General features: G+C 43.6%; 3 protein-coding genes across 5 annotated transcripts; 2 read left to right on the top strand and 1 right to left on the bottom strand.

The window, feature by feature from the left end:
• Positions 1-5,816: 5,816 nt before the first annotated feature.
• On the bottom strand, positions 5,817-105,529 carry SLX4IP (SLX4 interacting protein). 2 transcript variants are annotated; one of them, XM_081857504.1, is made up of 8 exons: positions 105,148-105,527; positions 95,817-95,870; positions 52,738-52,827; positions 50,751-50,874; positions 32,733-32,810; positions 28,517-28,584; positions 11,866-11,960; positions 5,817-7,947 (listed from the first exon to the last, which is right to left on the bottom strand). In XM_081857504.1, exons 2-8 carry the CDS (start codon positions 95,838-95,840, stop codon positions 7,848-7,850), a joined length of 579 nt encoding a protein of 192 aa, XP_081713630.1. In that variant the 5' UTR covers positions 95,841-95,870; positions 105,148-105,527; the 3' UTR covers positions 5,817-7,847. The 2 variants fall into 2 exon arrangements, with proteins under 2 accessions (XP_081713630.1, XP_081713631.1); XM_081857505.1 differs by lacking the exon at positions 32,733-32,810 and having other exon boundaries at positions 105,148-105,529.
• Positions 105,530-105,655: 126 nt separating this feature from the next.
• On the top strand, positions 105,656-118,689 carry LOC309339344 (uncharacterized protein). Its single transcript, XM_081857566.1, has 3 exons — positions 105,656-105,878; positions 113,708-113,946; positions 118,389-118,689. Exon 3 carries the CDS (start codon positions 118,436-118,438, stop codon positions 118,586-118,588), a length of 153 nt encoding a protein of 50 aa, XP_081713692.1. The 5' UTR covers positions 105,656-105,878; positions 113,708-113,946; positions 118,389-118,435; the 3' UTR covers positions 118,589-118,689.
• Positions 118,690-118,802: 113 nt separating this feature from the next.
• Positions 118,803-125,992, top strand: MKKS (MKKS centrosomal shuttling protein; the record flags this gene model as incomplete). 2 transcript variants are annotated; one of them, XM_081857140.1, is made up of 4 exons in its annotated part: positions 118,803-119,796; positions 121,850-122,025; positions 122,750-122,860; positions 124,679-125,992. In XM_081857140.1, the coding sequence occupies 4 exons, from the start codon at positions 118,803-118,805 to the stop codon at positions 125,117-125,119; spliced, it is 1,722 nt and encodes a 573-aa protein (XP_081713266.1). In that variant the 3' UTR covers positions 125,120-125,992. The 2 variants fall into 2 exon arrangements, with proteins under 2 accessions (XP_081713266.1, XP_081713267.1); XM_081857141.1 differs by lacking the exon at positions 122,750-122,860.
• Positions 125,993-126,415: the final 423 nt, after the last annotated feature.

Raw genomic sequence — 126,415 nt, 5'->3', positions numbered from 1 at the left:
CAAGCCTCTTTGGCTTGCTGATCAGAAGGTCAGCAGTTCAAATCCGTGCAATGGGGTGAGCTCCCACTGCTCTGTTCCAGCTTCAGCCAACCTAGCAGTTTGAAAGCACACCAGTGCAAATAGATAAATAGGTACCACTGTGATGGGAAGGTAAATGGTGTTTCCATGAGCTCTGGTTTCCATCACAGTGTTCTGTTGCTCCAGAAGCGGTTTAGTCACGCTGGCCACATGACCCAGAAACCTGTCTGTGGACAAATCTGGCTCCCTTGGCCTGAAAGTGAGATGAGTGCCACAACCCCATAGTCGTCTTTGACTGGACTTAACTGTACAGGGGTCCTTTTTACCTTTTTTACATACAGGACAAGTGTTTAGGCACAGGTCACATCCACTGAAATCAGCTTTAGGCAGCTGATTTGGGGTTTCATGAAAGGGCAGCAAATTCATTACATGCCTAATGTATTAGCGTTACTATAATTCCCTCCCTCCTTTGTTAGGGATGGGAAGGAAGGGAATGCTTCTAGGATTTCCTGTCTCAGCCATCAAAGTAATTTGTCTGGCCTTCACATGTGGTGGGAATGTCCCCAAATTCAACTCTTCTGGACATCAGTCCCACAAGAAATATGCAAAATAACTAAGCGAGTATTAGAAGTCACCCCAGAACTGGCCCTACTGAACAGCTTCCAAGATAATAATGCCCACTCACATCATAAAAAGCTCATAACCCACCTAGTCTCAGCAGCCAGAAACGTCATTGCCAGCACTAGAGAGAACTGTCAGGAGTAAATATGGATCAATGGTATGGAATAGTATGGGAAACAGCCTTACTAGAAAAAAAAACCCTAACCAATAAACTGAAACTGACACGGGGACAAATAGAAGAAGGCACCTTCACCCCAGTATGGTTCCCTGTTATCGTTTACACAGCCCAACAAGACAACAACAATAGCATAAGAATCAATATGGCTGACCTGACCCAAAAACCCACCCTCTCACACACTACAGCCAACCAAAGACAATCAACCACACCCTTGGCTACCTGTCTCACCACCAAGGAAATACAACAAGCAAATTGAAAGAGAACCCACACAAGCGACAATGACACAAAACCCCACACATCCACTAAGGAGACGAATAGAAGCATAAGAAGCTCCAATAAGTCTCAGTTGGGAGACAATACTAAGAACTGGATCTCCTTCCCACGCTTTTCAAAAACCCCACATTAACTTCTGGAAATCACCTTTAATTATCCAGGCACTGGGTGTACATTTAAAATTAGGCCCAATGGGCCACTGGCACAACTCAAAATTTATCTCCTGAACTAAATCAAGCAGGTAGGGACAAACCAGACCAGATTAGGAAGAGGAAACTGCAGAGCCCAGAAAAAACGTAACCCGTAAACTGAAATGGCACATAACTATGTAAACCTTTCTGAAATGGACCAGATATGACACGTTGATTTGTTCATAGAGGGGTGAGTCTCCTAACACACAAACACAATTTCAGGCCACGTAAGATTATTTTTGGGGAGTGCCTCTGATCAGCAATATCATTAGAACTTTCCATATCTGCTATTAAAAGGTAAAGGTAAAGGGACCCCTGACCATTAGGTCCAGTCGCGGATGACTCTAGGATTGCAGCGCTCATCTTGCTTTATTGGCCGAGGGAGCCGGCGTACAGCTTCTGGGTCATGTGGCCAGCATGACTAAGCCACTTCTGGCAAACCAGAGCAGCACATGAAAACGCCGTTTACCTTCCCGCTGGAGCAGTACCTATTTATCTACTTGCACTTTGAGGTGCTTTCAAACTGCTAGGTTGGTAGGAGCAGGGACCGAACAACAGGAGCTCACCCTGTCACAGGGATTCGAACTGCTGACCTTCTGATCGGCAAGTCCTAGGCTCTGTGGTTTAACCCACAGTGCCACCTGTGTCCCTTATATCTGCTATTAGACACAATTAAATGTCTCTTATGTATTTTAAAAAATCTCATGTCATATATGCAAATCCCCTTGGCCAAAAAAAGAAAAAAGAAAAAAAAGACGTTGGGAGTCTGTAATAATATTGCTATCCAACACAAAGTGTAGCCAACGTTACTACCACAAAAAAAAAAAAAAAAATGCTTCACAGATTAGGGGCAGAATAAGACAGAATGGTCCTTTCAATAAGCCCCAATGAAAACAAACAACAACAACAACTACTACTAGTAGTATTTATATTCCACCCTTCTTCCCAAAAGAGCCCAGGGCAGGAAACAGCATTCAAAGAAGTACAATTATACACATTCTAAAAATAATTTAAAAGCATTCTAAAAATAGACATGAACTGTTTGACAGGACTACAAATCTAAGGAAATAGGTTCACAGGGGGCGAACTCTGACTCATACTTGTTCCACTATCCCCCCCCCCCAATTATTTTTATTAATTTTCCAACTTATTACAAATCCAACCGAATTACTTTAATACAATTTCTCAAAATCAGGTTTCCTGTGCCTGTTGCAAACGTAAGTCCATCATTTCATCCCATAGCTGCATCATTTGTTATTTACTTTTCAGTTGTTATCCGTCAATCTCCATTACATCATTCTTGCAGCTGACCACATTTTCCCCCTTACAAACAGTGCCTTTGTTACATCTTACAAGTATTACATGTGTAAAAGCTAAAGGGACCCCTGGCCGTTAGGTCCAGTCGCGGATGACGCTGTGGTTGCAGTGCTCATCTCGCTTTATTGGCCGAGGGAGCCGGCGTACAGCTTCCAGATCATGTGGCAAGCATGACTAAGCTGCTTCTGGCGAACCAGAGCAGCGCACAGAAACACCATTTACCTTCCCGCCGGAGCGGTACCTATTTATCTACTTGCACTTTGACGTGCTTTCGAACTGCTAGGTTGACAGGAGCTGGGACAGAGCAACGGGAGCTCACCCCGTCGCGGGGATTTGAACTGCCGACCTTCTGATCGGCAAGCCCTAGGCTCTGTGGTTTAACCCACAGCGCCACCCTTATGTAGTCCTTCATAAATACTGTTCTTTCAGACCTGGTATGCTGGGATAATTAATTACTATCTTCCATTGTTCAGTTCTTTGCAGTGAGATGGTACTATATTATTTTTTTTAAGGTCATTTAAACCTACTGTTTGACATCTGCAGAAAACTTTCCTTCTTCTTCACAATTCCTCCCCCCTTGATATATGTTGCTAATCTGTGTTTTAAGAGCACCACAGATGGCTCAGAGAACAATTGCTGTCTATAAGCCTATACTGAGATCCAAATGAAAGTTTGCACTGGAAGACTAAATCTGGAAGACTAAGTTCACAATGCACTGACCCCCAGTGTAATAAAATCTTCGTTCTTGGACACTCCTGGTGTGGAAATATCAGAACCAACAACAATGAAGTAACACTCCCTGCCAATTTGTGCAAGACACCCACTCAGTTTTATCCAAGTTTCCAGGCTACATTCGCTGTTACAGCCACAGCCCCTCCCCCGCAACCCAAAACTGCACTCATCCACTCAACTCATTTGTGCTCCCAGTGCACTCAGCTCTGCAAACACACCTGCCATAAGGCCCTTTCCACATGATCTCACTAAAACAAACCTTCATTCCCTTTCGCTGGAGATAACCGTCATCAATGCCACACTTCCCTCAAGTGAGATTTCCAAGTCACGGCAGTCTCTGTCCCTAAGAAATGGCCCCGTCTCTCTAGATCAGAATACAGCCCTCTAGATGTGGTTAGACTACAGCTAAGGGAGAAGGTTGTGCTGTGGTCTAAACTACTGAGCCACTTGGGCTTGCTGATCGGAAGGTCAGCGGTTCGAATCCCTGCGACGGGGTGAGCTCTCGTTGCTCTGTCCCAGCTCCTGCCAACCTAGCAGTTCGAAAGCACCTCAAAGTGCAAGTAGATAAACACCATCTCCAACTCCTTGAAAGATTCCATCAATGGTGTCTCCAAATTTTTTTACACATCACCTGGGAAGACAGGCAAACTAATACCAGTGTATTGGAAGAAGCAAAGATCACCAGTGTCGAAGCCATGATTCTTCGACATCAACTTCGTTGGAATGGTCATGTTGTGTGCATGCCTGATGGTCGTCTTCCAAAGCAACTACTCTATTCCGAACTTAGAAATGGAAAGCGTAATGCTGGTGGTCAACAAAAGAGGTTCAAAGACTGTCTCAAGGCAAATAAAAAAAAATGTAGTATAAACACTGACAACTGGGAAACACTGGCCTGCGAGAGCTCCAGTTGGAGAACAGCCTTTACCAAAGGTGTCATGGGCTTTGAAGACACTCAAACTCAGGATGCAAGGGAGAAACGTGCTAGGAGGAAGGCACGCTTGGCAAATCCACACCATGATCAACTCCCGCCCGGAAACCAATGTCCCCACTGTGGAAGGACGTGTGGATCCAGAATTGGCCTCCACAGTCACTTACAGACTCACTGTTAAAACCATGTTTATGGAAGACAATCTTACTCGGCTGCGAGTGATAACCAAAAAAGAAGAAGACCAAGAATGGTGTAGTACCTAGTGGTTCTACTCAACATCCATGATATCCTTTACTGATGTGTGCCCTTTCTTAAACTTCATGATGAAAAACAGGAGCATTTCATTCTATTCACTATTCAATTAAGGGGAAATTTGATTAAAAGGGTATTCCCCCAAGAAAGAAAATTCAGATATACCCACAGATCCATTCAGTCTATTTATATACTATACACACTACATGAGATCATAAACTTTCCTTCTGTAATTGTTTAAACGGAGTACTGAGTTTCCCCCTCCTCCTTATACAAGGAAAGGATTTCAGGTATTTAAGAAACTAAAGCTGTGATGTTTGGGCCCTACTTGCTCAAACATGCTAAGACTCATAGAATAAATCTAGTAAATGAGTCTTGACAAAGCAGGGAGAGAATCTCTTAATGGACAAAAAATGATTTTATTTTTTATTTTTTAAGAAAATAAAAAAGAACAGGGCGATTTCCTATGCGCAAGTCACTGCATGCCTACTTAACTTTTTGAAAAATAAAATAAGATTACTGTTGTAATTTAGAGCCAAACAAGGCGAGCTAGCCATTGAGAGATCCAACGAGGTTTCTTAAACAGAACATTTTCTGATCAGGATCGCAATGCTGGTAAAAGGGGAGGGTTTTTTTTTATCCTGTCCTATGTGCTGTTTTTCTCAGCTGAAATCACTTTCTGAAACAGCTCTTTGCCCCATGGGGCAAGACACAAAAGGTAGAAAAAAGAAAACAGCATGTTATTCCTTGAAGGAGAACTACCTGAAAATGGTTTACAGATGGTACCTAACTCTGAGTAGCCTTTCTAAGATGTATAAAACTGAATCAGATAAGTATTGGAGATGCAATGAGGTTGAGGCTATGTGCTTTCATATGTGGTGGACCTGTAAAAGGGTAAAAGAGTATTGCGAAATAATTTATAATGAATTGAAAAAAATGTTTAAAAGCACTTTTCGGGGAAAAACCAGACTCCTTTCTGTTGGGGATAATTCAGATGGAAATTCCTAGGTGTCAAAAAAGGTTATTTATGTAAGCCACTACTGCGGCCCATGTTTTGTTAGCCCAAAAAAGGAAAATGAGCGAGGTTCCAACTAAAGAAGAACAACAACTTAAACCTGGCTTCCTCAAACTCGACCCTCCAGATGTTTTGAGAGTACAATTCCAATCATCCCTGACCACAGGGATCATGGGAGTTGTAGGCCAAAACATCTGGAGGGCCGAGTTTGAGGAAGCCTGACTCAAACTGATGAAATATGCGCAACTTGCGGACCTAACATATAGAATAAGAGAACAAGAAGAACATACATTTAAAGAAGACTGGAAAACGTTTATTGAATATATGGGGGCAAATTGTGTAAACCTGAAAATGTTGGCGCCATTAAGATAAATTCAACAGTTTAGGTAAGTTTTGATGGGTGTAATACTGAAATACTGAATGGTTTGGTTTATATAAAACATGCAGGGATTTATGTTATGGAAAATGAACCATGGAAGGAGAAGAAGGGAAGTCATTGATAGTTTAAGGCTGGTGAAATGAGTATTCTAAATTGTAAAACAGAAAATTTAATAAAAATTAAATATTAAAAAGAGAGAATTGAAAACAAATTGTGGAATGAAGCGACTGCCTAGCTCACATACAAGCAGTCGTCTGCCACTTTTCATGCAGCCCCCCATAGGCAACCAACACTGGAAACAGCTGAGTATACCAATCACTGCACAAGGGCAGTGATATGGGTGGAATATCACAGCAGTTTGAATCTCCACTTTCCATGAAACTTTACTAAATGATCTTGGACCAAACAGATCCTTTCAGCAGTTTTCGCAAGCATAAAAATGGGGGCAAACGTGCATCAGAGAAGTAAACAAAATGGGTGTATTATCTCCCTGATCAATTGCACTGCCGAGTTTTGCGAGCTCTTAGATCTCAAGCCTCCTTACAGCAATTCTGATGCAGTTTTAATGTCCTCGTAAACATTTATTGCAACGGAGAAAGAAAAGTGAGTCAAGTGAATAGTAAATCTCATAATAATCCAATAATAGAGGTTTAGCTCCAAACAAATTTAAGTGGATTCGAGGTACAGGAATGAGCTACATCTTATCCTTTCTGCCTCTCTCTCTTCCCAACCTGCTGGTTGGGAAAATATATTCCATTCAGCACACTCTATTTCTTCTAAATGGCTTTTGCATATTAAAAGCTATACAAAAAAACAGGAATAAGACCGAGAGAAATAGGGGCAAAAGAACCTAAATCCCAGTTTGATTCCCATGGAAGTAAACGATGACAATTAGGCTGTAAACAACTGCAGCAGATAAAGGCCCATAATGGATTCATGACAAAATGAAGAAGGGTATTTGAGGGAAGCCAAAAGCAGATCAAAACTCACTTCTCCAATTACCTGTTGTAGATCACTACCAGGTGTAGAATACAATGCTATATGGAACTTGTTTCTTGTTACATTTCAGTGATGTCAAGGATCTGAAACCTTAAGAAAGTTCAGGAGAAATGCCCATTTAGATGATACTTGCAGGTACTTAGCAAGCCCCCCAAGAAACCAATATATATTAACTATGGCCCTGGCAGAAGACAGAATCATGATAGCTTTAAATTTGGGGAACTTTTTCTGTGGCTTGCTTTTAGAATTGCCTTTCCCCCAACCCACAACCCCCGCAATTCCCAGTCAACACACACACACACACACACACACACACACATTGAATGAGTCTCTCTGCAAGCTTGGCATACGAGGGGTTAAGCGTTAAGGGTTATTCTTTGGTGACTGCAGTCGGTTTTGGTTTGTCTGCCTGACGGGGCTGTCGTATTTCTCATAAAAACAAGTCTCTCAGGAAGGCTTTTTCTTCGAGTAAGCAACTCTCCATCAGACTTGGTTCCTGCCAAAGCCTTGTGTAGAAAAAACAATGTGGGATTTGGGGGCAGGGGCGGGGGGAACTTCTCTGAAAGATGTCCCTGGACAACCAGAACGACTGCAAGTCTGGGAACAGAGTGATCCTGCCTCGGAGACAACCTTATTGCTCCTGCAGGACAGGACAGCAGTCGTTTCAGTCACCCTTTGACTTTGGTTTGGATGCGGCAGGGCTGCTGACTCACAGCACCGCCGAGGGTTCCTGCGTCGAAGCCCTGTCTAACCACGCCGCAAAATGAAGTTTTTGCTGGCCGGCTGCACGGCTCGGCTGTCTCCAATTCACATCACTTGTCCCATTCTGAAACAGGAAGCCCCAAGCTGCTCTCAGCTGTATTTATGCAATCCTTTGGTCGAGCTCCACGCCTACGTTTTTTGCTTCGGGCTGAGCATCGGAAGGAGCTTGAGATGCATTCTTCCTACTCCCTGTCTGAGTGCAGAGAGCCAAGATACACTTTCACGGTGTCCTTGCTGGGCTGCTTGCTCTCGTCAGCTTTCTTTGTTTTGGTCCTCTTCACTCTAATAATAATTTAAAAAAGAGATATTTTTCTTTAATAATGTGTAGCTCACAACAGCTTTGCTCTTTCTACGAATTCAGGAAGGCTAAGGGAGGATCGGCTTTTGTCAATGACAAGCCTGCTTATTGTCTTGGCAAACACCTACGGCTTGCCCAGTATGGGTAGGACCAAGCAGCCGCCGTCTGCATTGGGGGAATTGGATTTATGAAAGAATGAGTTGTGCAGGGCTTCGGGTCCAAATCCACAGGACAGGGCGGAATTTTATCCAGATGTTACAACCCACAATGCACGTTGTCTTCACATCCTTCCCCACTGAAAGACAATGTTTTCAGGAAAATAAAAAAAACAAAGCAAGATAAATACGTATGCGCCCAGAGAGGGATTCTAGACTTTTCGGCTTGCACAAATTGTACACCGTTTTCATTAACACAGCGGATGCCAGATTATAGCAGATGAACATAGCACACCATTCTCAGTCCTGTGATTTAATATTAGAGAGAACCCTCTCTTCCCAGTCCACATTGGAAAACGATTCTGGGGGAATGACTGTGACGAACATCTTCTGGATGCTCATGGCAGCAGAGCATGGGTAGCCAAAACATCTTCCAGAAGTTTTAGACTCCAACTCCCTTCACTGCCAGTATGGCCAAAGAGAGATGTAGCCCACAACATCTAGAGGGCAGGACGCTGGTAATCCTAGATCGAGGAATGTTGTTTTGGAAATACATTTCCCATGTGTCCTTGCAGACTTGATACTGGTTGTTGTATATCTTTGCAGCACTTTCCTAGACTATGGAAGCCCTTCTATGAGCTACTATATCCAGGTAAGATTGGGGCCAAGAACAGGTGAGAGGGATGGTTCTGGGAGTTCTAGGGGCTGGTCCATTTCATTTATGGATTCCAGAGAGGGAGAGCCTGAAAAATTGGGGCACAGAAGGCCACAGACCCATAAAATTTGATGACCAAACCTCCATATTTTCACAACTCGCCACATTACTTGAGGTTTGTGCCAATGCTTACCCATTTTAGATTTTCTGTTATGCTGGTGTGCATCCTTAATTTAAATACCATGCATGTTTCTGTTTTCTCTGCCTTGGTTTTATGTTGATATGCCTTTTAAAGGTAAAGGTAAAGGTAAAGGTAAAGGTAAAGGTAAAGGTAAAGGTAAAGGTAAAGGGACCCCTGACCATTAGGTCCAGTCGTGGCCGACTCTGGGGTTGTGGCGCTCATCTCGCTTTATTGGCCGAGGGAGCCGGCATACAGCTTCCAGGTCATGTGGCCAGCATGATTAAGCTGCTTCTGGCGAACCAGAGCAGTGCACGGAAACACCGTTTACCTTCCCGCCGGAGCGGTACCTATTTATCTACTTGCACTTTGGCGTGTTTTCGAACTGCTAGGTTGGCAGGAGCAGGGACCGAGCAACAGGAGCTCACTCCATTGCGGGGATTCGAACCGCCAACCTTCTGATCGGCAAGTCCTAGGCTCTGTAGTTTAACCCACAGCACCACCCGTGTCCCTTTTGATATGCATTTTAGGTAATCATAAATCACCTTGTTGATTTTTGGACCAGGGTGAAAATCTTTCAAAGAAACATTTAGCAGAGGTATGGAAGTGTTGAGATTCCCACGCTGAATTCATGTGCCCCTATGGGTTGGTTGATTCATTCCAATGGCGGTAGATCCACATATGCTTTCCTTTACATCCAGGGACCTGCTGCCTCCAACTGAACAGATGAGGATGGGCAGCCCATAAACTACTTAGTCAGTCCTCTGGAAACAAACAAACTTGAAGCCAAGAGACTGAGAATCAACTGGATTTCCATCCTACTTCCCCGCTGGCCATATTCTCTTCACTATCAGATGTATCCCTACTGTTGTGTGGAGCAAAACCTTTTGAAAAAGTCCCACCCTGCCTGACACCGGGGTCTTTGGGCCCTGGAGCCCGGCCTGGCCTTGCCACCGCTGAACGACCACTCGGCCAGCGCTCGCTAACTCATCACTCAGATGGTGAATGAGCTCAGACAGAGGGAGGCAGGCATGGGGCAAACCCAGCCTGGCCCTCCTCTCTGCAGGCGTTGGGGGGGGGGGTTCACCCCCCAAGGGCCATGCCAGCTGGCCAGGCAGTGCAGCGTGGCCCCACCTGGCTTTGGTGGCTCCATTTGCCCTCTGTGCTCCATGCATGCCCCAGGCACCAGCAAACGCCGTTACACCACTGCCTCAAAGTGACCTACATGTGGCTTCCTGCAGCCCACCCATGTCCTCGCTTCTCCAGACTGATGCGCCCATGGTTATAGTCGTTCCCCGGCTATCTGGGGAAACATGTAGTTAAGGAGCTGGGTGATCTTTCAGGAGGCAAAATGAGGAAGATGAAAAGCCCAGACAACATGCTATCAAATGCCTTTCCCTAGCACATGCCACTGGCACAGATGACCTTTAAACAGGCTAGGCTGTTAACCGCAGGCAGAACGAAGAGGGCAGTGTCTTGGATTTTGTCAGGAAATCTCAGCTTTAAGGCTAAGTTAAAGTGGGGGGTAAGTCTTCTGTGCAAAGGCCACAGCATAATGAAGGCTGAAGTTCAACTAACACTAATACTTGCGGTTGGCGTAAAGAGCACGGAGGAGAAAAGGAATGTTCCTTGGCCAAGTGATTACTTAAGCATAGAGGACCCTCAGCTGCTTTCCAAACGAACAGAGAAAGGACCCAAATTTTATTCTATACCTTGGGAACTGATTCAATTCCCAAGCAGTGCAAGCTCTGGGAATGCTAGGGAAGGATCAAAGGAACATTGACCAGCCAACTGGTAACTTATGAAGGGGAACAAGCACCTTTGCCCTGCCTGCCCAATTCATTTGGACACGGGGTTTCATTTTGGCCTGTTGCAAAATGAATTTCTACTTTGAATTCTGAATAAATGCATCATATGTATTGCTACATGTTAGACAGATGGCTCTCACAGATGGGTTAGGAAGCATATCCATTTCCAGAAAAAAATTAAAAACAGCAAGGGGGTAGAATACCTCTCATTGCACCCCAAAACACGACGTGGGCCAAGGACTGCTCCCATATACCTGGCAGCAGAAAGAAGCACACAAATGCTATAGGTCAATTCTGTGTCCAGGGCAGCTGTCTACCAGCTCCATCTGGTATGCAGGCTGAGACCCTACCTGCTCACAGACTGTCTCGCCAGAGGGGTGCATGCAGGGCCGTCTTACCCATAGGTGTAAGGGGTGGGGTGCACGGCACCTGGGCACTGGGCTCTCCGGGGCGCCAGGCCGAGAGTCCGGGGCCCGAGCGTTGAGTTTGGGGAAGAGCCCGGCCGTTGGTCGGAGCGCCACGGTGGGCTCTTTTGCTGCGGGCGGCTCTGCGCCACAAGTTCGGGGGTGACCGAGCCAGCGAGATGCTGAGGTGGCCGGCTGGATACACCCTCCTGCACACCTGGGACCAGGCAACCTGGGGGGGGCATGCTGGGCGGATCTTTGCACCCTGGCACCGCATATGCTTAAGACAGCCCTGGGTGCATGCTCTAGTTATCTCCTGCTTGGACTGCAATGCGCTCTACCTGGGGCTACCTTTGAAGGTGACCCGGAAACTACAACTAATCCAGAATGCGGCAGCTAGACTGGTGACTGGACCGCCACCCTGAACACCTAAGACCCAACTTTCCCCGTGATCAATTAACTGCGAGAGAAAGCTGGAAGGGTAGGAATGAAAAACAGTCCCTTCCCACCCACCCTGTGTGGGTTCCAGTTGTTCGTCTTTGCTGTTTATTTCTAGGAAGTTGCTTTTATTAAAAACCATGCATATGCATGAGTGACGTGGGGACGTTGGGGACTGTGCTGCAGCCTTGGCACTATCAGGTTTCCTATTCCCATCTTAAACATGTATGTGGTGTGTGAGTGAGAGCAGGGGAGAGCACTCACATCTTTTTCAGGGCGTCTTGCTTTTCCTGCTGAGTCAGGGAAGCTGCCGCAGATTCTCCGAAATATTCAGATGTCCCAGGAGGAAGGGCCTCTTCCTAATCCAAAAGGTAATGCAAAGCTTTCAAACGGTGACCCATCAGCACCACATTTTTCAAAACATTACAATATACATGTACAGTGGTACCTCGGGTTAAGAACTTAATTCGTTCTGGAGGTCTGTTCTTAACCTAAAACTGTTCTTAACCTGAAGCACCACTTTAGCTAATGGGGCCTCCCGTTGCCGCCACGCCACCGCTGCACGATTTCTGCAGAAATAGTACCTCGGGTTAAGAACTTTGCTTCAGGATGAGAACAGAAATCGCGTGGCGGCAGCGGGAGGCCCCATTAGCTAAAGTGATGCTTCAGGTTAAGAACAGTTTCAGGTTAAGAACGGACCTCCGGAACAAATTAAGTCCTTAACCCAAGGTATCATTGTACAGAAGAAGAGAGGAAGGATAGGAGATAGCACCCAGCACTTGGAGAGGAAGAGAGAAGGTAATTTGGACAGGAGTAGCAATGTTCACCAGATTTCTTATTCTTCTGGTAAGTTTCGCCATTTCTGCGTATTCCAGTTTTTGTATCCATCCTTCCTTTCCTGGGACTTTCGCTTCTTTCCATTTTGGGGGCAAGTAACATTCTTGCTGCTGTAGTCGCATACATGAATAAGTTTCTATACAGTTTAGGTAGTTCTGTCCCTATAATTTTCCTGTGAATTTCTCAAAGCCTTCCAAGCTGGTGGCCACATCTTGTGGCAGTGAATTTCATATGTTAATTCTGTCCTGTGGGAGGAGGTCCTTCCCTTTGTCTCTCTTGAATATTCTGCCAATCAGTTTTAGCAGGTGTCCCCAAACTCTAGTACTATGGATGGTGATTTCAGACCTGTCAAGTTTCCCTATTTTCCAGGTACTGTCCTGGATTTACACAAGCCATCCCAGAATGTCCTGCATTTCCTTAGGACATCCATATTTTCATTGGATAAATGTTGCAGCCAAGGAGATAACTATACAACCTTTAGAAGACATCTGAAGACAGCCCTGTATAGGGAAGTTTTTAATGTTTTATTATTTTTTTATATATGTTGGAAGCTACCCAGAGTGGCTGGGGCAGGGTATAAATTTAATAATAATAATAATAATAATAATAATAATAATAATAATAATGGAATAGGATGTCCATATTTTCACTGAGGAAATTATTTTTCTTCTGTGAAGAATGTGCCCGAGTTCCATTGATTATTTGTTCATCCTTTTCTGCATCCCCTTTTCGCTCTCGCAGTAACACTATTATTATTATTATTATTATTATTAATTTTTAGATTAAATTTTCTGTTTTACAATTTAAAATACTCATACAGTGTCTAACCTCTGCAGTCATTCTTTCTGCCTGCTATATTTTTCTTTATTTTACTGACTTAAAAAAAAAGGGGGATTCCCAGACAGGATGAGAACAGATTTAATCTTCCCTTTTTCATTCAGAAGCCTTGGCATTCCCACAGGAAATAAACAACAGAATTCTCAAAAGAGGCTCCTCATCCGTCCTCGCCTGCCAGTCCCCTTCCCACATCTCATCAACTAATTATTAAAGCAGGTATCACCATTAATACTTAAGATATATGAAGTGTCCACTTTTTGTTCCACATATATATATATATATATATATCTGGTGCTATTCCAGCCTCAGGCAACTTAACATTCCTCCTAAAAGCAAGAGCCTCTCTGGTTCCCACAGAGTCGTTCAAAGAATGACTCATATTCCTTATGTTAATTGTTCAGTTCTCAAAATATAGCATTTACAGGGTGTGGCTCTGAGGGGAAAATCTACTATACTTACTGGGCATGTTGAGAAGTGTTTCACATATACATCATTTTTCCCTTGTTATTTTTCAAAGCTTTAACCCTTTTCGGCCCCCTCTACGGACAAATGCTATAAAGCAAACCAAAAGTCAAAGAGTTCAATCTTTTCCACTCAGCAACACTTTCCCTGCAGCTAAACTGCAAAACGGGTTTAGGCCACAAGTTAAAAGGCATGCATGAATCTGGCCTTGCAAGACTCTTCTTCATGTCATCAAGGCACAATGTTATGTGACATGGGAGAAGTGTGGCACGTTTTGCTTCAGTGATGCTCTGAGGACCGAGGCCTCCAATCTTTGACCGGCTAGGCAAGAAGGCAAATGGATGCCACACCTTTTTGCCTCAGCTAGATGGTCCAATTTCAAGTATTCAGAAGGGTTGCAGTGAGGAGCGTGACTTTTACAGGAGCAGTGTGTGAGGGATACATAAATAAAATTTTCATTCCGTTCATATATAGGTGTAATGGGATAAGGGGGCTGCTCGTGCGTAAGCGTTTAAGCCCTCAAAGCTTCGCAATCAGTTTCTAAACTCTCCCAGTCCGCGGAGCCATGGGTGCATGGCTACCTCAATCGCTGGCAGAATCCGTCAGTGGGCGCTTCTGGAATTTACGCCAACATAAGAGTTCCTTGACGGAAACTCTCCTTCTGGATTCTCTACGTGACAGTTTCCTGCGCGGAGTAGGCATCCCCAGCGGAGGTCCTGAGCCCTCCCCGCTGTTCTCACTGGAAGCATCTTGGAGCCGTTCCTCCGACTGAGTTTCTGCAGGAACTCTCCCTCTCCCCCTGCTGGTTCCTTCCTCAGCATCCGAGGGTCTCCTAGCCTCCTTGAGCCCTTCCACCACCTGACTCTCTGATGGCAGTTCCCTGACAATAGGTTTTAATAATGAAGAGAACAATCATGGTTCTGTGTGCATGTACAAACGTATATATTTATTAAAGTCACTTTGTTGTTGTTTAGTCGTTTAGTTGTGTCCGGCTCTTCATGACCCCATGGACCAGAGCACGCTAGGCACTCCTGTCTTCCACTGCCTCCTGCAGTTTGGTCAAACTCATGTTAGTAGCTTCGAGAACACTGTCCAACCATCTTGTCCTCTGTCATCCCCTTTTCCTTGTGCCCTCAATATTTCCCAGCATCAGGGTCTTTTCCAGGGAGTCTTCTCTTCTCATGAGGTGGCCAAAGTAGTGGAGCCTCAGCTTCAGGATCTGTCCTTCCAGTGAGCACTCAGGGCTGATTTCCTTCAAAATGGATAGGTTTGATCTTCTTGCAGACCATGGGACTCTCAAGAGTCTCCTCCAGCACCATAATTCAAAAGCATAATTCAAAATGAAAGTCACTATCAAAGCTGAATATGATGGATGGATAGACAGAGTTTTGCAAGTCTCTGTATCCCATGTAGTTAATATGGGAAATCATGGGAATTCTTCAGAGAATAATGGAATAGACATGGCTCTGTTAACTCTTCAATAACAAGTGACAAAGCAAGCTGCTGTTGTCTGCTACACAGACTCCTGGCATCTGTCACAGTTCGAACCACAGAGACATCAAATATTTGCCAGCAATTTCTTCAGATGGCTTGGAATCCAGCTCATTGGCCTTGTTTGTTTGTGGTTCAGTTCAGTGGCTCAAAAATGTGTAGCAGGAGATTACTACAGGAAAGACCGCCCTTGGCTTCGTGCAATCTAGTGTCCCTTTTCTTCTGGAGAGGTGGAAGAGATAATAAAGAATACATGTATAAACTGGGGGGAAATGAGTAAAACGGGTAAACTGGCAAAAATGTATAAATCTAAATCAAATAAGTGTTGGAAATGTAAAGAGAAAGAAGGTTCTTTATCATATGTGGTGGTCTTGTAGTAAGGTTAAGGCTTATCGGGAAATGATATATAATGAAATGAAAAGGATGTTTCAAATAACCTTTGTAAAAAAAAAAAAAACAAAACAAAACCCAGAAGCTTTTCTTTGGGGAATTATAAGGACAGATCTACCATCTGCACACACAGCCTGCTGTGATCTGTTTTATTCTGACCCTCTCCTGGCCATTGTGACCTCATGTCACAATGCTGCTTCCCTGAAGGAGAGAGAGAGACTGGCCATTGTGACCTCATGTTGATAGTGGCCAATGAAGGAGAGAGACTGGTCATTGTGTTCTCATTCTGATGTTGTCCTTTTGAAGGAGAGAGATTGGCCATTGTGACCTCATGTTGATAGTGGCCAAATGAAGGAGAGAGACTTGTCCACCTGAAGGAAAGAGACTGGCCTTTATGATCTCATTCTGGTGCTGATAATCATATGAATGATGGATAATAACACAGGGCATTATAGGAACATTATTTGGGAATTATAGGGACAGAACTACCCAAACTGTATAGAAATTTATTCATGTATGCCACTACAGCGGCAAGAATGTTACTTGCCCCAAAATGGAAAGAAGCAGAAGATACAAAAACTTATGAAATATGCAGAAATGCTGAAACTTAATGGAAGAATGAGAAATCAAGATAACAAACTTTTTTTAAAAAGTATGGAAATGGTTTGTTGACTATTTACAGATAGTCAAGAACAGACCTCCAGAACGAATTAAGTTCTTAACCCGAGGTACCACTGTACATGTATATTGTAATGTTTTGAAAAATGTGGTGCTGATGGGTCATTTTGGGGCAAGTAACATTCTTGCCGCTGTAGTGGCATACATGAATAAATTTCTATACAGTTTGGGTAGTTCTGTCCCTATAATTCCCAAATAATGTTCCTATAATGCCCTGTGTTATTATTCATCATTCATATTATTATCACCACCAGAATGAGATCATAAAGGCCAGATACAAAAACTTATGGAATATGCAGAAATGGCGAAACTTGCCAGAAAAATAAGAAAGATCACAAACTTTTAAATAAAAGAACGGTTTATTGAATATTTACAAATAAACTGTAAACAGGTAAGAAAGTTGGCAGGGTTATTGTAAAAACTTGCTGTTTTATAACAGCATATATTTAAAGTAGATGAATAAATGAGTAAATTGAGTTATTTGGAATATGCAGAAAATAATAATAATAAAAATTTAAGGAACCGCAGAAAGAGGGGGAAGGAAGTCAAGTTTTGAAATGTTAAGGTGACTGTAAAATTATTAAAATGTATACAACTGAAAAACATAAATAAAATAATATGTCTTGGGGGGAATCATAGAAATGAGATTGATCAACCATTGTAATCTACGGTAACTAAATGGCTCCCTCCTAGTTTCCTGCTAATGCATCTTGAAGTAGAGGATTGTATCTGTCAAAAGCTTGTGCCATAGTCAAGGTGCCTTCAAGATGCCGTGACTCATTTTGTTGTTCTTTGCCCCTGTTGCTGACTCCTGCTTCCCCAAGACTGCACCATTTTCAGTTCTAGCACAAATACTCCACCTTCCAAGAAGGAATTCACAAGGAAACTGAAAACGACTGTTCTCAAGACCTGGGAAAGGCCCTTGTCAATTCCAGTGCCTTGTACTCACCTGAGGGCTAGCCAGGTTGGTGCCCTTTTTATAACACTTGAGGGAAAAGAAAGGGGCTGCTCCCTGACTACTGTGCAAATCACCTTTCTAAGAATGTCTCAGTTTCTGGTGCCCCACTTTGGAACTAAGCTCTTTACTTCTGGGACTTCCGGGTTGGCGCCATCGCCGAATGGCGGACTCCCTCCGAGCTCCGGAGGGAGTCTGCTCGGCAGGGGTTGGGTCCCGTCGCGCCGGCGACGCGGGGACCCTCAAAAACCATGGGCGCAGATGCCCATGGACCTGGTGACTCGGCGGGCACCGTTTGCGCCCCCGACCCGCGAAGGAGCCTTTTTAAAGGCTACGGAGCGGGGGACGGGGGTGGTGTGGTGCTATGAGTCCACTGCTTCCCCTGCTGAGCGAAGCCGCATGCCATTCGACGGAGAGCGCCGACTTCTTCTATTGAAAATCTGGACTAAAAATAACAACCCGTGAGTAATTTAATCGGACCTAAAAGGGAAAATTTGTTTTTTGAATTTGGATCGAGCGGGGGAGGTGCAAAAAGGAAGTCCGTCTCCCCCCTGTTGTAGACGATTTAAAGCAAGGATCTGACAACTAAGGTCGAGAGAAGAGCTCATTTTTTGACAAAAGTTATTAATTTCACGATGGGAAATTACAAGTAATTGTGCTGGAGGAGAAGAGTGATTTGCGAGAACTAAAATGCAACCCCCCCGGAAACCGGGAGTGATCCGTCATGAGAGAGCCTGGCGAAGAGATAAAGAAATTTTGACAGCTGTCAAAGTAGCTGTCAAAGTGGGAGAATAAAAGAGAACTTTGTTTTGATGACTTTGCTGGTTAGATTCGTTACAATTTGGATATAAACTGTTGAAAACAAGGGTATAAGTTAACTTGACTTTTGGGTGTGACTTGGAAGGAAACTAAGTTACCATAATCCCTCTAGAGGAGGCCTTGGGACATTGCAAGAATGGTGGCAAGTGGAAAAATACTCATGGAATTGAACAGGACTTTTTATCTCCTGGGAAAGCTGCAAAAACGAAGCATTATTTTGTCTACAGAGGTCTCTGCATTAAAGGAGACAATGGATATATCTATTGAAGAATGGAAGGGACTTGACGTAAGTTTTTGTTCCTGAATAAATAAAGCCTCTGTAGAGGAACTAGAAGTTTTTGAATTAGAAGGTTTTTGCAGCGGAACAGGAAAAGAAACCTGAGGAACAAGAATTGGACTAAGCTGGAAGTTGGAGCTTTTGGGACATCCAGACTTTAAAAGAATTAAGAAACAGAATTCGAGTTTTACTCTTAAATATAGAGGTCTGGATGGAAGAAAAATGGACTTTTTTGAGAGTTTCTCTAAGATTGGATGTTTGAAACTAAACACTACCAAAAAGATGGCAAAGTGGAATCGAGAGAGATTTGGACATGGACGTGGGGTCTCTAGGCTGGCAGCAGATAGATTGATGGACATTGGGGATCGAAACCGGGAAAGGGGGGAGGGAGATTTGGAATCCAAAGGCTGTAAAATTATATTTTGAAGTTTCTTTTTATTTTGTTTTGTTTTGCTGTGTGTGACAAAAAGGGGAATTCGTGGAAGGGAATCGGGGTCAACCTTAGGGAAGAACAAAAAATATAAGAGAAAATGGTTATATAAGATGAATGAAATTGAATAATGGGCTAAATAATAAGTTTCATAATAATAATAAATTTCAAAATTTGGGGTAAGAGCTTGCTGAACTAATCTAATGAAAATGGAATACAAGAGGGGGAGGGATGGGGAAGTCCTGGAAAGATGTTAATGAAAGTAAGGTCTTAAATGTAAATGTTTCTTTTTTCTTTTTTTTCCTTTTTTTTCTTTCATGTTTTGGATTTTTTGGAAATTTTAATAAATATCATTTTATTAAGCTCTTCACTTCTGGGTACTGGAATGTGTTGTTGTTTAGTTGAGTCCGACTCTTCGTGACCCCATGGACCAGAGCACGCCAGGCACTCCTGTCTTCCACTGCCTCCCGCAGTTTGGTCAGACTCATGTTTGTAGCTTCGAGAACACTGTCCAACCTCTGTCGTCCCCTTCTTCTTGTGCCCTCCATCTTTCCCAGCATCAGGGTCTTTTCCAGGGAGTCTTCTCTTCTCATGAGGTGGCCAAAGTCTTGGAGCCTCAGCTTCAGGATCTGCCCTTCCAGTGAGCACTCAGGGCTGATTTCCTTCAGAATGGATAGGTTTGATCTTCTTGCAGACCATGGGACTCTCAAGAGTCTCCTCCAGCACCATAATTCAAAAGCATCAATTCTTCGGCGATCAGCCTTCTTGATGGTCCAGCTCTCACTTCCATACATCATTACTGGGAAAAGAATAGCTATAACAATACGGACCTTTGTCAGCAAGGTGATGTCTCTGCTTTTTAAGATGCTGTCTAGGTTTGTCACTGACTAGAATGTACATTAGCCATATTTTAAAGGAAAGGGAGAGGAGGATATGAGGTGAATAATACAATCACATGGTTCTCTTAAACTCCCCCATGTGCATTATTTTTTAAAAATGTGCAGGGGTACTAAAAAACAGAAGAAAGTTTTCACAGTTTGCCAAAACCAAGCTGCTTCAACAGCTAGGTACTCGTTTACCTGATTGGATTTTTACTGTGGAATACAGAGCATTTCTTGCGCTGCCACATGGAAACAGCTACAGCTTGAAGACATATGCTTAATACTGTTACTCCAAGGTTAAGATGTTAACTGAGGCATGAATTGCTTCCGATTGTACATTATGTCATGTGTCTATTGAAGGTGGATTCAGAGGGAATATTTGCAGAGAATGGATCTATTGTTCAGCAATAACACAAAGGCGGGGGAAAGGTCAGTGGTTTTATAGTCAAGACAACATTCGCTTAATAACATGCAAAGGAAACTGAAGCCAAGATGGTCTTTGGAGTTTTACTTCTTTCTGGTTGTTAAATGCTTTAACAATGCTCTTTTATCTGCTGAACCCTCTCTATTTCCCTACTTTAAAGCAAGCATAAGAAGGCTACGGTTATGGAGGAGGGAAGACAAAACTATTGCATTTCTGACTCGGGAATCTTGAAAGCTTATTTTATCATTTGGCTGAAAGAAACACAGGAGGAAGCTAATCAATAAAATATTTTAAGAAGAAAGAAAGTGGAAATGTTAATAAAACTACAGGAGAAAATGAACATGAATTTCCAAATACAGTGGTACCTTGGAAGCTGAACAGAAGCTGTTCTGGAAACCGTTCGACTTCCAAAACATCCGGAAACCAAGGGGCGGCTTCTGATTGGCTGCAGGAAACTCCTGCCAGCCAATCAGAAGTCGCAGAAGCTGTGCTGGATGTTTGGGTTCCAAAAGAATGTTTGCAAACCAAAACACTCACTTCCGGGTTTGCGGCGTTCGGGAGCCAAAACATTTGACTCGCAAGTCATTTGTTAACCAAGGTATGACTGTATCAAAGTTTTGTTGGATATCAAAATAAAGGAACACCCATGTAAGTACTAACTTATGACAGATGAACTGCACACAGCAGCAGGGCATTAGCAGGGAAGAGCTGACAGAGGGAGAGAAATGTGTTAATATATTAAAACAATTTATTCCTCTTCTTTTCAATTCTCCCCCCTCACTTGCAAGTCCTAACCCTTTTGGGAAGGAAGAGGGAGGACTGGTGGGGGACTAAGGCAGGCTTTGTCAACATGGTGCCCGCCAGATGTTTGGGGCTGCAATTCCTATCAGCTCCAGCCAGCCTTGGGAGTTCCACTCCTAAACAGGTGGAGGGCACCAGGTTGTCGAAGGCTGCATTAAGGATCCCTCTCGCTCATTCTCCCTTCCACAGAGCACACTTTCTGCCGACTCACCTTTGCAATATCCCAAATATCCCAAACGGTTGCTGGAAATAAACATCCTTATTTTACAAGGGTAAATTCCAAAACAGCAATAGAAGTGGCTTTTTGCTGATCTAATTATGGCAGCATGGACAATAACTGTTGATGACTTCAAAGGTCAATAGCACTTATCCTTGATCTTGCCATTTATAGTTGGATTAGGGAGGCTCAGCTGACAGTATCAACTTGCCCTCGATGAGAATAGTGGTCAGACATGGGGAGCATCACTAACCAGGACCAATCCCCTCTCTCACACTTTCATCCCAGCCATTACTCATGTGGTCTTCATCCTGGCTTCTTCCTTTCAGAAGAAGATTGCAACCTGGCTTCTTCCTTTTAGAAGAAGATTGCAACAGATGCCAGGTGGAAAATTGTTGTTCAGCCCAGAGATAGAAAGAATATCAAGTCCTGACCAGAGAAGAATGGCAGATCAAGTTGATGGATTGTGCCGAAATGGTGAAAATGACCGGAAGAATCAGAAATCGGGAAGACCAAAAATTTAATAAGGAATGGGGAAATTTTTATAATTTATCTTAAAAACCACTGTAAATAGCTAAAACTGTTAGTAGGATGGGAATAACACTTGTAGTTTAATAGTGAATTTTGGATATAATGGAGATCTACAAGATGTGGATTATTATAAAATATGCAGGAGGAAATGATTAACAATAGGACCCACAAAGGGGAGGAGGGAAGTCCAGTAGATTCTATGGAATTTTGTCTTTATGTTGTATGTTGGATATGTGATTGTAAAACTGTAATTTGAAAAAAAAATTTAAAAAGAAAAAGAAAATTGTTCAAGAGGCGAGCTCAGTTTTTATTGACAGGGAAAGCAAAAACAGCACACTGTATTAATGCATTACTAGAATGCAAAGGTGAATAGTGTTTTTATCAGTACTTTGGTATAAATGCGTATTTAATTGAAGAAAATGAACCTTGCCCCTGCTTCAGTGTCCTTCCCCTTTGTTTATTTTTCCTTTTGGCTTATTCAGCTACCCACTGTTGGAAAGGAAGCAAGTCTGCTAATATGTGTTCTCCCAGGAAAGCTTCAGAAATCATGGCACCGACTTCCAAAAAGTTAGAAGCCAATAGGCATAAGGCAAATTTTCATGATTTTTTTCCTAGTACAACAAGCTCCTCACCAACTTCCCCCACTTCTATCGCATTGTATAAAATCACTCCAAATAAGCTTATGTGCATTTTGCACAGTTGCAAACAGAAGGAAGGGATGTCCTTCTAGACAATTAGCAATTCAGCAAGGTATAAAACATTATTTTCAATAGGCAATAAAGTGTAATCACATATTTAGAAAGCAAAATAGGCATCAAATTTTACAAGACCTAGGGTAAAAGCGGGACAACGAAAAGACTTTAGGAAATAAAAGCCTTACAGCTGACATAAACATACAAGCTCTTAGTTTGAAGTGAGAGTTAACACTCAGAATTCTGATTTCATGAGGATTGCTTTCCACTCTTCACTATCTTGGCATCTTTGAAAAACAACCGAAGGAATTGGTGATATATATATTTTATATATATTGCAATATCTACGGCTTATCTTTGTAAATCGGTCTACGCTAAAAGACACTTCCCTTTCTGGTGTCCCACCCGTAAAAAGTGATATCAGAATGTATCTGTTAGATAATTATTCCAGTTGAAGGTACTGACAACCATTAATCATGGTTATGGAGAGTGAAAATGTATCATTGCTCTCTTAGAAGTTATTTCCTAACCAAAATCTGGGTGTGCCCTCAAAGTAGCTTTGTTTCATCCAGACTTCCCCATCTCCCCAAATATCTCCATTATTTCAACACTGAACAAATACAGATCTCTCAGAAAAGCTGGAAATATTTACTGCTTAGCCCTAAGGGCCTCTCAGCTATATTCTGTGCACAGCTATTTCAAAATATTTGCCATCTTTCATAACTTTATACCACCTCCTTTTATAGGCATGCCCCATTTCCACTTTTTAGCTTTCTCGAGAGCCAGTTTATTCATTCAGCTGGATGGCGGAATAAAGCTTTCCCCAGACCATACCATTTCAGGCCACGAGTGAAGAAGGTGCTGGTTTGAACAACTGGGACGCAAGTGGCGCTGTGGTCTAAACCACTGAGCCTCTTGGGCTTGCTGATCAGAAGGTTGGCTGTTCAAATCCCCGTGAGGGGGTGAGCTCCCGTTGCTTTGTCCCACCTCCTGCCAACCTAGTAGCTCGAAAGTATGCCAGTGCAAGTAGATAAGTAGGTACCATTGTGGTGGGAAGGTAAACAGCGTTTCCATGCGCTCTGGATTCCATCACGGTGTTTCGTTGTGCCAGTAGCGGTTTAGTCATGCTGGCCACATGACCCGGAAAGCTGTCTGTAGACAAACGCCGGCTCCCTCGGCCTGAAAGCAAGATGAGCGCCGCAACCCCCCAGTCGCCTGACTGGACTTAACCATCCAGTGGTCCTTTACCTTCATACCTTGTTTGAACAATTGCTTATGATAAACCTTCCTGAACAATGGCAGGGGGCGGAATGTCTGAAAGTCATCTCAAAACCTTCCCCTATCCAACTACTTTCGAATGTGTAAGGTTTTTGTGTAGACTCTTGAAAAGGGGGAAGAAGAGTCCACCATCCCAAGGGAGACTGTTCCACCTCTGAACAACTTTTACTGTCAGAAATTTCTTCCTTAATGCTTAGTCAGAATGTCTTTTCTTGTCCACTTGAAGCCATTGGTTTGAGCACTTTCCTCCAGAGCTTGTTCCCTCTTCCATGTGACAGCCCTGGAGATATTTGAAGATGGCTCTCACATCTCTTCTCGGTCTCTTTCCTGGGCTAAACATACCCAGCTCCTTCAACTGTTCCTCATAAGGTTTAGTTTCCATACCCCTGATCATCGTGGTCTCCCTCCTCTGCACACGTTCCAGCTTGTCAATATCCTTCCGCCCTGCAACCTGAAGTGGCGCAGTCCAAGAAAAAGCTTTGTCCTTTGATGTATGGTAGCTGAATGGATATACTGGCCCCAAATCTGCCCTGAATAGAGGAGTCAGCTCAGAATACACGCAGGGGCCAGCTCAGGACCACTAAGAACCAACAGCTCTCTATCAAATAAGGGAGGCATACAATTTGGACAAGAAAATTGGTTTTCAGGTGGAAAAATCAAAACTGGAAACAGAATTGTTAGACCCTAAAACTAAGAAGTTATCAAGAATGTATAACTTGCTGTTGAAATGGAATACACAAGATGAAATGGTTAAGTCTGTTATGATTAAATGGGCACAAGACTTTGGACATAACATTATGGGAAAAGTTATGGACCACAGGTATTAAGTTTACGGCTTGTAATGCCTTAAGAGAGAATATAATGAAAATGATTTACAGGTGGTACCTAACCCCAGTCAAGCTGGCAAAAATTTACCATTTGCCCGATAATAAATGTTGGAAATGCAAAGAGATTGAGGGTACACTCTTTCACCTTTGGTGGACGTGCCCTAGGATTAAGGCCTTCTGGGAGATGATCTATAATGAAATGAAAAAGGTATTTAAATATACCTTCCAGAAGAAACCAGAGGCCTTTCTCCTGGGCATGGTCGGCCAACTGGTGCGAAGGGAGGATAGAACCTTTTTTATGTACACTACTACAGCAGCAAGAATACTCATTGCAAAGTATTGGAAGACACAAGAACTACCCACCCGAGAAGAATGGCAGACGAAAGTGATGAACTATATGGAATTGGCTGAGATGACTGGCAGAATCCGGGACCAAGGAGAAGAGTTGGTGGAAGAAAATTGGAAAAATTTTAAAGCATATCTTCAAAAATATTGTAAAATTAAGGAATGTTAGAAAGATGTTGGAAAAAGAAAATTAGGTGGTTTTGGTAGAAATAATATAAAGGATTAAGTAAAAATGAGTTGATGAACTTGATGAAAGAGAGGACGTTAAATTATAATATAATAAATTAAATTACTTAAATGAAAATAAGGTTGGAAGGATTTGCTGAAATAACGATTTGAACTAGAATACAAAATTGGGAGGTGAGGGGAGGTCAAGGAAATAAGTAAAGGAAGAAAGTTATGTAAAGGTTTAATCAGTTCTTTTTATATTTTTAAGTGAATGTATTTTTCATTTTTATTTTATTTTCCTTTCTTTGTTGTTGTTGTATTCTTCTTTTGTATTTTGTATTGTTCTTTTTTCTTTTTGTAACTTTTAAACTCTGAATAAATATCATTAAAAAAAAAAAAGAACCAACAGCTCTCTGTTTCAAGCAGATGCTCAGCATCTGCTAAGCAACAATCAAAAACCAATATGCCTCCATCCTAGGAAAATGTAAAAGCTGCATTAAAGGTGTTGCAGTAAGGAACGGCATCCTTTAAAAAGGCAATGCTTGTTTCTGATAACGTGGATAACATCATAGCAGTCTATCTTGGTATCGCCATTCATCTGTCATGCTTTCAGTCAGTGTTTGATGTTGGCATTCGATGTGAAACACTGGCGTAAAGATGTCCTTAGACTTTCCCTTCTCCCCCGAGCTCAAGCTAGCTTCACCTCGTTTTTTAATAATAATAATAATAATAATAATAATAATAATAATAATATTTATAGCCTGCCCATCTGGCTGGGTTGCCCCAGTCACCCTCGCAAACAATATATTCAAGAACAGGAGGCACCATCTATTTGGCAAGATGACAGTTTAATATGAATCTTGCCACCATCAGCGGCATAATGCATTATCAGTGGGGAAATATTATTATTTAAGCCACGTATTTAAGAATAGAACACCAGACGTATTTCAGATGCACACAAATGTATAATCAAACCTTTCTCCTACACAGGGCATTCTAAAGCAGTCTAAACAATGTATAAGAGACCACCTAAGAAGCTGGGAGCAGCACTATCCAAAAAATCTGGTGGGGCAGGGAGAGGTCTATCCACCATCCTGGTAGTTCACGAGACCTTCCAACTGACCCATACTTTTTAATGAAAGCTGTGCTATGCTCTTTCCGTGTGTGTGTGTGTTTCTCTTAAAAAGCATCTCAAATGACAACAGACAAAAATGACTTCTGAAAGAACCTCAAACAGCTGTCTATACAGTGGTACTTCAGGTTACAAACACCTCAGTTTACAAACACTTCAGGTTACAGACTCCACTAACCTGGAAGTAGTATCTCAGGTTAAGAACTTTACCTCAGGATGAGAACAGAAATCGCGCAGAAGCAGCATGGCGGCAGTGGGAGGCCCCATTAGCTAAAGTGGTACCTCAGGTTAAGAACGGTTTCAGGTTAAAAACAGACCTCCGGAACGAATTAAGTTCATAACCAGAGGTACCACTGTATATTTGTTCATTCACAACCAAGAAAACATCAGTGTCCGGCAGCTTCAAATCACAGTACAAAATTATTTCATCAGCAGATTGTCCAATAATGTTATGTGCAAATATCATTTCATCTGCAGACCATCCAACAATGAAATGTGCAAAAATAAGGCGGATTCTCAACGGCTGTAGAAACACTGAATTAAATGAATGGAAGTTGGAAGTTGAAATAAGGAGGCAACTCCAAAATGGTTGAGCATACATGCATCCCATTTGACAAATTCCTTTCTGCTGCGCTCCCATGAAAGATGTGTTGGAAACAGTGGCGTAGCGTGGGTTATCAGCACCCGGGGCAAGGCAAGTAATTTGCGCCCCCTAACCCGTGGATTTGCGCCCCCTAACCCGTGGATTTGCGCCCCCTAACCCGTGGATTTCCCTAACCCCCAGATGTTGCGCCCGGTGCGGCCGGCCCCCCCTGCACCCCCCACGCTACGCCACTGGTTGGAAAGGTCTAAGTGTGAAATTGCCCTCTGAATCCAAGGCTTCCTATTGATGCTTCCTACAGTGGTCAGAAGTGGTGGAACCTGTATACACTCATTTTGGGTCAGCCAACCTAAAAAATAGTGTTAAATCAACTCCCTCCCTGTTTGATTTGGACATGGCTCACAAAGAATGGTTATTTTTAAAAACACACCCAGAAAAAAAAAAAATTCTGTTCTGAAACGCCTTATGGTGTTGAGCGTTACAACAAAACAAAACTAGTCCCAGAAGCACTTTTAATTTCTCTCGTGCCAGGTTTTGCTGCCTGCCAATAGTGCCAAGAACCAATGCCCATTGCCCAATTCATTAAAAAGAGACTGGTTACCATTAGCATTCTCCAATAGTGTGACAGTTGCCACACACACACACACACACACACACACACACATACACACAATGCTGGAGGAGACTCTTGAGAGTCCAATGGACTGCAAGAAGATCAAACCTCTCCATTCTTTAGGAAATCAGCCGTGAGTTGTCACTGGATGGACAGATCCTGAAGCTGAGGCTCCAATACTCTGGCCACCTCATGAGAAGAGAAGACTCCCTGGGAAAAACCCTGGTGTTGGGAAAGATTGAGGGCACAAGGAGAAGGGGACGACAGAGGACAAGATGGCAGGACAGTGTTCTCGAAGCTACTAACATAAGTTTGACCAAACTGCAGGAGGCAGTGGAAGACAGGAGTGCCTGGCGTGGTCTGGTCCATGGGGTCACGAAGCGTCGGACACGACTAAACAACAACATATACCCAACACATTTTACATATACTTTTGATTTTTTTTCAGAATCACAAAACATACTTCTAATTACTAAATGGATGTTACCTTAACTTCAGCTAAAGTCAGGGATGGATGGATCAATCAATCAATCAATCAATCAATCAAGCAGTCACTGTCAGTTTCACTTGTGATCATCCATTCCCCCTATTCATCTGCGGGCTGTTGTTTTTTTAACGCAAAAATAGCATTTAAATACATATTTTTCACAATGTATGAACGTCTAACCCTGCCCCCTGTAAACTAGGCCTTCTTATCCACATTTTGTTTTAGCGTTATAAAATTTGAAGAAGTGTGAAATCCAATGGACGACTCTATTTCGCTCTGGACGTTACTGCGGGAGATCTGTATCATATTGCAATGTGGCAAATAATTAATTCTGCAAGAATCCCTAGCTGCTTAGTATGGATTGCAGAAGCACTCGAAATGAAAGCATTTAAAATATTTTTAAAAACAAGGTTGCAATTAAAAAAATAAGCTTGTAAAGTCGCTTTATTCTGCACCCTAAGGAACGACCCTGCTTTGCAGAAGTGGTCCGCTTCCCAGAAGTTCTCATCATTTCCCCTGCTTGGGTGTGTAGCTTTTGATCCCAGAGAACATTTTCTTGACTCCAAGTTTTAAACTACTTGGCCTAAGTATTTTTGTAACATTTTCCATCTCCAGCACGTGCCAAGAATCTGTGAATGGCAAAGGCCAATATAAAAACCACCCACGTTTCTAACCAGCGCATGGCAAAATGTGCTGTTTCTTAATACCCTTCAGTGCGTCCCGGTGCCACACTCTCACTGACCTGAGGAGGTGGACTGGAGTCAAGTCTTGTGACACAAACCACAAATCGGTCAGGAAACACTCGCAACTCTGCAAAAGAAGGAAGCACAGGGATGTTGTGTGTATCTTTGCCCCGCTCCCTCAAATACACAGATACTAACAAGCTTAGACGCCCCTCTCTAAGCTGCCTCATCCCTTAAGATTTTAAACACGCAGCACTTTTTTCAACTGGCATCTATGCTAATGGCATTACTTACTTCTCTTGACAGACAAGAGCACCCAAAGTGCATAAGCTTCATGGAAATATGCTGAAGTCAATCGCTAGAACTTAAGAAACCCCCCCAAAAAACCCCAAACCACAAGATTTTGCCACACACAGAGGACAGAAAATAAAATATTACACTTCTATTTCTTTGCACCTTGCCCAATTATTTCTTTTTCTTTTTTCCTTTTTGGGAATATGTTTTATTGGGATTTAAAGATCTACACATCATGCAGCACAGAAGCAAAAAAAAGAAAAAGTCTGAATTAGGTTTTCTTTTCTTTTTCATTTTGTCACAAGACGAGAAGATAGAGTATGACACTAATGATATTCACGTGGGTAGAGTCAGTGCATCATGTTGTCATAAATCTGCTGTTTTCTTTTTTCCTTTTTTCTTTACCAAAATATGTTTTAATGACACAGCTTTGCCTTTGACTTTCAGACTATTTTTTAACTTAATTTTACAAGTGTAGAGTTGTAACAACACCAAATACATATCCATATTTAGATATTTCTCTGAATCTCGAGACTTCCCACCATCCCCTGCATGGGTCCTGTTATAAACTTTTTCAACCGCATATTATTTCATAATCCATATTTTATACCTCTCCATATTATCCATATTATTTGCTACTGTAAAGGTTCTAGGGGTTGCTTGTGCGTAAGCCGGTGCAAACACCTGGCTGGGTTGCCTGAGTGAACCTTTTCTGTCCGGACAGCCACTCACCCGTGGCTGTCTCAATCGCTGGCAGAATCCGTCAGTGGGCGTTTCTTAAACTTCTTCCAGCAAAGAAGCTCTTTGACGCCTAGTCTCCTCCTACTCTCTCTGCGCGAAAGCCTTCTGCGCAAGGAGGGCGTAGGCAGCGGAGGACCCCTACTCTCCCTGCTGGTCCCCGGCAAGGAGTCATGGGACCGCCTCACCGCTTCCCCCATCTGCCCCCCTTCTCCACTGGTGCTACACTGATTCTCTTCCCCAGAAGATGGGCTGCCTCTCCCAATCCCGGGACGCTCTCTGGAATCTCTCTGGATTTTGCTCTCTCCCTCCGGCACTGATGGCAGTTCCCTGACATCCACGTTACAAGGGTTATTAAAAATCCTGCTAATGTTTTCATCTGCTTACAATGGCCTCCTAAATAAATTATAAAATTTGCCCATTCTTTATTCATGTTTTTGTCTTCTTGGTTCCTGAGCTTCCCGGTCAATTTTGCCATTTCGGCATAGTCCAACACCTTGATTTGCCATTCCTCTCTAGTAGGGATTTTTTCTTCTTTCCAATTCCCAATAATTTCTTAACCCATATCATAACACACGGCATGGAAACTAGACTCTGTGAGCCAAGCTAGTTGTGGCATTGTGAGAATAGAATGAATGTACCCTTTTTTTTAATCAAACCTATCCATTCTTAAGGAAATCAGCCCTGAGTGCTCACTGGAAGGACAGATCCTGAAGTTGAGACTCCAATATTTTGGCCACCTCATGAGAAGAGAAGACTCCCTGGAAAAGACCCTGGTGTTGGGAAAGATTGAGGGCACAAGGAGAAAGGGACGACAGGGGATGAGATGGTTGGGCAGTGTTCTCGAAGCTACTAACGTGAGTTTGACCAAACTGCATGAGGCAGTGGAAGACAGGAGTGCCTGGCGTGCTCTGGTCCATGTGGTCACGAAGAGTCGGACACGACTAAAGAACAACACCCTTTTTTGTTATTCAAATAGTAGCTGTGGGGATGGGGAGCTGCGCGCTCTCTCTCTCTGTAGTCCTGAGAGAAACAGCACCTCTGAAATTGCCATTCGCTCATACGTGGTGGACTTGTTAAAAAAAAAAGTCACAGGCTTTTGGGGAATGATACATAATGAGTTGAAGAAGATGTTTAAAACAGTCGTCTCAAAAAAGCCTGAACAAAAAAAGTTGGTTAAATTGTTTATGTATGCTACTACCGCAGCCAGAATTTTGCAGGCACAGAAATAGAAAGAAGAAGAAGTTTCAACAAAAGAGGAGTGGACTTTAAAACTATTAAGACTATGCGGGGATGGTGAAATTGACGGCAAAAATAAGAGAGCCAAAAGATGAAATGCCTGTGGAAGAGTGGAAACCCTTTCCGTACTATCTGAGAAAATACTATCGTCAAATGAAATTGCAGGCAGGACTTGAGATAAAAGCAAAGGAATGCAAATCATAAAGGAATGTCATGTAGGATGCATGTTATAGAAAAAAAAGGATTACATTTAATGCAGTAGATCAGGCACCCCCAAACTTGGCCCTCCAGATGTTTTGGGACTACAAATCCCATCATCCCTAGCTAACAGGACCAGTGGTCAGGGATGATGGGAATTGTAGTCCCAAAACATCTGGAGTTTGGGGATGCCTGCAGTAGATAAAGGATTTGAACAGAAACATCATGGAAGTAAGGATGGGAAGTCAAAATGTTAAGGAAAGATTGTACTGAAACTTAATTGAATTCTTATCCCCACCCCCACATGCCCCAAAAGTGAAGAACTAGACTGATGCATTTATTTATTTATTTTAAAAACTAAGCTCTACTATAAGAGTAAACATCCAGTGTTTAAAAAAATGTAGCATTAATTTAAAGACGAACATGATTCAAGCAGGGATTTCAGCCTAACTCTTAAAAGTTCTGAAAGTGATGTTATTTCTGGCAGCGTAAGATTTGATGTCATATCCTCCTATTTGCTCCTTGGCTTGGGGAAACATGAAGAGAGACCAGGTCCAATGACATCACCTAGAATCGGTTTTCTAGAAGCAGGCTGGGCAACAGCCCTTCCTTGCATGGGCTTGTACCACCCTTTGACAACAGGCCTGACTCACAGAGCAAACTCCACTGATTTACAATCTGGAGACTCGGGGAAGAAAGCGCTGAGTCTTGTCCTTGCAGAAATGTGGTGTGTGGCCCAGCCAATTACCCTGACCCGAGTTAAAAGCAAACTTTAAAAAGATTAAGAAGTTAGTTAGCAGTAAAGAACGACAGGATGACAGCCAGATCTGAACGCAAATATTGGCCCTGATTCAGCAGACGGGCTTCCCTAGCAGCTGAAAGAAAGACTGTGTTTCAGGGTGCGGCTGAAATGGATCATCAGCACATCAGTGCTTGCTGTTGTGCTTCCGGCAGCTGCGATGGGTTGTCTCCATTCTTCTCACACGAAAGAAGGGCATGTGCACTTGCTGCTGCTGTTTGGTAGCATCCTCCTTGCACCCCACACATAAATGTGGGATTGTGTGACATTCAATTGTGTGTGTGGGGGGGGGGTACGTATGTGTGTGCCACATGTATTCACCCTGACATGGTCAACACAACCAGAGAAAACATCACTAGTTCAAGCAAGCGAAAGGGAGAGGGCAGTGGAAGGGATCATTCCACGCTACATTTTTTTTCTGTTCCAGAACACCACTGAGACTGGGGCCATTCTCTTTGTTTGTAGAAGACCTTTTTTCGAATTATGAGCTTTGCTCTGAAAAATCTCCCCCCCCCCCAAATCTAATTTAAACATTTCATGCAACTGATGGTATTGTAACCAATCCGTAACATGGCTCCTTACATTTTCCATTGATTTCAGTTTGGGTCCCCCTCCCCATAAAGTACAGCAGTTCCCTGTAAGTCACCCACTGTCTATCAATATTAACTCTCTTAATAGTAATAGCCTTGATAGGAGATAGCCATAAAGGTGTTTTCCTTTCCAGCAGATTTTTTATATTTCTCTCAAACTCTATACAGATTCTTCCTAAGAATATGGTTCATAAAACTTTTATAAATTTTTGCCTTCCCATGCCAAAGACATGCATGCCCGCTGAATTTGAAATCATGGCCTTCTAAGTTCAGGATGCCTGCATTCTCCAGTGTAATCTATTCTTTTAACCAACGCAAACAGACTGCCTCATAATACATTTGCTGGTTTGGCCATTCTGTAAATAAACCTCTCCTGCCATCACTCGCTTTCTCCAAAGTGTTAAACAAACAGCTTACCGCCATGGTGCCGACCCGTAATACATCGAAGATTCGTCCATCTTTTGACAAAGTAGGCTGAAATGTGAAAGTCGCCAGCTGCAACATAAAAAAACAAAAACGAGGACAGCCATCAATAGATTTTTTTCATTGTTTAAAGCCAATGGCCATCACATATAAGCACAAATCACCTGGACAGGCTTATTGATTCGTGCTGCTTTCACACAAGTAGCACATGTTATCAGAATATGTCTCTCCAAAAATCTAGAGAATAGAAATCCACAAAGTCAACAGAGTAGACTGCAACTTAATCCTAGCTACCAAAGAAGCCTGAACTGAAAACAAAACGAAAATGTATGTTTTGCTGTACGGCTTTGAAGTAGGCCAAAAAGCAGTGAATCCGTCTGCTTCTTTCCTCAAACTGGAAATGTCCCTTGTGGCATCTAAGGATGGCTTGGACAAAGGGATAGCCACTTCTCCATACTATTATATTTCCCCCACTGATAATTTTTCCTCTCTGGTCGCAGATGCTTGGGGAGGCTCAAATGTTTGTTTGCAAAGTACAGTCAAACCTCGTTTTGTGGATGGGATCCATTCCGGGGGCCCGCCCTCAAGCCGAAAATGACGCACGTGAAAGCGCTGCATCTGCGCGTGGCACGATTTAGTGCTTCTGCGCATTATGCAAGCGACGAACCCAGAAGTAACCTGTTGCAGTACTTCTGGGTTTGCTGTAGACTCAGAACAAGGTCTGACTGTAGATGTAATTGTTGCGGCAAATGCTCAAGAACCAGCTATAAGTTGCATTCCTTCCTGCACAGTATATACTACATCCCTGGATAAAATGCAATGGCTTCCATGGCCTTAATTCTTTTGCAAACTGTTTAATCTGAGCAAGGTGAATGACACATAGTAAATGCTGGTTGAATGGGCTTTATAGTATTACACTACAGTGGTACCTTGGGTTAAGAACTTAATTTATTCCGGAGGTCCGTTCTTAACCTGAAACTGTTCTTAACTTGAAGCACCACTTTAGCTAATGGGGCCTCCCGCTGCCGCAACCTGATATCTGTTCTCATCCTGAAGCAAAGTTCTTAACCCGAGGTACTATTTCTGGGTTAGCGGAGTCTGTAACCTGAAGCATCTGTAACCTGAAGCGTCTGTAACCCGAGGTACCACTGTATTCGTATTTTTCAACTGTATTGAAAAGTAAGTACAGTGGACGCTCGGGTTGCAAATGTGATCTGTGGGGGATGCACGTTCGCAACCTGCAACATTTGCAACCCGCAGTGTTCGCAACCTGCGTCTGCGCGTGCTGTCATAGAATCATAGAATCATAGAGTTGGAAGAGACCACAAGGGCCATCGAGTCCAACCCCCTGCCAAGCAGGAAACACCATCAGAGCACTCCTGACATATGGTTGTCAAGCCTCTGCTTAAAGACCTCCAAAGAAGGAGACTCCACCACACTCCTTGGCAGCAAATTCCACTGTCGAACAGCTCTTACTGTCAGGAAGTTCTTCCTAATGTTTAGGTGGAATCTTCTTTCTTGTAGTTGGGATCCATTGCTCCGTGTCCGCTTCTCTGGAGCAGCAGAAAACAACCTTTCTCCCTCCTCTATGTGACATCCTTTTATATATTTGAACATGGCTGTGATTCGTTGCTTCTGCGCATGCGCAAAGCGCGATTTAGCGCCTCTGCACATGCGCGACCGCCGAAACCCGGAAGTAACCCATTCTGGTACTTCCGGGTTTCGGCGATCCGCAACCCAAAAAAACGCAACCTGAAGCATCTGTAACCCAAGGTATGACACTTGCTATAAATCTACCTTCCTTATTTTTTATTTTTTTTATTAAAATATTTATTTTGACAAAGTAATAATCATACATAAATAAGAATAAAAATGTGCACCCCACCACCGAGACCATTCAATTTTAACTATCCAACCTCCCAAAATTTCAACGCCTCTTGCGATGGTTTGACTCCTTTCTGTTTTAACAGTACAAATTCTACAAACACCCTCCATATCTCCCCAAAATCATTTCTCCTGCATATTCCCTGTCTTACCTTAATGGCATATGATAATTTATCATTAATAGCTATATCCCACACTCTTTGTACCATTCTTCCATTTTATATTCACCTTGCCCCTTCCACTTCCTGGCTATAATAATTCGTGCAGCTGTCAATAAATTTGTGAGCGCGTCCTTCTTAGCCTGCGAACCTTCTACCCCATCGTACATTGATAATAATGCTACCTCTGGGCTTTCAGTCAGCTTTAACCCAGTGATTTCTGTTATCTCCTTAAACACCCTTTGCCAAAAGAATGTACATATTTACACCCCCACCACGAGAACATAATTTCCGGTTTCCTGGCATCCCCTGCAACATAACACCAAATATTCATTGTTTATTTGATTTAATCTGACTGGTGTTAAATACCATGAATTTATAATAATTTTCTTTTATTCTTATGGACAACATTTTCTTTCTTTTTTTCTTTTTAAAGGTTTGATTGTTATCATTCACTTTAACACACCAAACAGAAAAAGAAAGCAAATTTCTATCACCACCAAACAAAAAAGAAGGGAATTAATACATCAACTATTAGCCTTCAAATCATAAAATAAAAGTGGTCTTTTTCTATCGACCAGACTTCCCGTCTATTCCTTATTACAGATTCTGTATCATTTGTTCACTGCCATTACATAACTAGTTTTGTTCAAGCTTAATAACCCTTGATCCATTAATAGGTTTTACATCATCCATTAATAGGTTTTACATCATTCTTACAACTGCTACTGAAATTATTCGAATGCTGCAAATAACCTTAGACTACAATTGTTATTTTTCAAATATATTTTAAAAACTTCCCATTTTGAGATAAATACCTGTTTTGGTTTATTTTATTTTTTTTCTGACATGCTATCTAATTCCGCATATTCAGCCAATTTTTGAATCCATTCTAATCTTGACGGGACTTTGTCACTTTTCCAATTTGCCGCAACGAGAACTCTTGCTGCAACCGTGGCATATAAGAAGATCTCTTTAACATTTCCAAGGTACATTTCTCCCATATTTTCCCCCATCTTGACGATCTATCTGCCCTGCTGTCTCCTTTCCTCACACCTCTAAATTTACCTTCCTTATAAGGTCATTCCAAATCTCCTAGTTTATCTCTAATATATTATATATATATATATATATATATATATATATATATATATATATATATATATATAAAAAAATAATTATTATTCCAGTTTTAAAAATTACCGTATTTTTCGCCCCATAGGACGCACCGGCCCATAGGACGCACCAAGTTTTTTGGGGGGGAAATAAAGAAAAAAAAATTTATTTTCCCCCCCCAGGCGCTTGTGGGGCCGGCAGCGGGGAGAAGCGCTCTTCTCCCCGCAGCCCGTCTGCAGACCAGGTCCGGGGACAGCTGGAGGACGCGCTGCGCCTCCCAGCTGTCCCCGGAGCTTGCGGGGCTGGCGGCCGGGAGAAGCACGCGTCTCCCCGCCGTCAGCCTCCAAACCACATCGGGAGACAGCGGGATGGCGGCGTTCCGCCTCCCCGCTGTCCCCCAACCTTGTGGGACTGGCGCTGCGGCTCTCCTGAAGCCTGGAGAGCGAGAGGGGTCGGTGCGCACCGACCCCTCTCGCTCTCCAGGCTTCAGCGAAAGCCTGCATTCGCCCCATAGGACGCACACGCATTTCCCCTTCATTTTTGGAGGGGAAAAAGTGCGTCCTATAGGGCGAAAAATGTGGTACAAAAGAAAACACTAGATTAAGCAAGAAAAAACAAGACAATGAATACAGACAAGCAAAATAATAATAATAATAAACCCCAGAAAAATACAAGCAATTAAGGAAAAAACAGAAAAAAAGGAAAAAACAAAACAAAACAAATCAAACCTTCCCATAACTTATTTTTCATTTGCTTATTTCCTTGACCTCCTCACACCTCCCTTTTTTGTATTCTAGTTCAATTAGATATTTCAGCAAATCATTTCCATCTTTGTTTTTATCCCAATAATTTATCTTAACATACTGTAATTTTTACACTCTCTTCTTTCACCAATTAACTATCCATTTTTACTTAATATCATTTCTGCTAAAACCACATAACTTCATTCCAACATCCTTCTAACATTACTTAATTTTACAATGTTTCTGTAGATAAACTTTAAATTTCTTCCACCAACTCTTCTCCTTGGTCTCGGATTCTGCCAGTCATTTCCGCCAGTTCCATATAGTCCATCGTTTATCTCTAATATATGCAATGATAAGAAAATAACTACTGAAAATTGTGGTGGCTTTGCTCCTTCTCCTCCTGTGCAATACTAGGAGCCAAGCCTTGGCATTACAGTGGTACCTCGGGTTAAGTACTTAATTCGTTCTGGAGGTCCGTACTTAACCTGAAACTGTTCTTAACCTGAAGCACCAGTTTAGCTAATGGGGCTTCTCACTGCCGCCACGCTGCCGGAGCACGATTTCTGTTCTCATCCTGAAACAAAGTTCTTAACCCGAGGTACTATTTCTGGGTTAGTGGAGTCTGTAACCTAAAGCGTCTGTAACCTGAAGTGTCTGTAACCCGAGGTACCACTGTAAATCTGAACCTGGTCTTGTGGTTTGTCATCCTCTAAACTAGTGTTTCTCAAACTTGGGTCCCTGGCTGTTGTTGGACTACAACTCCCATAATCCCTGACCACGGGTCCTCCTTACTAGGGATAATGGGAGTTGTAGTCAACAACAGCTGGGAACCTAAATTGAGAAATGCTGTTGTAAACAAACTACAAGCTGTAACTGAAGTCTCTTCGTGGCTTACCCCTCATGGCCTTTTTGGGACGTGTGTGTAAACTATGGATGAGTTCCTGGAAGCCCAGCAGGAACAGGGGAAGGAGTGATGTGCTGGTGGTTTTCTCACTGTGCACTAGTAGTTCTTCATGCAGCGCCAAGTTAAACAAGGGAACTCCCTTCCACAGGAGGCTGCAAAGGCCAATGACTTTGATGGCTTTCAAAGAGGAACAGGCAACTTCACAGAGGACAGGACTGGTGGCTACTAGCAATGACGGCTCGGCTCGGCATCCACAGTAGGAAGCAGCAATGGATCTAAATGCCAGTTGTTGGACGCGGGTGGCGCTGTGGTCTAAACCACTGAGCCTCTTGGGCTTGCCGATCAGAAGGTTGGTGGTTCGAATCCCCGTGACGGGGTGAGCTCCTGTTGCTCTGTCCCAGCTCCTGCCAACCTAGCAGTTTGAAAGCACACCAGTGCAAATAGATAAATAGGTACTGCTGCGGCAGGAAGGTAAACGGCGTTTCCGTGCGCTCTGTTTTCCGTCATGATGTCCCATTGCCCCAGAAGCAGTTTAGTCATGCTGGCCACATGACCCAGAAAGCTGTCTGCAGACAAACGCCAGCTCCCTCGGCCTGAAAGTGAGGTGAGCACTGCAACCCCAGTCACCTTTGACTGGACTTAACTGTCCAGTGGTCCTTTACTTTTTACCTTACATGCAAACCAGGCCGTTGCATTTATTTAAAGACTTGCCCAAACCACATGGATGAGAGAAGGCACTGTATGTCTTTCCACACTACTCTTTAAAATGCAATAATTAGCAGTTTACCTGCATGGAGCCATCTTAATTCATGATTTACCTGCTATTAGGAACAAGTAGTAATTAAAGATATCCCATGGATCTCTAATGTTTAGCTCCATGACACACTGACTCATATTTAACTGTTGCTGCGGAGCGGTGTTTTACTGCCGCTCTGCGTGTGACCTCACTAATACATTGGCTCCAAAAGTCACCTTTGTCTGGGGACGTCAGGTTTGGGGGCCGAATTGGCCATTTGTCGTTCTGATGACCTGGTCCAGGAGAGAGATGGGCGAGTGACAGCCTGTTAATCTGGCTGGCTGTCTCAGCAGCTATGGATACCATTGCTCACAATATTCCCCTGCACCATTTCAAAAGCTTAGGGATCAGAGATTTTGTATTGCAGCAGTTCAATTTTACATGTGAAGAAATGTAGCTTGAAATCTTACTAATTTGGAGAGGATCTGCAAAGAGGAGTGGGACAAAATACTCCCTGAGATTTGTGAAAACCTGGTGGCCACCTACAAGAAGCATCTGACCTCTGTAATTGCCACCAAGGGTTTTGCCACCAAGTACTAAGTCATCTTTTGCAAAAGGATCAAATACTTATTTCACTCATTATAATGCACATCAATCTCTGACTTTTGTCTTCTGGGTTTCTGGGAGTTGTCCTGTTGTTACCCTGTCTCTCACAGCTACAATAAACCTACCATTAAAATTATGGACTGGTCATTTCTTGGAACTAAGCTCTTCACTTCTGGGTACTGGAATGTGTTGTTGTTTAGTCGTGTCCAACTCTTCGTGACCCCATGGACCAGAGCATGTCAAGCACTCCTGTCTTCCACTGCCTCCCAGTTTGGTCAAACTCATGCTGGTAACTTCCAGAACATTGTCCAACCATCTCGTCTTCTGTCGCCCCTTCTCCTTGTGCCCTCAATCTTTCCCAGCATCGGGGTCTTTTCCAGGGAGTCTTCTCTTCTCATGAGGTGGCCAAAGTATTGGAGCCTCAGCTTCAGGATCTGTCCTTCCAGTGAGCACTAAGGGCTGATTTTCTTCAGAATGGATAGGTTTGATCTTCTTGCAGTCCATGGGACTCTCAAGAGTCTCGTCCAGTGTTTTTACACAGCCATTTAATCAAGAACAATAATCTTTTATATATACCTGAAGAGTCCAACTTATCCCACAGTCTTACTTGAGAGATTTAATCAAATGCAGCTTTCAAATGAATGAAAGCTGCGTATAGCACACCACCTGATTTCTTAACATAATCATCTATCAAATACATAACATAATTATCTATCAAATGGGTTGATACAAAGCAATGGTCTATACTGGTTTACTCTTCGGCAAAAACAGCTTCATCAGTTATCCAATCAACAAGCTTACTGTAAAGATGCTTTGCATATAATTTGCTAATTACAGGTAGCAAACTAACTGATCTATAACTAACCGGATCAGATGAAAGGCCCCTTTTGAATAGACTACCGCATAACATTTAAGGCAGTAGATAAAGGATTTGAACAGAAACACCATGGGAGTAAAGATGGGAAGTCAAAATATTAAGGAAAGACGGCATTGGAACTTAACTGAATTTGTTAAATTGTATGAAAATCAATAAAACATTTTTTTTTGGGGGGGGGGATTTACGTGCAGGGATGGTTCCAGAAAATAGCATGGGGTGGCTCCCTGGCAACTGGAGCGCTGAAGGGCCCTATCCTTTTGCCAATGCAATTTAATATTTATATGTAGCTGCTGAGAATGGCTATTAGGAGAGTTGGAGCAAAGTGTCATCAGTATGTGGATGACACCCAGCTCTATTTCCCTGTAACATTTGAGTCAGGAGAGGCTGCGCATGTCATGGATCTGTGCCTGGAAGCAGCAATGTAGTGGATGAGAGCCAATAAGCCAAGACTGGATCCTGACATTATTTCAGGAGGCTTAAACACCTCCACAGAAATTCAAAGTTTCCCTAAAGCCTAGTTCCTCATCACGGCACGTAGCTTTGAGAGAAAAAGCGTATGATCTACGAGGAGGGAAAAATTGTTTCCGCTGCGATTTGGAACCCATTCAAATGATACCAATTTCACTTGGAAAAGTGCCTTTGATATGACAACTACAGACAAAGGCCTTCGTCACTCTGTTCACACCCCTGTGGTTAGAGATTAGAAAAATTAGAGGAGCTGATCAACAGCCGCATCCTATGTCTTTAGTGTGTTGAATGCAAAAGACCCTAAATGTGAACTGACAGTGCCAACATTTTCTTTCTTTTAAAAATAGCTGTTTCTATTTAGGCGGCAGCAACATTTTCATTTCGAAAAAAGAATAAATTCCTGAGGGTTAGCCAGGTTAGCCCATGGCAGCCGCCACAACCAAAATTCTTGTGGCTCCTCGAAGATTAATCACTTATGTAGAATAAGCTTTTAGGGGCCACTGGATGCAGGAAATGGCCCTCTATCCAGTCAGCTGATCATCTCAGGCACCTGCCCGTGGGGGCTCTGGCCTACCACAAATGCTTATATTAGCAGTTGGAAATAAGTCACAATTTGGCTCGCAAGGCAACCCCCAATAAGCAACACTTCCACTCTACAGGGAAGTGGGACCGATTTGGATGGACCTAAATGGTTTCCAGAGAGTAGTAGAGGATGTTTTATCTCATGCTGATGGCCTTTCAGCTGATTTACTGGTTTGCTGGTGGCCCACTGGAACGCGGAGTTAACCTATCGACTATCTCTGATTGCATGGAATCTGGACAGCCCTGTGGTTTTCTTCAGGGCTAAGGGCAATGAAAGAACGCGGGTGGCGCTATGGGTTAAACCACAGAGCCTCTTGGGTTTGCCGATCAGAAGGTTCGAATCCCCGTGACGGGGTAAGTTCCCGTTGCTCGGTCCCTGCTCCTGCCAACCTAGCAGTTTGAAAGCACGTCAAAGTGCAAGTAGATAAATAGGTACCACTGTGGTGGGAAGGTAAATGGCATTTCCGTGCGCTGCTCTGGTTCACCAGAAGCGGCTTAGTCATGCTGGCCACATGACACGGAAGCTGTACACCGGCTCCCTCGGCCAATAAAGCGAGATGAGCGCCGCAACCCCAGAGTCAACCACAACTGGACAAATAGTCAGGAGTCCCTTTACCTTTACCTTTAAGGGCAATGAAACAATCACTGAGATGGTTAGACCTCAATGTCAACACTACTAAGTGGTGATAGTGATGGCAAAGAGGACCTTCTTCACTGCCTCTATTACATCTGCAGAAAACAGCAGCAGGAGACTCTTTCAGGCGGTTCACAATTTAGCAGACCCACCTTCATTATCGGGGCCCTGTAAGGACCTCAAGATCTTCTGTAACGATCTTGCAGTTTTTTGCAGATAAAGTCGCTCAGATTCGGAAAGAGGTGGACTCCACCGTGGGAGCAGGGCCAGGGCGGGAGAGTGCTAGAGTGCTGTCTAGTCATGTTACATGGGATCAATTCCAATCCATTACCTCCGAGGATGTGGACAGGCTGCTTGGACGAGTGAAACCAACCACCTGTCTCCTTGATCCTTGCCCATCCTGGCTCATAATTATTATCCTGGCTCTTATTATTATAAGCCACACCTGCCTGCCTCCCTCACCTGATGTCCTCGGTTGAGGGGCAGGTACAATAGAACAGCTGCAAAGAAATAAATTGGAAGCTTCAAGCGAACGACCGTTTGTTCCTCTGCAAGCAGGGATCTCTGACCAGAAGCCTCACTGGGTACAGAAGTAAGGAAGCTCCCCATCAACTACTATTGAGTGGGGGCTTATTTTTTCCATTTCAAAGAGGCAGTGTTAATCCAAACTGCTTCCTCCAAATGGACACCCTGCAACCACCGGCCAGCTGATTGGCAGTTACTGTGGCCTCCTTGGAATACTGACAGGTGCCAATCATCCAGCATCAGGTGACTGGCAGACAAAACCGCAGTGGGTGGGGGAATTAAGAATCTGCCTGTCTGCCACGTCCAGTTCCCTGTATTTGTTCCATGCAGCCAAAGAAGCAGTCAATGAGATGTGCCATTTAAAACAACACCATCTGCAAGGAAATGAAGGTTGGAGGAGGCAAGAACCCAGCAGCAGAGGTCTTATCGATATTTTTGAGTTAACTTCAGATGAAGTTTACAGCATGTCATTCCTTGAAGGAGAACTACCTAAAAATGATTTAAAGGTGGTATTTAACTCTGGTTAAGCTTGCTAAGATGTAGAAGACTGAATCAGATAAGTGCTGGAGAGGCAATGAGGTTGAGGGGACGTTCTTTCATATGTGGTGAACCTATAAAAGGGTAAAAGAGTATTGGGAAGTGATCCATAATGAATTGAAAAAAAAAAATTAAAAGCACTTTTAAAAACAACAACCCCAGAGACGTTTTTGTTGGGGATAATTCAGATGGAAATTCTCAGGTGTCAAAAAAGGTTATTTATGTATGCCACTACTGTGGCCCGTGTTTTGTTCGCCCCAAAATGGAAAACGAGCGAGGTCCCAATCAAAGAAGAATGGCAACTTAAATCGATGGAGTACGCACAGCTTGTGGACCTAACAAATAGAATAAGAGAACAAGAAGAACATACGTTTAAAGAAGATTGGGAAATGTTTATTGAATATATGGGGAAAATTGTGTACACTTGAAAAAGTTGGCAGCATTAAGATAAATTCAACAGTGTAAATAAGTTTTGAGGGATGTAATAATGGAATAATGAATGGTTTAGTTTATGTAAAATATGCAGGGATTTATGTTATGCAAAATGAACCATGGAAAGAGAAGAAGGGAAGTCATTGATAGTTTAAGGTTGTTAAGCAACCTTTTAACTTGTAAAGCAGAAAATTTAATAAAAATGCAAGAGAGAGAGAGAGATTTTTGAGTTAACCACAGAAACCACAGCACGCTGGACTAAGCTTGGTGCTGCAAATAGTGTTGTTTTGCCCCTAAATATAGCATTTTGAAGGAAGTGGTATTTCAGCCTCCTTGGTTTGCTTTGCAAGTCCCTGAACTTGCCCGGTCACCTGCAACCTCCTCCGAAAAGCTTACTAAGGCAGTACCTGACAAGTTGACTTGGACATTGACGAGGCTGCCAGCAAGAATCTGCAGCACAGGATAGAGCAGCGTAAAGCTGTCTCCCACGGCTATTAAAGATCGTTCACCTGGAGAGCCTGGGAAAATGCCTTTTTTGCTGCTGAGTTATCCGGAATAGCCTGGCAGGTGTGCCCTTCCCAGCAAAAACTGGCAGCTGAAGAGCTCCGCGAATGAATTCAGCAAAGCCTTCTTCAAAACCACAAAACAGGCCTTAGGAGGCCCACAGTGATCCAAAACATTTCTGTACGTGTCGCTCCCATTGTTTGCTCTGTTCCAAAATTCATGTATTTCCCCCCACTTTACCGCCCAGTCATTTTAGATTAGAAATACTTTGTTCTTTGCTTCTCAGTTATGTTTTAAGACAGGCCATTTTTCTTTGCTGCAGGGACTGAAAACCTCACATATCTGGAAAAAATACATTAAAAACTAAAGTGTATATATATATATATATATATATATATATATATATATATATATAAAGGTGACACACAGTAGACAAGATAATTGGTTGAAGCAGAAGTTCGCAAGAGTACTAAAAGATTTGATTGTCTAATCTGGCTAATTTCTTTTAAGAGCGTAACATTTGTTAGCCCATGTAGGCACATAAATATTTAGCATCCCTACTAGCAAATCCAGCTCTCTGCATTTTCGGGACGTTTAATGATATCTAATCCCTTAATTATCTTTCTCCGTTCAATATTTCAACAGCGAAGCCTGGAAGCTACAGAAAAGAGCTTTCATTTAAAGTTTGCCTGCTGCTCCCAGTAAAAAATTCCAGAGCAGGTCAAACGCTTGAGAAATCCCATTGAGACTTGTGACATATATCTGGCTAATGTGGGGGTGGGTGGGTAATGAGAATGGTCAATGACCATCAATAGCACCCTGCGTCAAATCTTTCCTTTGGGGTTCAAAGAACTTTCAGAGCAATTTTTGGGTGGTGGTGGGAAGCCGCAGGGGAAACAGAGAAAGGGGGTGCTTTATTACGTTCGTTCGTATAAATACAAAATCACAATCAATGATGTCAAAATACAACAATCCCTCCTAAAGGGCAGCCTGCCTGCCTGAATCTCTCTCCTGCAATCTTCTCTCAGGGCAATTGGTTGCAGATAGCCCCGAGAAGTAGCTGGGGAGTGGAAATGGATAGATATATAGGAGCCAGCATGGTATAGTGGTTAAGAGTGGTAGTCTCGTAATCTGGTGAACCGGGTTCGATTCCCCGCTCCTCCACATGCAGCTGCTGGGTGACCTTGGGCTAGTCACACTTCTCTGAAGTCTCTCAGCCTCACTCACCTCACAGGGTGTTTGTTGTGGGGAAGGAAGGGAAAGGAGATTGTTAGCCACTTTGAGACTCCTTAAGGGGAGTGAAAGGTGGGATATCAAGTCCAAACTCTTCTTTTTCCTATTCTCACATCTATTTTCTGTCAGCAATTTTGTCTGGAAACCTAGTGAGATGATCCAAAGGGATATGAGCAGTGCCGGATTTACGTATAAGCTAAACAAGCTATAGCTTAGGGCCCCACACTCTTGGGCCCCCCCAAAAAAAAATAAAGGGGAAAAACTGGATGTACCTTTCCAAAATAAAAAATAAAAAACAAATAAAATTAAAGCTACATACAGTAACAGTGCTTTGTGTTGTGTAAGCTCCTATGATGTAAGTAATGGGCCCCGCCTGCTAGCCTGCTCCCTAAAATCTCACTGGTTTGCTCATTTCTATGTATAGGGTGCCTACATTCTGCATGGACGGGTTGCATGGCAACATGTGCAAATGGCTTTAGATACCTATTAGGTCCATAAATTACCATACAGCATATATTCAACACAAAAAACAGCAACAATTTGTTTTTGACAAAGAACAGCTGGACATATAAAGGGCCCTATTACCTTCAGTAGCTTAGGGCCTCATCAAACCTAAATCTGGCCCTGGATATGAGAGTTCTGGACGGGAAAGGATTCGAGCCCAATTCATGCGCCACTCACATATTGCCATGTTCACGGAGGAGTGAGGCTGAGTTTTAATGTGTGCCGCTCCCGACATCGCTACCTGCTTCTGCAGCAAATGTGTGTTGGGTTGGGTTCTCTGCAATGAAATTCTGATGCAAGAGCATTTGCTTTTGACTTGGGGTTCAGTCAGTGGCGTAGTTTGAGAAGGCCATGGGGCGATTACCCCAGGCACAAAATGATTAAGGGAACAAAATCTCAACACTCAGTGTTGAATATAGTTGCGTGCTTCTGTTGCTGGGCTCCGTTGAAAAAGGCTTCTCCAAGCAAACCAGGAAGTGACCTCTCCAGAAAATGGAATGACTCTTCTTTTTTATCTCTGCGGCTGCGATCTCCTGGGTGACACAGTTGAATGCACATGTGTACTCTGTCCATTTTCCTTCCTCCCACCCCTTCTGTGTGGCCCCGGGCTCTGGCAACCCACGCTACACCACTGAGCTCAGTGTGATCAGGACAATGTCTTCCTGCTGCTATTAGACAACAACAACATCAGTGAGCTAGTGAATGTGCAGAATAATATGGAGTGATCTCTGCAGTAAGGACCAGCAGGATATAGCTGGATTTTCATGGTTGCCAGGGGCATCTGTCTCTCCAGTTTTGTGTCATGCCAGGCGCCCCATGGGGGCCATTTTGTGACTGGCACCACAGCACTTTCTCTCAAGATTTAAATTTCCGAAAGTCCAGAGTTAGCATTGTTATCCATTTATGATGGGGTGGAAGGTTTGCAGGCTATGAAGGCCTCGCTCACAAAATTATTGACAGCTGCACGAATTGGGGTAGCTAGGGAGTGTAAGGGGCAAGCGAATATAAAATGGAAGAATGGTACAAAGAGGTGTAAGACATTAATGATAAATTAAAATGTGCCATTAAGGTAAGACGGGGAATATGTAGGAGAGATGATTTTGAGGAGATATGGAGGCTGTTTGTAGAATTTGTACTGTTAAAATGGAAAGGGGTCAAACCATCAGAAGAGGTGTTGAAATTATGGGAGGTTGGATAGTTATGATGGAATGGTCTTGGTGGTGGGGTGCACATTTTTATTTTTATTTATTTATGATTATTACTTTGTAGGGGAAAAAATTCCTTCTGGTCCAAAAAGATTGGCAATCTCTGATCCAGAGTGTACTTTCTCAGGCTGCAGGTGGGACTTTACATGGCTGAAGAGAAAACATTTCCATAAAACTTAATTCAAAAGCATCCAAGCAGGAAACTAGTATGTCACAGAGAACATAAGTCAAGAACTCTTTCCCCCCAGCATCTAGTTTTCTAATTTTTGTGTGTAGAGGTTTTCATTTTGCCAGATCCATTCATATGAGCTCCCAACCATGGTCTGAAGCAGTTTAGACCAGACACAGGTTTACCATCTCGTCTGCTATTAGTGTGAATTAGGACTACAAAGTGTGGAAGAGAAAGCAAACAGACTAGTTGCCCCACTTTCCAAGAAGCCAGGCCTGTAATAATCCAGTCAAAATAGGCACACAGGCAACTCCTCCCAGCACATACATTTATTACTGTTTATTTCCGTAAAACCATCAGTGTGTGTGGCATTTTACAAAGCAACGGACAAGAAAGGCAGTCCTCCATCCTGAGGAACTTACAATTTAAATGTCAACAGCAGGAGAGGCAACAGAGGGAGGGAAAGGCAGAGCAAAGGAGAATGGGATGGATATGCACATATGCATTTGCAAGTGCAAGTAAAAATGTTGTGAAAACTAGGCAGATCTTCTCTCGCTATCCATACTACAAGAAATCCAGAGGGGTGGGGATAAGGGCTTTTCTATCCCACCTCCTAAAAGCTTATAACAACAACAACAACAATTTATTTATTTACAACAACAACAATTTATTTATACCCCGCCCATCTGGTTGGGCTTCCCCAGCCACTCTGGGCGGCTTCCCAAATTTTTTTAAAATACTGTAATACATCAAACATTAAAAGCTTCCTTAAACAGGGCTGCCTTCAGATGTCTTCTAAAAGTCTGGTTGTTGTTGTTCTCTTTGACATCTGGTGGGAGGGCGTTCCACAGGAAGGGCGCCACTACCAAGAAGGCCCTCTGCCTGGTTCCCTGTAACTTGGCTTCTCGCAGTGAGGGAACCGCCAGAAGGCTCTCGGTGCTGGACCTCAGTGTCTGGGTAGAATGATGGGGGTGGAGATGCTCCTTCAGATATACTGGACCAAGTCCATTTAGGGCTTTAAAGGTCAGCACCAACACTTTGAATTGTGCTCGGAAACGTACTGGGAGCCAATGTAGGTCTTTCAAGACCGGTGTTATGTGGTCTCGGTGGCTGCTCCCAGTAACCAGTCTAGCTGCCGCGTTCTGGATTAGTTGTAGTTTCCGCCATCCATCCTCCAACCGCCTCCAGACACTCACACATTATCCAAATGTCCAAACCAAAACAGTCTCCAAACTCATTTTACCCTTTCCTTTGTAGGACATCCTGTTCACATTATCCCTTCCAGACACAGTAGCCGTAGGGAGAAAAACTTGGGGTGCACAAAGTTTTCTGAAAATGGGGAAAGGATATCCATGCTGCTTTTAGAAATAAGCTAGGCAATATGAGCCCCAAAGCAGGAGATGGAGAGCAGAGAGATGCAATTTCTTGCTTTTCTAGTAAAAAAACAAAAAGCTTTGGAATAGCAGTAGGCTCGTGGGGCAAACCCAGTTCACCAGATGCCCTACTATTCACTCATGATATAACCTGGGTGAGATCCCATGGACAGTAATATTAAAAGGAAAGGGAGTTCATGATGGCTGGGAGTTTGTTAAGAGGGAGATAGTAAAAGCACAACTTCAGGCAATACCAATGAGACGGAAACATGGAAGGTGCCTAAAGAAGCCAGGGTGGCTATCTAAAGAACTTTTAACTGAGTTAAGATTAAAAAAGGATGTGTACAAAAAATGGAAAAGGGGGGAAACCACCAAAGAGGAATTCAAACAAATAGCCAGCACGTGTAGACACAAAGTCAGAAAAGCTAAAGCACAGAATGAACTCAGGCTTGCTAGAGAGGTTAAAATCAACAAAAAAGGCTTTTATGGGTATGTTCGTAGCAAAAGGAAGAACAAAGAAACAGTGGGGTCACTCAGAGGAGAAGATGGTGTAATGCAAACAGGGGACACAGAAAGGGCTGAACTCCTCAATGCCTTCTTTGCCTCAGTCTTCTCCGATAAAGAAAACAATGCCCGACCTGAAGAATTTGGAGCAAATGATTCAGCAGAGGAAACACAGCCCAGAATAACTAAGGAGATAGTACAAGAATACTTGGCTAGTTTAGATGTATTCAAGTCTCCAGGGCCAGATGAGCTGCATCCAAGAGTATTAAAAGAACTGGCAGATGTGATCTCAGAACCACTGGCAGTCATCTTCGAGAATTCCTGGAGAGCAGGCGAAGTCCCGGCAGACTGGAGGAGGGCAAATGTTGTCCCTATTTTCAAAAAGGGGGAAAGAGAGGACCCAAATAATTACCGCCCAGTCAGTCTGACATCAATACCAGGGAAGATTCTGGAGCAGATCATTAAGCAAACAGTCTGTGAGCACCTAGAAAGGAATGCTGTGATCACCAATAGTCAGCATGGATTTCTGAAAAATAAGTCATGTCAGACTAACCCGATCTCGTTTTTTGACAGAATTACAAGCCTGGTAGATGAAGGGAACGCAGTGGATGTAGCCTACCTTGATTTCAGCAAGGCATTTGACAAGGTGCCCCATGATATTCTTGTAAAGAAGCTGGTAAAATGCGGCCTTGACTATGCTACCACTCAGTGGATTTGTAACTGGCTGACTGACCGAACCCAAAGGGTGCTCATCAATGGTTCCTCTTCATCCTGGAGAAGAGTGACTAGTGGGGTGCCACAGGGTTCTGTCTTGGGCCCGGTCTTATTCAACATCTTTATCAACGACTTGGATGATGGACTCAAGGGCATCCTGATCAAATTTGCAGATGACACCAAACTGGGAGGGGTGGCTAACACCCCAGAGGACAGGATCACACTTCAAAACGACCTTGACAGATTAGAGAACTGGGCCAAAACAAACAAGATGAATTTTAATAGGGAGAAATGTAAAGTATTGCACTTGGGCAAAAAAAATGAGAGGCACAAATACAAGATGGGTGACACCTGGCTTGAGAGCAGTACATGTGAAAAGGATCTAGGAGTCTTGGTTGACCACAAACTTGACATGAGCCAACAGTGTGACGCGGCAGCTAAAAAAGCCAATGCAATTCTGGGCTGCATCAATAGGCGTATTGCATCTAGATCAAGGGAAGTAATAGTGCCACTGTATTCTGCTCTGGTCAGACCTCACCTGGAGTACTGTGTCCAGTTCTGGGCACCACAGTTCAAGAAGGACACTGACAAACTGGAACGTGTCCAGAGGAGGGCAACCAAAATGGTCAAAGGCCTGGAAACGATGCCTTATGAAGAACGGCTAAGGGAGCTGGGCATGTTTAGCCTGGAGAAGAGGAGGTTAAGGGGTGATATGATAGCCATGTTCAAATATATAAAAGGATGTCACATAGAGGAGGGAGAAAGGTTGTTTTCTGCTGCTCCAGAGAAGCGGACACGGAGCAATGGTTCCAAACTACAAGAAAAAAGATTCCACCTAAACATTAGGAAGAACTTCCTGACCGTAAGAGCTGTTCGACAGTGGAATTTGCTGCCAAGGAGTGTGGTGGAGTCTCCTTCTTTGGAGGTCTTTAAGCAGAGGCTTGACAACCATATGTCAGGAGTGCTCTGATGGTGTTTCCTGCTTGGCAGGGGGTTGGACTCGATGGCCCTTGTGGTCTCTTCCAACTCTATGATTCTATGATTCTATTCTATGATTCTAACCTAGTGGCTATTTTAAAGAAGCAAGTTAGCAAAAATGAACAAATGTCCTTCTAGTTCCATGAAGCTGTGTTCACCCTATATGAGACAGTTTTCATCCTAAGGCCGAAGCATACCAAGGGACCAGCCTGAGCCATGGAGTTTTGCTAGCTGGCCCTATCTGTCACTAGCTAATTCGCTGGCCCTATCTGTCACTAGCTAATTCGCTACCAGTGAAATTCTTCTTTCTATTCAACCCAACAGTGGGTTGTTGTTTTCTCAGGTGGTAGGCTGTCCGTCTTATTGGTCTATACTGAATTCTGGACCATTGTACCCCAAGGACAGAATGCCTTGTGCTGGCTTGACCCAATGACTATATCCCTCTCCAAGCCAATGTTATCATAGGCAAAATAATTTCTAATGGCACTCAGCTATTTCCAAGGTGTTCAGCCTGACTATTGGATAGAAGTCTAGGTAATGAGACAATTCAACACTCAAAAGCTTAAGCTAAAAAACAACTGTGGGGAAATCGCACTGTGTTTGTTGTTATAAGCAGCTCCTACCTTTCAGAGACAAAGGATTAACTTTTGCGTGTTCCGTTTCCTTCGACTGTCCGTGCCGTTTGCGACCTTTCAGGTACTGCGTCACCCTTGAATCAACCACATCTTTTAGCAGCAAGCAGACATCCTAGAAGAAATATTTGTTTTCAGATAGGTTGGAGCATCTTCTACGAGGTCTGAGAAACCACTTACGAATTCTCAGATTTGTTTATCGTGAAGTCCTTGCAAACAAGCTGAAAAGCAATGCAGGCTGCAGTTCTAAACTTGATTTGAAATCAACTGCATATATTTTTAAGTACATCATGGTCATTCCTAGATCCACATATACTAAGTGAGCATTTTGGATATCGGAGAGGAGGGAAATAATAGAAAATAGATTAGTGACAAATCCCAGAGCAATCTTACAGCTGAGGGCAGGAGCAGCAAAGTGACTGCTCTTTGCTTTTGTACCGTACTTTGTACACATCAGTCAAAATAAAGAGATGTCCCTCAAGCTTGCAGGCAAAGGGATTTGGCAAACAGGAGAAGACAAGCAAAGAGGGGGAGGCAGAAAGGTAAGCATCAAGATTGACGCTGCTTAGTTGCTGTCTTTTAAATGGAAAGGCAGAATATAAATGCAACACATCACTGCCCTTATTCTTCCTTAGGCAAATCTAAATGTTTTCTTTTCTACATATGCTGCTCTATGGGCTGCTGTGACATAAAGGAATCAGCAAGACAGGCACACCCCTCCAGTTGGGAGTAAAGAGAAGCAAGAAGAAGCAAGGAAGGGAGATGCTCCTTTGCTGCAGTAGCACAAATACCTGCAGCTTCAGCTGTTCTAGAAGATCATGAACTCCAGATCATACATGCAGGCAGTATCTTCAAATCCATCCATCCATCTATCTATCTATCTATCTATCTTCATCTATCTATCATCTATCTATCTATATCTATCTATCTATCATCTATCTATCATGTATGTATGTATGTATGTATGTATGTATGTATCTATCTATCTATCTATCTATCTATCTATCTATCATCTATCTATCTATCTATCTATCATCTATTATCTATCTATCATCTATTATCTATCTATCATCTATCTATCTATCTATCTATCTATCTATCTATCTATCTATCTATCATCTATCATCTATCTGTTTTTTATTAAATTTTCTGTTTTACAATTTAAAATACTCATTTAAACATCCTTAAAATATCAATGACTTCCCTTCTTCTCTTTCCATGGTTCATTTTATATATCATAGATCCCTGCATATGTTATAAAAACTATACCATTCAGTATTCCATTATTGCATCCATCAAAACTTGTTTACACTGCTAAATTTATCTTAATGCTGCCAGCGTTTTCAGCTGTACACAATTATTTCTTATATACTCATTAAACGTTTTCCAGTCTTCTTTAAGTTGTCAATCTCCTTTGGTTGGGACCTCACTTGTTTTCCATTTTGGGCCTAACAAAACACGGGCCACAGTTGTTGCATACATAAATAACCTTTTCTGACAACTGGGAATTGTCATCTGAATTATCCCCAACAAAAAGGACTCTGGGGTTTTTTGGGAAAGTACTTTTAAACATTTTTTTTTCAATTCATTATAGATCATTTCCCGCTACTCTTTTACCCTTTTACAAGTCCACCACATATGAAAGAATGTTCCCTCAACCTCTTTGCATCTGTAGCACTTATCTGATTCAGTCTTATACATCCTTAGCAAGCCCACTCGGAGTTAAATAACATCTGTGAATCATTTTCAGGTAGTTCTCCTCCAAAGAATGACATGCTGTAAACTTCAGGTTACTTTTCCAGAGTTTTTCCCTGCAGTATCTTCAAGTATCATATCAATTCCAACAAAAAAGGGAGCACAAATAAAAATTCCCAAGATACTAGGAACATGCAATAACCAAATGTGAATAAGCCAATGCAATCTCCTGCTTCCCTTGCTTAAATTGTGTGCTTTTAAAGCACAAACGATTGAGCCTTACCTCTCTCTTACGGTCAGAAAACCACACAGTGTCCTTACTGGAGTCACGCGACGTAACATGGAAATCCACCAGAACAGCAAAGTTTCCACACTTCGGATGTTTGTGGTAGAAAGAAGAAGAGGGAGATAACAGAAAATATTTTTTATTCTGTGTTATTATACACATCATCATAGAATCATAGTTGGAAGGGACAACAGGGGTCAGCTAATCCAACCCCGTGCAACGCAGGAATCTCAACAAGCTGTTCCTCATCCAATTTGAAACCATACCAGACCCTGCTTAGCTTTGCAAACATGCTAGCCGTTTTATTGATGCAAGCTTAGTGTGGTTCTTGGAGTTCAAAGCTAGGTCTTATATGACTGAATATTACCCATGTGCAGGATATAACATAGCATCATAACTGCCCTATGAACATGCCGTTTAGCATAGGAATCTTCATATTTTGTTATGAAAACCTAATCAATTCAATATCAATGCATCAACTAGCATGTATAAACTTTAACATAAAAAAATTACCCAGTTCACGCCAGCTTAAGTTTTTTTTTAAATGGATTGAGAAATTCTTCTTTGAATTGTGTGCCTGACATTTCACGTTAGCCTATCAAACTGTTCACGGTACTTTTTCTAAAGAATTAAGAACCGCCTTTTCCTAGCCACATTGGCCTAAACAGAAATGAATGAGTGAAGGAACATTCTGTGGTGTTCTAGGTCTCACCTGTGGCAAGACCAGGTGAGGGTCTGGGGGTCACCTCTATCACCAAGGACCTCAAGTATCCCTTTTCCAGTGGATGAGGTAGTTTGGTAGAGAAGAGGGAGCTGTGACTGACAAGTACCCAAGAGAAAGTAGACATCCTTATTGGTGAATATTCATCCGTGGAAGCACAGAGAGATACAAGGGGTATGTGGTCATCACTGTTCAGCTGCCCAGCACAAATATGTGTCATGACATCAGAAATACATCTTCTTCTTTGTCTATCACTTGTAGCCGAGTAAGATTGTCTTCCATGAACACAGTCTTAACAGTGAGTCCGTAAGTGACCGTGGAGGCCAATTCTGGATCCACATGTTCTTCCACAGTGGGGACATAGGTTTCCGGGCAAAATGTTGATCATGACGAGGGTTTGCCAAACGTGCCTTCCTCTTAGTATGTTTCTCCCTTTCGTCCTGAGCTCGAGCATCTTCAAAGCCCATAGTTCTAGTTACAGGTACGTAGTTGTGTTAGTCTGCGTTGTAAAAATAAAATAAAAATAAAAATCCTTCCAGTAGCACCTTAGAGATTAACTATGTTATTGGTATGAGCTTTTGTGTGTCATATAGTGAGAGTGGGAAGGGGTATTACTCGGAAGGGTATATATTAGGGTCTGTTAATTTCTGTTTCCAGTGTATCTGAAGAAGTGTGCATGCACACGAAAGCTCATACCAGTAACAAACTTAGTTGGTCTCTAAAGTGCTACTGAAAGGATTTTTTTTTATTGGTAAAGGCTGTTCTCCAACTGGAGTGCTCGCAGGCCAGTGTTTCCCAGTTGTCGGTGTTTATGCTACATGTTTTTTTTAAGATTTGCCTTGAGAGAGTCTTTAAACCTCTTTTGTTGACCATCACCATTAAGCTTTCCATTTTAAAATTCGGAATAGAGTAGTCGCTTTGGAAGACGATAATCAGGCATCCGCACAACATGACCAGTCCAACGAAGTTGATGTCGAAGAATCATGGCTTTGACACTGGTGATCTTTCTTCTTCCAGTACACTGGTATTAGTTCGCCTGTCTTCCCAAGTATGTGTAAAAATTTTCAGATACACCATTGATGGAATCTTTTGAGGAGTTGGAGATGGTGTTTATAAGTGGTCTATGTTTCACAAGCATACAGTAAGGTTGGTAGTACAACAGCTTTGTAAACTATTACTTTGTAGACATACTGACTGCAGCACTCATGCCTTCACTGCATAGCAGCACTTGCAAGCAAGGGTGTTGGCCCCCCTAGTCCTTAGTTGTCTTTCAAAGGCAATAGCCTCATGGTTACCAGTTGCCACCATCCACAAAACGTTGCCATCAAACAAGCATAAACTGGAGGCGTCAGTAACTCATCTATCTGAATTACCTGTGCACAGTGAGTTAATTGTTTGGTGCAACTCGCCTTGCAAAGAAGTCTCAAGTTCTCCCCGAGAACCATAAATCTACATTTCTGTGGATTTGGCCCAGCAACCGAAGGCTCCTATCTACATGGAGGCATCAACATGACGTTCTTTTCTGTCTAAAAGGACAGACCACTGTTTCCATTTCCCACCGTTTGGGACTAGGATCAGGACGCTAATTCAGAGAGAAGGAGAGCTACCTGCTGGAAGAATGCAAATTCTTATCCCGATGAGTGAATGAGACTACAGAGGTTCAAAAGTTCACAAGGAGTTGCTCATGTTCGCGGCGAGCGATGATAGCCAAAATATGACACAAGTGGGAAATCATCTGTAGACAGGTGTCAAAACATGTTCAGTTGATTTCTAAATGCTATGGGATCTTCTTTTTTAAAAAAAATAATAATGTTATTTTGCAATGTATGACTTCTCGGTGAAGATTTATGTGTGTCCTATAAATTTATTTGTGAAGGGAGAAAGAATTTTTGCGGCATGTAAGTACTTAATATAAGTGCTATTTATAGACAGCTGGTCATACGCAATTCAAGTAACCACGAAAAATATTACACGGGGCACCATGGTAATGCAAACATAAGCAAGCCAGGTTTGAACCCCCCATTCCAGCAGTAAATGAGGTGGAGTTAGCAGCCTTTCATCAATTCTTTCCTCCAAAACCACTTTTTGCTAACACAAGCTCTATTAAGACACACAGGAACCAGCAGGCGATGAGGCAGAGCAAGATTTTCCCACCCACAGAACTTGGCTGTATCTGAAAACATTAACAGGTACAATACAGCTGACTTGCCTCCTGTCTTAACCCTTTAGTAAGAAACCTCTGAAAGGAAGGCAGTGAAAACGTTTCCTCTCTCATCTACCAAGTCCTTCTCCAAGCTGTGTAAATTGGGATGAAATCTGGGGGTCTAAAAATGGGGATATTAATGCTGACAGGTATAATGGGTGGCCCTTATCAAGGAACTTGTTAACCTCAAGCTGGCCCTTATTTAGGACAAAAAAGCATAATCAAATGATGTCTTTCTGTGTGCCATTACAGGACTCAGGTTTCTGAAGGTGCTGCCAGAACTCTTGATTTGCCAAGGATGAAAGGAGAAAGGGAAATTATCGTGCTGAGATTCTCCACACGCCCTGCCAGAAGCTACCAGGATCATTATTATTATTTAAATGAATGTAAGAATTTCGTTTCCCATACATATCTCGAGGTGATTTAAAGGCACACCATGGGATCAACTAAATGATGGAGAGGCTCAAGATTTGATGGCAGATATGTTCTACCATATGTGGTGGACATGCAAGATAACAAAAGCATTCTAGGAAATGATTTATAATGAGTTGGAAAAAAAATGTTTTAAATAACGTTGTGAGAAAACCAGAAGCTTTTTAATTAGGAATTTTAGGTGCAGAGATATCAAAGGAACAGAAACGACTATTTCTGTATGCGACAACAGCAGTGCAGATACTACTGGCCCAGAAATAGAAAGAAATTAAAGTTCCGACCAGAGACGAATGGCTGATGAAGATGATGGAATACACCAAAATGGTGAAAATGACTGGGAAAGTCAGAAACCAGGAGGAGAGAAGCTTTAACAGCGAATGGGCTACAAACTTTAATAGAGAATGGGATATACAGCTACAGGCTTACTGAATATTCCTCCACATGTTTTCTGTAGTTGGCATCTATCCATCACAGGAGACAATGGAAGAGTGTGTCTTCAGGCGTGAAGTCAAACTGTTGGAGAGTTATAGCGTCTGCTGTGGCTGTAGAGACTGATATGGGAGAGACATGTTTTATTGCAGCTGGGGGCAGATGAAGGTGTCCGGTTTTGCTGCTACAGACGCACCATGGCGTTTCTTATCTCTGAACTCCTCCCAGGGGTCATTCCTCTTCTGATCACAGCTGTGTATACATGACTGGGCTGTCTGTCTCCAGGCGCTGTGGTCGTCTGCAAGGGGTTCCCACATGGCAGGGTTAATGTTGCCAGCGTTCATGTCCCGTTTGCCTTCATGTCTTGGCAATGCAGGGTTGGTCTGCCAATGACCTGAGTGCCTGAAGCCAACCCCCCCCCCCCCCCATAGAACACATCCTTGGGGATCCTGCCACATTCCATTCCATGTACATGAACAAGCAAAGTGTAGACCTTGCTGAGACAGGAGTGTAAACATGGTGGGAATGTGGGCTTTGGAGGGCACATCTCTGTTTGAGACTCTGCTCTGCCATGTGACGCCAAAAGTCTTCTGGACACAGCACATATGGAAGGCATTGAGGTGTCACTTGTGGTGGGAAGAAGTTGCCCACGACTCACTTCCATAAAGCAGCGTGTTCAGCTCGCAAGCCTGGTAGACCTTCATCTTGGTAATACTACCACTACTACTAATTATACAGTGGACCCTTGAGTTACGTACCGCTCTGGATATGTAACCTTCGGGTTGCAAACCCGGAAGTGTATACTTCCGTGTTTCGCAGCGCATGCATGTGCAGAAGTGCTCTATTGCACTGCCCGCGTGCATAAAAGCGGCACCTCCAGTTACAGACTTTTCGGGTTAAATATGGACCCCTGGAATGAATTTAATTTGTATATAGAGGGTCCACTGTAATAATTATTATTTATACCCCATCCATCTGGCTGGGTTTCCCCAGCAACTCTGGGTGGCTCCCAACAGAATATTAAAAACATGATAAAACACCAAACATTAAAAACTTCCCTAAATAGGGCTGCCTTCAGATGTCTTCTAAAAGTCAGGTAGTTATTTATTTCCTTGACATCTGATGGGAGGGCAGTCCACAGGGAGGGTACCCCTACCAAGAAGACCCTCTGCCTGATTTCCTGTAATCTCACTTCTTGCAGGGAGGGAACTGCCAGAAGGCCCTCAGAGCTGGACCTCAGTGTCCGGGCAGAACAATGGGGGTAGAGACGCTCTTTCAGGTATACTGAGCCGAGGCCGTTTAGTGCTTTAAAGGGCAGCATCAACACTTTCAATTGTGCTCAACAACGTACTGGGTATTGGTCATTACTCATATTGACCATCCTTACTTAGCCAGAAGGCACCATCCACACACAAGGTGGAAGTAACAGAGGCTCAGGGAATCCCTGAGGTTTGCAGAAGTACAAACAACTTTTTGGTGGGAAGAAACCAAGGTGGGGCACCCCCAAACATGTCAGCAAGGATGCTCAGGCGGTACAAAATACTGAATGATTCTTGTCAGGGTCGACTGGAAAACTGGGGTGGGTGGAGTGGAACTTGAATGGGCATCCTGAGCAGGAACACTCCACCCTGTGACCACTGGATTCACGTATCAGTTATTGAATGTAACATGCTAGGTTTTTTTATACGATATACTGGGAGTACATTTTAAAATGGCCACAAAATGTTCCCAGATCCGTTCAGTGTTAACTATTGACTGGCTAGATATTTTTCAGGAGCTCTTTATCTCATCAGATTAAAAACATGAAAAGTTTCGGTCCAGCCGCCATCTGTTAATTCTTCATTCTTGGGAAGAAAACAGAGGGCAGGCTTTTGATAAAAGAAGATCAAAGCATTCTGTTCTTTCGGTGAGTGATACCTGTAACACAGAAGCCTAGCAAAACTGATTTCACAATGACCCAGTTGTAAAGGTGCCTTCCTGCTATTGATATGATATTTCTAGTACTCGAATAACCTTCAATACTTGAAAACTGCCTAGAGTAATTCTACGTCTGCAGCGTGATGCGTTAGCTAGACCCAGGCAAATGCAAACTAAGCTCTTCAGGAGTGCAACCTTGGCCAAGTTGGGGGGAAGAGTTGTAGAAGCTGGACCTACCAAAAGACAAAAATGAAGGTCTGCCTCTAAGCACCTCCGACGGTGTCTTTGAAATTAGCCAGGCATCAGGAGCATTTTGCATCCAGCTATCAACCACTTGCGACCAAGTGAAGGTGCCTTGGTGCCAGGATGGCACTTGACATCTCCACCACCTAGAGATGCATGCCTGGGAATCATTGGATCTGGACTTTTTCCACACTCTAATACCCCATACTGTAGAATTTGATCCGTTATATTTTATCGGCACAATCAGAATGAATTTCTGGGACCAAATTGCTTTTTCCTGTGCATCCTGAGTAGCAGTCACCATTCAGAAAAAGAGGTCAGAATAGGCCAGATGGGTGGGATATAAATAATAAAATTATTATAATTATTATTAGTATTACTACTACTACTACTACTACTACTATTGGCTTTTCTTGCTTAAGTTCTCAAAGCTCCCAACCAAGCTCAAAGTTGTCATCTGACCTAGCAATCAATCAGTCAGGCTATCCTTTGAAAAATAAGACTTTAGAGCTGTCTGGCACTATGGGTTAAACCACAGAGCCTAGGACTTGGCGATCAGAAGGTTGGCGGTTCAAATCCCCGCAACGGGGTGAGCTCCCGTTGCTCAGTCCCTGCTCCTGCCAACCTAGCAGTTCAAAACATGTCAAAGTGCAAGTAGATAAATAGGTACTGCTCCGGTGGGAAGGTAAATGGTGTTTCTGTGCGCTGCTCTGGTTTCCCAGAAGCGGCTTAGTCACGCTGGCCACATGACCCGGAAGCTGTACGCCGGCTCCCTCGGCCAATAAAGCGAGATGAGCGCCGCAACCCCAGAGTCGGCCACGACTGGACCTAATGGTCAGGGGTCCCGTTACCTTTACCTTAACCCAAAATGACAACTAGATATTCTGTTTGGAGGACTGTACCCTTGGGCTAAGAAGTCATTTGGCGCCTAGCTTTTATATCCGAGTTTCTAACACTGGCAACAACCCATGTGACATCAGGGAATTCATGCAATGGATGGCTACATCTTCACCGGTTAGTGTCTGCATGCTGTAAAACCGTGGGCGGGGAACTTGCTATTCTATTTGATTAAATTTAATCATGTATCCCATCTTTCTGACAATGTACTTTGAGTTCAAAGCAGCTCACAATAATGTGGCCCTCCTGGTGTTACTGAGGAACATCTCCCCTGACCATTGGTCATGCTGGCACTTGACATCTACACCAGCTGGAGGTGCATGCCTGGGGATCATTGGGTCATTTCACACACTGATACCCCATCCTGTAGAACTTTTTTTAGGGAGAAGTTAAGGGGGGCTTAAAAATGACTGTTTTGGGGGGAAGTTCCATGTTGGGGGTTAAAGGCAAGAGACAAAGGGGTAAAGTCACTCAAAAAGATCGCAGCACAGAGAAAGCTCCGTCTTCCCATCGAGAGATCATACAACAATGGAGGGTGGGGCAGGAGTCAGTTTTAGCGATGCTAAGGAAAGGGAGCCAGAGATCGACTGTGATCTACCAAAACCTCGCAGGGATCTACCAGTAGATCGCAATCAACCTGTTGGACATCCCTGCTATAGAATTCTACCAGTTGTATTTCATCTGCACAACTGGAATGCTTTCTCTCTGCAGCCCGAGCAGTCACCATTAAGAAAAAGAGGTCGGAACAGGTGTAGGTGTGTGTGTGTGTGTGTATGGACTGTCCCTGGGTCAAGTGACTTTTCTTCTTCCTCAAAGCTCTCAACCTAGCTCAAGGTTGCCATCTAAACTAGCCAGATGTTCAGCTGAGAATAAATCACAGTCAGTCCATCATTTTCCATTTGGGTGATTGTAACCTTGGTTTTAAGAAGATTATACATACAAACAATCTAACACACAACCATATTAACAATAATAGAAGCCTATATGGTGCATATTCAGTATAAAAACAAAAACAAATTCCAGACGTGCAGTGACATATAACCAAGTTTTAAAGATGAGTCTATAGTCCAGCCACAATGAACAGTGAGTCATGGGAGGAGGTATGACTCTCCCTACTGGGGAAAAATGGAAACAGATCCATGTCAAAACTGTCTGATTCGACTTTGCTCCAGACTACCTCCTACTTTTCAATGCAGAACGCCCTTCCCCCTGCAGCCAAGGGTTAGAAATCATCAACTTTAAGATTCCCTTAATTGTCTAAGAGAACCAACAGTTCCATGATAAATCATTGCAGCTCCTCCAGTTTCATAGGCAGCGCTGGGAACTGACGGACAGACTTTCATCCCTGCACTCACTGCCCCCCTCCCCATGTCCTCTGTTAATAAATAGCTAACTGGATTGAGGAGGGGGAAACAGCTGGTTGCTAAGGAAACTGGGGTTTTTCACTCATGCTCTTAATTTGTGGCCAGTCGCCCGTAGGTTCACAGTGCATCAGAGCAGAACTTGAGAAGGAAAAAACCCGAATGTAGCTTATTGATTGCTTATTGGAAACTCTTCAAAGCAAGCGCACAGAAAAGCCAAGCAGCCAGGCTGATCTGTTTTGAAGGAGATCCAAGGGATAGTAACAGAACAATATCTTTCTTAGGGCCAACCAAAAAAGAAGTGTGGTTGCTTCAGACAGAGACGCCTCTCCAGATGTTGCTGGACTTTCAACAGCCCCAGCCAACAGTCGGAGATGGTGGAATTTGTAGTCCCAACAACATCTGTGGGGGCCGCAGATTTCCCACTCCTGCTTTTGGATTTCACAGAACTCTTCCTCGGACTGTAGCTAAAACAAATGAAGCAGAATATGTTGTGTGTAAACAAAGGTAAAAGACCCCAGACGGTTAAGTCCAGTCAAAGGGTTGCGGCGCTCATCTCACTTTCAGGCCGAGGAAACCAGTGTTTGTCCACAAACAGCTTTCCAGTTCATGTGGCCAGCATGACTAAACTGCTTCTGGTGCAATGGGACACTGTGACGGAAACCAGAGCACATGGAAATGCCGTTTACCTTCCCGCTGCAGCGGTACCTATTCATCTACTTGCACTGGTGTGCTTTCAAACTGGTAGGTTGGCAGGAGCTGGGTCAGAGCTATGGGAGCTCACCCTGTTGTGGGGATTCAAACCACCAACCCTCCAATCGGCAAACCCAAGAGGCTCAGTGGTTTACACCACAGCGCCACCCGCGTCCCTTTATTTGCAAAAAAATAACAACAGTTGCTCATCATTTAAGAAAATGGAACTGGTGAGACACTGCCATGGGAGGAGCTCCTTTGTTAAGAATTTTCTTAATTGTTAAGCATTAACCAAAAAAAAAACCACATTTAGCAACATGCTAAAGCTTTACAACTCCCGTTGCTCCTGCCAACCTAGCAGTTCAAAAGCACGTCAAAGTGCAAGTAGATAAACAGGTACCACTCCGGTGGGAAGATAAACGGCGTTTCCGTGTGCTGCTCTGGTTCACCAGAAGCAGCTTAGTCATGCTGGCCACATGACCTGGAAGCTGTACGCTGGCTCCCTCGGCCAATAAAGCGAGATGAGCGCAGCAACCCCAGAGTCGGTCACGACTGGACCTAATGGTCAGGGGTCCCTTTACCCTTTACCTTTTAAAGCTTCACAACTGCAGAGAGAATGATGACCAACGGATCTGGGAGCGTTACAAGTAGGGCCATGCTGAATTTTGGCAAGGTTTGGTTTTCACTGCAAATGTTCCCATTTGGGGATGGGGATATTTTACAAAACAACAACAACAACAACCCGTACTTTCAATGTTGTTTTCGTGCATTCTCCTCCCCGCTCTATTGCTTGGCAGGGATGACGGATGAGAACTTCTGCATGTTGACGAAGAGCTGGATGCATCCCAGAGAAAGTATAACGTAGCACAGTGGAATGGCACCCGAGTGTGTTGTTTCCTCTTGGTGCATTTCTTTCACCGGGGTGAAAATTGGATGTACATTCCACTGGAAGGGAGGGGTGGCCTGGTCTGCGCAGAAAGGGGGCTGCATTTCTTTCACTCCCAACAACACTCTCCCTTCCAAAACAGGATGCCACAAAAGTCACCTTCTTTAAGCTCCCCGTGGCTCACAAGCGGGGCAGCAATTTCTCCAAAATTGGTACTGCCATATTTCGTAACCGAAGAGTCACCTCGCTATTTTAATTGTTGGGAATTTTGAGTCTCTCTGATGCTGCCGGAGCACTTTTCCTTCTTCTGAAAGCCAAAAGATGATGAAACACAAGCTCTCTCCGAACATGAGTAAGGAACAACTGGAGATAGCATCTGAAACTGCAACCTCATTACACATCATCTGACAGCTTCCTACTTGCAGAGGTGCATGGAAATCCAAAGGCCGGTTGCCCACAACAAGAAAAATAATAATAATAATAACTGCAGGAAAGGCTTTTCTTTTCCAAGCTGACTGCTGCTTCATGAGGGTGACTCACAAGATCTGCTCAGTCACAAAAACAGTCTCTTCCCTGCCCCCTGAAAAAAATGGTCTGGGGAGGTAGTGATAAGTTAATCACGAAGCAGAAGGAAAACACTGGCTGAACTGGACAGATCAGCGTAGATCAGGACAAAAGTAAACATGTCTGATCTCCTTTGTGTCCAAAGCAAAACAGAAAGCTATACTCAAATGGAAGTTCCCAGCATGCAATACTGGTATGTGTTACAGACATGTGACACGCAACAGTCCCACGTCTGTTCCTTAGGGTGGAATGGAACGTCCCAACTCATGCAACCTCACTCACTTTGCATCAAATATTCCCTTGAAGTGAAAACTGGCAACAGAAATCCATTGGTAATGGGCATTTTAAGTTTCACACGGCACTCATTTTGCAATCTTATGTATGCCTCCTTAGGAGGAAGCACCACAGAACGCAGTGGTACTTGCTGCTGAGTAAACATGCCTAGGATCCTGCTGTCGGTACTCAATTTACGGGTTTAAATGGAGCCTTCCAACACCAACGTCACTCGTATATTTGCTGCAAGTCTACTGAAGTAACAACAGTACTTCTCTGAAGTGAGGACTTTGCAAAATATTGTCCCATCATTTCGCCGGGAGCATCTCTGTCGGTGTGAATCCACTATATAATTCAGCAGCACAGAATCGCACCGTACTCACAGGCACTCATAATGTATGGCAATTTCATTCGAAAGCATCAGAACATGCTGATGAAATTCAAAGCAGCAAACTATTTCGTCTAAGGAGCTGCAAAGGAAATGGAAGAAAACAAGGGGTAAAGAAGAGCTACTTGAATTACCTGTATGAGATGGAGTGGATCTACACAAAGGGGAGGGGGAACCCTTTAAATCAGAATTAAATTGTTATAACAAAAGGGCGGGGGGAACACTATGTAAAAATCACATAGAATTTTATTTTATTTTTGCTCTCTGCCACCACCTGGTGTTGCAGGTTTATAACATATTCAAATTGTTGTTTTTTGGCTAATGTCGCTGAGTCCATGGAAACAAAAACAAAAATGGCTTGGGAAAAAAGAAAGAATTCTCTTTGCTGGAAAGCGGTGGATGCCTTGCCATTTGAGCTGTTCGAAGGGCATGGATATGTTCGCAGGTTTCCCATGCCAGCTCTAGCTTGGCACAGTAAACAGGCCTGGCTTGGATTTCTTTGCATAATGTGCTGGTAGCTGGATTATTTTAGGACCTGGCAGATCCTTGCCTTAGCTCCACCTCCTGCCCATGCTCGACACACCCCATTTCAGGCGTTTACACTGGCAATTGCTTCCAAGGATACCACCCGCAGTAGCTTCTGCCTGCTCATGATTTTTGGATGCCAGAGAGGCAACCTTTTCACGCGCTGCCAATCTTCCTGACATATGCAAAACATGTCACCTAAGCAAAACTTCATAGTCCAAAGGTAAAGCTGTCCTGGCTGGATTTTCCGAGATCAGTTGATGTGAAAGTGTAAACACTTTCATAGTTTTTTTAAAAAGTATTATTAAATGTACTACTATATACAATCTCCATCAAGGGGGCTGTTGCAAGTGCAAAGCAAAATGAATTTTTCTCATATATATATATATATATATATATATATATATATATATATATACATACAAAAACTGCGAAGCAACAGGAATGAAGGGCTCTGCTCAGAGCTCTTTTGATTTAATGAAGCACAAGAACACATTCAATTACAATAAAATAGAGAAATATCTAGGAAGGAGATTATCATCTTTGCAGCTTTTGATGTGTGTTATTACTCCACTAAGAAGCTCACCTAAGTCAGACGGAGCCTGAGAAAGGCTTTCAAAGCTATGAAAGTTCGGGTAAGGTAATGCTGGATGGAAGAGCATTGAAAGGCACCCGCACCCTTCAGGCGAGTTTGGAAAGAGTTAACATCCTGAGGCATCTCTGCACATACTGTCTGGCAGAAAGCTGGGAAGTGGAAGAAGTTTACTTTTCAGCCATGCCACTAAAGGATTGTCAAGCAGGGAATAGATTCCTCCAAATTTGCAATTAATTCCATAAAAAGTCAGCTTCCCAGCTCCACTGACAGAAGGGAGGGTCGGGTCCCATGTGCCTCGGCTCTCTTCATTTTCCCATTATTTTATGTTACCTACCGCAGCAATCAACTCATTAAGTCATCATGTGCGCACCATATTCCGGCACACACACAAAAAACCATCTGCAGATGTTACATTCCTATGCCAAAATACTGCAGTGCATTAAAAGATGTGTTGATTGCGCAGGCATGAACTTGTAACACGGCAAAGCTTCAGCTCATGCATTTGACTCGGTTCATATTCTTCCTTGAAGAATAGACTGGACTAGTTAAAGGTAAAGGTAAAGGACCCCTGGGCGGTTCAGTCCAGTCAAAGGCAACTATGGGGTGCAATGCTCATCTTGCTTTCAGGCGAGGGAGCCAGTGTTTGTCCACAGACATCTTTCCGGGTCATGTGGCCAGCATGACTAAACCGCTTCTGGCGCAACGGGACACCGTGACGGAAGCCAGAGAGCATGGAAACACTGTTTACCTTCCCACCGCAGTGGTACCTATTTATCTACAGTGGTACTTCGGGTTAAGTACTTAATTCGTTCCAGAGGTCCGTTCTTAACCTGAAACTGTTCTTAACCTGAAGCACCACTTTAGCTAATGGGGCCTCCTGCTGCCGTAGGATTGTATTGCTACTCAACATTTAATCCACATGTACTTACAAGGTGCTAAGGCCAGAACTTCTGCTCTTAACTCAGATGGTCAGATTCATTGTCATGGCTGTTGTGGAATAATATTAGACCTCTGCATAACTGGGATCAGGGGAAAAGGCTACAATACCACTGAACATAATTGTTGAGAACATTAAAACCTTTGCATCTCTCAAGATTGTCCTCTATGGTGGTTTATGGCAATCTCCTTGTCTCTAGGCTGCCGGAAGATTTTTTTCCTTTGTTTTGATTTTCTGGAATGTAAGCCTAATAAGAATCATTAGGCTTCGAATAGCATTCCTGTCAAGATGCAACAGGCACACCTTCCGGAAACAATTGAAAATACATCTTTTGTTCTGACAAGTTTTCCCAGCCGGATGAAAAGACCTCTGCCATGGGTGTCCACTTTGTATTGTTTTTAATTTCATCTGCTGCTATTTTGTGCGTCTTGCTTTTCGCAGTTTTTACTGTATTTTGTACACTGCCTCAAGACGTGTGTGGAAAGAGACAAATATACAAATAAGCAAATAGTAAACGTTGAGTTACAGGCCGTTAGGTGCCTTGGTACATTTTGCGAAGGATGGCACAAAATATGTATTTTAACAAACAAAACTTTGTTTGGAGATGCAGGTACTTTGCATCGTTTGCTACTTATTTCGGGTACAGTCGTACCTTGGTTTTCCAACAGCTTAGTTCTCAAACGTTTTGGCTCCCGAACGCTGCAAACCCAGAAATGACTGTTCTGGTTTGCAAACTATTTTTGGAAGCCGAACATCCAACAGGGCTTTTGCGGCTTCCGATTGGCTGCAGGAGCTTCCCGCAGCCAATCAGAAGCTGCGCTTTGGCTTCCAAATGTTTTGGAAGTCGAACGGACTTCTGGAACGGATTCTCTTCCACTTCCAAGGTACAAATGTATTTCCAATGCCCGCATTACAAAGTACATATTCACCATGTTTTTATTAACCACAGCCTATTCCTCTCTACAGCAAAATAGGAATGCAATGCTCCTTCTGCCCCCACCAGTCACAGGAGAAGGACCAAAGTTTAGTGGAAGGGCACTTGCTTGGCAGATGAAATATTACAGCTTCAGTTCCTGGCAAATGAAAGACAATTCTTCTCTGAAGCCCTGGACAGCCTCTGCTAGTCAGTGCTACATAGACTAGTGTTTCCCAAGCAGGGGGCATATGGTCCCAGGGTATTCCAAGGTTGGCACAGGTTCAAATTGCGTAAATGGGGGGCCACAGCACAAGACTTGGGGGCCACAGAGGGAAGTAAGAAGTGAAGGGGGAAATCATCATTATTATTGTTTGATCCAGATTAACTGGCTATCTGCTTGGTCAATCAGAAGTGGGTAAGGGGGCAGCCCACTAGGGCCTAGTGCTCCTTTTTGGCACATGCATTTTCTTGGAGCAGTCTTGGTATGTTTCTGGTGGGAGAGGGCGATCGCTGAGGCTCCCGTTTTGACCGGTAGAGCCCATGATCCGGGACCCCCAGGTCAGGTAGGTGCGGTGGTAGGTGTTAGGAGCTTGGCCTACACTCGAGTAGGACTCTGGCAGAGACACATGCCCGACTGGCATGTTCTCTCCCTCCTGGTCGTTTGGGCATGAGCTTCAAAAGCTTTCTTCTGCCCGAACATCACAGCGACCGATGCCAACAGACGCTGGCACACTTAGGGATCCGCAGAGTGTTCGCAGTTTGCGTAACATACCTCAGCAACTCAGCATTTTGGCTAATATACTTTATTTACATATAAACACACACGGAGCACCGCAACATGGCTCCCTCTCTCTCTAGCATCAGACAGCAAAGAGAAAAAGAACAAAGGACAATAGTCCCACTTCGTGGAACACAGTAACACACACATCCCGTCTCCGTCACTTCCCACTCTGTGGAATCAAAACATGCACCGTCATGCGATAGACAAAAATCCCATGGCTGCAATCATGGAGCAGGAATTCTAACAGTAGGGTGGCAATGGGTAGGTCTGGGCAAGCTCGATCTGCTTGTTGCTGCCACCAGTGCTGGGGCGGGGCGGCAGCCTGGGCCTGACTCTGCAAGGCACAGGGTGCAATCCACCCCAGCGCCCAGGGCAGACAATCTTGAGTTGGTTGAAGCAATGGTTTCACTTGGTATTAGCAGAATGTCCATGTTTTCTGAGGAATGTTTTCTGAGGGTATGAGCATAAGTTACCTTCTTGTGTTTATATATGAAATGTCATGCTTTAGACAACTGTGAATCCTTCATAATAGATGCAAGATGTGAGCATTTCACACCGAAAACCAAGTAGAATTTGTTTTACAAGAATCGGGAATCGGTCCAGCCAAGGTGGAAAGGGTGTGCCGTGCAGCCAGGAGAGGGGAGCTTGCTAGGATCCTGCAAACGGGAGCTCAGCCACAGCTCTCCTGTCTGCGAGGGAGAAGACAGCACTTGCCCGAATCTTCACAGGCTTCCGATCTGCAGATAAAGCATTCAAGAATCCACATGTTCCATTTATAGAAACATTACTGACCAAAGGCGACTATTTCCAAATATACTTCCCAAGAGCAAAGATGCAAGTCCTGAGAAGTGCATTTCCAAACCTGCCCTTACAAGTTTTAATACTTCAAAGCCTCCTTTTTTAATTTCCATTGGATTGTGTTACTACGCGGAAAATATTTCCCACAGTTAACGATTATCATGTCAAGCGGCTGCGGTAATGGGCAGTAATTAGGAAAACGAAGACACCCACCCACCTGGGAAATACGACATAGATTCAAATTATGAATGCTGCTCTTCAAAATCTAAAAAACAACAACAACAAAACTGCATGGAACATCCTTTCGCCTTAATGAAGTGACTTCATCGTAAAAGCTTGACAGATTTTGTAGTGCCATAAATATAACCAACCAAAACGAAAAATCTGTAAAAGGCAGGATATCTTTGCCAGATTCGTAAATGGGAGAGCTGCTTCTGATTCCGAAATAAATTAAAATGGCATTCCCCGCCCCAAGTTCAAATTTGATTTCTCGGTTAATGTTATTTCGCCACACAGATGCTCTACTTAGGGGTCAGCAAACTTTTTCAGCAGGGGGCTAGTCCACTGTCCCTCAGATATTGTGGGGGGCCGGACTATATTTTTTTTTGGGGGGGGGGGAAATGAATGAATTCCTATGCCCCACAAATAACCCAGAGATGCATTTTAAATAAAAGCACACATTCTACTCATGTAAAAACACACTGATTCCCGGACCGTTCGCAGGCTGGATTGAGAAGGCGACTGGGCCGGATCCAGCCCCCAGGCCTTAGTTTACCTACCCATGCTCTACCTTCTAAGTCCATGCCTTGGATGGACAGCAACTGAACAGAAACAGACTAGCCTTTTAAACCCCTCCTTAATAAGTGCTACCCTATTAAAAGGTAAAGGGACCCCTGACCATTAGGTCCAGTCGTGGCCGACTCTGGGGTTACGGCGCTCATCTCATGTGGCCAGCATGACTAAGCCGCTTCTGGCAAACCAGAGCAGCGCACAGAAACACCGTTTACCTTCCTGCCAGAGCAGTACCTATTTATTTACTTGCACTTGACGTGCTTTTGAACTGCTAGGTTGGCAGGAGCTGGGACCGAACAACGGGAGCTCACCCCGCCGTGGGGATTCGAACTGCCGACCTTCTGATCGGCAAGCCCTAGGTTCTGTGGTTTAACCCACAGCGCCAGCCGCATGCTGCCTAAAAGTTTACTTCTGCTCTCTCTGATATTTTTGTAGAGATTGCCATGTTCCTTTTGGCAGGAACATGGGTGTATTTGGCTTCTAGTCTTTCTCTTTTAATATTCTGTTATCTTACATTTTTGTAACTTTTTTGCATTGCGACTTTCGATTTGTACTTCACCCTTCGCAAGCCACTCTTTTTGGGTGAAAGGGAGCACAAAAAGGATCTCTGACACGGTAATAATCTGAATGTAGTATTTGGTAGAATCTTGGCGAGCAAACTGTACATAGGAGAGAATAAAGTCGCAAGGAAAAGAGAATATTCAACTCTCCCAGCACACTAGGTTTGAGACAACATAAAGATTATGAAAGACTGCACATGATTTGGTATTGAAAAGACAGAGGTGCTGTCTGTGAGGGGGAAAATATGGCTGGCTGCAAGTTGGACAACGAGTAATGGTTGAAATGGAAATGAAAGATGAGAAGAAGTGGCAACAGGAGGAAGAGATGGACATAAGTTTGCAACAGGAGTGGGAAACCTGATTTTAAAGAAAGTACATTAAATTAAAGTAATTTGATCGGATTTGTAATAATTGGGAAAACTATTAAAAATAAATATAAAAAAGAAAAAGAAAGACAATGCATTTCCTTTGGAAAGAAAAATGGCTATTGATCATGTTTCTGAACACCACAGTAAAAGATGTCATGGGATGCTCAACTCAATGGGCCAAGATGATGATGAGGATGATGATGATAATAATAATAATAATGATAATAATAATTTATTATTTATATCCCGCCCATTGGGCTGGGTTTTCCCAGCCACTTTGGGCAGCTCCCAACAGAATATTAATAACATGATAAAACATCAAACATTAAAAACTTCCCCAAACAGGGCTGCCTTCAGGTGTCTTCTAAAAGTCAGATAGTTGTTTATTTCCTTGACATCTGATGGGAGGGTGTTCCATAGGACGGGCGCCACAACTGAGAAGGCCCTCTGCCTGGTTCCCTGTAACTTGGCTTCTCGCAGCGAGGGAACTGCCAGAAGGCCCTTGGCGCTGGACCTCAGTGTCCGGGCTGAACGATGGGGGTGGAGACCCTCCTTCAGGTATACTGGGCCGAGGCTGTTTAGGGCTTTAAAGGTCAGCACCAACACTTTGAATTGTGCTCAGAAACGTACTGGGAGCCAATGTAGGTCTTTCAGGACTGGTGTTATATGGTCTCGGTGGCCACTCCCAGTGACCAAGAGTGGGGAACTATTGTTGTTCGGGATATTGCGGAATCAGAACTCCCATTAGCATGCATAGGCAATGCCAAAGGTTCCCTGCAACTGCAATGGACCCGTGGATATCCATCTGCCTTGCATGCACTTGATTAAAAGGATTATAATCTGTTACATGACTTACTGTCATGTCCATGCCACAGTTATTTCAATATTTTTTAATGAAAAATATATGTAATAAAGCCATCAATTCAAGTTAATCAAGGCTAAATCCTTCCAGAGGGACGCGGGTGGCGCTGTGGGTAAAAGCCTCAGCGCCTAGGGCTTGCCGATCAAAAGGTTGGTGGTTTGAATCCCCACGGCGGGGTGCGCTCCCGCTGCTCGGTCCCAGCGCCTGCCAACCTAGCAGTTCGAAAGCACCCCCGGGTGCAAGTAGATAAATAGGGACCGCTTACTAGCGGGAAGGTAAACGGCGTTCCATGTGCGGCTCTGGCTCGCCAGAGCAGCGATGTCACGCTGGCCACGTGACCCGGAAGTGTCTCCGGACAGCGCTGGCCCCCGGCCTCTTGAGTGAGATGGGCGCACAACCCCAGAGTCTGTCAAGACTGGCCCGTATGGGCAGGGGTACCTTTACCTTTACCTTTTTAAATCCTTCCAGATGTCTTCGCTGTTCTAGCAGTTATACCAAGAAATAACTGGGTAACGCATACCGTCACTTTTCATAAATGTTCCACAAATACACCCCAATAGGCCAACATCTTATGCACACTTTCCTGGGAGTGAAGCCCATCAAACACAACCGGGCTTACTCACAAGCAAACATACATGAGAGTTCAATGGTAAGTAAATCTCCAAAGAGAGACTTCCAAACTCTTCAAGAGTGTCTGGATCATAAAGAACACTTCGGCAGAAAGGAAGGCATTCTACACTTAAACGGGGGTTTTAGAAAATGTAAATTATGAGCTTTTAAACGGGGGGGGGGGTCTTCTCCCGCTTCCCATGTGTCTTATGCGCCAACAAAAGCAATAATGTTTTAGCTCTCCATTTCTTTTTATCTATCATCACAGCAAGATTAGAAATAATAATAAAAAGAAAGAAATTCTGGTTTATACAACCCGTGAATAATTGCTGGCACACTAATATTTTAAAGATTGCTTTTCTCCCTCCTACTTGCTGAAATGCTGCTCTGGTCTTCATCAGTCTGGGTTCCCAAGTGCCCTTCAACTTGCACTAATCTCTTTCAGAGGTTCCCACTGTCAAAAACCTGCTCTTGCAAGCAAGCGAAGTTGCAGTAAAGAGCGGGGATATTCCTCAGTGCTGTTGCCCTTTAACCTTGCTATCAGATGCTTGTGTAGCAGAGATCTTGGGCAAAAAGGAATGATTTCCCCCATTTGGCATCCTGACTTTAGAGCTTGCTGGCTCCAGAATTTCAACTATACATTCAGTTTTGGTGACTGAAACGTTGGTTTAAGGAGCCATTTTGGTGCATAGCTTATATATCATGAGTTTCTAACACTGACTGGGATTTGCTGCCCCTGTGGAACCTGCAGCCTGAGGTGGTCACCTCACCTTGCCTCGTGGGTGAGCTGGCCCTGGTCTCAGCCTTGAGTTCTGTTCAGGGATTCCCAACCCAAACTAGAAGTAAATCAAAACTCAGAAATGGAAGGAAACTTCACTGTCAACTGAAACTTGTCAATCACTTGATCATTATCACAGGGTAGAAATTAAATATCAAACAGATGGAAAGCTCTTTAAACTGAGTAGGCTGAAAGCAAAGCTTAAGGTAACCATAACTTCCGTTCTAGAGCTTCAATATGCAGATGACAACATAGTGTGTACACACTCAGAGGATGACCTCCAAACTATCCTAAATATTTTCGCAGAAGCTTATGGAAAGCTTGGCCTATTGCTCAATATCCATAAAACCAAAGTGCTGCACCAACAAGAACAAATCAACCCCTCCACAGTGCCACAAATATAAGTTAATGGAGTAACATTGGAAAATGTTGATCACGTTTCCTACCTGGGCTGTTAACTTTCCACAAGTGTCAACATTGATGCTGAAACCCAACGTCATCTGAGCTCTGCGAGTTCAGCTTTCTCCCGATTGAGGACCAGGACATTTGCAGGGAAACCAAAATGCTTGTTTACAAAGCTATTGTACTGCCAACTTTCCTGTACGCTTGTGAAACATGGACCACGTATAAACACCATCTATAAACACCATCTCCAACTCCTCAAAAGATTCCCTCAACGGTGTCTCCAAAAATGTTTACACATCACTTGAGAAGACAGGTGAACTAATGCCAGTGTACTGGAAGAAGCAAAGATCACCAGTATCAAAGCAATGATTCTTCAACATCAACTTCATTGGACTTGTCATGTTGTGCGTATGCCTATTATCGTCTGTCTTCCAAAGCAACTGCTCTACTCCCAGCTTAAGAATGGGAAGTGAAATACCAGTGGAGAACAAAAGAGGTTTAAAGACTCTCTCAAGGCAAATCTTTAAAAATGTGGTATAAGCACAGAAAATTGGGAAGCACTGGCCTGCAAGCGCTCCAATTAGAGAACAGCCTTTACCAAAGGTGTGGTGAGCTTTGAGGAAGCACAAACTCAGGATGAAAAGGAGAAATGAGCCAAGAGGAAGGCACATTTGGCAAATCCTCACCGTGATCAACTTCTGCCCAGAAACCTATGTCCCCACTGTGGAAGGACGTGTGGATCCAGAATTGGCCTCCACAGTCACTTATGGATTCACTGTTAAAACCGTTTTCATGGAAGACAATCTTATTTAGCCACAAGTGTTCGCTAAAGAAGAAAGATAATTAAATGCAGAGCTATTACTGCTCATAAATGGGTTCTTTCAACACATTATTTTGGTCACCTCCAGGAACAAGGAGTCTCCCTTTGCTTTAAAGGCAGCTGACACAAAACTATGAATAATACTTAACTCGGTCCAGACACTAATTCCTGCATAAAATCTGCATAAGTAAACAGTTTAGTTCCACATTAATGGGAGGCTACAGAATGGAAGAGTTCGCCAAACAGGGCTGACATAGTCGCACACAGAACTTTTAACATGCTGATCATATTAAGAAAAGGGCACAATAAATGTTTCCACTTCGTAAGAATCCAGACTGTTTACATGCTTAAGTGGCTAGAGATTTGGCTGTCTGTGTGTGGTCTATCTTTCAGTATTATAACCTCAAATATAAAGAGCAGCAGCATGGAAATCATTTTAGTTGCAAGGGAGGCCACAATTTGGTTACTGAAATTCTCAAGATACAACTTAAAGCGTGTTCTAAACACACACGCGCTGAATAAAAATGATTCAGCAGAAGATAAACAGCAGCAGAGGAGACAGGAAATCTAACGAGCAATTTCGGGATTTACTGAAGACACAAGTCAAACTAAGATGCTCTTAGCAATCCACAAAAGGGGAGACAGGAGGCAGAGCTTTCCATCTTAAGTTTTACCTACACGAAACAATTATTTGCCATTATAGCTGCGGTTGCTCAGATAATAAATCCTGCTCAGGAATTCAATCTGACTGGAACTCCTTGGTGCTTGAGAGTAGTAGGAAAACAGTTGTGTTTAAGTAGCATACAAAAATATCAGGTGGTGGATGGTGTGCAGAAATGGCAACTTATTTCTAGGGCAAAATCAGGTGATGGGAATTGTGCTATCTGAGCTGTGTTTGACCCCTGTGTTTGACCCCTGACCATTAGGTCCAGTCACGGACGACTCTGGTGTTGCGGCGCTCATCTCGCTTTACAGGCTGAGGGAGCCGGCGTACAGCTTCCAGGTCCTGTGGCCAGCATGAGTAAGCCGCTTCTGGCAAACCAGAGCAGCGCACGGAAACGCCGTTTACCTTCCCACCGGAGCGGTACCTATTTATCTACTTGCACTTCGTGCTTTCGAACTGCTAGGTTGGCAGGAGCAGGGACCGAGCAACAGGAGCTCACCCCATCACGGGGATTTGAACCGCCGTCCTTCTGATCAGCAAGCACTAGGCTCAGTGGTTTAGACTACAGCGCCACCCGTGTTTGAAAACGTAGTTGAGAACCAAAACAAAAACCATACATTTCCATTCTGATACCACTTTTGATGCTGGTTTGGGGGTTTTTTTTCCCCAAAAGAGAACGTATTTTTTAAATGCTCATATAAACTAAGGTGCTATGCACTCTACTCAGATTTCTGCAAATTAAGCACAATGGGCATATGCAATTTCACTGTATATCATTCGGAGAAATTCACAGAATCGTAGAATTGTAGTTGGAAGGGACCCTGAGCACCATCTCATCCAACAATGCAGGAATCTCAACTGAAGCATCCAAGACAGATGGTCATCGAATCTCCAATGAAAATCTCCAAGAAGCAGAGCCCACCACCTACAATGGGAGTCCGATCAACTTATTCTCAAAACCTATATAACTTTCAACAAGGTTGGCAAATAGCTTGAGAGAGAGAGAGGCTAGATGCTCCATTCTTGGCCCATGAAGTCTCCACCCTCAGGGCTTAATATCTGCAGGAAGAATTTAAGATATATTTCTCAGATGCCAAATTTTATGTTCAAAACCGGCATCCGCGTCTGTGCAATGATTCTCAGTGGAGAGATTGCGTTAAGTAGCATGTTTGAATGTTGCATGTGTAAGCATATGTCTAGAAACAACGGATAAAACAAACACCATTAGCTGAAACTGCTGGCTAAGTGTTTAACAGTTACTGTACAGTGGACAATCGGGTGGCGAATGTGATCCGTGCGGGAGGCACACTCACAACCTGCAGCATTCGGAACCCTCAGCGCCGCGTCTGCGCGGGTCGCGATTCAGTGCTTCTGCGCATGCGCAAAGCACAATTTAGCACGTCTGTGCATGCGCAAGTGCTGAAATCCAGAAGTAACCAGTTCCGGTACTTCCAAGTTTGGCGCCCGAAAACGCAGAACCTGAAGCGTCTGCAACCTGAGGTATGACTTTTTTTAAAAAAAGAACAATTACCAGAGAATATGAAGATCTCGCCACCAGCCCAAGAGCATTTGTAATCATTTTGGGCGAATTTCAGAAAGCTAACATGTGTCTGCAGTATCACTTACTCACTGCATGCTTGTCAAGGAAAAACCACCACAGCAGAGAAACACACTATCATTAAAAAACAACAACCCAAAAAAACCACTTGACAGAGAAAAGTGATGTATCATCCTGGAATTAGATCAGGTTTCCTAGGCCATTTTGTCTCTCCTTTTGCTTTGCTGGGTTGTTTTATTATTAAAGAGAAGCAATTCAATCTGCCAGAAGGGAAGGATAACCAAACCTCTGTACTAATTGTGGTTAACACCTGCCTGCAGTTTCAAAGGGCAGATAATGCCGGTGGCATACAAGCCGAGTGCTAGACTCACCAGGGACCTGCAAAAAGATGTGGATGGTTATCTCAATTGGTATGTGAAAATCAGCAACGTCTCTCTCACATGCACACAGGCTAATCCGTCTCTTTCCCTCACTTGGCTGGACTTTAGTCCCACCCACCCCGCATTTCCTGCCCAGCCCTATCCCTTAGCTCTATTACCTCTTGGGCCTTCGTCCCAATTACTTTCTCAGATTCCCTGCCCACCCAGAGAGATGGAGAAAGGGCAAGCAGAAGAATAAGCATTAAGATAAGCGCATGCAACCGACACACATGAACATAGCAGGGATATATTACAGAACGCATGATTCCTTTGTACGCTGTGCACCAGGAATGAGGAACCTGTGGCGCACCAAATATTACTGAACTACAACTCTCAAACCGGCCGGGAGTGGATTACAACAACATCTGGCACGTCGCAGGGTGGCATCACTGCTGTACGCCCTTACGCAATCAAACATTGGTACATGTTGGATAACTTCTGAAGAGCTCCTGCAGGCATATATAAGCTTGTCTTATGCCAGAACACTTATGTCTTATGAGTACAAGTAAACGGTAAAGGATCCCAGATGGTTAAGTCCAGTCAAAGGCGACTATGGGGTGCGGTCCTCATCTCATTTTTAGGCCAAAGGAGCCGGCGCTTCTCTGCAGAAAGTTTTCTGGGTCATGTGGCCAGCAGGACTAAACTGTTTCTGGCGCAACAAAACACCATGACAGAAACCAGAGCGAATGGAAACGCCATTTACCTTCCCGCCACAGTGGTACCTATTTATCTACTTGCATTGGCGTGCTTTCGAACTGCTAGGTTGGTAGGAGCTGGGACAGAGCAACAGGAGCCCACCCCATGGTGGGGATTCAAACCGCTGACCTTCTGATCGGCAAGACCAAGGGGCAGAGTGGTTTCAGGCTTCCTCAACCTCAACCTTCCAGATGTTTTTGGCCTACAACTCCCATGATCCCTAGCTAACAGAACCAGTGGTCAGGAATGGTGGGAATTGTAATCTCAAAACATCTGGAGGGATGAGGTTGAGGAAGCCTAGTTTAGACCGCAGCACCACTCGCGTCCCTTTTCGTTTCTGTGTATGTGTGTGTGTCCGTAATGACGATGTTTGATGGCTTGTCCCGAAAAACAGGGAACGGACCACATAAGCTACTGCAACTTCTTCTACAAATGTGCGCACACTGAGATCAGGGCATGATCGCCAGAAGGCCGAGAGATCGCCATTGGCTTTTGGATTTCCTCTGCTGCACAGAATTACAGTGCAGCGTTACGAGGAGCTCAGGTTTCATCCAGAGGTGGCTGTGCAACGATGTAAAGTGTTTCTGGTCACATAAGATGGCGCATCCAGTTTCCACTTATCATGCTGCAGCCCTCCATGCTTTATCCAAAGCCTCCAACATTTCTCCAGTGAAAATGGGGGCTCCTTGTTCAATAGAAGTAGTTGTAGTTGTAGTAGTAGTAGTAGTAGTAGTGGTGGTGGTGGGGGTAGTAATAATAGTAAATAGTAAAATAATAGTAATAGTAAATAGTAAAGGGGCCCCTGACCATTAGGCCCAGTCGTGGCTGACTCTGGGGTTGTGGTGCTCATCTCGCTTTATTGGCCGAGGGAGCTGGCGTACAGCTTCTGGGTCCTATGGCCAGCATGACTAAGCCGCTTCTGGCGAATCAGAGCAGCGCACGGAAATGCCATTTACCTTCCCGCTGGAGCGGTACCTATGTATCTACTTGCACTTTGACGTGCTTTCAAACTGGTTGGCAGGAGCAGGGACCGAGCAACGGGAGCTCACCCTGTCGTGGGGATTCGAACCGCCGACCTTCTGATCAGCAAGTCCTAGGCTCTGTGGTTTAACCCACAGTACCACCCGTCTCCCTTAGGTGGTAGTAATAGTAGTAGTAATTTTCTTATTTATACCCTGCCTATCTGAGTGGCTTGCCCCAGCCACCCTGGGGGCTAACAACATATATGAAAACATAATAAAACATTTTTAAAAAACTTCACTATACAGGGCTGTCTTCAGATGTCTTCTAAAGTTGTATAGCTACTTATCTCCTTGGCTTGGGGGTCAGATAACTCCATACCCTCCAACATTTCATGGATTATAATAGGGCTAACGGTTTGAATCCCCACGACGGGGTGAGCTCCCGTTGCTCGGTCCCTGCTCCTGCCAACCTAGCAGTTCGAAAGCACGTCAAAGTGCAAATAGATAAATAGGTACCGCTCCGGGGGGAAGGTAAATGGCATTTCCGTGCGCTGCTCTAGTTCACCAGAAGCAGTTTAGTCATGCTGGCCATAGGACCCAGAAGCTGTACGCCGGCTTCTTCGGCCAGTAAAGCGAGATGAGCGCCACAACCCCCGAGTCATCTGCGACTGGACCTAAAGTTCAGGCGTCCCTTTACCATACCTCCCACATTTCTCCACTGAAAATACGGACGTCCTAAGGAAAAGCGGGATATTCTGGGATCAAATCAGAAATCAGGACAGCTTCTGTAAATCCGGGAGTGCCCCCTGGAAAACAGGGCCTGTCTTTCCAGAGGATCCGCCAACCCTCAAGAGCAGCTTGGTGTGTGTGGGTGTGGGCCTGTGTGAAAACTACACAATACTTTCTGCTTGTGCAAAGCCACCCACTGGATACAACCCCTTTGTTTTGGGAAGGCCTGACTTCCTTGCACAGAAGTGGTGAGCTGCAGGATCTTATCTTAGCTTGAAAGTGGTTCCCGCCCCCCCCCTTAAATCATTTATATTACTGCACTTAGCTAACTTCTCCAGGTTTAGTTTGGAGACTAACCTTTTGTCCCGAGGAATTCCATTAGAAGCCCTTAAATATTAAAGTTTCATGTTGCAGCCTGAGACCGTATTTCCCGTGTCAGAAGCTAAGACAAATGGTAATATAATCTTCAAATGATTCAATATATGGAAGAATGAAGAATGGCATTTTTTTCGGCCGTGCAAACCTTGCCCAGCTCTGCTGTAAGAGAGTATCCATGTGAACTAGGATAATGTTTCAATTGCTATAGCAACAGAAACTGGAGTTCCCCAAGCTTGCTACAGAGCCATTCTGTGGGCTAAGGAGGGTAGTTTTCTAGATGTGTGTTTAAGAGGGGGAAATGCAAGCCCTTGCTTGCAGAACGAAAGCAGCGCTCTTCCGTCGAACTGTTTCCAAATGCACAGAAATGTTAAGATCATGACACCCCAAATGACCTAGGAAGAAAACCCGCGCTTTGCCACTACAGCTGGTGAAATCGTGGGGAAGTCTAAAGCAACAGAGAGAAAATCACTAAAACTAAACACAAAGGGTGAAACGATTTTGCAATTGCAGCGAATACGTTTTAGGACAGCGAGAAACATTCTCTTTTTTTCTTTTCTTTCTTGAAATTATTTTTATTTGATTTTACAAACACAAATACCACATAGATAACCATATATTGAGATTTCCCTGACTCTCCCAACTCCCCCCCACCCCCCGTGGGTCCAATTATCAAACATCTTCGGCTACATATTGTTTCACAATCCATATATTATATCCCTCCATGTTTATCCACAGTGTTTGCTACATTACAAGTGTTATTAAAATCCTGTTAATGTTTTTATCTGCTTACAGTGGTCTCCTAAATAAAATTTTCCCATTCTTTCTTAAAAGTTTGTCTTCTTGGTTGCTGAGCTTTAGAGACATTCTCAAAACAAATGCTGGTCAGAGGACTCGATATAAAATGGTCAGGAAAGCGATGTTCAAAACCAAATAATGCTATACTGAAAAGAATTTGGAAGCTGCCCTATAGGCAGAATGGGGCTGCCATATTTTTTTTTTAGCAGTACAGGGAACCTGGAGCACATTAACTCCAATCCAGAAAAACATGAACTGGTTGCCTATATGCTACTGAGCCCAGTTGATGGTCATGCCATTTGAATCACTAATGATGTCTCCCAAACTTTTATAGGGATTTAATTCAGCCAGGCGAGATGTAAATTAGCTGTGAAATTGTTGCTAATTGGTTTTAATAGATGTTTTAGATATATGGTTATGCTAACCTACAAGCCCTGATGAAGTGAATGGGGTTTTTTTTCTGAGTAGACACGGCTAGGATGCTCCTGTTAGGATTGTTCTCCAACTAAGTTACACTCAGAATAGATCTATTAAAATTAAGGAACCCAAGCTAGCCGTGTTCATTATTTTCAATGCGACCACTCTGAGTTTAACTAATTGATACAACCATTAATCAGCGTGCATTTTATGGTAGCATTGTGCTATTTTGTAACCTTGAGAGCATGGGTGATGAAGAGCAGAATTAAAAATGAGCAAATAAATGCCCAGGGGATGCCATGTAAGAAAAAAGGCACTAGCAAAATACATAAACTGCACACCCCTCCCCTCCTTTTCAAGTTTTCACATTTGCATCTCTGTTTGTCCAATGTCACTCAGTTGCAAATGACATTGGATTACACTAGCTCAGAAACGTACTGCAGGGAAACTCCCAAGAAGTTCCACTATTTCAAGAGGGGCTTCTTAGCACAGAACCAAAATTTGCCAAATGATTCAGCTATCAAACGAAAGCTTGACTCACAAAGATTACGGCTGCTGGAGCTGGCCAAGCAAAATGCTTCCTTTGTTTTCATCCCACTCTGCCTGGGTCTCTCCTCCCCACCACCTTATAAGACTCAGTGAAGCAAGTACAGTGGTACCTTGGGTTACAGACGCTTCAGGTTACAGACCACGCTAACCCAGAAATAGTACCTCGGGTTAAGAACTTTGCTTCAGGATGAGAACAGAAATCGTGCAGTGGCTGTGGGGTGGCAGCGGGAGGCCCCATTAGCTAAAGTGGTACCTCAGGTTAAGAAGTTTCAGGTTAAGAACAGACCTCCAGAGCAAATTAAGTTCTTAACCTGAGGTACCACTGTACTCTACTTACTACGCCCCACTCCCTAGAAAAAATAGGCGCCGGTACTCGCCGTGAAGTTGTTACAGCAAGTGTCACACTTTTTAACCAAAAAGAGAGGGGGGCTGGTATTCACTAGGCCTGAGGGATACATCGATACATCGCCCAGGACCGGTCTGAGGAGCAGACCACAATGTCGGTTTCACTTAGTGGTATATCGCTGGTGAAACTGCCCCCGAGTTCCTCTTTCAGCAGCATCCGCTGGAGGGTGTTAAGAAGATAAAAGTAAAGGTAAAGGGGACCCCTGACCATTAGGTCCAGTCGTGGCCGACTCTGGGGTTGCAGCGCTCATCTCGCTTTATTGGCCGAGGGAGCCGGCATACAGCTTCCGGGTCATGTGGCCAGCATGACTAAGCTGCTTCTGGCGAACCAGAGCAGCACATGGAAACGCCGTTTACCTTCCCGCCGGAGCGGTACCTATTTATCTACTTGCACTTTGAGGTGCTTTCGAACTGCTAGGTTGGCAGGAGCAGGGACCGAGCGACGGGAGCTCACTCCGTCACGGGGATTCGAACCGCCGACCTTCTGATCGGCAAGTCCTAGGCTCTGTGATTTAACCCACAGCGCCACCCGCATCCCTGTTAAAAAGATACCACATTGCAATTTTAAACTTGGTTCCTAACTCGCAGAAAGCGATTCCGGATCACGTGGAATATCTGACCACGGGCAAATGACACGTGGGTCAACCAACAAGATCCAGTGGATCGACGAACAGGCATTGCAACACCACCCATTGGTTATTTCTTGCTCAGAATACAACAAGAGGTGGAGGGCTAGGGTGCTAGGTGGGACTTCTAGGAAGAGGAAATGTTCACTGGCAGGTTCCCTTTAAATAAGGAAGGCGTTGAATACTCCTGGCCCAGAAATGGAAGCAACAAGAACTCCCCACATTGGAAGATTGGCAAGTAAAGATGGTCCAATACGTGGAGCTGGCAAAGTTGACGGGGGAGATTCGGAATCGCTGTGATCATTTGTTCCAAAAGGACTGGGGCAAATTTATACTCTATATGAAAGAAAATTGCAAACAGTTTACTACATTTGTAGGTTTAAGTTGAAATGTTTGGTAATGGGAAATTAAGGAGCTGATTTACTTATAAGTAGGTAATTGTTAAAAGATTGATTTAAGGTAAAAAAGTGAATTCAGGAATGTGGAGAAATTGGTAATGAGATATGGAAGTCTGTTAGAGGGAAGGAAGGAGGTCGATGCTTTATTTAAGCAATGTCTTAAGTTTTTGGGGTTTTTTTGATACTGAAATGTAATAAAATATGGAAAACTTAATAAAAATTATATTAAAAAAGGAAGGCTTTGGTTACAGTTTTGTGCATATTTACTTGGGAATAAATCCTTCTGAACTTAAATGGGACATTCCAAGTAACTAGGCGTAGGGAAGGTATATTGTTTTCAACAGCGTCTCATGGGTTTTCCATAAGCAGTTACCTAGCCAGTTAGTATGGGGAACAGGATGATGGCCTAGAGCAGCGGTTCTCAACCTGTGGGTCCCCAGATGTTGTTGGACTACAACTCCCATCATGCCTGAGCTCTGGCCTTGCTAGCTAGGGGTTATGGGAGTTGTAGTTCAACAACATCTGGGGACCCACAGGTTGAGAAAGGCTGGCCTAGAGGAAACTTGATGAACTGGTGGCTCCCTAGATGTTGCTGGACTCCAGCTTCTATCATCATCCCTGACCCTTGGCTATGCTGCCTGAGACTGATGGGGTTCCCCGTCTCTGGATTAGAAGGAATTTTGGCTTGACCAGCAGGGCTATTGTTATGTTGGATCACATTTTATTTCTGTATCATTCTTCAGCTGATGTTTTGCTATGTGCCTTCTCAATAACTCAGAAAAGTTTGTCTCCTACTTCTGCTTTGAATTAAAAATAATAATAATCAGGCAGCCATTGAGTAGATTTTTTTTTTAAAAAAAGAATGGGTAATAAACATGAAAATTAAGTGTTGGAGAAAGGGGGATTAGCAAGAAAGATGGCTAAGACAAGGGAAGTCCCATATTATTAATGCTTTGATCAAACTTAACATAGGCAGGCAGTTTTGGGGAAAAACCTCTACATGTGCACATAAACTTGTTTGGATGTATTTGCAAGGCTGCCGCTGATCAAGGAAAAACCAGAGAATGCGATGGTGTTCTCTTTAATATGTCCCCCCCCCCATATAAATCAGAATAAAACTTTATTCTGCCATAGCGACTTCCACTAGAAGTCTAAATCACCTCATAACTCTTGGGTTCTAACTGATAGCAAGATACTGGTGCCTGGCAATTTAAAGAGAAATTTAGAATGCTGTTGGATAAATGAAAAGTTACTCTCTCAGTTACACATCACGGCATTCTAACAAACAATATAAGGAAGACAGATGTACAGAACAGGCTTCGAAAGTAACCACGAACCATATTCCTTGGCTTCAGTTGATTTAACTGACAATGAGGAAGGCAATATAATATTTTACTAGCACCACTCATGTCAGAAAACACCAAGCAAGACATACTTCCATAGATGTTTCATGGAACAACTGCAATTTCTTCAGCTTCCAGACATGTTTTCGGTTCCTGGATTTATTTTTAGCCAATGGGAGTTTATACTTGCAGCTTTCACAATGATGGTTGCATTTTATGGATGAAGTACATGAGTACTTTGGCTAGACCGTCAGTGTGAACACACATCCATTGCAGCCAGCTGACCATCAGTCAGCGCTGAAAAGGGGTTTCTCCAAAAGCCATGAGCCAGATGCTTACTAGTCGCAATGACAGAGGCATTTTTTTAAAAAATCAATCAACACAAAGCTGTCAAAATGCAGTAACTTTTTGCAGAGTCACGGTAGAGTGCTAAGAATAACAGTTTGTGTGTGACGCTCAAGTAACACCCTGGTGATTAGAGAAGTGAAACTAAACCCACATCCTCACTACACAATGAACTAAACTAGCTTATTTGTGTTTAACTGGGTTTGGGGTTTGCGTGGAGGAAATAACCGAGTCAACAGAAAAAGGGAAGCCCATGTGCAGAAGCTGCAAGTTTTTTATCTGTTCCGTTCCAGCTTATACCATCATAGTTTATCTCAAAATGCTGAAAAATTATCTGACAGAGCATTACCGGGCTGGTCCAGACATAATGCTGAGTCACGGTTTAGTGTCAACTGCACACACCTTTTGCTGGTGTGTTCGCTTCCACACGGCCATGAGAAAGAGATTGCATTCATTCCCATTTTCAACTAAATGGTCTGAAACTATGTCCATACCTGGATAAAATAACTACGGCTTATTGCAAACAAAGCACGGTTCACTTTTTTCCAATGAATCACAGTTAACACTAACCACGGTTTGTCCCAATTCAGACATAATGGTCCATTGAAAATGGAAGCAAATATTTCTGATCTCCTTCACACGGTGGGAGAAGCGAAGGAGCACACAAAACCTACAGCTCATATAGGTAAAGGTAAAGGGACCCCTGACCATTAGGTCCAGTCGTGGTCGACTTTGAGGTTGCGGCGCTCATCTTGCTTTATTCTCTGAGGGAGCTGGCTTACAGCTTCCGGGTCATGTGGCCAGCATGACTAAGCCGCTTCTGGCGAACCAGAGCAGTGCACGGAAATGCCAGTTACCTTCCCGCCGGCGTAGTACCTATTTATCTACTTGCACTTTGACGTGCTTTCGAACTGCTAGGTGGGCAGGAGCAGGGACCGAGCAACGGGAGCTCACCCCGTCGCAGGGATTCGAACCGCCGACCTTCTGATCGGCAAGTCCTAGGCTCTGTGGTTTAACCCACAGCACCACACAACACTAAACTATGGTTTAGTGTTATGTGTGAACCAGGCCAATGTAACTCCCTTCTCAAAATCAGCAGATATTTCACTTTGAATGCAAGTATTTTTTAAACACCACTTACTGAAAGAGGCTAAACAAGATTTGCCACGCAGTTTACAGTACGCAAAGGAACAAATCCAATTCTTCCACATTCTTAAAGTACGATCATTCCATGACTCATAATTCATAAAGACTCTTAAACGCTGTCCCCCCCTTCCCCCTTTTTTTGTAAATGTATTTTTATTTAAAAAAATATTGGTTTACAAAAGTATGAGCAGTGCCTCTCTTTTTTTCTTTTCCAAGTAACATTTTTACAGATCAGTTTCATTTGTTGAGACAGTGTTACACTAGGAAGAAAAGGAGGAAAGAGGTGGAGGGAGGAAAGGCGAGTGGGGATGCGGTCAGGTGGCGATATTTCTATTTTACTTAATATATGTGTGGGGTTTTATGTCAGCGTCGCTTGTGCAGGTTCTATGCTATTCGCTTGTGTTCTTTTTTTTAAATTTTATTTTTATTCATTTTCTATAATCAAACAACAACAAAAAAGAAGAATAAACATAAAAAATAACCCACACATACAAAAAAAAAAAAAAGACAAACATCACCCAAAGCAATACACCTACACCAACCAAAAAACAGACATTAAATGACAATGGAAAACGATTCGCTTGTGTTCTTTTGGTGGTGAGAGAGGATGGGGTTGGCCTAGGGTGTGGCTGTTTGTTTGTGATTGGCTGTGGTGAGCTTTGTTTTCATGTGTGAGTGGGGGGGGTGTGTGTTTTGGATCAGGTTAGCCATAGTGATTCGTATGCTGTTGGTGGATTTCTGTCATTGTCTTGTTGGGCTGTGTATGTGATAAAGGGAAGCCATACCAGGGTGAAGGCGTCTTCTTCTATTTGTTCCTGTGTCAGTTTCAGTTTATTGGTTAATTTTTCTAGCAGGGCTGTTTCCCATACTATTTGCTACCATTGGTCCGTGCTTACTCCTGACAGGTCTCTCCAGTGTCTGGTTATGATGTTTCTGGCTGCTAAAAGTAGGTGGGCTCTGAGATCTTTGTGATGTAAATGGGCATTATTGTCTTGGAAGATGTTTAGTGGGGCAAGTCTGGGGTGATTTCTAATATCTGCTTAGTTATTTTACATATTTCTCGTATGGCTGTTGTCCAGAATAGTTGGATTTTGGGGCATTCCCACCACATGTGGAGGTATGTGCCTGTGGAGGTACACCCTCTCCAGCATCTGTACCACGCTGTCAATTCTCACCTTCCTACTTTCAGCCGGAGGTCTAACCCAGCACCGTCTGAAGCAGAAGTTAAAACATAGTAGATAACCTTCATCAAAGGCTGGCTCCAGAAACCTGCTTTTCTCTCTTGCTCCTGTGCTATGGGCATTGTCCTGTTTCTTACTGTACCAAGTAAAACGAATCAATTTGCATTCCAGGACAGAAGAAATATCGACAGTGCATTGCTTGGAACGACTTTAGACTAGGTAGCATCGCCAACTGTGAATGCAGTCAAGGGCCTGGCGACATGTTATAGTCATGATGATCAAAAATAGTCCAGTGTAGATCAGGATAAAGGTTGAAACCAGGTCTGATGACTATTGAGAACTCCCCCAAAGACAGCCAGAGAAAGCTTCAGAGGATTGATGTTAGGCCAAGGAACAGGGAAGCAGGAGGCATTGGCCATTTGCCACCTGTTTAACGGTGCTTATCCCATCTCTTCTCACTAATTTGCCTTGGGGATTGGAACAGGGAGGAGGGACAATTAGACACTTAAGGAAATGGAAGATAAGTGGTGATAACAGCTTCTAGAGAGAGGTGGTTCCAGCTTCCCTGCTTTGATCCCCTCCAGCTTTCTCTGCTTATCTTCAGAGATGAGCTTGGCTGGTTTTGATGTTTTGAATGCAACAGTTTGCCCAGCACAAGCCTGGCTCTCGAGACTGAGCTGTCTTGCAGAGGAGCAGTCACAGCGGCAAACCCCTCCATGAACTGGCTTCGCGGGAACGTCACAGAAAGCACCCGCAGTTGATTGCAACTACGATGACGTCAACATCAGCTACATGAGCCATTTTCCGTGACAAGCTCCAACATAGCTTGGATCACATTTGAATGGCCCTCTTCTCTTTCTCTTTGACAATCACTCATAGCCAAGTAAGATTGTCTTCCATAAACACAGTTTTAACAGTGAGTCCGTAAGTGACTGTGGAGGCCAATTCTTAATCCTCACATCCTTCCACAGCGCGGACATAGGTTTCCGGGCAGGAGTTGATCACAGTGAGAGTTTGCCAAACATGCCTTTCTCTTAGCACGTTTCTCCCTTTTGTCCTGAGTTCAAGCATCTTCAAAGCCCACAACACCTTTGGAAAAGGTTGTTCTCCAATTCGAGTGCTCGCAGGCGAGTGTTTCCCAGTTGTCAGTGCTTATACTGCATTTTTTAAGATTTGCCTTGAGAGAGTCTTTAAACCTCTTTTGTTGACCACCAGCATTACATTTTCCATTTTAAAGTTCGGAATAGAGTACAGTGGTACCTCGAACCTAAGTTTACGAACTTAATCCGTTCCAGAAGTCCGTTCTTAAACCAAAACCATTCTTAAACTGAAGTGCGCTTTCCCTAATGAGGTCTCCCACTGCCGGTGCCCTTCCACTGTTCAGATTCTGTTCTTAGACCGAGGTAAAGTTCTCAAACCAAGACACTATTTCCGGTTTTGCAGAGTTTGTAAACCAAATAGTTCTTAAACCAGACTGTTCTTAAACCAAGGTACAACTGTAGTTGCTTTGAAAGATAATAACCAGGCATCCGCACAACATGACCAGTCCAGTGAAGTTGATGTTGAAGAATCATTGCTTTGACCCTGGTGATCTTTGCTTCTTCCAGTACACTGGCATTTGTTTGCCTGTCTTCCCGAGTGATGTGTAAAATTTTCGGAGACACTATTGATGGAATCTTTCGAGGAGTTGGAGATAGTGTTTATAAGTGGTCCATGTTTCACAAGAATACAGTAAGGTTGGTAGTACAAAAGCCAACCGCGTTGGCGGAAGCCAATAAAACAAGCCATTCCTGTGGATTCACTGTGGTCCTTAAAAGCCAGGGTGTTGACGTTCAGCCAGACCTGAACAATTTCCAAGCATCCCTGGCCTTACCTAGAGATGGTGGGAAGGCAACCTGGGACCTTCTGCATTAAAAACAGATAATCTACTGCTGAAGTACAATGGGACCATTTCTCACTCCCCCCAAAACTGACACTCCTTGGCCCCCCATTTTTTGTTGACCAACCCCCCACAGATCATTTCCATTGCCAAAACACCAACAGGACATAGCACACAAAACCTGCGCTACCCTGAGAAAACCCCTATTCCTGATTTAATTTATTTCATTTTTTGGCAGATTTGCACAACGGAAAACACACACCAATAAATAAATTTTAGAAAGGGGCAAGATTAGGCAGCTAAAACTGTTAATAGGATTGGAATAACACTTGAATTTTGGAATCTGAAAAACCAAATAAATAATATATTTTTTAAAGAAAGAAAAAAAAAAGGAGGGGAAGTAACTGGATTTAGGCCAAAGGGTGTGCTCAGACTTGCATTCTGCTCTCAGAAGCTCCTCTAGACAGTGCATCCAGGTCTTAGTTTTGGCCAGATTCTTGCAGTTCACTGATACGAATCCAAAAAGGTGCACGCTGCCTGGCAAGGAAACAATTTCTCAGGGGAACCAGCAGGGAAGTTAGGGAATGAGCAGATAATCCCAGTTTTATTAGGAGTCTACTTTAAAGCCTTCCAGAGGGTGCCCTAAGGAAGTACGAAGTACTCAAACTTGTTTTGTTTTTGTGGGAGAGCATTTCATATTTCATCTTTTAATCAGGGCTGTCATTTCCATCAGAGATGGCAAGAGCGCATTCATTCGTTGGGCAACATCTTGTTTATTTTCTGGAGGCAGGGGGAGGAGGTAGGCTGCATCCCCTCGAGGAGATATGGAACACAGAAAGATAAAAAGCTCTTGAAAAAACCACATTGAAGGTGAAGGAGGTTGGCACACCTAAGAGCCAAGAGAAATACGAGCAGGAGAAGGAGAAATGAGATTATTTTGATAATCCAACACCACTTCAGAGCGCTGAGCCCTTCTGAAAATTTGGTCCAGGGGGTAGTATTCTGTCATCTTTGCAAATGATAACAAACCTAAAGCTGTGGATGATTGACTTTTACTCTGAGTGAGATGCTGCCATTAACCTGGCAACCTCTTACTTTAATGCCCACTCCTTATCAGCCACAAATTTAGTTTTGTGTAACAAATAATTAGTTTGTTTATGCTGTTTTAAAATAAAATCTGGATACCGCTGAAATTGGTGGAACTGACAGTATTGTTGCCACAATTAAATTGCTCCATCTCTTACGGATTTAAATATTGTTTTATACACCTTATCTAAGTTAGTAGAGTCAGAGAACAATCCTACCACGTTTACCGAGAAGTAAGACGTTCAATGCTTACTCCAAGTGCATAGCATTGCTGCCTCCACTTGCTCCCCCCCAACCCCGCCAAGTTTTCAAATTTTAATGCAAATGTCAATTGTAATATGGTTGGTTATGTTCTACGGATGTGGGTGGCGCTGTGGTCTAAACCACTGAGTCTCCTGAGCCAGAAGGTGGGCGGTTCGAATCTCCGTGACAGGGTGAGCTCCTGTTGCTCTGTTCCAGCTCCTGCCAACCTAGCAGTTCGAAAGCACACCAGTGCTACTAGATAAATAGGTACCGCTCCGGCGGGAAGGTAAACGGCGTTTCCATGAGCTCTGGTTTAGTCACGTTGTCCCATTGCGCTAGAAGCAGTTTAGTCATGCTGGCCACATGGCCTGGAAAGCTGTCTGTGGATGAACACTAGCTCCCTCGGCCTGAAAGCGAGATGAGCGCCACAACCCCATAGTCACCTTTAACTGGACTTAACCATCCAGGGAGCCCAACCCAGATCTGCATTTTTTAAAAAGAGCTCAACACCTGACCTAATATGTATGATGCAGCAAGCATTTGAGAGCTAACCTGAGACTCCCCAGGCCTCAAAGCGAGATGAGCGCCGCAACCCCATAGTCGTCTTTGACTCGACTTCACTGTCCAGAGGTCCTTTAACTTTACTAGCTGCTTTAAGAACAACCAATGACTGTTACTCTGCATACTTACTTGTTATTTTAGCACGCTTTTTTATAAATGCAATGTAAAGAAATGAAAATGCAGTGCTACCATCAGCATTGCATTTCAATCTACATGCAGTTATGTGGCTTTGTGTGCGTCAACAAGGCTTATGTTCAACTGCATTCACACGTCACTTTAACGTGTTAAATTCCACATTGTATTTGACCTTCCACATGATGTCAACACCACTTCTTGGAATACGGTGGACTATAGAGTTAAGTAGGGACGCGGATGGTGCTGTGGGTTAAACCACAGAACCTAGGACTTGCCGATCAGAAGGTCGGCGGTTCGAATCGCCGTGACGGGGTGAGCTCCCGTTGCTCGGTCCCTGCTCCTGCCAACCTAGCAGTTTGAAATCACATCAAAGTGCAAGTAGATAAGTAGTTACCACTCCGGCGGGAAGGTAAACGGCGTTTCTGTGCGCTGCTCTGTTTCGCCAGAAACGGCTTAGTCATGCTGGCCACATGACCCGGAAGCTGTACGCCGGCTCCCTCGGCCAATAAAGCGAGATGAGCGCCGCAACCCCAGAGTCGTCCGCGACTGGACCTAATGGTCAGGGGTCCCCTTTACCTTTACCTATAGTGTTAAGTTAAGCGTTGTTCATTTCCATGTTATTTGCTTCCAGAAAGAAATACAAAAATCTGTGCGAATGCTGAAATGTAATGTGGAAATTAGCAGATAGGAAAACGCCGGGAGAAGGGGAATAAACTGATGTGTGAATGCAACCTGAGGGCTGCTTTGCAGCACATGTCTGTTTGAAATATATTTTATTGCAGCACATTTTGCCATTCCAGCCAAGGAACAACCAAAATGCATGCATTTGGAATGTTAACAACCTCCATAGCATACCGTAAGATTAGTCAAACAATCCTCAGTTAATGTGGTGTTAATTTTTCAACTAAAGATTTGCAGATTTGCAGTTCAAATGTAGATCAAGTGCTCCCTCTTCAGAAAATGCTGCATAACTGCATCAGGAAAACTGCGCTGAAACCCTCTGGGATCCTTCAAATATGATACTTGTGCTCCAGCGAAGAAAAGCTATTAAGACTGTAGGTGTTCTCCTCCTCCTAAATTGCATTTGAAACCACCGAGGCACAAACAGATGAGCAGGCGAATTTTCCAGAGTCTTCTTAGTGAAAACATTTTGAGTTATATATTACAGAACAGAAAACAAAATCTATTCAGCACAGAAAACAAAATCAGTTTGATACCAAATGCATTATCATGCAAACTGCTACCGATTTATCATTTGAAACCAATTGCAAGGAATGATTTTTATACTCCCATGTTTCCTCCACTGCCTGGGCAACTGGAAAGCATTCAGGGAGAGACATTCTGGGTAAACAGTTTAGAAAGTGAAATGTGCCCAAGTTCAAAAAGAAGAGAACAGAGAAAACACTTATTCTGGGGAGGGAGAAACAGAGCTATAAAACCTAGAAAACATCAGCTTTCTCCACCAGTGAGCAGAAGGAAGTCTTTTGGCCTTCATGATTTAGCAAAACATTAACAAAGCACTGTTTACTCAGATGTAAGTCCCTCTATGTTCAATGGCATTTACTCTTGGGTGAGTACACTCATACCTTGGTTTTTGAACAGCTTAGTTCTCAAATGTTTGGGCTCCCAAACACTGCAAACCCGGATATGAACTGTTCCGGTTTTTTGGAAGCCGAACGTCTGATGGGGCTTCCGTGGTTTCTGATTGGCTGCAGGAGCTTCCTGCAGCCAATCAGAAGCTGCGCTTTGGTTTGTGAACGTTTTGGAAGTCAAACGGAATCCAGAACAGATTCCATTCGACTTCCAAGGTACGACTGTATGTGTATAAGACTGCAGAGAATGAGGTGGGCAGGAATGATCCCAATGTATTTGCAGATACCATAGTGAAGAAGACAGTTCAGATCCTCCTTCACACTGTTTTCTTTTTAAAAAAAGAAAAAAGAAAATATTCAGATTTATTATCATTTCACGAGTAGAAATACAAATATGTCTGTATTGTTAAATGTGTCTCTCTCATTCTGCGGAAGTTACGCTGAGAGTATATTTACTTGTGTGGCAGTAATAAGCCCTCCAGAGGAAACGACTGTTTTGCTTAACTATCCTGATGTCACGGCCGAAAGCTGATTGCCAAAATAAATGGAGAGGTAGACTGCAAATGTCTGAATTTCTGCATTTGTACCAGGAGTCTACACAAGATTGCTGATCAGCAACCATAACAATTTCTGGACTCCCGATACGGCGTGGAAACTTAACCCACTTATTTACTTTGGCAGCCGCATGTCTCCTAAGGAAACCAGGAGGACTCGAATAATCAAGCCTAATAGCCCTTCTTAGAACCGTTCCTCTCATCACATGATGAGGGTTTGCTGTTTACAAGTCAGTGGTCTCCAGACCACAGCATGGTTTGGACATTCACGGTAAAATTAGCTGTGCTCTGCGGGGGACCGAAAATACCAACAGCAGCTTGTATCCCTTAACGCATTCCTTGGTGGAAGTTAATCGCAGTAGCGCATGAACAATGCCAAACACTGACAGAAGATTGCCGGACTGTCATTCCTTCCATCCTGAGTTGATAGTATTATGCATGCAGAACGTTAGTCATCCGTGATGTAACGGCGCACAACGTTAACCAAGGCTGGCTATTCTTGCACACTGAGATAATGTGTCGCTCTCGTACTCTTCAAGCTGTTAAATCCATTACTAAATTGTGGGTGGGTGGGCTTCGCATGAGGCAGGAATCTCCACCTATCAAACGACTGCTCAGGACCCTTCCCCAAGATTGTCCAGAGACTCGACTGTGAAAGGAAGTCTCTTGGAAGAGACATCCTTGTGAGAAATCCACGGCCTTCGAAAAGTTATGGACTTCCCATCAGTCCCAGCCAACATTCCCTATGGCCAGGGATTATGAAATCCAAGATCTGAGACCACAGGTTCCTAGCCCTTGCGTTGCACAAAGGCAACTAGAAACGCCATCACTGTAACTTAATTGTGGGCTGGCTCGCTACTTAATAGGTTTTTAATCTCCTAGATAGCTAAAGCATGCTAAAAAGGCAGCCTCTTCCAAGGCTTTTGTTGAGAGAATTGGAGAGATATTAACTTGTGTTGCCTCCTTGGCTAGATGGAGGAGAGGCGTAGGAAGTGCCACAGACTAAGGGTGTAATTACCCCATGGATAGCTCTCTCTTTTTGGAGAGAACATCAAGTTTCTTTCTGCAAGAGAAATCAACTGTACACCTCTACGCATCTGGCAAACTAGGCTGCCACCCACAAAACTTGTTATGTACTGAAGTTCTCACCCTGAGCCAACAGGGGGATACTGTAGATAGTTATGCAAATAAGGGATCGAAGGTGACATTCAGTGATTGGATAGTTTTAGAAAATTGTTACAGTTACGTTGTACTGGAGCTCTATATAAGCAGGCTGACTGAACCCTTCAGTTCAGTTCTGTCCTGGCCTGTGAAAAAACAAGAGCTGTTTGAAAAATCGTTGTGTCGTCTGATAGGTTCACCCACAACTTAACACCCAGGGCTTGCCAATCAGAAGGTCGGCGGTTCGAATCCCCGCGGTGGGGTGCGCTCCCGTTGCTCGGTCCCAGCGCCTGCCAACCCAGCAGTTCGAAAGCACCCCCGGGTGCAAGTAGATAAATAGGGACCGCTTACTGGCGGGAAGGTAAACGGCGTTTCCGTGTGCTGCACTGGCTCGCCAGATGCAGCTTGTCACACTGGCCACGTGACCCGGAAGTGTCTCCAGACAGCGCTGGCCCCCGACCTCTTGAGTGAGATGGGCGCACAACCCTAGAGTCTGTCAAGACTGGCCCGCACGGGCAGGGGTACCTTTACCTTTACCTTTACCTTTACCTTTACCTTTACCTTTACCACTGCATTTAATTGCACCTAGGCTAGGAAACGTACATTCTAACTGGATTGCTTTCCTTTGCCCTACGACTTAGTAGCATTTAATATTTAAGCGCATCAACTCAAGTCACTAGCGAAAGCAGCCCAACCGAACTTAGTGGGATTGCTGTAAATTGAATAGTTTCAGAACTACGTTTTGAGTTCTGCAACTCAAAAATAGCCATATAATCCTGAGTGTGCTCCCAAAGCGCTTCCTCTGCCCCTCCGTATTACACTGAATTCAGCAGGGATTTTAAATGCCCTCCAGCTTTTTGACCCTACCCAGGTCTGCCTGCTCAGTACGACTTGACATTCTGCAAAGCCATGCAATGGGGGAAACTGTGAAAATGCACCTCAATAGAGCAGAGATGCACTGTGCTAGAAGCCCATAAATGTTCCCCTTAACTTTTAAACTCGGAAAGTCCGGCAGATGGGTTCAGATAAGCTGCTATAGGAAAAATGAAAGATTTCGTGCAGGCATTACCAATGTGATAGACTGACCACCCAAGTGTGCAATTACTTCCAAGACACACACACAAAATTCATTTGTTTTTCCACACAGCTGACACGGGAAAATCTTGCAAGGAGAACAGACTAATTTTAATAACTAATGGTTATCCACTCAAGGTTTTTTTTTAAATATTATACAAAAATGACAAAACATTGGGTTTGGATTTGATTTAAATCAATTGATTTAAATCACAATTTAAATCACTACTCAGTAAGACTTGATTTAAACCCTTTTTTTTACAGAAAGACTCATTCTTGCTGGTATAATCTTAATCTTTTCAACCAGATAAAGGTTTCATTTTTTGGAATAATAAATTTTCAGAGTAGTTTTTACAGTTGTATCAAAAATGACTGATTTGGTTATACTATTAGAATACTATTACATAGACAGATGATTATGAAATGATTGTGGGGTTTAATAAATTAACTGTTTATATTTGGACAACGTTTCTACTGTACTTTATTGGATGGATAAAAATAATCATTTTCTTAATAGCAATTTAAACAATTTATTTAACTAAAACAATAACATTATAGCACATGTATCCATGTTTGTTAACTGATGTGGTTAAACATTTTTTTAAAAAAACACAAAAACTTAGACTGAGTTTTAGCACTCATGAAAAACTTAAAACAAATCCTTATTTCCTGATGCATAGCCTTTGGACTATAATGTAACTTAAATAAAAAACTATCTTTAGAAAGATTTTTCCTCCAAAAGCATTTTATTTTAAAAATCCAAGTTAAATTTTTAAAAAAATCCGATTTAAATTTTTAAAAATCCACAATTTTTTAAAAAAAATCATTGATTTTTATCCACCTTGGCTGAATCCAAAGATGTCGTTCTGCATACAGAAGGCATCTTCAGCCCTCAAAAACACTGTTATACCATGTGCTATTGCACAGAAAAGTGAACTTGAATCTGGATGTGTTTTTCCACCCAACAAGCATCATCCTTGCAGACTAATGAGATTTGTCATAGAACGTATCAGTTATGATACTGCACAAACTCTTCCGAATGCCAATAAAAATTATTTGGAGAAAACTCTTCTGAATACAATTTGCCGAGCAGCTGTACTGGCTATCCAATTTCCATTCATGCCTCCTAGGATCCAACTTAGTAACATCTTTTGCCAACAACCAATAATACAGCTGCTAAATTGCTTTTATTTGTTTTTTTATTATTTGATCACCTATATGGCTTATTTTTCAGCATATTAGGTGCACTTAACACATGGTTTAGAAAGCCGCAAGCTTTGCTGCTCTCTGGACCAAGACCACAATTTGCCATGCTAATCTGCCGCTGCACCGGAATAAGTCGAGATCCTAAGGCTGTGCACTTCAAAGCAAGAAAAGTTCACCAAGTCAGTAATCTGCTGCTATTTAGGTTCCGAAAAGCAGCTTACCTTTATAACCAATTTGTGCAACATCACGGCAGTCTCTTCAATTTCGGATGCAGCCTGCAAGTAAAGTGGAAGGAGAGTCGCTTTAGCAAAAAGGCAAGAAACACCGGCATTTGAAGTCAACGTTCCAAAAAGCACACAGTTGAGGGAGTACCGTACTTTTCCCTGTATAAGACAAGGTTTTTTTTTTACTTTAAAATAAGGTTAAAAATCTGGAGGCATCTTATGCACACATAGTGCATATGCCCATTTTCTGAATTTGGGGTCCCCAAAGCCTTATACACAGAAAAATATGGTACTTAGAGGGAGAAATGTTATGTACATGTATGTACATCATTAGGTATGTATCTCTTTACTTAACAACTCATAGCCGAGGTCCAAACCAGGTGTCCCCAGATGTGCAACATCATGGGAGAGGGGTTGTTCCCAGGACTTAGATGAAATTTGTCATTTTTGCTATGGGACACTGCATGTTGTTTAAGTGATCTTGTTATATTTTACAGTATTGGGATGTGGTTTTCGGGTCTGTTATTATATTTGCTATCAATTTGCTGCGTTACGAAATCGTTGCTTTGTTGCTTTGCTATGTTGGTAGGAATTTGTTTTTGTAGTGTCTGCTCAAAATGCACCCCCGTTTCCTTGTTGCACGCAGCTCTGAGCATGATGCCTTTGTGTGGGAATGTTCAGGGAGGCAGGAGAGGATATATTGTTTATTAATACCCTTCCTAACTTGCACTAGGAAGTTCTATAATTAAGCAGAGTTTTAACACTCCCCTTTTAAGTGCATAGCAGGTAGCTGGTTGCAAGCTTAATTAAGCTTTTCAATATAGATTCCTGGTAAGATCCCTTGTTTCCCTCTTAAAAGAATAAATACGCCACAATCTTATTTAAGATATATAAAAGTAGTTTACTCACAGCATCATCAGTTCACAGATGGATCCCTGAAGGCAGCCTTGTTATATATATATATATATATATATATATGCGCGCGCGCACACACACACACACACACACACACGTGATATATACATGTGAGCCTATCCTATATAGAGATAGTCTCTTTGTTGGCTGAAAGCCAACAGGGCATCTCTAGCTAAAAGCTGTTGCTCCAACAACGAAGTCAAAAAGAGAGAGTGGCTGCGTGCTTTTGTTACCTGCACAGGTAAGGTCACACCCACCTCTAGTCACATGCAAGAGGAAAGATGCTCCAGGCCAGGGGGAAACAGGAAGTTTTTGACTGGCTGGAACAAACATCCCCTTTGCATGTCCACTCTAGGCAAACAAGGAATGTTGTACTTGACTGCTACTTATGTATCACATCCCACATTTTGGTGCAAAAGCGGCATACAAATTGAATGAATGAATGAATCCTGTGGCCACAGGATTGGATTAGAGCATTGGGAACCAATGAATTTGATTGGAGCACTGTGAACCAGAGAAAGGGACATATTTGTGGTGGCTCCCTATCTGTAGAACTCCTGAAGAACACAGGGTCGGATCCATCAAGCATTACATTGTTTCCAAATGTCTTCATTTCTATGAGTTTTCTATGAGTTTTCGGCTAGGCTGTGAGGTGCTTCAACTGCTGTTTTCAGATTACAATAGAACAAATGAAGCAACTGTATGTTTTACGTAAGGTTGCATTGGAAGGCCTTTGCCTAAAAATATTTATATTTCTATCTCTGTCTGTGGGTTGTGCTTCTGAGCAAATCCCTAATCTCTGGTCATATACGATGTAAGACATGAGACAAAATAAAGAAATGATGGACTGCGCATCATTGGTACTTGCAAAGACACGGGTTTTGCATGCACTGATGATCAGCGATGCTCGAAAATGCTGAGCCTCTATATGTTGGTTTAATTTCACACAGGCAAAGGAAAACAGGCCACACAGGGTGTCACTGCGGCATCAGGTAATTGATAGCTGGGTAGTCCTGCCAAAGTTGTCTCTGATGGAGGAGGTAAGGATCTGGCCTCCAAGCTGAATCTGTTTTCCTTGCTGCAGACTATGAGATGAATAGGCATTTCTGAACCACAGAAGATTGACTTGTCCTGCTATCACATCTGCATTTACTCCAATAGCTGATTAATATCAAACATCATGCTGGCATCTATATTCCTTTTTAACAGAGGCAATAAAGACTTTAACAGAGGCAATAAACAAACAAGCATTTTCTATCCTTTTACATTAGGGAATTAGAAAAAACAAAACACCACTTCAAATAAAAGAAGAATGCCACATGCTAAATGCTATTTGGCCATTTGTTGTTTTGATGAACTGGAATATTTTTGCAAAAGGATGCAGGTTACTGAAGTGAATTTATTGCCTAGCTCCAACAGAAATAAACAAAAAGGAGAAGAAAAATTACAGGCTCTGGACAACTCCATTTCTCTCCTAGTTCCCACATTTTATTAAACGTAAGCCTGATTCAACTGAGCCTAAAATCCACCATGCTGATGGAGTGCTCAGAAAAATCCCAGTTCCCCAATTACCAAAAAAAAAGGGGGGGGCACTTGAAGAATTTGATCCAGCATCAATCCTAGCTTCCGATTACAGTGGTACCTCAGGTTACATACGCTTCAGGTTACATACACTTCAGGTTACAGACTCTGCTAACCTAGAAATAGTACCTTGGGTTAAGAACTTTGCTTCAGAATAAGAACAGAAATCATGTTCCGGTGGCGTGGCGGCAGCAGGAGGCCCCATTAGCTAAAGTGGTGCTTCAGGTTAAGAACAGTTTCAGGTTAAGAACGGACCTCCGGAACGAATTAAGTACTTAACCCGAGGTACCACTGTACGTGCAAACCCAGAAGCAATGGCTAACAGCTTCAGAACAAGCCATGGTTTACAGTAGGCTTATTGGGAAGCTGTTAGCCATGGTTGACAGTTCGCACAGCCTGGGAAACTATGGTTAACAACTTCCAGATAAAGTTAATTCAGTGCTTGGTGTAAGAGGGTGAGAGCAGGATTGCAACCCGATCCACTTTTCTAGAAACTTTTCTGCTCTGCTTCACTACTCTGTGGGCTGAGACTGTTGGGAGAAGGGCAAGACAAGGGTATTGAATCAGCCTTCTATTTGCCTGGTAGTAGGTCAATCACCTTGCCAACAAAGGTCCGTATAGTGAAAGCTATGGTCTTCCAGGTAGTGATGTATGGAAGTGAGAGCTGGACCATAAAGAAGGCTGATCGCCAAAGAATTTATGCTTTTGAATTATGGTGCTGGAGGAGACTCTTGAGAGTCCCATGGACTGCAAGAAGATCAAACCTCTCCATTCTTAAGGAAATCAGCCCTGAGTGCTCACTGGAAGGACAGATCGTGAAGCTGAGGCTCCAATACTTTGGCCACCTCATGAGAAGAGAAGACTCCCTGGAAAAGACCCTGGTGTTGGGAAAGATGGAGGGCACAAGGAGAAGGGGATGACAGAGGACAAGATGGTTGGACAGTGTTCTCGAAGCTACCGGCATGAGTTTGACTAAACTGAGGGAGGCAGTGGAAGACAGAAGTGCCTGGCGTGCTCTGGTCCATGGGGTCATGAAGAGTCGGACAGGACTAAACAACAACAACAACAACAACAACAACAACAGGTCAATCAACTGGGTCACGAAGTGGGGAAGAGCTCAGCTCAATTTGCCACAGTTCCAAAATTGAATTCATGTACGCATAGACCCAAATGAAGGAAGTGACCTATTTTTTATTTTTCTGGCCGGGGAGACAATCCTTAGATTGAAAAAAGGCTTCCCAATGTTCCATCCTGTTATCATCTGCTGCCATAAATGCTTAGCTCCCCTTTTGCCTTTCCAGACACTGTCCTGAATTGTGCTTCAGGCTAAGGGGAGGGAGGGGTGGATTTGCAACACAGGCCATTCATCAGGCCGACCAAAATGCTTTCTGCATTCCTCAAGTCCTGGGAAAAATAGGCTAGATTCTTTTATTACTAATCTTTGCACTTCAACACTTAACGGTCTGACAGAAGGGCTAATGCTGTGTAATTAAAAGCAAATGTTTCCTGGATTCAAAATAAAGCAGGGCAGGATAAAAGCTGGTTGAGCAAGAGCAGCAGAGCAAAGGGGAAGAGAGGGAACAAGCTATTCAGACAGAATTTAAGCTTTTTTTTAATAATAATGAAAAAACCCACCCAATAAAAGCAAAGCAAATTAGGACCATAAAAGCACTGAATTCTATTCTGAAGTGTCCAAACAGCTACTAAGAATCCTTTAGCTAAGCAGTTTTAAGACAAGCCACTGTGTTTGTGTGCGCTTTCATTGTGTGTATGCACAGACAACATCTAAATGATGCGCAACCATGCACATCATGGTGCATGGAAGTGGCCGGAAAAGGGGGTGCAAGGTAAAAATGAAGGTACAAATAAAGGACCCCTGGACGGTTAAGTCAAAGGCAACTATGGGGTTGCAGCGCTCATCTCGCTTTCAGGTCTAGGGAGCCGGCGTTTGTCCACAGACAGCTTACCGGGTCATGTGGCCAGCATGACTAAACTGCTTCTGGCGCAACAGAACACTGTGACAGAAACCAGAGCGCACGGAAATGCTGTTTAACTTCCTGCCGCAGTGATACCTATTTATCTACTCGCACTGGCGTGCTTTCGAACTGCTAGGTTGGCAGGAGCTAGGGCAGAGCAATGGGAGCTCACCCCACCACAAGGATTCGAACCGCCGACCTTCTGATTGGCAAGCCCAAGAGGCTCAGTGGGTTTAGACCACAGCGCCACCTGCGTCCCTCCAAAAGGGGGTGGAACAGGGCATAATCCATAACCCTAGAGAAACAGAGTAGTTACAACTGGGAGCCAATCTACAGTCATAGCTCTTGTTACGTTTGCTTCAGGTTAAATCTTTTCAGGTTGCATCCCGCGGTGACCCAGAAGTACTGGAAAGGGTTACTTCTGGGTTTCGCCACTTGTGCATGCGCAGACGCTCAAAATGATGTCACGGGCATGCGCAGAAGCGGTGAATCGTGACCTGCGCACACGCAGATGCGGGTTGCGCTCTGCTCATGTTGCAAACGGTGCTCTGGAATGGATCCCATTAGCAACCAGAGGTACCACTGTATTTTAGGTGGTTGTAGCCAACCTATTTTATGACAGTTATTATTAAAATTTGTATACGGGCCCTTCATCAGTAGATATCAGGGCGGTTTGCCACATAAAAATACAAGATAAAACAGAGAATACACAATAGATACAAGAACAAAAATCCCCATTCCCACAACACATTTAAAAGGGTATCAGATGTTATTCAGTCCAAGGCCTGGTTGACACAGAACATTTTCAACCAAAGGTGTGCATTCCACACTCGTTCCTATGCTGCCACCCTCAGGACCTTTCGGGGAGGCACACAAAGAAGGTACTCAAATTCCTGTGGAGAGAGGTGGTCTTTGAGGTCTCGTTCTCTCCTTCTGTGCCAGGGCTGTGCCACCTGAGACTGCAGCTAAAGACTCACAGGACTGAACAGTCCTCTGCAGAAGAAAACAAACCCCCACATGTAGAAAGCTAGCAATTAATGGGGAAGTCTAGGCTAAATCTCTTCCCCACGATATGCTTGTCTGCTGTGAGCAAGGATGCTATTAGATACAGGTGTGCTCACATCACATAATCCATGAATGCAAAAATAAATAAACAAAAAATGAGAAGAAGAGAAAGAAAGGAAGTTGTTCTACTGCCACAGCTAATGGCGAGCATCCCACAGCCATGAGACTGTCAAAGAACTTCTCATCCTCCCCGGACAAATTTGGTGCAATTCTTCCTCTTCCCTATACTGTAATGGCCTGTTTATTTTTGATTGCAGGCCTGCAGGCAAGCCACATTTAACTACAAAGCGCTTAGCCGCTTGTAGTAACTCAACAAGCAATGAAAGACCGAAGACTTATGATGGTGCAATGACCTTACCCTGCTTCTGAGCGGATGGGAATATTCTGGTGGGTCAACACTATATCCCTCTATAACCTTCTGCTTTTCAGTTCTGCACAGTTTCATATCAAGCTAGAAGAAAACCTAACTGCTTGTGCTGTCCTTAGAACATCTGTTTTGCTCAGCCAAAGGCAATTAATAATTATTTTATGGTACAACAAAAATGGCGCACCACTGAAAATATGATAAACAAATAACCTAAGCTGATGCAATAGCAAATATACGTAACAGCAGCAACACTCAATTATTAAAAAATACAATGCAACACTTTAACAACAGAAACACTCCCAAAATTCTTCATCCACCTCAAACTTATAATACAACAGCAACATCTAGTGTCCAAAGGAATTATTACTGCAAAGAGACAGCAAAGGATAAAGAAAAGTCACACTATCCAGGGACAGTCCACATATATATTGGCTTATTCCTCCCTCCCCCCCCCTCTCTCTTTTTATTGTGACCCAGACAATTAATAACAGAGGAATATTCTTCACAGCTGTGAGCAGAGCAATGAGGTGAGGGCTAAGTGAAGACAAAGTGACATTTAAGTACAGTGGTACCTCAGGTTAAGAACTTAATTCGTTCCGGAGGTCCGCTCTTAACCTGAAACTGTTCTTAACCTGAAGCACCGCTTTAGCTAATGGGGCCTCCTGCTGCTGCCTTGCCACCGGAGCACAATTTCTGTTCTCATCCTGAAGTAAAGTTCTTAACCTGAAATACTATTTCTAGGTTAGCGGAGTTTGTAACCTGAAGCGTATGTAACCTGAGGTACCACTGTATAATGTTGTTTGCTGCTCATGCTCAGGCTCCACAGAAAAAGCATTTTGGTTACTGAAATTCATTCCGATTGTGCAGATAAAATATAACGGATAGAATTCTACATGGTGGGGTATTAGGGTGTGAGAACAGACGAGATCCGAGCATTCCTAGGCGTGCAATTCCAGATGGTGAAAATGTCAGGCACCATCCTGGCACCAGGCATCGTCACTTGGTTGATAGGCTGGTGCAAAATGCTAATTCCAAACACGTCTGTTTTTTTAATATATAAAACTTTTATTAAATTTTCTGTTTTACAATTTAAAACACTCATTTTACATCCTTAAAATACCAATGACTTCCCTTCTTCTCTTTCCATGCTTTATTTTACATATCACAGATCCCTGCATATTTTACATAAACTATACCATTCAGTTTTCCATTATTCCATCCATCAAAACTTGTTTACACTGTTGAATTTATCTTAATGCTGCCAGTGTTTTCAGCTGAATATAATTATTTCCCATATATTCAATAAATGTTTTCCAATCTTCTTTAAACATATGTTCATCTTGTTCTCTTATTCTATATAAGACTGCAAGTTGTGCATATTTTGTCAATTTAGGTTGTCAATCTCCTTTGGTTGGGACATCGCTCGTTTTCCATTTTTGGGCTAACAGGCCGCAGTAGTGGCATACATAAATAACCTTTTTTGACACCTGAGAATTTCCGTCTGAATTATCCCCAGCAGAAAGGACTTTGGTTTTGGGGGGAAAGTACTTTTGAACACTTTTTTTCAGTTCATTATGAATCATTTCCCAATACTCTTTTACCCTTTTACAGGTCCACCACATATGAAAGGACGTTCCCTCTGCCTCTTTGCATCTCCAGCACTTTTCTGATTCTGTCTTGTACATCTTAGCAAGCCTACTCGGAGTTAAATACAGTGGTGCCTCGCAAGACGAAAAGAATCTGTTCCGCGAGTCTCTTCGTCTTGCGGTTTTTTCGGCTTAGCGCTATTAGCGGCTTAGCGGATCAGCTGTTAAGCGGCTTAGCGGATCAGCTGATAAGCGGCTTAGCGGCTTAGAAAAAGGGGGGGGGAGGGAAAAAACACACAGGAACTCGCAAGACATTTTCGTCTTGCTAAGCAAGCCCATAGGAAATTCATTTTGCGAAGCACCTCCAAAACGGAAAACCCTTTCGTCTAGCGGGTTTTCCGTCTTGCGAGGCATTCGTCTTGCGGGGCACCACTGTACCATCTGTGAATCATTTTCTGAACACTTCTGAGCATCCCTATTTTCACATCAAGAATCGCAGACTAAGCCAAGGGCAGGGAGCTTGAGGCACATTTTTTGCTGGACTACAAATCCCATCATTCCTGACCACTGGCCATAATGGTTTGGACTAATGGGAGTTAGAGTCCAACCACACCTGGAGGGACACATTCTTTGTCCAAGTTCCTCTCACCCCCTGAACATACTGAAAAATGTATTAACGTCCATTTGCTCTGCACAAAGCTACTAAAGCAGAGAACTGAATGCAGAATTATTACTTCCGATGAAATCCCAACAGAGCACAAAGGAGTGCAGCCTGGACCAATAATCCCTGGATCTCTGAGGTGCCAAAATCCCAAGAGAGCAGAAAAGATTATTTATGTATGCGATCATAGCTGCAGAGAGATTATTGGTCCAGAGATGGAAAGAAGAGAAGGAGAACGGGAGATCAAATTGATGGATTATGCCGAAATGGCTAAAATGACCAGAAGAATAAGAAATCAGGAAGACCAAAATTTTAATAAGGAATAGGGAAAATTTATAACTTATCTTAAAAACCATTGCAAGCAGTTAAAAACCTTAGTAGGATTGGAATAGCGCTTGTAAATTAATTGTGATTTTTTTTATTGGTTTCCCAAAATTTTAAACAGACACAAATCATATCTGAACTTGATCCAGTCTTAGTGACATTGTTAAGTGACTTCCTCAAATTCCCCTAGCTGAATTTCACTGTATCATTGTAACAGTTTTCCAAAACCAATTTTTCTCATAATATTAACTTAATCACTTAACGTCTTTCTTTCTTTCCATTTTAACTTTAAACATATTATTCTCTAGCATCACATATTACAACGGAGAGGTAAAAGATTTGGATTATCACAAAAGAGGCCGGGGAACATAATTAACAAAGGGGAGGAGGGAAGTCCAGGAGATTCCTTGGAATCTTGTTTTTTATGTTGTATGTTCGATACGTGGCTGTAAAATTTTTAAATCTGAAAAACCAAATAAATAAATTTGAAAAACACACACAAAGGCTTAAGGTGCGTGTGCTGTTTAAATGAAGGCAGCAGGATGGCTCGGTCGATCAAAGCCTGGGAGACTCTTCATTTCAGGATACTGTAGGTTCGAGCAAAAAAATAAATAAATAAAGATTCCTGGCTGGCAGAGGGGGTTGGACTAGATGACCATCGGGTGTCCCAACTCTGCAATTCTAGGAATCTAACCCAGGGGCATAAAGCGGCACACCTTGGTGCAAAAGGCTCCAAAATAAGATGCACCAAGGGGAAACAGAGGTAATTCCACTATGAGAGGTCCAAACCCCCAGCTGAGCCCCTGATTCCGGGCAGCAGCTCCCCTCTCTGCTTTCTCCCGCCGTAACTCACCGCGGCAACCTTGAATTCGGCTCCTCCGCCGCCTTTTTTTCCTTAGAGGGAAAGAGAGGCGAGGCTAGCGCACGAGACTTCCGGCTGTGTTCGGAGTGGGTGGGTGGGTGGGAATGGAACGGACTACACCGCGAGGCGCTTTTCTCAGCTCCACTTGAGCCTCGCATTTTGCTTCCAGCCCCAAAACATTTAGTCGGCTTTTCTGTTGCTTCTCTATAACGCGCCGTTTGTCGGCCTTGCCACTCTCCCTCGCTTCGAAAACGACTCGGAAATGTGGCGCGCGAGCAGCAGAGCTCGGCCCTTGGGATCCCCCGCCCGGTTCAAAAGAGCCGATTCGCGAATAGGAATCGAGGAAGGCTCCTCTCGGCTCGACGTCTTCCGGCCCATTCAAAGATGTCCGCGGTCTACTTCCGTTTCCCCCCCCCTTACGTAAGGGCATTTCTACGGGGCCACGTGACGGGCGGCAGCCAATAGCTCGTCACAGCCCACGCTCCGTCAATTAGCCTGCCGGTTTCATGCGAGAGAGGCCTAGTCTCCCTCCTACATGCGCACTACAGCTCCCAGAATGCACAGAGGGCCCCTTACAGTAGACGGCCTAGCTCTTCGCGTTCGTAGTGCATCCTGGGATATGTAGTCTCATTTCTCCTTGAAGTCCATTTCAGGAGAGCTGCGGAGCCTGAGAGGTTTGCAGAGTATTTGCTGGCCCGTCCAAGAGAGAGAGAGAGATAGAGGTACTGGAGCAGCAGGGGAGGGAAACACTGTTATTATTATTTATTATTACTACTATTACTGGAGGGACATTGAATTGTGGAGATTTAACCTTCTCTCAGCAGCAGAGGAAGATAAGAGACTTGGTTACTTTTACTCTTCCCTTCCTCCCCTTTTTCAAAAATTAAAAATGCTCGAGAAGGGCAATTGGAAAGCAAGTAAAATTAATTTCAAATTCCTGACACCTGCAAAGTTGTTGAAATTTTCTTAGGAAGACCCCAAAATTGATAGTTGCTTATTTCCTTGGCATCTGATGGGAGGGTGCCACCACCGAGAAGGCCCTCTGCCTGGTTCCCTGTAATCTCACTTCTCACAATGAGGGAACCACCTGAAGGCCCTTAGAGCTGGACCTCAGTGTCCGGGGCTGAACGATGGGGGTGGAGACGCTCCTTCAGGTATACTGGGCTGAGGCTGTTTAGGGCTTTAAAGGTCAGCACCAACACTTTGAATTGTGCTCAGAAACGTACTGGGAGCCAATGTAGGTCTTTCAGGACCAGTGTTATGTGGTCTCGGCGGCCGCTCCCAGTCACCAGTCTAGCTGCCGCATTCTGGATTAGTTGTAGTTTCCGGGTCACCTTCAAAGGTAGCCCCACGTAGAGCGCATTGCAGTAGTCCAAGCGGGAGATAACTAGAGCATGCACCACTCTGGTGAGACAGTCTGCGGGCAGGGAGGGTCTCAGCCTGCATACCAGATGGAGCTGGTAGACAGCTGCCCTGGATACAGAATTGACCTGTGCCTCCATGGACAGCTGTGAGTCCAAAATGACTCCCAGGATGCGCACTTGGTCCTTCAGGGGCACAGATACCCCATTCAGGACCAGGGAGTCCGCCCCCTGTCCTCCAAAAACAGTACTGATTTAAAAGAGAGGTAGAGGTAGGGAAGGTGACTGGCCCAAGGTCATCCAGTGACCTTCATGACCAAGTAGGGATTCAAACCCATGTCTTGATAGTTTCTGTTCAGCACTTCAACCACTATAACACAACTGCTTTCAAGCCCTTAGTAGCAGAATCCCCATTTATCCATGTGTGCACTGAGAGGGTAACGAAAGTCTTCTTTATTTTGGGGTTTCGGAGTGTTGCAAGACCAGAGGAAAGGACATATTACCACTACCTGCTGACTATAGTGCTATCGTTTCACAAATGTAAAAAAGGATCATGCCAGAGAGGAGCTTTCTTGTGTAAAAAACTAGTTTTTAAACAGGAAGTTTTTTTGTCTGCAGAAATAAGTCCGTCCACATGCATGGAGTGTTGTGTAGCCCAGAATCCAGCTTAACATCTCATTTAGAACTGGGAAGCTCATTGCATAGTGTAAAAAGTTGGGTCGTCCTCATTGTGATCTTGAATATTGGAGTCCAAATATTGAAATATTTTAACTATCCAAATATGCTCAGTTGGTAGAGCATGAGATTCTTAATCTCAAGGTCATGGGTTCCATTGGACTAGATCAGTGTTTCCCAACCTTGGGCCTCCAGCTGTTTTTGAACTACAATTCCCATCATCCCTGACCACTGGTCTTGCTAGCTAGGGATGATGGGAGTTGTAGTCCAAAAACAGCTGGAGGCCCAAGGTTAGGAAACACTGGACTAGATGACTAGATCGTGGTCCCTTCTAAGTCTACAAGTCTACGAAATGAACTACTGTAATTTATCGAACTGGAAGTTTGCTCGTTTGACTTAAATTTTAAAACCTGTCATTGCTTGTAATATTTATGCAAATCTAGCATACAGAACAGAGCCCTGAATAGTGTCTCTCTCTGCCTGTTGTAGTTCATAACCTATGACCAGTCACAATAAAACCCAGAATTGATTTGTTTTGCATTTCCATTAGGCATATAAATCCTGCTTTGGGGCTTACTGCAAGCATTTCGTTGATCACTCTGAGAATAATAAGTTGAAGTAAATGGTCCTTTGGCCTGATCCAGAAGGCTCTTGCTATGTCTTTAAATTCATGCAGACTTGGGTGTAGTTAATGATCATGCAGGCATCTGTATTGCAAGCACTGTTTTTCTGCATTTTGTGTTCTTAAGCTATGGTATTATGAGTTTACAAGTGGGACCGGCAACAAAATACTGCAATATAAAATGACCTCAAATATTTCTCTGCAAGGAGGAAGGAAATGGGAAGAGCTTTCCAATTGTCCTTGGACTGTAGGGGCTTATACCTCCCTATATACTCCATTCTGACTCCAGATACAATCCTGTCAGCACTTGCCAATTGATTTTGGCCTTAAAGGGGATTATTTTGACCAAGTGCAGCTGCACGTGCCCATTTTGACTAACAGATTGCCATTTTGCTTGGGCAGGAAAGTTTGCCATGTGCAAAACACTGTCACCCTAGTGCAGATAATGGGATCCACCCTCGGGAGCAAGGCTTCCACATTCATGTCACTTGCTGGAGCAGGAACCACCGTCATAAATCGGATGCAGCTTCAGCTGCAGAGCTGTTCTATCTGTACTGCATTGCTTTCAGTAGGGCAGAACTGAACTTTTACTCCATTTACGTGACTGTGCAAGCAGTAAATGTCATTGTTCCTTTTTATGTCACTAGGATGGATTATATAACCCCACCCCCACCCTAAAATACTGACTTTACTTCAACTATTTAATTCATATATTTTCTGAACGAGATAACACATGTTACTGTTTGCTGTAACAATGATAATGTTTGTTTGCTACGAAGCAGAGCATTTACACAATCTAGGACAGGAGCACAAACCTAAACCTTCATTTGAAGTCAACTAGCTTTAAAATTTATTAACTCTAGGTGAATTGTGCCCTAAATGTCCGTGCCATTTGTTTGACAGTCATATGACCTAAATTCAGATTCTCCCTCCCATCTCCCGTTCGTTCTTCTACGTAGAAAAGCAAAAGGGTGTTTGTCAGAGGAGCACCGATTTATTTTCAGTGTCATTTAAAACATGTTGGCTTGTATTAAAAGCTGGCTTCATTTTAAACCAAATAATGTGGGGGTTTGTTTTTGTTTTTTTGTTTTTTTTTAAAATAAGATTTTGCTTATTTTAAAAGAAAAAAAGATGTGAAATTGTAAAAATGATTTATGGTTTTTTGTTCATCCTGCCTGCAGCTCAAACTGAATTGGGACAGATGTCTCTGATTGGTCATTTATTGGGAGCAAAAGACTAGTTCAGTTAAAAACTGAATCTGTATATACCCGTGGGAGGTGGGTCTGCAGATTAAACGTAGTTCTCACTGAGATGATAACGGTGTGCCTGAGCTTTACCAATTTAGCATACTCATATGTATGAGGCTCATATCTATGAATAATGTGCCTTAGGATGATTGACTGGCTCCTACAAAATATTCCCTTAGCATAGAACAGGCACGTCCAACAGGTAGATTGTGATCTGCCGGTAGATCACTGGATGTCTGTGGTAGATCACTGGTAGATCACTGGCTCTCCCCAAAGAAGCTCAACAAGTTTGGCTCCCCTAAAAAAAGCTCTGCACCCCAAAAATGGGGCTTCCCTCCTCCCTACAAAAAGCTCAACAACTTTGACCTGAACCCCCCAAAAGGGGGTAGATCACTACCAGTCTTTAACTCCGTGAGTAGATCGCAGTCTCTTGGGAGTTGGCCACCCCTCGCATAGAAGACTAGACAGATTCTAGCCTCATTTTTTCCCTGATGCACCGCTTTTCTATGTGTAGATATCTATTGTTTTTTAAGAAATTAGTTTCTAGATGATCCTCGGGGTCCCTTCCAGCTCTACAGCTCTGTGATCATGGAAGCCTCCAGGGGAATTCTGAAGCTGTCTTCTTCTTTGACGATCACTCGTAGCCGAGTAACATTGTCTTCCATAAACATGGTTTAAACAGTGAGTCTGTAAGTGACTGTGGAGGCCAATTCTGCATCCACACGTCTTTCCACAGTTGTTTCTGGGCAGGAGTTGATCACGGTGAGGGTTTGCCAAGCGTGCCTTCCTCTTAGCACGTTGTGTAACCCTGGCATTACCATTTTAATTAAAAGGGAAGAATGTTTTTGAATCTGAAGAAGGAGAAATATATTGTCAAAGCTAATGCGAAAGCTTTCAAGAAGTGCACACACATTTGTATAAGGAAATGAAGAATTGTTAAAAATAAATGCCTAGGAGAATATGCAGCCCGCAGAACAATCAGCCCTGCAGAGATTTACTTGTAGAATCGGGAACAGACTGCGGAAAATCAAATGGTAGCCCCTGAAAGGTAGTTTATTTTATTAAATGTAAACAGATCACTAGGGAAACATGCTCAAATGATGGCCAACCTAAATTTTATGACTACTGTATCTAATTTTTCAGACTAGGAAATACTGATAGCAGTAGATAGGAATGGGGCATTGAGTCCTGCCCAGGATAGCTCTAAGGGCAAAAATACACGCTTTGGAAGGCCAAACAGTAAAAATCAATAGTTTCCTCAGTTTAACAGATAAGGGAGGTATAAGCCCCTACAGTCCAAAGACAATTGGAAAGCTTTTCCCATTTCTTTCCTTCTTGCAGAGAAATGTTTGAGGTAAATTTGGGAGAGTCAAAATGGCTTCAGGATTGTTCTCCTGTACAGTGGTACCTCTGGATACGAACGGGATCCGTTCCGGAGCCCCGTTCGCATCCTGAAGCAAACGAACGCAATGTGCGTGGGTCGCGATTTGCCGCTTCTACACATGCGCGTGACGTCATTTTGACCGTCTGTGCATACACGAGCGGAGAAACCTGGAAGTAACGCATTCTGTTACTTCTGGGTCGCCTGAAGCAACTTCAACCCAAGGTATGACTGTACTATTTCAGACACATGGTTTATATCAGGCTTCCTCAACCTCGGCCCTCCAGATGTTTTTGGTCTACAACTCCCATGATCCCTAGCTAGCAGGGCCAGTGGTCAGCGATAATGGGAATTGTTGTCTCAAAATATCTGGAGGGCCGATGTTGAAGAAGCCTGGTTTATATACTGTACTTACGTATGTCTTTGCCGTGTACATTTATGAACATTTATTCTATATTTGACAAGGGACACGGGTGGCGCTGTGGGTAAAACCCTCAGTGCCTAGGGCTTGCCGATCGAAAGGTTGGCGGTTCGAATCCCCTTGGCGGGTTGCGCTCCCGTTGCTCGGTCCCAGCGCCTGCCAACCTAGCAGTTCGAAAGCACCCCCGGGTGCAAGCAGATAAATAGGGACCGCTTACCAGCAGGAAGGTAAACGGCGTTCCGTGTGCTGCGCTGGCTCGCCAGATGCAGCTTGTCACGCTGGCCACGTGACCCGGAAGTGTCTGCGGACAGCGCTGGCTCCCGGCCTATAGATGAGATGAGCGCACAACCCTAGAGTCTGTCTTTACCTTTTTATTCTATATTTGAGACCTTGGAATTCTTGTAACAGAGGTTGTAGGCAGAATCCAATGAAGTCTGCCTGCTTGTGCATCAAAAATCCATTTGCGCTATGGTGATCCTGTTTTTGTCCCCCCCCCCCTCCTCCACCACTCTGCCCCGCCCCCTTAATCTGCTCTGGAGGTTTCATGAAACATCAACCTATATAGAGCACAGTCATACTTCCATGCAATTATTGCAACCAGAACAAGAACTGCCTGCCCCCAGAAGTCAAATGTGCTCTTGCTCTCAAACCTAGAAGTAATCAGGATATGTGAAGAATTGCATTCCCCTCCCTGTTAATAATGCTCCAGAGACAGCAAGTGTGGGATGCTAGCAAAGCATTTCTAAGAGGTATTCTGAACCCACTCAGTGCTTATCGTGAAAAAGAACAGGCAAAACAGAAAAACGAATTTGTACTGGAGATTAATAACCAAGAAAAAGAGCATAAGAAGGCAGCCTCTTACAACAGTTCTTAATAAATAAAGTACCTGCTAACAAATGAACTTGGAACTTTTAGAAACACAGACTCTTAATTTCAGTAAGCAAAACAAAATGAATGTGGGAATAAACTGCTTGAGTTACCTGCATATCAGGTTAAAGAAAGAACAACATATGAACCCAGTTCCTCCAATAAAAAGGAGAATTGATATAGCTAGGTCTTTGAAAGAGATTATTTATTTAGGGCACTTACAAAACATGCCAGAGAATACGGGTGTTTGCAATGTTTTTGTGTTCAGCTTTGGATTGGTGGGAACGAAGCATTTTATTCCAGCTCTGTTTTTAACGTGCTTATGTGGTTTCTTTTTTGTGTATTTAATTTGTTTTCAAATCACTTCAGGGCATTATTTTTTTCTTTTTTTTTCTTCTTTTTTTTGTCGTGGAAAGCAATATATACATTTAATAAACCTAACTGAAACATCATTGTACCATTTTGAAACAAACAAAAGATACAAATCAAGTAACAAAACAAATTGACTTTAAATCATCCAAATGCCTGAGTAACGAAAATGTCTTCATATGCAGGGCTGGGTTAAGACCTTTAGAGGCCCTAAGCGGTTCATATATATCCAATTCAAAATATAAACCATAAAATAAAATTTTGTTTTTCGAAATGAAACAACCTACAGTAAGATGGAAAATGATGTTTATTTTTCCATATAAATAATGTTTTGTTCAGCTGTGCCATATGGTCCATAGTAAATCCAGCAATGGAATTTTTTTGTGGTGCCCCCCTTCCCTTAATGTCCTAAGCATGTGATTATTTTGCTTAATGCTTAATCCAGCCCTGTTCAGAAGACACCTCCAAAACCTACCAGGGGCAAGGCCAGCTAGATTCCATAATCACGGTTCTCTTGTTGAAAAAGCTCTCTCACATATTGCTGCATATCACACAGTTGGTAAGTACAGGATTTTTAAGAGTGCATCCCCAGATAGAATCATATATGGTATTTTTCGCCCTATAGGATGCACTTTTTCCCCTCCAAAAATGAAGGGGAAATCTGGGTGCGTCCTATGGGGCGAATGCAGGCTTTCGCTGAAGCTTGGAGAGCGCACCAACCCCTCTCGCTCTCCAGGCTTCAGGAACACATCCGCAGCCTAGGCAGCCCTGCAGGAGTTCCATCCCGCTGTTCCTCGACCTGGTTCGGTTTTCCCGACCTGGTTTTGGGGGGAAAATAAAGGGGGGGGAAACTAGGTGCGTCCTATGGGACGGGGCATCCTATGGGACGAAAAATACGGTAATTGTGGAGTTGGAAGGGACCCTGAGGATCATCTAGTCCAACCCCCTAGAATTCAGCAATCTGCAGCTTTCCCATAGGGGATCAAACCTGCGACCTTGAAATTATCAGTACCATGCCCTAACCAACCGAGCTATCCAGACTCTGATCTTATGCTGTAAGTAGTTAAGGATTTCATTATTTAATGGACACAGAGCATAGGGAGGGAATTGTGGGGGAAAGAGCACAGGTTTTCTCCAAACATGAATCGAAAATAAAATTGCTATAAGATTATGGCTAGATGGCATGACCTTGGAAACAAGTACAATTGTACCTTGGAAGCTGAACGCCTTAGGAGTCTAACCTTTTGGCTCCCGAACACTGCAAAGGCAGAAGTGAGTGTTCCGGTTTGCAAACATTCTTTGGAAGCCAAATATCCAACGTGGCTTATGCATGCAGGAAGCTCCTGCAGCCAATTGGAAGCTGCGTCTCGGTTGTCAAATGTTTCCAGAACTTCCGGAACGGATTCCGTTCGACAACCAAGGTACGACTGTACTCCTTAAATTTGTGGGGCTTTTTTCTGAGAAAATATCATTAGGATCATGCGACCCAAATGCAAATGTTCAGTCTTTGCTTGATTGCACAATTATTACTGTTGGGGTATGAGGGTGCATGCGTGTTTAAATTGTGTTCAGTAGAACGTATTTCAAATTTTCCTGTTCTTTACATAGGTAGCAGCCAGACACGCTATGGGCATTAAAAGCATTTGGAAGAACTACAAAGTTTTGATTGTTATGGGACCTAGCCTTGCGTTGATACACTGGGGCTGGTATAACATCAAATCCAATCCTATGTTCCAGCCAAAGAGTGAGGACACTATCCCTGACCCTGGCCTTGTGACATACGCACTGCAACAGGACAGCAAAAGTAAAAAAAATAGCCAATAACGGTGCTGCAGAAAAATCGAAAGGTAAGTTCCTGCTGCAGCAAGAACAAAACCATTAAGGCAATGCAAATAAAAGAGAATCTTGTATTGCAGCAAAATTATAGAAATTGTTCCCTTTTCCTGCATCTCTACAGTCCAGAGCCTCTTCCTGTGCCCAGAACAGCAGTGGTCCATAATAGGCAGTCCTTGGCTCTACCTGTCAAGGACAGGCACAGATTTTAAGATAGCAATTTCTGAAAGTCAGTCAATAAGAGAGGTGGGTTTAGATAGAATATTTGGAAGCAAATCTGCTCCACTTCCCTAAATAGCATAGTTACTACTGTAGCCTTTTTAGCCTCGGGTGAGAAGAGCTTTGCGCCCGGGACGGGGAAATGGGAGTCAACAGACACTCAAGGAATAGTTTCAGAGAAAAAGCTTTATTCTACCATCCGGCTGGTAGAAGGAGCAAGTGCGATAGATTCACAAAACAAGCACGAGTTCACAGTCATTTGCACAGAGCATATATTCCCCTTCCAGTTCCCTCCCCTTTCTCTTCCTCCTCAAGAGTCCTGCCTCATGATGAGTAAGTTTCCTGAAAGCTCCTGTCTTGGGACTCTTTTGGACTCTTGACGCCATTCCCAGGAAGGAGGGATGAGAAGCCAAGGGGGTTTCAGAGTGTCCAAGATGTGTTACAACCGAATGAGATAAGAGTCAGTTCTCAGGCCTGAGTATTCTTGGCATTGACAGAGTCTATTCATCGGCTTTTGAAGCCTTCTCGTACTGATAAAAGAATAACATTTTGCCTTTGCAACAGCAGAGCAAATGAGCAGATGCTTAGCTGCTGAGAAAATGATTTTGAAAAGCTTTGAGAAGCTTTGAGCGTGCTTTGGGGGGGTGACTTCGGGCCTAGGTGGGGTCACCTGTCCTCACCTCCTTCAACACGAGGCTGGGCTACAAGCCAGGAAGTCCTTGGTTGAGATTTAACCTCTGCCCTGAGCTCACTACGTTGTCCTAGGTAAGGCGTTCTTCCTGGGGCTTGAAAGAATTACACAGGCTCTACCTTACAGGGTTGTTGTAAAGAGCAAAAATGAGAAGCACTTTGAAAACCCAACAGCGGTGTATAAATGCTAAGTAATGTTGTCGTTGTGTACAGCTCCATGACTAAAATTGTTTTCATGGAAAATCCCAATAAAAACCTGGTTTGATTTTTCTTCCTGCTAACTGAAAACCAGGCAGCTGCGTGACCCAGGAAAATGCACCGGGATTAGCGACACTTAAATCAGCGGTGGGCAACTGGGTTCTTTAAGAATCCAAGCTTTCATTTTTGCTTTTATTTCATCCTGGTTGTGGGGCGTACGTCTGAATATGGGATTTGCTGCTTTAAATTTAAGGTGCAGCCATTCCTCCAGCGCCGCCGCCTGTTTATTTTTTTAAAAATGTGCTTTCCTGGTTGCTTGAATTCATCCGCTGTGACATTTTTCATCAGTTTACATTTTCATACAGGGTGGCAAAATGGAATGCAAGAACTGATCAGATCTGTAATGAATGTGAAGCATCCCAGCTGCGGTTCACCAGCTGCCTTTGCAGAGCTGCTGCAAATACGGTTCTCCATGCATAATGCATAGAAGCACATGCCTAACCTATTTTTTCTGAACCCGCCTGTCTGCAAGCTTCAATAATTATTACTAAGGTTGTTTAAAATAAAATTAAATTAAAAATCGTCGTTTCGGTAAACGTAGAAAAAAAGAGGTTTGCCTTCAATACTGCAGTCCTTCGGCTAAATTATACTGACAGATTATAGTGCATTAACATAAATGCAGTCTTTATGCACAAGTGTGTCTTAAACAATGTCTTAAATGGTTTTAAATCTGCTGTAGATCTTCATTGGGCTCTTCAGTTGTGTTTCTTTTAATTGCATTGTAATGATATCTGCAGGAATTGGGGTGGGGATGAGAATAGAGCAGGCATAGGCAAACTCGGCCCTCCAGATGTTTTGGGACTACAACTCCCATCATCCCTGACCTGTTAGCTAGGAATGATAGGAGTTGTAGTCCCAAAACATCTGAAGAGCCGAGTTTGCCTATGCCTGGAATAGAGTGTCGAACACTAAAAAGGGGGAGTTGGCAATATGAAAATATTGCATGTGTGTTTTGCCTCATATCCTCTTCCTCTTCTCCTGTGGTCTCCCATAATTGTGGCATGCTCCGAGATGGGTTGTGATGAAGAATGGGCTCACAAACATACATTTAACATAGGCAGGGGGTGCTGGGCCAATTCCAAGAGCAAACAAATAATAATTAAGCGTATTATGTCAGATCCTTACGGCAATGATCCAAATCACACACTCCCACCCCAACAATAATCGTAATCACCAGTGCAGCACCCAAACCACCCTGCAGCATTGGTCAAAGGTGATGCATGACTAATGTGGCCGTCGGCCCCCGGTAGGAAAATAAGCCTAATGGGCAAAGGCAGCCAAGAGGTGGCCACTGGCAGAGCAAATCCAGGAATAGCAAATTCATTCCAGCTGCTTCAAGAATTGCAGATAAATTGCCCAGGCGCAATAAATTCATTCCAGACTCATCCTGTTTAGAGGAGGCCCATTGACTATTTCATTTAAAAAAATTATTTATACTTTTCAAGGTTATACATTTCATTAGTTTTACAATCAGTTTAACATTTCAAAGTTTGACTTCCTTCCCCCTCTTTCTGTGGTTCCTTAAATTTATTTTTTAATATCTTCTGCATATCCAAATTCATTTAATTATCTACTTTAAATATATACTCTTAGGAAACTGCAGGTTATTACAATAATCCTGCCAATGTTTTTATCAGTTTGCATTTTATCTGTAAATTGCCAATAAACCATTTCCATTCTTTTATAAAAAGTTTGTTATCTTGATTTCTTACTCTTCCGGCAAGTTTGGCCATTTCTGCATATTCCATAAGTTTTTGTGTCCATTCTTCCTTTGCTGGGACTTCTGCTTCTTTCCACTTTTGGACAAATAGCATTCTTGCTGCTAGAGTAGCATACATGAATAGGTTTCTACACAATTTAGGTAGTTCTGTCTCTATAATTCCCATTGACTGAGTATAGGAACAACCACTGTTCCCGTTCTGCCCTCCATATCCCAGTGCCCATGACAAGGTGCAGCCCGCAAATGGCTGAGATCCCTTTCCTGCCCACCTACAGGGTGGCTTTTATTTTCCACCAGCATATGAAATTTTGAAGGCCACAAAGTCTGACATCAACCAAGAACTACCCACAGCCAATGACACTCACAGATCCCATCTGCAAACCTGATCATATGCATTGTGGGTGCTCTTGCTGCTCCCTTGTTTGGTTGGGCCATGATGGAAAGGTCTGCAGCTGCATTGTCTGAACTTTGTGGCCATGCTGGTAGTACTGCTTGGGCGCATGGGTTGATTTCGGGAACCTTGTGCTGCATTGCACTGCCTATTGTTGCATTCTGATGTTGGTCCTTGGTCTGAAGGTTGGCTGTGTGGGTTTCGGCTGTCGTGGGAAGTTGTGAATAGTGGCTTCCTTTCTTCTGGTTCCCCCCTCCCCCCCAATTTAGAATTTTATTGCCAAGGACTCATGGGGCACTTGTTGGAGACCAGTGTGGATAGGATATGGGAGCAGACAAAGAACTGGTTGGCCAAGAAAGGATGCAACACTTACAGTGAAGAATTCCACTTTTCCTATTTTCCTCTTCGAGCTCTGTATTTAACTGATAATTCCCCTCAAATTCAAGAGGTCAATAGGCTTTCTGTTTCATTTAAAAGAAAATGAAAATGACATATCAGGCTCCTGAAGAGACAGTTAAAGTCTATACCATCCAGCCGTGCCCCCTAACATCTTGTCGCTGGGATATGTTGTGTCTAAGGATTCACACTAGGTTTTTTTTTGGGGGGGGGAGTTAGCAGTTCCCTAGCATAAACAGGATGTTTCCAATATTTCACACACCTTGCTTGTGCAGCCAGAGTTATCAGATACCAGATCACATGATGTGCCTCCTGTCAAATACATGATAGGACTTTAAATGAGCCCCAACGGTGTTAAAAAAATAAGCAGAGTGATCCGTTTAGCGTGAATTGTCTTGCTAAAATGTGAGCTGAGAAAATGCATGATTATTTCGGTCACATTTCTGCTTTGTACGCCAAAATATAGGTGAAATGAAGCCCTGCAAGTCAAAATTAGGGTGTTTCCTTGGCTGGTTGCTTTGGTTACTGTTTCTCTCTCTCAGCATTTTAAAAGAACACGGGATTTTTGCATTGTGCTTGCATAACCAATTATACAGGGAAGGACTTGTGAGGGTCTTTTAACCAGTTTGAATGCACATTATGCTATAATCACATTCTGCTGAGCTGGCCTGCTGTTTGCCCGCAGGTCTCATTGAAATATATTGTGTCTACAACAAATAACAAGTAACTGTGCCTCTAACGGCAGCCTCATTCACCACCCGTCTCTTTTTCTAAAACTGTAGGTACACTTCACTTTGTTCATTTGAGTTTCGGGCCGTGAACAAAAGAGATGAAGAAGATCAGCTGGATTCGGAAAAACTGGCTCCTTGTGGCTGGACTGTCATTTGTCGGTGTCCATCTTGGGACCTATTTCATTCAACGAGCCGCAAAGTCCTCTGCTAAATCAAACTTGGAAATCAAATCAAAGGGTCTTGACGAATGACACAATCTCTGCATCTTCACATTGGTAGCTAGCATAGCAAGTGTGCATTTGTTTTGTCATTGACTCCATAGTTGATTAAATGTGCTTTGTGGAAACGGAAACATATCCTTTTTCTTCTTCTTTTCCTTTTAACATTTCCATAAGTACCGGGAAGAAGAGACAGCTATACGGGGTGTAGTAAGTCCTGACTGGAATCTTACCTGGGGGGAGAAAAATGTCTCGCCTCGATGCTAAAAAGCCCTCATTGTGTACCAGCGAACCTTTGACTAAGGAAGCCATTAGCTGTGTCCTGTCTGTGTTCAGTGAAATAGTCAAGTCTTGCTATGGCCCCACAGGTAGGTTCAAACAGTTCCACAATGGTATGGGAGGATATGTCCGCACCACATCGCAGTCATCCGCGTTGCTCTCTGGCCTCTGCGTCACCCACCCGGTGCTAAAACTTCTGACAGCCTCCGTGCAGAGTCACCTCTCCCGTTTCAGCGACTGTGGCTTATTCACGGCCATTCTCTGCTGCAGCCTGCTTGAAAAAATCCGAGCCTTGAACGTTGCTCCATGCACTTCCATTAAAATCTGCCAGCACCTTTTGAGCCTGTGCACCGACTATCTCTCATCCGAAGCATGCGGCTGTAGAGTGCCGGTGGATTTCGGCAGCTCCAAGATCCCTCTCGGTTTGGTGCGCAGTGTGCTGACCAGCAAACGGGCCTGCATGCTTAGCAGGAGCGAGGCAGATCATATCAGCACTCTGGTGCTGAAGGCCTTTGTGTTGACCATCAGCCCACAAAACATGGAGACCAGCGTTGCGTTCGGGAGATGTCTTTATATACCTGTGAAAGATAGGAGAGCTATGGATTCTGTGGTCTATCCTGGACTTCTGATTGAAACACCTGACTTGAATCTGACCACAGAGCTTCCCATCAGAACGGCTCCTTCGTGCGCAATCAAGATGGCACTTTTCTCTCTGTCCCTATCAGGAGACTTGTCCGACACAGGAGAAGGAACCATCTTTGTCCATCAAAGAGTGTTTCTGGAAGCGGAAGTCTTAGGCCAGCTGCTTCATTTAGGCAGACAAATGGTAGACGATGGTGTGAGCCTTGTGGTGTGCCAAAAAGTTATCCACCCAGCCTTGAAGCAGTACTTGAAGGGGAAACATGTTGTGGCTGTAGAAAGAGTTGGGGCGGCAATGATGGAGCCGCTGAAGCAAATGACAGGTAACGAGCAGATTTTTGTTATTTTCTAATCATGTGAAAGGGGACGCGGGTGGCACTGTGGTACCGCTCCGGCGGGAAGGTAATCGGCGTTTCCGTGCGCTTCTCTGGTTCGCTACAAGCGGCTTAGTCATGCTGGCCACATGACCCAGAAGCTGTACGCCGGCTCCCTTGGCCAATAAAGCGAGATGAGCGCCACAACCCCAGAGTTGGTCACGACTGGACCTAATGGTCAGGGGTCCCTTTACCTTTACCTTTAATCATGTGAAATTGCCAAAATGAAGACTTTTTAAAAAAGAGTTTTCGATCTTGAAAGGTTCATGATGTGCTTCTCGGGGAAGAGTAATGCTATAAGCAGTATTCTCACTCGTGACAATTCCTCCGATGCGCTACTTTCCATCCCCATGTGTTGGTTTGTTAATGAGGGTGCGCCGTTCAACTATATGGCATGTAGCTAATGGTGCACGTGACTCTTCATTGGCTCTGCTGATGCAGCCCAACTACGACGAATCATATAAATTTAATAGCAATAAGAATAAACTGTGATGATGCAACCCAGTTTTTGTAGAATTTGGCTAGGCTGTCAATGGTGAGCAGGCGTTCAGCCTCCGAGAGAACTTGCTTGCATTCTCCATTTCCCTTTTGTACCTGAACTCGCCAGCAGAGTAGTTTTCACGGACGTAGCAAACGTATGTCTACACCCGTGGTTCCCAACGTGGGGCAATTTGATTATTAAGGGGGGCAATCTGGAAGCTTGTTTAGACCAAGTTAATCGCCTTTTAGGTTTCCTCCACGTGAATAGGAGTTCACTTTTTGAATAATGAGAATTACATGTCACGGGGGGAGGGGAGCATCAGGATTTTAGAGATGCTTAGCTGGGGCATGGCCAAAAATGGTTGGGAACCACTGGTCTAGACTATGGCCCCTTAAGAGGGCACGTGGTGGCACATATAACTGATGGCAACATTTTTCAGCCCAGCCTTCTCTGGGCAACCTGGTGGGCAGAGGAACTAATTTGAATGTTACCTTTCGTGCAGCGGCCTAGTTTCTAAAAACTCCTCTCCTCCAAGCAGGCAAGCAAGAGCCCTTACTGGAATTCAAGGATTTATTATTTTTTATTATGATTAATTTTTTAAGTCGCTTTATTTAGCCCAGGGCAACTCAAAACAACTTACAACTAGACAAAAAAAAAGAACCCCAGGCAATAAACCCCACTTAGATGCATTAAAACCAAGTGGGAAGACAAAAGCATCTTAGCTAGGCAAAAACACTGAGGTTTCCATGCAGGACAAGTGAGGGGGGTGGCCTGGGGAGAGGGAGGCGAAAGGGGGCATGATCTCTGGGAAGGTCCTGAGGGCCAGATAAGAGAGGTGGGGGCCTGCATGCCCCCAGCCTGAAGTTCCTCATCCCTGAGCTAGAACCCAGGGGAAGAAAATAAGAATTAGAGAACCATATAGAAAATGATAGGGACACAGGTGGCGCTGTGGGTTAAACCACAGAGCCTAGGACTTGCCTATCAGAAGGTCGGCGGTTCGAATCCCCGCAATGGGGTGAGCGCCCGTTGCTCGGCCCCTGCTCCTGCCAACCTAGCAGTTCGAAAGCACGTCCAAGTGCAAGTAGATAAACAGGTACTGCTCCGGCGGGAAGGTAAACAGCGTTTCCGTACGCTGCTCTGGTTCGCCACAAGCAGCCACATGACTCGGAAGCTGTACGCTGGCTCCCTTGGCCAATAAAGCAAGGTGAGCACCGCAACTCCAGAGTCGGTCACGACTGGACCTAATAGTCAGGGGTCCCTTTACCTTTACCTTTTATAGAAAATGATATGAGCCCGCCCCTACATTTTGAAATAAGTTTTTGCCTGGCACCTCAAGGTGTCTCATGAAGGCACCAGCCAAACCTACCTGGGGAGAACATTCTGCAAATCGGGTGCCACTGCAGAAAAGGCACGTTCATACTTTTGCCTTTGAAACATGCTGAATTCACTTCGGTTTCATTCAATGCTACGCGCAATGTTTGTGAGATAATGCCATGCCGTGACTTCCCCTCGTTTGAACAGGTTCTCAGCCCATGCCTTCTTTGCAATTTCTGTCCCCTGCTTGCTATGGCCGCCTGAAGGACTTGCGGGCCGAGTCGTTTGCTTCAAAACGGTTCTTGCATCTAATCCCTGACGACCCGGTTGTCTGCAGCTTGGTGCTCTGTAGCAGGAACGAAACTGCATGGGAGGAGCTGAGGGTAGGTGTAATCTCTTTAAATATCAGCTGTGATGCCTATTCTTGGAGAAACATTGAGGGGACGAATCATTAATAGTTTGTGGAAATCTGCCAGTCCACCACTGCTTACGCTAACTAAGGAGGCAGTTTGCAAGCAGTAGTGACCTTATGCCAGGCTTCCTCAACCTCTGCCTGCCAAATGTTTTGAGACTACAGTTCCCATCATCCCTGACGACTGGTCCTGCTAGCTAAGGATCATGGGAGTTGTAGGCCAAAAACATCTGGAGGGCTGAGGTTGAGGAAGCCGGCCTTATGCTATCGGGATTGCGTTTACGAGTGAGGTCTCTTGAGCTAATTCGCATAGGTAGCAAAATCAGCTGCAGCTGAGTGAGACTTTTCGCCTAAATCGGACTTCCCCAATGTGTTGCCTCCCGGTTGTGGTTGGTCTTGGGTTCAAGTCTCCGCTCAGCTATGAAAGTATCCTGGTGATGTGAGCGAGTCAGGACTTTGCAGCCTCGATCAGCTCACAAGGTTGCTGTGGACAGAATGGGATAAGCCTTATGTCCGCTACACAGAACTCCTTGAGGGAATGTGGCAGATGCAGATACAATGAGCGAATGGCTTTTTGTTTTAGATGGGTTGCATAAGGAGATCTCCACTTTAAAACCATTTCTTTATTTCACCTGGATTTTTCTTCCTCGGCTTAAAGAACAATAACAACAGGAAGTCCTTTGCTTCTTTCCTAGCTCGCTTGTCAAACGGCGGAGCATGTTTTGCAATTAACTGTCTCCGACCCCTGGGTACTGTTAGGTGGCGGCTGTACAGAAACTCATTTGTCGTCCTACGTAAGGCACAAGGTATGCTTAGATCCGCGTGGCTTTTTAAAGCTGTTTAATGCACTTAAATCTGCTCAGAGCATTGAGGGTTATTGGTTTATTGGCGGAGGTGAAACACCTTTCCGAGGCTCTAAATGCCTGCAATTCTTAAAACCCTGTATGGTTTGGGGATTTTGTTGCTGCCGCTGCTGATGTTATTTAAATCCAAAACAGCATAGGCGGGTTCCCAAGAAGGGTGAAGCGAAGGAAGATGCTCTCTCCTTCCTTCTTTATTCTCTTGTCAGCTCAAAATTGCCTCCCACACGGAGAAAACTCCAGCACAAAAACCTTCCCAAGTTGTTTTTATCCCCTGTTGAGAGGCAGGGGGAGAGGAAGGCATACAACTTCCCCCACCTCTGCCCTGCTTGGGAAGGGTAATTTTGGTCTGGAAAATGACGAGAGAGAAAAGCAGGGTCTCCCCCACCTTGCAGATATCTTCTCCGATGAGCATGACTGGACTACAAAGCATCACAGATACCTGTGTGTTACTGAGTAGTCTGAGCCATAGCATCCTCAAGCCTGTAAACGCACAAGCACTTCTTAAAATCTTATCCGATCAGCGCATTCTAGTGAAAGGCCTCAGCCTCATTTACTCTCCTATCTATTTCGTTCATTCTTCAGTATTGCGTAAATGGCTATTTGAAAAATTCTTTTCCTGCTGTAAATTGAAACTGTGGAATGAGATATTTGTTCATCACTTATCTGATGTTTAGTGTATGAAAGCAGTCTGAGTAATAAAATTAATCCATTAGTTGTATTATTACGATGATCATTAATAATAATAATGCAGAACGAACCCTGAGTAGTAGCTCTTCTTCTTCTTCTTCTTCTTCTTCTTCCCTGCCCTGGGTTTCCCCAGCCACTCTGGGCAGCTCTCAACAGAATATTAAAACATGATAAAAATCAAACATTACAAACTTCCCTAAACAGGGCTGCCTTCAGATGTCTTCTAAAAGTCAGATGGTTGTTTATTTCCTTGACATCTGATGGGAGGTTGTTCCACAGGGCGGGCACCACCACCGAGAAGGCCCTCTGCCTAGTTCCCTGTAACCTCACTTCTTGCAGTGAGGGAACTGCCAGAAGGCCCTCGGAGCTGGACCTCAGTGTCCAGGCTGAATGATGGGGGTAGAGACCCTCCTTCGGGTATACTGGGCCGAGGCCGCTTAGGGCTTTAAAGGTCAATGCTAACACTTTGAATTGTGCTCGGAAACGCACTGGGAGCCAATGAAGAACCTTTAGGAGTGGTGTTATATGGTCCCGGTGGCTACTCCCAATGGCGAAGGTGCTTTTGTTAGATTGCAAACTACCTAAGTCTCCTGCTGCTGAGTACACGATCTTTAATAGTTTGGATCCAGACTTAATCATACGCAGAGTAAATTGTAAATTTAAAATAATACAGAAAGAGGAAGAATAAATAATCATTAAACTGTCATGACAGACTTAGTTCCCATTGATTTCATTAGGTTTACTTTGAGTATGACTAAGTCTGGAACCACCCCAGTGACATTTACTAATAAATAAAAGTGAGTGGAATTGTAATTAACATTGTTTTCCAGGCAAAATATTAATTTAAGACACTTGCTTTCTAAAAATAATGCTATCGTTGCTTTGCTTTCTCTGGCTCTAACCCTATATGGAGGCTGTAATCCTATGCTCAGTTTCCTGAGAGTAATACAGCGAGACTTACCTCTAAGTAAACAACGCATAGGATTGCTCTGCACGTTGAATATCTTTGTTTTGTATCTTAATCATAACATACTAGAAAATAGTTTTCTCAACCCCATCCCCTTCCAATTTTAGAGTTGCGCTGTGACATCCAGCACCTTGGAAAATTTGTGCTGCTCTCAGGCAGAGTTCCAGCTGGTGGCCGATTCCTTTTGCGGCTCGCTAGAATCTGTGTCTCGCTGCCTAGAGCATGACGGCGGCGACGTTCTCACCGATACGAAATGGGGACATTTTTGGAGCGTTCCACCTGATCTTCCTAGCAGGTCTGATTGGTCTGACGTAGTTCAGAGGTGCGGCTGCGGCCTTTGTGGCCCTCAGCAAGGTCTCAATTGGAAGATTCTGCAGTGCCGTTCTGGTCCTTTCCCCCCGCAAAGTTGCATTGGCAAGTCTTCTGTAACCTCCGCCGACAATCCCGTTCTGGACTGCTTTGCGGCGAAAAGGAACGGCCTACAAGTCGCCGTCGAGACAGCCAGTCTGCTTTTAGATCTGTCCTATATCATGGAAGATCGTAATTAGGTTTCGTTTGCAAGCGTTTCTGCGTTTCACAGGTGTGCTGGCATTTAGTGCCCCCCCCCATCCCATCACGTCTCCTTGCACCCACTGAAAAACCTCTTGAGGGACCTGTCCGGAAGAAGCATTCGACTTTGCACAAGGAGCTGCAGTTGGAAAAGTACGTCAGCTCCTCCTGCACACCTGAAGGCTCTTTACACATGCACAAGATCTCATTGGGATCCCTGCCTCCATGCTTGGGATGGCTGCTTTCAAAAATGGGAACAGACGGCTGCAAAAATTGGAACATGTATTTTTTCCTTTTGGAAAAATAAATAAATCCTTATTTAATAAATACATCGTAATAAAACCTTTCTCTAGGAAGTATTACAGACTGATGGGCCAGCGATGCAATGGTGGCAGTTAATGGAGGTTGGTTACCTTACTTGGCTGATAAAATAACAGCTTAAAAACATCTGATGGGTTAGTCATGTATTAAAAGCAGGTTACAAAATGAACCATGTGTCGCACGTGATGTCAGCTGTAGAATTCCTGTATCACATGGCAGCTCGAAGCATCGGATGAATCTATAAAGCCAATATTAGTAAGGGGATGCTTCAATTCTGCTATAATTGTCCTCCATTTCCTCACCTCCCCCTTCTTTGTACACCCCTCCCAATCTGCTCTGGAGGGTCCCACACACGGGCTGCAGGGAACAAGAGAGAGAAAGGAATTTCCGTCAAGGGCATGGAGGTCTGTTGAGCAAGTGGAGCTGGAGTTTTGTACACAGCCCCAAATCTCTTTTCAGGCCTAATTCATGATGCAAACATCTAGCTTTTCCTGATGTCGTTTATGTTTGATGGTTATATTTTGTCAATAAAAATGACATCTCTTCTCCTGCTTGCTACTGTTATCAATTTCTTTGGAGGCCACTATGGATGGTTTCCTTACTAGAAATTAAGAATAAATCTTGTGTTTGTGTGTGTGTTCCTTATAGACTTTTGAATTGGTCATTTTGAATCCAGCTGTATGGTTGAAGATGGGTTCAGAAGTAGTAATCCCATATATTATGTTAATTTCCTCAGATAATTATCCCCATAGCTGAAACTTAGATTTCGAAAACACGATTCACCCGTTGAAGGCCGCAGTTGTACAGTCCACAATTAAAATACCGAAATGACATCTATAGTATTGTAGGAAAAATAGAAGTCTGGTATCATAACCCTTAATTGATGAACAGACTTTTGATTGAGAAATATATGCATTCTTTGTTGGCCAAACAATCTTTAAACAGAACCAGAGTTCAGAGGTTTACCAGCAGCC

The sequence above is a fragment of the Podarcis erhardii genome, assembly GCF_964252035.2.
Source record: "Podarcis erhardii genome assembly, chromosome: 3".
Taxonomy (NCBI): Eukaryota; Metazoa; Chordata; class Lepidosauria; order Squamata; family Lacertidae; genus Podarcis; species Podarcis erhardii.
The sequence above is the reverse complement of the archived record's forward strand: the minus strand, read 5'-3'. Positions and strand labels throughout refer to the sequence as shown.

Bases quoted from the DNA above. Each gene is read 5' to 3' on its own strand.
- LOC309339344 (XM_081857566.1), top strand. From the start codon at position 118,436: ATGAAGAAGATCAGCTGGATTCGGAAAAACTGGCTCCTTGTGGCTGGA.
- SLX4IP (XM_081857504.1), bottom strand. From the start codon at position 95,840: ATGTTGCACAAATTGGTTATAAAG. The intron at 11,961-28,516 runs GTCAGTGAGAGT...CTTTTGGATTAG, and splicing joins ACTCCAGTCCACCTCCTCAG to GAAGAGGCCCTTCCTCCTGG. The intron at 7,948-11,865 runs GTGAGTGCTCTC...AATTATTATTAG, and splicing joins CAAGACGCCCTGAAAAAGAT to AGTGAAGAGGACCAAAACAA.